The 121308-nt window shown below is 35.5% G+C and overlaps 4 protein-coding genes across 10 annotated transcripts; 1 reads left to right on the top strand and 3 right to left on the bottom strand.

Moving 5' to 3' along the window:
* Positions 1 to 12350: 12350 nt before the first annotated feature.
* Positions 12351 to 22489, bottom strand: LOC123524710 (uncharacterized). Its single transcript, XM_045303122.2, has 5 exons — positions 21727 to 22489; positions 15796 to 16486; positions 14871 to 14930; positions 14589 to 14614; positions 12351 to 14324 (listed from the first exon to the last, which is right to left on the bottom strand). Exons 1-5 carry the CDS (start codon positions 22093 to 22095, stop codon positions 13692 to 13694), a joined length of 1779 nt encoding a protein of 592 aa, XP_045159057.2. The 5' UTR covers positions 22096 to 22489; the 3' UTR covers positions 12351 to 13691.
* Positions 22490 to 45651: 23162 nt separating this feature from the next.
* On the bottom strand, positions 45652 to 54034 carry LOC123524712 (uncharacterized). The gene is made up of 5 exons (XM_045303127.2): positions 52645 to 54034; positions 51642 to 52326; positions 51217 to 51288; positions 50331 to 50389; positions 45652 to 49984 (listed from the first exon to the last, which is right to left on the bottom strand). The coding sequence occupies exons 1-5, from the start codon at positions 53008 to 53010 to the stop codon at positions 49100 to 49102; spliced, it is 2067 nt and encodes a 688-aa protein (XP_045159062.2). The 5' UTR covers positions 53011 to 54034; the 3' UTR covers positions 45652 to 49099.
* A 1827-nt stretch (positions 54035 to 55861) lies between these two features.
* LOC123524714 (uncharacterized) lies at positions 55862 to 70205 on the bottom strand. Its single transcript, XM_045303129.2, has 2 exons — positions 69869 to 70205; positions 55862 to 58518 (listed from the first exon to the last, which is right to left on the bottom strand). The coding sequence occupies exons 1-2, from the start codon at positions 69935 to 69937 to the stop codon at positions 57856 to 57858; spliced, it is 732 nt and encodes a 243-aa protein (XP_045159064.2). The 5' UTR covers positions 69938 to 70205; the 3' UTR covers positions 55862 to 57855.
* Positions 58076 to 118043, top strand: LOC123524713 (uncharacterized). Of its 7 annotated transcripts, XM_053538540.1 has the most exons (15): positions 75140 to 75297; positions 77780 to 77896; positions 79829 to 79996; positions 82292 to 82393; positions 83961 to 84094; positions 85015 to 85147; positions 87042 to 87154; positions 92973 to 93140; positions 94786 to 94860; positions 95930 to 96054; positions 109457 to 109558; positions 110072 to 110149; positions 111719 to 111767; positions 114904 to 115083; positions 116740 to 118043. In XM_053538540.1, the coding sequence occupies exons 3-15, from the start codon at positions 79837 to 79839 to the stop codon at positions 116881 to 116883; spliced, it is 1563 nt and encodes a 520-aa protein (XP_053394515.1). In that variant the 5' UTR covers positions 75140 to 75297; positions 77780 to 77896; positions 79829 to 79836; the 3' UTR covers positions 116884 to 118043. The 7 variants fall into 7 exon arrangements, with proteins under 7 accessions (XP_045159063.2, XP_053394515.1, XP_053394514.1 ...); XM_045303128.2 differs by lacking the exons at positions 75140 to 75297; positions 77780 to 77896 and adding an exon at positions 58076 to 58209; XM_053538539.1 differs by lacking the exon at positions 77780 to 77896.
* Positions 118044 to 121308: the final 3265 nt, after the last annotated feature.

Genomic DNA, 121308 nt, shown 5'->3' with positions numbered 1-121308 from the left:
TTTCACGATTTCATGATTTCACGATTTCTTGATTTCACGATTTCCACTTCATGAATTCATGATTTCACGATTTCTGCTTCCTGAATTCACGATTTCCACTTCTTGAATTCACGATTTCACGATTTCCACTTCATGAATTCACGATTTCACGAATTCACGATTTCACGAAAAAACTTCACGATTTCTTGATTTCACGATTTCCACTTCATGAATTCACGATTTCACGATTTCTGCTTCCTGAATTCACGATTTCCACTTCACGAATTCACAATTTCACGATTTCCACTTCATGAATTCACGATTTCCACTTCACGAATTCTCGATTTCACAATTTCCACTTCATGAATTCACGAATTCACGATTTCCACTTCACGAATTCACAATTTCACGATTTCCACTTCATGAATTCAAGATTTCCACATCACGAATTCACGATTTCCACGTCACGAATTCACGAATTCACGATTTCAACTTCATGAATTCACGATTTCACGATTTCCACTTCACGAATTCACTATTTTCCACTGCACGAATTCACGATTTCAACTTCATGAATTCACGATTTCAACTTCATGAATTCATGAAGTGGAAATCGTGAATTCAGGAAGCAGAAATCGTGAAATCGTGAATTCATGAAGTGGAAATCGTGAAATCAAGAAATCATGAAATCGTGAAATCAAGAAATCGTGAAGTTTTTTCGTGAAATCGTGAATTCGTGAAATCGTGAATTCATGAAGTGGAAATCGTGAAATCGTGAATTCATGAAGTGGAAATCGTGAAATCAGGAAGCAGAAATCGTGAAATAATGAAGTTGAAATGTCACCACGGGTCTTTCGTAATAACAGGCATTTTTTACTTGTTAGGTTTGAAAATTCTCGTACCGGCGTTTGTTGTAATAAATTCTGTAATTATCGTTTGAACGTACGACGCATGCACTACAAGTTTAAGGAGGTAATAGATAAATACTTCAGGATCTTTAAAGCGTCCTTAAGTACTTTACGCGCAACACATTCAAAATTGTTTTGCATAAGGTTAATGCACTCTTTTTCATGGATTTACATCTGCAGAAGCAAAAGAACTGTGAAAAAGCCCGAGCCCGCATAAAAATAACGAATGATCTGGCCGTTCTCTTTTGAAAGAAGTGAAGAAGAGTTTTACTGTGAAATCATTAATATTCGCGGGGGACTAATTTTCGTTGAATTCGTGGTTGAGTCAATCCACGAAATTTAATCCCAACGAGCAAGTAAAATTCCCATTCAATTTTTGTTCAAAAGTTGAAATCCACGAATTCATTTCCTCACGAAATTACCGTTTTGACCAAAACCACGAAATTTCATGCCCACGAAATTAAATGATCTTACAAACATTTTTCATTAATTATCTGAAGTCTGTTTCATAAAACATTTTTCTTTAAATCATAAGTGCCTTGAACGAACTCGACAGGATGCTAGTGGTTCATGTAATGTGTGATATGTCTAATCCTCGTAATTTTGGAGATAATTTTCATATAACCATATGAAAAACACTGACAAATTTGGCCCATTATGGACCTTACTTAAGGAGCATAGTATTACATGCACCGGTGACGTCATTTGAACTGTCCGTTTTTTTTTTTGTAAGCATCCTTGACCTTTACCGGGACCACCACTCCTTTATTCACCGGTAACCATGTTTTGAGTGTTTTAGAAAATCATTGGGTTATAGTTGCATTTTAACCGATAATGCAATTGGTCAATTTATATAAGTAAAGAAATTAGCTGACATCATTGAAAACCGTGTTTGTTGCAGAATTTCATATAAAATCAACGTGCTTTTGGAACTTTAAACATTTTAGTCTGGAACATTTTAGTCAGGAGACATTGATCTTTTGTGCCACAGAAGGAACAATTATTAAATTCTCTCTGCAGTTGATGCGGTATTTCGTAGCTTACATGATGCTGAAAAATTTTAAAATTAGAATTAATCTACATGAAATGAGACCTAACACTGGTTCCATCTTTCTGTGAAAGAGCTAACTATTGCTTGTTCAATACGTGGAATGATAACATTTCTAAGTAAATCATATTGTGATACTCTAAATTATTAAATTAACAACAAAAATGCAAACAAATAATTATTTAATGCACTCATCCAATATTCGCACTGGAATGACGGTATTGGAAATGTATTTCAGCTACTAGTATGTAATAATGCATAAACACCACACATGTCATAAACTGAATATAGTAAATGTATTTTTTTAACAAAAGAAATTCAGCTGACATTCTGCAGACGCTGGCTTCTGTTACTCGCTGTTCAATTTTTGAATATCCGTTTTTCTGACTTTTAAAAAGTTGAGGTTGTGCAAAGGGTTAAGACCACCTTTCAGTTCATACATTTCAAAGTTTCTGAAAAAGAGGAAGTCTGCACCTGAAAAGTTCATCAGCAAACTTTCCAAGATCACTTTGTCTAAAACATTTTCAAGTTTCAAAAAATGAATATCCGTATAACTGTCATCTGTCCGATTTGTATTTAGTATGTAGTTACTATGTGACCTTGACCTTGCAATGTTGTTTTCATTGGTTGGTTTCCCTTGATACAAGTAAATGTAATGATTCTATTTCTTTTGCTTGTGTTGCAACTGACATAGTCATATTCTACCTTTGAGCATTCCTTGGGTGTTCTTTGGTATAAGTGGTCACACTCTTTTCCATTACATTTCTGCTTTGTGACTCTGAAGCTGCCTCTTGCAAATCTACTTGGAATATGTTTGAATCGGTACGTTGAAGAACAACTTGAAATGGAAAGTTAAACATCTCGTTCTTGTAGTCTGTATAGTGAGTCCAGGTCGACCCCAGTGGAATCTGAGCTCGCAATGGACATTGCTTTGGAACAACAGTTCGAAAATATTTGGTGGTGTAAGCAATATCCGTCGTATACTTTCATGTGATTCACTGGTCGAGCAAACCATTCGTCAGAATATTGGTACATGGTTGTTTTACTCGCTAATGGATGCTATATAATTTTGAAATTTGATTTTGATAAATGCAGACTGCACTCTCATGAAAAAACAATGAATATTTCTGAATTTTTATCTGAATAAATGCAGAATATTTTCCGATTTGTCGTGAAATCCGTTCTTTGCTTATTTCTGAATACTTGCTTAAATTGGCACAATTCAGTACAAATTGTAAAATTCAGTACAATTTTGTACTGGCTGAAAGCCCACAGTTACCTTTATTGTTAATGTTAGTCATTGAATTCCACATCACACTGCCTAGTAACTTACCTACATTCTTGGTTTCATTATTTATCTTTTATCTTTGAATTTGACCTGCCTCAACATTTGTTCAAACTAACAGATGAAGACGCAACTACCTCTGCTAACAACTTGCACCTAAGTTTTGCAAATGACTTCATCATAGAGCAGTTTGCCTCTGGAGTGCTCTTCTTGGTGGCTGTACTATTTAAACTGTGCCGCTATCTGCATGTATCACTGAAACAAATCTGTCTTTAAACAAAAATAATGTTTACCTGGCGGCCAGAGCGGAAAATTACATCATGGACAATGTGGTTACTCAGTACTTACTCAGTACACTTAATATAACATGTAATATGCCCTTTTAATCCCCAAAGATGATAGTGTTATGAAATAATGTTTGTCAAAAGCAATCCTATAAATTTGACTTTTTTTCAAATTATATTTTTAATCAGTGATGTAAGCGACCTTATGATTTTTTCTGAATATTTCTGAAAACTTCTGAAACTTTTCTTTACATATGCTGGACATGTCTGACCATTCAATACCACTTTCAGCATATTTCTTTTATTTTATAACCTCCATAAGTAATCAATATACTTACATCAAGTTATTTTTTGTTGGGAATTAAATAACAATGTTTTGAAAACAATCTACGAGGTATTGTCGTCACTTGGGCGTCGGCGTCGGTGTCGTCCTCGGCGTCGGCGTTGGTTAATTTTTTGTTTAGGACCACCTTTTCTCAAATGCTGTAAGAGCTACAGCTTTGAAACTTTGCACACTTATTTACCATCATTAGGGGACTCTGTAGACCAAGAACCATAACTCTGATATGCATTTTGACAGAATTGTGGCCCTTTTTATACTTAGAAAATTTGAGTTTATTGGTTAATTTTTTTTGTTTAGTTCACCTTTTCTCAAAAACTATAAGAGCCACAGCTTTGAAACTTTGCACACTTGTTTAGCCTCATCAGGGAACAGTGTATATTAACTGCACTTTGTCAGATTTATGACTGTTTTTGTACTTAGAAAATCTGAACTATAACTCTTTTTTTTACATATTGTCCAGCACTTGTAGACGAGTGATGGCACCCGTAGGCGGTGCTCTTGTTTATTTGTCTAGTTCAGTACCATAATGAAATAATTCAGTATTTAAATGTAACAATAATGCATACTTGCATGTTCAGTGAGAGAACCAGCAGACATAATCAGTATTTAGGCCCGATTATAGGCCAATATAATCAAGTTTGTATTTGTATTATTTTCATATTATACCAAATTTATATAGCGCTCTTTTCATGATAAACATGTTCAAAGGCTCTTTACATACAAGGGCGATCACACAGGGCACCATGTAACCAGAACCCACCCAGAGCTATCTGACCAGTGGGGCACAGCAAGAGAAACCCCAAGAACAGAGACAGAATTAACCATACGAAATCTTCCGCCCAGAAAAATTTGAGAAAACCGCCTAAGTTGTAAGGTGGATTCCACTTATTGCAATTCAGGTTTATATAACATGGATTCCGCCTACAAGCAGGAATATGCAGCCAAATATGCAAATTTTCTTAGGCGGGAACCAGTTAAAAATCTGCCTAGCCAATATTTAGCACGGAAGAAAATTCGCCTAAAATTTCCGTCTAGATTATTTATTAGTAGGAAAAAGCTGCCTTAAGGAAATTTTAACAGGAAAAAATTCTGCTTAAGAGAAACCAGTAAGTTAACGGAAGAATTCAGAAAATATAAAGTACAATGCTACGTGTATATAAAAATGTCAATGTCTTAACAATTCATAGCTTTAATTGTAACTTTGAATTTAATTTTTATAATTATTTAAGAAAAATACAAGTACTGATCAAAACGTTTACATGTACAACAATCAAAGTCATGAAAAGTGATGACAAAAATGTATCTTCATTTGACTAGAATAATATGAATTTTGTTAATGGAAAAACATCAAATTTTACTTCTGATTTACAAGTCTTCTGTATTTAACATATACAAAAGCACTTATGTAGCTAATATCATGCTATTCACATAAGTCAGCTATACTCCACATGGTCCAGAATTTCAAAATGTGTCCGCCAAAACTGACCAGTGCTATGTTATTTTCAAATCATGAAATTCACTAAGTCTGCCTATTTTTTTCCGCCTAGGCCGTTAGGCAGAATACTGGTAAGCAGGAAAATCTTTGTTAGACGGATTTTTAGGTGGGTTCCTGTTTATTTTAGACGGAATCTGGTTTAGATTTTAGTACGGGATATCCATTAGATACGGGCCTGTCTGGCTAACTTAGCATAGCTCTTTGCGAAAAGACGGTCTGGTTCCTCACGTGCCTAGTGTGTGTGTGTGTGTGTACTAGCACCAGTCTCTCCTAGGATGAACGGTACTGTGGGAGACACATCTCAGACATTTCTAGTGCCTGGGTGTAGTTGACCATGACCGCTATTGAAAATATAATACCTTTGTTTATAATGTGGCTGCCACCATTAAGTGCATTAAGGAAAGATATGACTCTTCTGAAGGTAGGTTTTTATTAATAGTTACACTGTTGAAGTCTATGTATGAGAAAACGACAGTGGAGGTTGTGCTTCAAAAGGCGTCTTGACTGACTGTACCATATAATAATGATCATGGTCATATCACACACCTGTATCGGATTGTCTTCACTTGTTAAAAAATGTAATGAATTGTGAAATAATGCATATGCATATTCTTTTGTTATAAAAATATTTTTGAAATTGCAAGTTCAGAAAAATTCATAACCTGAAACATTTTTAATTTATTTCTGATACACATTTCAGTACGAGTTTAGAAGAAAAAAGGTCATCTTTCAGGAATATTCCGGTAAAAGTTCAGAGAAAACATCTTCTGAAACATCTGTATTCATTTCTGAATCTTTCAGAAACATTCAGTAAAAGTTCAGAAAATAACATATTCTGAAACTATCTGAATTAATTTCTGAATCTTTCAGGTACATTTCAGTACAAATTCAGAAAAGTTCAGAACATTAACTCTCTGTTAAGAAAGATTCAGACTGCTAAAAATTGTTCAGACAGGGTTCAGTTTCATGTCAGAAATGTTCAGACATGTTTCAGAAATATTCAGAAAAATGATTTTATGATGATAGGCGCCGTGTTGTTGTTTTTTTGTAGTGTTTTGCATCAGGAATTTCTCTGACAGTATCTAGACCTATTATCATTTGTCAGTGCGTTAGTTATTTTTCTTCTGTGATTGAATATATAGATTATTAAACTATCTTATACTTTGATAATTTGACAATACATTTCTTGGAATTCTGTATGTTTGGATTTCTTTTAGCTTTTTATCGTGACCAAACACAACGAAGAAGAATGGCTTCTAAATAATGATCACAATGAAATTCATCTTGAGGTTTTGATTCAAAATTCATTGTGTGAAATATTAGTATAATGTTAATATGTAGATCTACAACAAAGACATAAAAGAAATAAGGCATATCAATTGGTGAACATAAAGGCAATATCAATATAATATGTACAGCAATGATTGGTGACGATAAAAGGTATTATTACATACTCAATTATACATTCCGTTAAGTTACAGTGGAACCTGAAACGTCAATGTTTTTTCAATATTGACGTTCCAGTTTCATATCGGGTGCGTGACGTCATTTGTGACGTCAGTTTCATGCATGTCGTCACGTTCAAAAGTTCTTTAACGACCATATTTTCAGTTTTACTCAGGCTAAAGAACAAATTTATATCATTTTTATAATAATTACAAGTGTAGTATATGTATGTAATAAAAAGATTATTAGATTTGCATCGAGAAATATGAACTCGTTCTTTCGCGGAATAATATTGCGCTCCTAAAGTCGCGCATAATTTCCGCTGCAGAACTCGTGCATATTTCTCGATACAAATCTAATAACCTATAAATATCAAGAAATCTGTACAGCAATGATTTGAAAGAAAATAGCATATTAATTGGTGATCATAAAAGGCAATTTCATGATAATCTGTACAGCAATGATTTGAAAAAATAGCATATTAACTGGTGATCATAAAAAGCAAAATCAAGAAATATGTACATCAATATAATCTGTACAGCAATGATTTGAAAGAAATAAGGCACCTTAATAGGTGACCATAAAAGGCAATATACAATATAGTCTGTACAGCAATGATTTGAAAGAATTCAGGAATATTAATGAGTGAATACTAATGGCCACTTGAACAAAATACACTTAAAAGATGAGATCATTAAATTTTCATTTACTAACAATGATATTTCCTAGTTAGGAAGTCACTGTATAGGAACTAAATTGCGGATCTATCTATTTTAGGAGTATTCTGGTAAACACCTAGGTTCTTTACTGTTTCGTTTGAACACTTTCACTTTCTTTTTTTATACTGAATTACGATTTTACTATTTGTGAAAATGTTCACATGAAACTTTATAAAAGAACCCCGATGTCAGCTCTAATACCCTTAATTTAGTTAATTAGGAGGATATACACTTTATGACAGAGATGTTGAAATATTTGCTAAAAGTTATAACTGATAAGCATGTAATTGTTTATTAAACTTACTGATGTTGATTCTCACAGATTTTTCCAATTTGGCAGGACATATCTAAGTGTTTGTATTGTTGTTGTTAGTATTTGTGCGTGTGCTTATGCGTGTGCGTGCAAGGTGTATTTTTAATTAGGCTACGGGTACCTTTTGAATTATGTAGAAGGATAAACATGTAATTTGTTAGCCTATGTTAATAATAATTCAAATCATTTCAAACTAAGCAAAAAAAAAAAAATCATAATGGATGATGTGTAATTATGTTAAATTTAACTGTAAACATAATGCAATCGAAATTCTAGTACCTCTTTTTTGTGACATGCCATTAATTCATGTTAAACATCTGTCAAAATTTAATGTTAAGGTAGAGTGTTGTAAAATAATATATGAAAACGGTATTAAATATCCTTAGACATCTAAAGAGGCAATCAATTCAGAATCATTATAACGTGTTACACCTAATTACCATATGAGCCGTGCCATGAGAAAATCAACATAGTGACTATGCGACCAGCATGGATCCAGACCAGCCTGCGCATCCGCACAGTCTGGTCAGGGTCCATGCTGTTCGCTTTTAAAGCCTTCTGCAATTAGAGAAACCGTAAGCGAACAGCGTGGATCCTGACCAGACTGCGCAGGCTGGTCTGGATCCATGCTGGTCGCAAACCCACTATGTTGGTTTTCTCAAGGCACGGCTCATAAAGATGCATTTATGCAGAAGTTTTGAGATATCAATTTCAATCCCTCTATTATCTAAGTGATTTGCGCGGTATCGCATTACAAGTAGAAAGCAAGTTATGTTAATTTATATCAGTCACACTATATTTATTTTTCATAAAGATATGTGTTTTAAAACAAAATCCCTGACACCTAACATGTAGTTTGTATGGTGGCTGATTTCTGCCATCTCGTTCTGGCGTGTTGGCGCGTTTGCAGAGCGCCAAGACGCCAACACGCCAGGACGACAATTATACGCAACAAGACGACAAAATCCATATTTGTCGTTTTGGCGCGTTCATTTGACGTCTTGGCGAGTTGAGCGTTGGCGTTTGCAGGGCGCAAAGACGCCAACACGCCAGGACGACAATTATACGCGCCAAGACGACAAAATTCATATTTGTCGTTTTGGCGCGTTCATTTGTCGTCTTGGCGTGTTGGCGTCTTGGCGCCCCCGCCCCTGCCAACGCGCCAACACGACAAGACGACAAATGAACGCGCCAAAACGACAAATATGGATTTTGTCGTCACTGCGCGTTCATTTGTCGTCTTGGCGTCTTGGCGTCTTGGCGCCCCCGCCAACACGCCAAGACGACAAATGAACGCTCCAAAACGACAAATACGGATTTTGTCGTCTTGGCGCTTATTATTGTCGTCCTGGCGTGTTGGCGTCTTGGCGCCCTGCAAACGCCGACGCGCCAATCTTATTAACTATCACAACATCAGTCTTTATGGCAGCCGTAAGAAATCTCTCCGTACGTGATGGCAGTGTAGGTACATTGTCTGGCCCCCATTTGGAACAGTGGCGTCCAAACACTCATATTCTTAAATGGCATAATGCTAGGGTTCTACCTCTCATTAACAGACTGAGTCAAACCGAGTATGCTATTATTATACGAATTTTCATATAGGTTTCATATATAAAACTAATTAGTTATGTCTGATATATTTTGTATTGATCGAACACATTATCAAATTTAGAAAATTGAAAAATATTTTAACGTACAGTTGGGATTCTGCTTAATTTGAGTCATTCACTTTAAATGTTGCTGTCTTCTTTACTTTTAGTGATTCAGTCATTAAAAATAATTTATGGTGTGGTATTTTCTGTCGAGGGTTTACTTTGTGTTTGCTTTGTTTGAAATTCTCGTTGCGGATTTACATTTAGATTATTCAAACAATATCTGTTAACTTCCTTGTTATGACAACGTTTTGATGATACACGGCTATAAATCGATCCGTTTTCTATGGTGTATAATTTCTGCCAACGTCGTCTTTTCTTTCTGTCGTCTTTTCGCCCGGGAAAAGGCGGTGTTTGTTTTATCATCACTTTACGTTTTTTCGCCCGAGAAACACAAAAAAGACGACGTTTCACGGCGGAATAACAAAATACTGACAGATACTACGAGCCATTGACGGCGCGTAGCATTTGTCGTCTGTCCGTTGTTTCGTGGACGAAACAACAAAAGGATGACAAATGACAAAAAGGCATCCTTTCGTTGTTTCGCCTTCCGGTACCCAGGCGCATAAGATTAGAATTTATTGTTTATTATAGTAATGGCGGCGTCCGTCTACACTTTTCTTCAAACGATAACTCCTCTGAAACTGTTCGGTGGGAGTAAATGAAATTTGGCTGGGATGTTCTTTGGGTAGTCGTCTTCCAAAGTTGTTCAAAAAGTCCATTTCATGCAGAATTGTGGTTGCCATGATGGCAAAATATAACTTCTTTTACAAAACTACTAAGCTCAGAGATAAATTTTGGCATGTAGAATTGTCTAATGGTCCTTTACCAAGATTATTCAAATAATGTCCATTCGGTCAAAATTGACTCCGGCTCGGGGTTTAGTTATTTTACTTACATACAAAAAAATTTCAAAATATTCTTGTCTAAACACATAATATCTCATGCGTAGCTATTTGGCATGTTACATTTTGTAGTTGTCCTCTACGACGTTTGATCAAATCATGCCCCTGTGATCAAAATTGACATCACCCTGGGGTTCACTTGTTTTACACAGACACAGGGCAAGGAATGTCTTTTATATGAAAGCGATCCTCATGGATTTTTATTAACAAACAAGAAACGTGGATATTCCCCGAAAACCAGGTTTTCAATTGCATCACGCCAACAGGTTCTTTAAAGACAATGGTCATATTCTATTATACATATATCTTTTATTATAACAATGATCATATTTTTCTATTTTTAGTTACCCAATGGCATTAAAATAAAAATTTAAAAAAAAAACGAAAAAAAGTTTTTTGAATCTCAGTGAGATTTGAACCGACACCCTTCAATTCCACAGCATAAAAAGCTATCTTTTATTTCAAATATGACCCCATTTTTCTATTTTTAGCTACACTGACCTTGACCCTGATCCAAGTGACCTCAAATACATTCCCAAAATTTTGTGTTTGATAAAAGCTATCTACACACCAAGTATACTGACAATAAATGTACCCAAACTTAAGATATTGAGTGGAAGCCATTTTTCTATTTTTAGTAACAGTTACCCCAAATATCATTCAAAGCTAATTTTACAGATAAGCTTGCTATACACAAAGTTTGGTGGCATTAAGTATGTCCAAACTAAAATTATAAAGTGGAAACCACCTTTTTGATGATCACAGTGAGAAAAAACATCTATTTTAAGAGAAAAAATCTATTTTTAGTAACTGTGACCTTGACCATGACCAAATGGCATTAAAATGACATTTTTATCACCAAAAAAAAAAGAAAAAAAGAAAAAAATTTGTTTGGATCTAAGTAAGATTTGAACTGACGCCCTTCTGTCCCACTGATTAAAAGGAGGTTTTGGCCAAACGCTCTAGACCACTGCGCGACCGTGGACTTTTCTAAGTGTGCAGATTAAATAAGTTATCCTGACCTTGAACTTGACCCCAATGACCTAATATACAATCCCAACCTTGGTTTTTCTATAAGCTACCTGTAGGCCAAGTTTAATTTCAAAACATCAGTGCAAACTAAAGTTATTGTTCGGAAACCAATTTTTCTATATTTAGCAACAGCGACCTTGACCTTGATCGAAATGAACCCAAATGCAATCCCAACCTTTGTCTCCTTACCATCTATCTACAGGCCAAGTTTGGTGTCTATAGCTTGTTCCAAATCAAAGTTATTTTGCGGAAACCAAGCTTGACGCCCGCCCGACGACGTACCCCAATCTAATCAGTTTGAGTGTAAGAAGAGGGCTGATCATGGAGGCAGACATTTTAGTGTGTCTATATATATGACGTCATTTGCACACTGCTGAATTCTTTATTTAGCAAATAACTTTTTAAATAGATTAATTTCATATGCTTCTTGTGTGTAAGATGTAAAACATGGTATTTTAGCTCAACTGTCACGTAGTGACAAGGTGAACTTTTGTGATCGCCCTTCGTCCATCGTCCGGCTAGATTCCATTATGGGTTCTAGAGTTACTGCCCCTGAAAGGGGCACACTTCTCTGTTTTGGCACTTTCAGTCATATAGAGGTTTCATTTATGCTTTGATTTGACACAAACTTGCAAAGAATTTTTATCTTGATGACCTCTATGCCAAGTTTGAAACTGGGTCATGTGGGGTCAAAAACTAGGTCACCAGGTCAAATCAAAGGAAAAGCGTGTTAACACCGTAGAGGCCACATTTATGACCCCTTTCATATTGAAACTTGGTCAAAATGTTTATCCTGATGATTCCTGGGCCAAGTTCGAAACTGGGTTATTTGGGATCAAAAACTAGGTCACCTGCTCAAATCAAAGGAAAAGCTTGTTAACACTAGAAACTTTGTAAGAATGTTTATCTTGATGATTCCAAGGCAAAGATTAACAAGTGAGCCGTATAAGGTCATCATGACCCTCCTGTTTTTATTACAGCTGTAAAATGTAAAGATATTATTTTACAGAAAAAGTAAATACAGTTCAAATATGTATCTTGAAATTAAAAAAATCAATCATTTTGATCAAATATTTAAATGCACGTAACTTTTTCATTTTTCAAATAGAAAAGGTGGAAACTCCACAGGTCGCTCAACACGACAAAAACGAAACTGTTGCAGGTTTGGTTTGATTGAGCCTGTTGGACATCTGCATTTCATTAAATAAGTATCTGATTCTCTAAAATTAACGTTTATTTCTGTTTTATGTTCCAATGACTGGTAGAATATGTTATTACTTCAAAATCAAACCTGTAAAACATTACATGTTTTCAAATAATTAAAAGTTATAGTCACTTATATAAGAGATACTGATTATTAACTCCTAAAGTTAAAATGCACGAAAAGAATTTGAGTATTAGCATTTATCATTTGTCAATAAACATTCAGCTATATTTGATATTTAGAATTTGACATTTAATACATCTGTGACCAAAATTCATATTTGAAAATATGAACACTTACTTCTTAGTATCTATGTAAAAATGTTAATAACACGTATGTGTGCATGAACAGCACTGTATGAACAGCACTGTATGTTAGGTTTAAAATATTAGTATCTATGTAAAATGTTAATAACACGTATGTGTGCATGAACAGCACTGTATGTTAGGTTTAAAATATTAGTATCTATGTAAAATGTTAATAACACGTATGTGTGCATGAACAGCACTGCATGAACAGCACTGTATGTTAAGTTTAAAATATTTCAGACCTTATAGATTAGCACAGTACTACCACTGAAACTGAAAGATTTTAGTAAAATAAATTGTGAATGAGGTATAACATACACAGTCAGTTAAATATTTAGTCAAGTTAAATTCACTTTACATGCTTTTATGAGGATTTTCTAGGTTTAAAGTTCGTATCTAAAAACATATTGTGTCTGTGGAAGATGCGGCATTAGATATATCTAAGTATATGCCATATGGCATTTGGGATACAGCTTCAACATTAAGTATCTGGCATCTAGCATTAAACTACTTGCACTTAACTTTACATATTTGTCATTTCGTAGTTTGCAAAAAGCATGGCACACCGGCCTTCCACAGGAAACCGATGGCCGAATGACAACATATATACACGTGCAAATACTGACTGTAAGTTGCTAAGTAAACAGTCGATTTTATATTCAGAGTTGTTTAAAGCAATTGCATGTAATATCAATTGCAAGAAAACATATCTGCTTTATACAGGCACATATAGATTTAACAGAATGAATATATGTCTCTTCCATTTCCATCTACATATGTGTACTGACACCGTACGTACTGTCATCTTTAGATCGCCAGCCTTGATAAATCATTTTCTTTAGGATGATTATATCTAAATTGGTAAGACTCAGCTCTTTCCAATCGTTAAATCCTTTAAAGAAAGATCCGTCTAATTTCTTTTCATAGCATATATCTGCTAGGCTTTTCAAACCGCAGTGTTCAAAACAAAATGACACTTCTTTGACAGAATAATTGTAAAAGTCCTCTTCCGTTTGATTGTCTTCAAGAACTTTTTTCACCTGTCCAACTTCTATATATTGTTGTGATTTATCAGAAATATTTTTTGAATATCCTAAAGGCAAGGAATCACCAAATGCTTCTAATGTCTCATAAATTCTTGAAGACTTTGTGAGTTCTAGTGGAGTGTAGTTTTTATCATGAATACTTCGTGATTCGCCTTGGAGAACAGGAAGTGATCTCGAAGATAACTGATCTCGTTTTTCGTCATTCTCTTTGCTGGCTTTGTCTGTATTTGAGACATTATCTGTCTTTGCTAGGTCTTTTGGCTTAGGCAATAGAGGTTTCACATCTACAACAGCTTTAGCCAACCCTTGTTCAACCTCCGACGCCTTCAACTGTGTTTCACTCAACGACTTCTTTATCTGAAAAAAGCGATAAACATTTGAATATAAGTTGCACTAGGCACAATTCAAACACCAAGGCAATAAAAAGCGATGGTAAACTTACATGGAAAAATTTTATTGACTAAATTCAATTTTAGTCCATAAGATTTTATTTTTCTTATTGATGTTCTCAATCTCATCGCTTTCGTTAACAACCTAATATTTGATCTTCCCTGAGCGACCAGATTACAGTAGTGTTGAATATATAAGGGGGTAGCATTAAAAATGTTACAGTCGTCTTACCTTGATTTTCGAAGTTTTGTCTCGTTCTGGAATAAAATGCAGATGAAAGAATCATTTTCTTTTATATTCATTATACAATAACTTGATGTGAATTTCGCTTATTATAAGATTCAAATTAATTTTCTCATTTTGTTTAATAATATTTTTTTCACTTTTTTAAAGCAAAATATTAAATCTATAGTATGATTAATGTTTTATATTCATTAGTATTCCAGATGCCAATTACATGTGCAAATATACAATAATTTAAGTTGAACAAAACAATAAGGGTATACATATTACCCGGTACTGGTGGCCTTGGTTCCTCGATTTCCACATAAACGGTATCTTCATCAGAAGAGTCTGCATGATTAAAGTCATTATTGTATTACTTTTTACTCTTCTTTATTCAAAGATTTTTTTTTTAAAAATCTCTAAAGATGTTTTGCTACTGACTTTTCCTGAGTCATGCTGCGTTATTATTGTTTAATGGTAAAAATGATACTTATATTGTTTACTTAATGTAAAACCTAAGTTTGAAAATAAAAGTTCGAAAGTTTGAAACCTTTAGTTTTTGTCCATTTCATTTTTGTTCCGATTTATATCAGATATCAACTATTCTAATTTTTTTTCTACGAAAGATTGAGTACTGATATCATAGTTTGCTTTACAATATTTTAAAGGCATTTGTCTTGACAGTGGACCAAAGAAATTCTTTAGGAATATTCTACAAATTTGACAGTGATTTTCTTTATTCTGTAAATTTTTGTTACTTCAGTGTGGTCACTGACTAAAAAGTAGTAATATTATTTGCTATGATCAATTTAAATAACATCAGACATCCTTTTACCAATAACCATCCCAATGTTATATATAAGGCATTAAAATGTCCGTATAATTATACAATTTTTTTTCAAAATCGAAGTATTGATACCTTTATATATTATCACCACCATTATTATTATTATTATCACTATTATTATTATTATTATAAATGATATTAAACAGTGAGCTAGTCACTTCTTCCATATCGTAACTAAGAATCCCGTTGTCAGCTTGAGACAACCTGCAGAAATTGATTAACCTACAACAAACAGCTATTGCAAAATTTATGACAAGCTGCTCATAACGATTGGATGACACTCACATTAACTCTTTATATGTAAATCAAAGGGAAACAAATACATAAGATTCAATCTTTAAATTATACGTGCACAAAAACACTTACCGCAATATGATAATTTAACGATTTCGTACAGAACATTGCCTTCCAAATTCTGTTTGAAGAATTCAGGGCTTCTTAACCATGTTACATCAGAAAGACCCAATGACAAGAAATAAAGTGATTTTGAAACAAAATCGGATTTTAAACAATGTCCAAATTTTTTGGATATGTAATTTTCCTTTTCCTCTTCAGTATGTAAGCACCGTTTCTGTACGTATGTGTTTTTCCACATTTTCTTTGGAACCAGCATCGTTTCGTAAGTGTTGAGGTGATTGTTTCTGATCCAGCACGTGAGGTATTCGATATTGACAAATCCTAGAACTTCAATTGGCCCTTCCACAATGGTACACATTGCGCTTCTCAAAGCATTGTCTTTCAAGACAATAGCATGTGGAGTTATTCCATGGAATAAAATGACTTTTCGTAATGAAGGCATGGTAGGCAATTCCTCCAAATTGTATAGAGTGTTCTTCTCCACCACCGTGAAATTGATATGGTCGTTTTCACTAAATGTATATGTTTTATATCCATCACTGCATTCAAGAAACATACAGTCATTATCTCTTTTGGTACATATCCTCTTTAATTCTAGAACAGTTTTTGCTGGAACTGTTACAACTTGCTTCATATCACTTGAAAGGTAGGCCTTTGTATCATTTTCAGCTTTTACAAACGAAGGGCAGTCACCAATTACCTGACAAATGTAAAAAATGAATATTGCTTCAATAAATATATTATACTCTCTTGATACTAATAATAATGGCACCCGTTATGTCATCAGACATTTATGTGAAAATAGACTAATATAACCAGCCATACAAGTCTCTACAATAATAGGTAAATAAATGTGAACTTTTCATATTGCCCACATACTAAAACTCACCAATTTAAGTAACCAAACAAATGCAAACCGTGCTTTGCAATTATCGACATTGGATGTGACTGAAAAAGATGCGAAAATAAACTTTTTACTCTCATTTGAGTAAATTTTATTCATTTTCTGTATTATATTTCAGTATACAACTTTAACTTGTATATGTACTATCAGCATGTCTATACTGATATTAAGATAAGTAAAGGATACAAAGTGTTCATTAGATTTTCAATTTTTTCTGTACCTATTGTCTCTTATAGTTCACAAAGTTCTAATTATTATTTCTGTTTTTTTTACCATTCAATGATTTTATATAATAAAGTGTCGTTTATGCTAGGAGTTTTTTTTTTTTAGATTACAGGCTCATTCAAGCCGAGTTTTTTTTTTTAATTCTGTTGGATTGCGTCGTATGTTTCCTTATGTACTATAGTCTGTCCCATCTAATTTTGGACCTCCGATAATTTATTTATACTGTATATAAAACTGTCAAAAATGACATCGTTAATACCGGACGGTTAATATCTCTAAGCACCTTTTTCATTTTTTTGAAAAAATGTAAAATGAAGTTAAAATTCAAGGTTTAATGTTTTTCCCCATAGACTTGCTTTGTAAAATGACGCGACGTTCATTTCAAGATGGCGGCGTCCGTACAAACGTCATTTGGGGGTTTGCTCACAGTTAGCGACGTCAGATATATTTATTGTTGAATAACAGACATGGAAAATTAAAACAAACTTTGTCCAAAACTTGTAGTATTTTCTTGTACGGAAGACCCTGAATTAACATTTTACTTCAAATTAAAGTTATTTCTGTTTCAGGTTTTCATTTTTTTTTTCTGAAAATGTGTTTGTACTTACTCGTTAGCATTGACGTAAAATAAATACATGTCTCAAGTCAAGTGCGTATCATTGTTTCAGCCGTAGATATCATAATAGAGGTGGGGACAGCGGAGATGCGCGCAACCCATTTAACTCATTTTTATTATTGGTTACCGTTGTTTATAATCGTATCAAAGGTTCGGATGATAACAGTCTGTTAAAAGATTGTTTTTAAATAGCATGAAAACATGTTTGTGTACTGACTGGTGCTCACTATTTTTAGTGACCGTTCGATCAAGGTAAAACATTATTCCTCAATGCAATTAATGATTTAAAATATACATATTTCAATTTGAGACAACCGCCTATATAAAGGACTACGTTAAACAAATTAATAATTCCTTTATTCTTTATAATAACATTATACCAGTTTTTCAATTCCATCCTCGCGTCTTTATTTCTCATGCTCGGCCGTTCAGTGAAATCCAAAGTGGCATGTTAAAACATTTGTGTGCTATTGATAGGCATGGTAGACCTATAGACAAAATAATATATATGAGCCGCGCCATGAGAAATCCAACATAGTGCATTTGCGACCAGCATCCGCGCAATCTGGTCAACTGCCTACTGCAATTAGAGAAACCGTTAGCGAACAGCATGGATCGTGACCATATTGCGTGGATGCTGGTAGCAAATGCACCATGTTGGTTTTCTCGTGGCGCGGCTCATATGAGCTTTTGAAGGGGTATTTTGTTCTTCAGCTAGATAAAAGAAGCATGTTCAAACGCGTCTGTTACTTTCATTTTCGATGATATAAAACACGTGTTTTTGTGTTGTTTTTTTTCACCAAGAAGTACGTATACGAAACATTTACTTCTATTACAAACGGGACAGTACATAGCTATATTGATAATTCAACTAAAACACGTTGAACGCAAAACAACAACAAAAAAAAAATAATAAAAAAAAAACACCAAAAAAAAAAAAAAAATAAAATAAAAAAAACAAAAAAAAAAACAAAACAGCTATTCCTTAAAAAATGATTTGTAGCAATTCAAACTTTATATAGAATCTAGCTATTCAGTCGAAAAAATCGTACTTGCAGGAACTTTACCGTACTGTGTATAACTAGCTTATTAAATACATCTACTCGTCAAATTCATTACAAAAATATACTCAGGCAAAAATGACGGTATCAATTGCCACAACTTGTAACTAATGCAACATATAGTCTACACAGAATATCACTGCGGTCATGTACATAAGCCGTGATATAGTCACATGCCAAATAAATTTTCATTGTAGGCCTATCATACGGAACAGGCCCGGATAAAGAAACTTTTGACGTGGGGCGTAGGGGGGGGGGGGGGGCACCAGTCTAGAATGAAGATGTCACCGCCAAGGTGCATAGCGAGGTATTGGAGGGGATGCCTTTGTCCATGTTAGGGGTTTGAGGGGTATAAAATGGTGTCCTCTGGTGCATTTATTAGTGGGTGTACTCCCCTCATTTTAGTGGGGTCAGGGGGCTCTTCCCTGGAAATCTTAGAAATACAGGCATAAAAAGGTTGCTTCCTACATGCAGTTTTTGGTCTAATATAGATCTAATAACGGAGGGGTTACTCCTTACTCCTCTCTTGATGTGTGTGTGTATGTGTGTGTGTGTGGGGGGGGGGGGGGGGTCAGGGGCTCTCCCCCTTGAAAATTTTGAAATACCTCCGGTGCGTTTCTGGGTACAAATTTTGAGAAAAATTATTCCTTTACCAAAATAGATTTAGTAGGGTGAATCTTTGATGAGTAATATGAGTAGGCCTATAGGTCACTTCTCAGCCAACTGGAGGTTAGGGCGGGGGAGGGGGGCGGGGGGCATGGGCCCCCTCCAGCCGGCCCTGGATCATGGCCTGCGGAATCTCATGAAACTTCAGAACTTATGTTGACAGCGAAACATTTGTTGGTTTTCGTGTTGTTGTTTTTACGCTTGGTTTTACGTCACACTGACACAATTTACAGGGGCGTACATGGGCATACGCCGATACGCCTGTACGTACAATTAAATTCGACACCGGGAAAATGAAAAAAACTTAGAGTGTGAAAAAAATGCAATAAAATGTAAAGCCTAAAGGGGGTTATGCGGCTATTTCAAGTTCTTCGTTTAACAATATCATCTGCATGAGATTTAACAAATTCGTTTTTGAAATAGATTTATTTGTTCCTGCAATTATCTTGTAAATGGTAAGGGTAGATTCTTTGCAAGCGTAAGGCACAGCAAATACTGCCAGAGCCGCACATCGCCAAATAGGCCCGCCTTAAATAGAAACACAGACGCACACATGCATGCACGCACACAAACATACTGCGATGACAAAAGGAACACTGTTGGCACTGCCCAGGAACGGGCAATGGTAACACCGTCGATATTTTTCTTCAATCGAAATCATATATTGTTTACAAAAAATAAAATAAAAAAAAAAATATTTTATTGATAAAAGCTGGTCCTATTGGCAACATTTCATTGAGTTTTTCCCCAGGTGCTCCTCCTTGCATTATTTTATCACCCGGGTAGAACCAACGACATTCCGTAAGCCAGCTGGATGGTTTCTTCATATGAAGAATTCAACGCCCCGAGTGAGGTTCGAGGCTCGAACCCACATCGTTGAGGTGCAACTGATTCAAAGTTAGCGACCTTAACCACTCGGCCATAGAGGTCCCAGGTAAAACATTTGTATTCAAGCATGCAAATGGAAAACAAAAGTACTTGAGTCATCTGTGGTTTCAAGTAAAAAAAGCTTGCGCTTAATATAACATTTAACGTCAATATCAATTTGCAATTCAATATATCAATCTACATCCAGATCAGGATACCGAAATACCAAAGCAATTTACACAGTTGAAACTGATGTTGTTTACGTTTTCTAGAAAATGTTTACTTTCATGTGAGAAAGATTAATCAATGATAAATTGATAAAACCTAACACATTCGCAATGTATGGATGGACGCATTAAATTTTATCAAAAACCTGTCAAAATCGGATGTAGAAGTCATGCATGAAACTAAAGTTTAAACATTACGATGATTTCCCATTTCATTTCTTCATATCAGCCCAAAGTTGAGGTCCAAAATTAGGTGGGACAGACTATAGTATTTGATTTCAATGTTGTTTGTATATCATAACGGTACATGCAGATTTCTGTGATTTCGAAAAATCTATTCTAACCTTTCATTATTTTTGTTTACGAAAATAGACAAAAACAGGCCGTGAAAATTGATTGAATTACATTATTTAATGTCTAACATTAATTGCAATCAAGTACAACAACAATGATTCATAGTAATTTTGCATTGACTCTAAGTGCTATTGGCGAGCATCAGTGACATTAAGCCTAACTGAATATTTATGTAGTCTTTGCCTTTTCCATAATCAAGTATCAACAAGCAACAATTGATCGAAAGATAATTCTCTCTCTCCTCTCCTACCCCATCCCTCCCAACACAAATGTAATTATTTATGTTCCATCCGATTAAACGATTTTTATTCCTTTCTTCAAGTCTGGTTTCCAAATTTTAACAGCTCTTTTGCAGCTGTCAGCAATTTATTACTGATTCCAACGAGTGAACTTGGATAGACTTCTCTTTCAAAACCGCCGGGACAATATTTTACAATATACTCACATACTGCTGATTATTTTTGCCTTATCTAGATGTATCTGGTAATGCTAATTTTGCGTTATATTCATCAATGAACAGGGGCCTCCGAAGTTTTTGATTAGTGTCGCAGACTTTACTTGAATATAACTACCGTTGGCTTGTATTGTCTAGAATTATGTTTATACGAAAACTTTACATTTCGTTCGACGTATTATGACCTTTTTAATATGAAATTGAAACATTTTATCTTGTATATTGAATTGATGTTTGTTCTTGAATTTATCTTAGAGGGACAGTATGTGCAACTTTTATCCTTTTATGTTTTATCGCCGACACTTTAAATGTTTTCAAAAGGCATGGAGTAGGGCAGCTAAATAATAAAACTTTGTAACAGGTCAGTATCAATAAAATGTCTCTACAGAAAACTGACATGTATTCATTTACATCTATACGAGTATTTTTGTATTTATTAAAATATATCTCAGGCAAGAATAAATAAAATTCAAAATATATTAACCGAAATCTGTATTTTCATTAAGTCTATAGTTTACATTTTACACACAGACTTATCGAGGATAAAAATTATGTTATTTACCAACCTGCTTAATTGTTAGATATCTCCCACGACTTCCTGGTCGGCGGACAAGTTTTATCTTTCCGGGGAACTTCAGTGGCATTAGGTATTCTTCATCTACAAATGTATCGTGCTCTAAGACATACTCCGCCCCTTTGTTCGTCTGCATCTTTTCATTATCATAAAATTTCAACACTTTCACATGCGCAAACGTTTCTTTGGAAGCTTGTTGAAATAAAATGTCTTTGTCTTGCGGAAAATCAGTTTGTACAGTTTGACTTCCGGTTCGACATGTCCTCACAACAACCGGTAGTTTCTCTTTGTTGAGAACTTCCTCGATTGTTAGTTTTCCGTCGTCGTATTTTAGATCAATATATTTTTGAGTAACTGACATATTTTATTCCGATAAATTATTGAATAGTGAGAAAAAAAGGAGTGAATTAAATATTTATGTCAGATTTCCATTAGCACACACATCATAGTTTACACTGTGTTATCATATCAAGCAAGAAATGCAATCCCTTATCTACAATGAACCAAACTTTGTCAATATAACAACTGATACAATTTAATGCTTCTTTTGCAAGGTGCACGTAGGTATCAATTACTACACATGACATTCTTTGCCAAAACATACGTGCGCAGATATCGGTTTTAATATCAGATAAATTGTTTTACACCTATCCTGATCTAAAATGCTATTTAAATTACACTTCTTCGCCGCGAAATCAATATATAAATAATCCTATTAGAAAGGAAGCAGCATTGAAGGAATTAAGAGGGCCAAATAGACGATAGATATAGATATAATTATTTTATAAATGACGTGTTTAAAATGAACCGACTTATTTACTGCACGACATTGTAAGTGCACATCACGAAATGTGAAGCACACATCACGAACCACCGTTTAAAGAGTATAAGAAGAAGGCAGTTATGGGGTGCCATAGAACGTACTTTGAGATAGAGAACTGTCTTGAATGAGTCAGACACTGAGGTGTCACATATCTTAAAAAATTATGCACACCAAAACGGAACCTAAAAGAAATAGAATGTAATATAGCTGACGAGGATTTTCGTATATATGCAACCTAAATATGCACGTTGGGAGACTAAAATCGGACTGATGATGGTTAAAAGGGTCATTTCCCCCAAAAATGGTCAATGTTTCCTCGATCATACAAATTGTATGTCCAATAATCGTACAGGATTCTCACACCCTATTACCTGATGTCCACCACGCCGAGGGATGCGGCTGCCACAGAGGTCAGAAATCAATAACGATGAGTAGTGGTGTTAGTCTTTTGAGCTGTATTTTTTCATTTCGACTTTCTATGAAAATATTCTGGTGCAAGCATACGTGTAAATGCCTTAACATATTATATAATTAATCCTGGTCGCCAACTTTGCGAAATAAAGAATAATTCAGTTGTTTAAATTGGACGTTTATTAAAATTGATGCGAAAATCATATTCAACGGCCCAATTTGAAGTGTTTACAAAATAATTTGATCGGATTTACCTCACACGTCAAACGATCAATCATCTGGGGATAATCCTGGCAAGTTTCAAGTCTGTCCGTACGTCTACACCGACGTTCTGACCCTCCAAACGGACCCGGGTATAGTCACACATGATAAACTTTACCGCAGAGGGCATTTTTAAATGATGCCCATCCCACCGAGGAGTCAAAATATAGGATACCGTTTACGGCAGAGGGAAATTTGGTGTAAAAACGTCTATTTTGGCTGTTTGTTTCGCTTTTAAGACTTGGGAGGTCATGGAATCATTTGCAGTATGCATTGTTTATACTTATGTTTAATAATGGGCGATTTTCAATGGCGAACACCGCTGTAACACAGTGTTAATCAGTCTAGATTGTATTTCTATCTCCGACATTGCATACTATCTGCTACATGTATAGATTGGTTCTGCTGCTGTAAATGTTCATTTTGTAAATTAATTTTTGTTTCAATTTCTTTTATGATGAATTATACAGAAATAATGATATCTTTAGTCCTGGTACTTGCGTTCTTGCAGGATTCAGTGTTGAAGTTACGGTTATTATTACATACTCGCTTCTATTCCCCGTTAAGTTACACTGGTACCGGAAACTTCAATATTTTTCCATACACTGACGCCTGAATTTCATATCGGGTGCGTGACGTAATTCAGTTTGTGTTGTAGCACTATTTTTTTCTATTTAGTTCAGTATTGTCAATCCTATTCAGGCTATTGAACAAATTTATGATATTTACATTATATTTATACGTGTAGATGCGTATGTAATAAAAAGTTTATTATCTTTGCACCGGGAAATATGCACTCGTTCTTCAGCGGAATAATATTGCGCTCCGTAAGTCGCGCAATATTTCCACTGAAGAACTCGTGCATATTTCCCGATACAAAGCTAATAACCTATAAATATTAGATATTAAATCGTTTTGCATATATTATATACAGCTTTCATTTAAATACACATCAGATCATATAGTTTAACACAGTTTATCGAGTAGTATATTTAAGCATATATATTTGAAATATACGAGTATTGTTTTTTTAAAAAATGCCAAGACACTGATTTGCAGCTTACGCTAGAGTGATTGACCATTTAGTTACATGGAACTGGAATAAGATGAAAACATTTGGAATGCTGCATATAGGACAGAAAACATATACCGACGTGATTCCAAATGAAGGTGAAATATTCATTTCTAGTGACCAGCGTGTGGGCATTTATCGAAGGTACAGGGCAAAATATCAAAATTGAATACATCTTTAAAGTTGTCAAGAGAGATCGATCAGAATGAAATCTTCATTTCAGATAGTAACTCGGTAATAACAGGTGGTTTAGTTATTTCCATTGCATTTTGATAGATCTCTCTTGACATGACAATTAACTAAATGGTCAATCACTCCAGTGTTAACTTCAAAATCATTTTTACAGTAATAACACATGTATGCCTTCATCTTTGGTTCTGAAACTGAATACAAAATAAATTGTTTAGAACATTTCTGTAAACGATTAATGAATATCAGCTTTATTCAGAACCGATCACTTGACTTATGTCACTGACAACAAATATATTTAAATTTTCTAGCCTAACTGATCTTTTATGTAGAACTATATGTTATACTATCAGCAGCCTCTTATGTATGAAAGCTTGATAATGCAAAACAATTTGATGTTTGATATTAACCTATATTCAACACTGAATCCAGCAAGAACGCAAGTACCAGGACTTAGGATTTCATTGCTGGAAGCAAATATCTGTATAGTATGATAAAAAAAGAAACAAAAATGACTTTACAAAACGAAGACTTTCAGTGGCAAAACAACTCTATACATGTACGGTATCGGATTATATGCAATGTGGGAGATATATGTAAATACAATCTAGACTGATTGCAAAACGATTTATCATTTAATATAAACTGTAAATTCAACACTGAATCCAGCAAGAACGCAAGTACCGATACCAGCAGGACTTACGATATCATTATTTCTGTATACTATATGATAAAAGAAATTGAAACAAAATTGAGTTTACAAAACGAAGACTTATAGTAGCAAAAAACAACGTCAGAGATAGAAGTTCAATCTAGACTGATTAACACCGTGTTACAGCGGTGTTCGCCATTGAAAACCGCCCATTATTAAACACAAGTATAAACTATGCATACTGCAAATAATTCCATGAGCTCCCAGGTCTCAAAAGAAAAACAAACAGCCAAAATAGACGTTTTTACAAAAAATTTCCCTCTGTCGTAAACGATATCCTATATTTTGACTCCTCGGTGGGATGGGCATCATTTAAAAATGCCCTCTGCGGTAAAGTTTATCATACGTGACTATACCTGGGTCCCTTTAAAGGGTCAGAACGTCGGTGTAGACGTACGGACAGACTTGAAACTTGCCAAGATTATCCCCAGATGATTGATCGTTTGACGTGTGAAGTAAATCCGATCAAATTATTTTGTAAACACTTTGAATTGGGCCGTTGAATATGATTTTCGCATCAATTTTAACAAAAGTCCAATTTAAACAGCTGAATACTTCTTTATTTCGCAAAGTTGGCGACCAGGATTAATTATATAATATGTTAAGGCATTTACACATATGCCTGCACCAGAATATTTTCATGGAAAGTCGGAATGAAAAAATACAGCTCAAAAAACTAACACCACTACTCAACGTTATTGATTTCCTACCTCTGTGGCAGCCGCATCCCTCGGCGTGGTGGACATCAGGTAATAGGGTGTGATTCTCAAGGACATGCATGTACAAGTTGTGAATCGAATAGGATCAACAAATATTTCTATCAAATATTATTCAAATAATAAAAATATAATAATAATACGTTCAATTGATATCTCCGGAAAAGAAACCATGGCCCATTCTATTTTGTTATTAGTGATGGCTTGCAGAACTACAGAATTTTCAAGTTTGCAATTAAAAAAAAAGAATATTTTGTGTTTAAATTCATTTCCTTTGTATGTTGTCTGAATACACACTGGTCACTATTTAAGTGACAAAAAAGAAATAATATAAGAATGCCGATAAATTATAAAAATAACGAGGCGTTCGCATGTACAATTTTGTTTTATTTATTCCTGTTTACTCTTTTTTACTCCTTGTGGTTCTCGGGAGGGGGTGGGGTGGGAGTGGGGGTGGGGGTGACGTTGAGGTGGCTTGCACATAAATTGCAAAGTATTAAAGTATTAACTCGATTTGATAATGTAAATTCGAAATGTAAAAACGCATCTTGTCAAATATTAACCCGGGCATCTAAATTTTGAGTTGACCCCTAGTTTATCGCGCTACGGACGCCGCAATGTTGGAAAGTCAACGTAACGTCATTTAGCATTAAGGTTTGGGGAAAAAAGAAAAAGGTAATATTTTTTTTTAAATATATTTTACTGAAAAAATGAAGAAAAATATGTTTTGACATATTGATGTACGGTATATCAAAATGCTTTTTGGACCACCAAAACATTCACTTACAACCCAGAAATGAAGTAAACGTAATAGGTGGGACAGACTTTAATTTCATATAAAATCAATATGGTTGTGCATACGTGTAGATTTGCACAGCCATTGATATTAAATAGAACTGACAACCGTGAGCTGTTTCTAGTTTTACCGTAAGTAGCTGACGACCAGAACCATCAACAAAAATAACTTGCCAGATCACCATATTTTCTTGAAGGGTTTTTGCTCTGATCAAATTCTCATAATAATCTTTTATTTGATCGTTTTGTCCTCGTGTGTTTGCTTTGTAAGTGTGAATGTGTTGCTAGTGTGCACATCTTCGTTTTGGGGAGGCTGTGTTTTTGGAACGTGGCATTTCCCGTTGGATATTTATTCTTGCTTTGGTTTTTTTTTCTGGAAATATGATTTTTTTTTACCTTTTGTACTGTAGTTCTGTCTTTTCTTCATGATGTTGTTTCTTTTCTTGGAAGACTTTTTAATTTCTATTAACTTGGTTTCCCTCTTTTGCTTGATTAAAGCAACGAAGAGTCTTGGATTTATATTATTTGAATAATCCCACAAGAACATTTGCTTAGTCATCGCGAGGGAAGTATACATGATAAACGTAACTTGACAACGTTTGACATTTTAGGACCAGATTAAAGAAAACTTTAGTAGTAATACATTACTCTTAAAACTTAAATCAAAGCTACGTACTTGCCACCCTTAATACACGGCCTGTAAACACTGGCTCGTCCTCTTTAAGGAGATGAGTTGAAAAAAGAGCCAATGATACTTCCGAGGAGGCGCTAATGACCGGAACTTTATGCAGAATGTAAACAAAGAAGAAGGGTGAGTAGATTGTTTCCTTTCTCAGATAAATGTAAGGCCCTATTTAAAAAAATAGCCAATGTAGTTCCACTCAGAAATGATTATACTTTTTATATATGCGGGCCATTTTGCAAGGTAAATGCATTCCTTGACGTGAGAACTTTTGAAAGTTGGAAAATGGGGCAAGTTCGAACCAAAAGTGGAGATTTAGCCATATATTTCGTCCCAATTTACACATATAAGAGTAAACATACATTGTACCAATTTTTCCCATAATGGTGTGTTAAATCTGTATTATTTATGTGTTTTAACGGCGGGTTTTACCCCTCTATGCTCAATTTTGGCTAAGAGGAGGAGCCAAAGCCTTGGAGGAGGCGCAAAAGTCCAGAGTCGGAGCCACTGACCAGTTCATTTCCTGGGTGATGAACACTCGTATAAAGCGTTTTCGTTCTCGCAATGTAATATCTATTCCGTTTTAATGTTTATAATTTGATGCTTGAAATTGTATTATACTACCAAAATGCACATAATCTACCTAAAATAACAAGAGCTGTCCATAAGACAGCCCACTCGACTTTTCTCAGTACTTGACTCTGAATTAGAGCTTTGCCAGTAAAACTTTATAAAACTTAAAACTCTAAGTTAAAAAGGGGCATAACTCTGTCAAAATTCAATCAGAGTTATAGAGATTGTTTCTCCTGCTGTAGACTTTGATAGTAAATAACTGTTTTAAGTTTCAAGTCAATAGCTTTGATGGTAACAGAGATATTTGACTTTATAAAAAAAAATTACCAACGGCGACGCTGACTCCGACTCCGACGCCGACACCGGTGCGAGTGCAATAGCTCTACTTTTTCTTCGAAAAATCGAGCTAAAATATATGTGTATGTATCAACGCAACGGCTACAAAGTTTAATGTTAAATGGTCAGTTTTATTTTAAATGTTTGAAAGGAATCGCAAAGAAAGGATGCTCAGTTCTGTATGATATTATTACTTTTGTTCTTTCCAGATGGGTCTGTTTAAAGGCAAACGTAGGATAGGGTTATCATTGACAACCAAAAAGAATGATGTAACATACAAATTTAAAAGAAAAGAAAATAAAACACAGCAAAATACATCAAATTTAGACGAACAGTTTAGAAATGTAACCACGAGCACCCCAAATAAAAGGAAGCGCAAGAGAGCGGCTGTCACCAGCAATAAAGTGAGCACATTCAGATCTCATTTGCACAAAAAAATGTATTATCACCAATCGTTCGCTTATACAATACACACCAAAAATTAGGATGTTTGATTAAACTTTGAACAGCTATTTCTGGGTGAATACATGGCGCTAAATACAACGTCCACGTGACGTAAACACAATATCGTTTTGACGATTTAAGCATTGCTAGTCATGTCAGAATGTACACTTTATTTATAAAACTCCCTCGATATTTTTGCTAATTTGTTGGGTTTTTTTTTTATCTTTTCAATATATTTATGTCTTTTCTAATTCATATAGAAACAAATTTTTTAAGAGTTATTTGAAAGCATAAATAAAATCGAGAAAGGCAGTGATACTATATAATGTAAATATAAGAAATAAAATGATTTGTTTCGATATTCCGCAGAATAGGATCGTCAAATCAATGAATCGCGCTAGCTGGAAATTAAGTATCAACATACATGTTTCCTTACAAACGTTATTTAAGGAAAATTAGACTGAAACTGTATTAATAATTCTGTAACTGTAAGCTCAGTAACGGTCAATACCCATTCTTACTACGCAGCATTAAAAACAAATTTGACATCAAATATTGCCTCAACAGATGGCACCCTCCCAGTACTAAATAATAACTAATTAATATGACTTTGACTGCAGAACGACGACTGACAAACGGACAAGGATAAGACAAAAGCTATATGATACATGCGGTTCGACAGAGGAATAAATATCTAACGTTTTCAGTTTTCTTTGTTATCGTTAGAACATCTGGGAGAGGTATTTTGAGTGTTAGCATTTTCATATACGTATATGTAATCGAATTAAGCAATTCACAAGTAAACAATTATATTTATTTAGCATTTGTAAGTACCTAGTGAAGCGCATATTGCAATTGCATTTCAAGACTACCACAAAGTTAACACTAACTATTAAAAAATCCAAAATGCGTTGGACATGAAAACCGTTGTGCATGAGGAAATGTCCCTTTCACAGAAAATATCATAATTATACAACTTATAACGCCATGATAGCCCATCATTAGACAAGTGCAAAAGAAAAGAGAACTGCAAATATCTCGTAATACATTCTAAGGAAATGAATAGGATGTTGTTAAAACATCATCCATCAAATGTTTGTCACAATCCAAGGAAATCATGATAAAGCTCTGGTATGTGAGAATTGATGACACATTAAAAAAATCTCAATTTCAAAGTGCTTTGGCTTCCACTCCGGTTCTTAGCGCCTCCTCTGCGGCGGTGGCTCCTCCACATGGTGATAAATGCACATGTACGGGATAAACACGCTAGTAAACCACGTAAGTCATGCAGTAGTAAGATATGCTTTTCAGCAAGGTTGATGCAGGGACTATAAAATCTTAAATTTGTGTAAATTAGGGTGAAATATATGGGAAAATGTCTACTTTTGGTTTGGACTTACTGTATTTTCCAACTTTCAAAAGTTCTCACGTCAAGGAATGCATTTACCTTGCAAAATGGCCTGCATATATGAAAAGTATAATCATTTCTGAGTGGAACTACATTGGCTATTTTTTTAAATAGGGCCTTACATTTATCTGAGAAAGGAAACAATCAACTCACCCTTCTTCTTTGTTTACATTCTGCATGAAGTTCCGCTCATTAGCGCCTCCTCGGAAGTATCATTGGCTCTTTTTTCAACTCATCTCCTCAAAGAGGACGAGCCAGTGTTTACAGGCCGTGTAATAGGGGTATGTTAAAACACTCTAAATTACCTTTTCAAACAACGTTGTAAATGTTATGATCAGTTTAATTTAACCAGATACTTAAACGTGAAAAGAGAAATGTTTTGCTGTGTTACTTATTGTACACTAGAAATGTTTGCTTACTGTTCATATACATTACGCATGGGCTAACATAAGTGTATTAAGACCGACTTTGTGCAAACCGGCTTCTTCAAAGGTCAAAATTTTAATGTAAAAATGAGGTCATTACGACATGATGGTCAGACAAGCCAAATGACAGGTACTGGTATAACTAAATATTCCCTCAACAAACATGTTTAGAACTATACCATGTAATAGAACAAATGTACAACAAAACATACAATCCAATTTTACGTTTGGAGGTATTATTCATTGCAATATTTACTTTTCAAAAGAAGTGTTATCAAGTAGTAATAAAGCGCAAAAGATTTACATGTAACTTATTTATAACATAAAATTTCATAAGCTTTTCATAGATATCACAATGATACACAAGACGAAATAAAAAATAGTGCCCAAGATTTATCATTCATAAAATTGTAACTTCCTTGTATTAATCCAATGCTTTATAAACACAAAGTCACCTTGAACATTTATCTTAGGCCACACCAAATTGATGTCTTTTTCTTCGGATTTTTTTCCAAAATATTTGGGGCGAGCGAGCGAAAAAAAAAACTTATATTGTTTTTTCAAATCATCATTTATTGAAGCGAGCGAAGAGCGATGAAATAAAAAAATTAAATAATCGCTTGTGTCATGTTTGTCACCAAATCAAGTGTATTTCTATTCATAAGCCGGGAAAACAAATGTGTGCGAAGTAACATTCAGACAGCATTGTCTTTGGAGTATTGAATGTTTAATGTGTGATGCATACAATAAAAAGTAAGAAATATATCAGCGCTTTTATTATTCTGAAATGTCTTATTTATCCCATATCACTTAACATTTTTCTCTGCTCATGGCATCAGACGTTTTAACCCTTGAAGTGCTGGACAAGATGTATCTACTACAAAAGCAGATCACACAGCACTCTACTGAACCTGTTAATCTGAGGTTGTTCTATTCGGTGCCAAGTCTGCAGGCTGGGTTTTACTGTCAGAAATCAAATGAAAATCCAACACTTTGAGGGATTGACTATACAAAGTAAACAAAAACAAATGTGACACTTTTGAGTGACATATAAGCAGATGTCTAGAATTCCTGATGTATTGTCATGCACCATCTTTAATAGCGAGCTCGAAGAGCCTGCTCGAGAATCGAGCTTTACGGTAACGCAAGTATACTTTCACACTTGGTGATGGATTTGAAAAGTTTCGTCGGAAGTTTTAAAAAAGCGCACCCTAGTGGACTGGTGCTCACAGGAAGTACTTCTTTCCGGAGTGAATACAGAACTGCATTCAATTACTAAAAATTATTCATCACTCAGCAATAATGAAAGAATGATTTCCAGTTGTTTGAAAAAAATATTATTTGCATTTAAAGGATCAAGCATCGGCCAGAAAATGGAAAAAATGTCATTAATAAGGCCTAACTAAACTAAAGGAACCAGCGTGGGAGCCATCTGGTCTAGTCGCGTAATGGCTGCCAGGTATTTGAACACTAATTTTTCACTTGGCATGGCAACAGACGTCTAAATTGAGGCTAGTTTCTGTTTAAATTTCATTGTGGATGTATTGTTGACATTTTGGTAGGACAAATGGGAGAGCAGGTTGTATTTGGTGAAGTCAAGCTCAATTTTAGTATGAGTAGTACTTCCAGGTCACAGCAGTGTGATTTTGATGTCAGTTTACAGTAAGTAAATGTGACCAGAGAAATCTCTCTTAGAAGATAATGACCCCTACTTTTCTCTTCATTTTATATCAGTTTTATCATAACTCTTTAAAATGAGGTAAGGATTTGTTCTCTGAAATGGGTCTAGCTATGTTTGGTAGCTCTTTGAAAAAGGTCAGTTTTATATAGAATATATAGGGAAAACTATTTAGGCTATTGTGACCATAAGCAGAAAGAAACGGGAACGCGGTAATGACGTCACCGTGACACCGGCTTCCCATAAATTTTGCAACGTATGATATTCACTATTATAGGCATGGTGACACTAAATGTAGACTTTTTCAAGTGAATAGGTTCTCCTGAATTCTTGTGACTAGTGAATAGTTTCTTTGTGACAAATAAATGATGCATAATATTTTTTAGATAAATCCGATTTCTTTGAGCTCGCTTTGAGGCTTTGCCTTAGTTCATATTATCACTCAAACCAAATAAAGAATTGTAGAACAATCAACAAAAACAAAAACCTGCGTTTTAGAAACACACATAACCCTGGCGGGTTTTACACAACTGCGTTTGCGGAAAGATTCATCTTATTGTATAGCGCAGCAGCCCTAACATCTCTGTAAAACTGCAACCCGGGGAAATCTCAACAGCTGTTGCTGAAAATACCTGCCGTTCGTCATCTCGGCATGAGATAAAAAAAAGACATAAGGGGCTGTCATTTTGTTATGCCCGATTTTTAAAGCGATCGAATATTACAAAATTTAATCGAATAAACTCATACTACCGGGGTAGGTATCCCTTCTGTGCGGTAGGGAGACTACGTAGTCGGATCGGTGACTGTATTAGAGAACATGTTCTTCCGTTGCTCCGATAAATTACAAGCAAGGTGCGTTTAAACTTCGGAATTTGCACGTTTTTTTCGTTCCTACTGATTTCGACCCAGCGCAAGAAATACGCCAGGTGCGGGCGGTCAAAAAATAATTAATTTTTTTTTTTCATTTCTCGTCAAATTGGTGCGGGAAATCCGACGAACAGGTAATCAGTTTGGTGTGGCCTTAAATTCAATAGATTGCACTGTTGTCTTCATCGTATATATTAAGCTTTGCAAGCCGTTTGCTTTTACATAGCTGTATTAACCTTTAGCCTGATGGCGGCAAGTGATTCTGTCTTTGCGAACAGAGCTGACCAAGACCAGCTGCAAATCCGTGGAGGCTAATCTTGGTCTGCACTATTACTATTCAGTCAGTAAATTTTCAGTGAACACCCCTTTGAAAAGGAAGTGGTACTGCCAAAATTGTATAACGGACCTGTCCATTTTAGAAATTTAGCAGAGTACAGGTTAACAAGACAGAAAAATGCAGGTTATTATGCTGATTAGAAACTACGTCTGCTTTAAGGTAACATGTCATTTGAATAGTCGTTATAAACACTTTTCACTTGATATTAGTTTACTTATTACATTTCAAGAACATATATTACATTTTATTTATTAACAGATCATCCTTAGAACAATAGCAATGTTCACACCTATATCCAATATCAAATGAAAAATTTGTGTATATTGATCTACTAAATCGACACAACACACTGAATAATTGGCAGTAAGGTGTGTCTGTTCGGTTTAGCGTCTTTTTCAACAATGTTTCAGTCATATACACGACGGTGTCTACTTGTAGCAGTGAGCACAATGCCCAACTTAATAGTGCTGCCTAACTGGAAAATCATGCCTTAGATACGTGACAAGATATCCTATCGAATCACTGGGCTGACCAGTCCTAGAACTATCCTCTTCATATTGAGCGCCAAGCGAAGTAGCTATAAGTTTAATTTTTCACGTCTTTGGCATGACGCAGCCAGGGAGCAAACCCACGATTCCAAGGGATCGAGCATTTTACTTCGAGATAACCGAAATTCGACTTAAAATGATACTTTGTGTATATGTTTTTGATCGGAACAGGACTTGAAAATGTCATTCAAATAACCGGAATTTCGGGACAAGCGAGTTTGAGACATCAAGTTTCATTTATTTATTTATTTATTTTGTTGGGTTTAACATCGCACCGACACAATTATAGGTCATATGGCGACTTTCCAGCTTTGATGGTGGAGGAAGAACCCAGGTGCCCCTCCGTGCATTATTTCATCACGAGCTGGCACCCGGGTAGAACCACCGACCTTCCGTAAGTCAGCTGTATGGCTTCCTCACATGAAGAATTCAACACACCGAGTGAGGCTCGAACCCACATCAATGAGGGGCAAGTGATTTGAAGTCAGCGACCTTAACCACCCGGACACGGAAGCCCCTTATCAAGTTTCAACTGTATATTAAGTACATTAATCCTCAGGAGAATATATCCCTAAAACCTGCATAGCATTTATTCATACTTGTTTCAGTTTTGTAATTGCTTCAACTAGTGGTTACATTACTTAAAGCGACCAACCCACACATCGTGATGTCAGATTTTAAAAAATCCAACTTTTGCTATATTCACCTATATGCTGCATATTTGATGTTCTTACAATGAATTTTTCATCAGATACTGTTGAACCGGTTGAATTTTGTCTTTATTTTTTTCTTCACTACAATTCAATGAAGACAAAACGAGTTAGTAAATCTGGTTCTAACATGTTCACTAAAATTATATGTCACAATTGACACGTAATTTTGTCTAAATACACTCCACCTTTAATATGATCTAATGTTTTTAAGCTTTCCTGTGATATTTTTAAACCTGTACGCGTTAGTTTTATAAGTTTTACAACAATCTTACACTTCACTTTAATAAAAGCATTGCCCGGCCATAATTTTAGGATTGACTGATTTATAGATACTACTAATTTTATACGAAAATAAGAAACAAAACAATAAATTAGAAACTAGACAAAAACAAACTTACATAAAGTATGTAATGCAAACTGAAAAAAGTTGGGGATCGAACTCCCGACGCAAAGGTATGATACAAATACCGTAACCGCTCGGCCAGCGAGGAATCATTGACTCAATCGTAAACAGTATTGACTTACAGTCCATAAAGTAAACAAACGTGTTTGTAAACATGGACGGATCCACACGGAAGGGGAAGAAGTATTTTATAGAAATATTTCGATGGCAAAATACAATACATATCGTAGCCCTGACTAACCTATAAACCGGGCCAGTCTATTTTATAAGTACAACAACACGGTTGAACCATCTAAACGAGTTGTAATTTTATGTTATTATTTTGTTTTACTTCTTAACGCCATAATACTGTGCGCTACCTATAGTTCGGTTTTGCGGTGAGCGATGTTTGTGCACATTTAATAATGGAACGATCCGTTATTTAGGTAGTGTTATTCGGTACGATAGTCGTTCTTACCTAAATAAGGTAAAGTAGATCATGCTGACTTCCCTAACCGGTAGACGAGTATATAAACTGACCCATCAAATTACATGCGCACTTTTGGTTTGCTGCCCCATGATGATAGCGTCTAAAAATACTGTCGCGTCTCGTTCTATATATATCAATGTTTACAAAATAACGTTGTAACGGTTTATAAAAGTTCATGAGAAAAACTGCAAAAAATCGAATGTTCCCGTAATTCCGGAAACTATAAACTGGTCAACAGTGGCGGCATTTTGCCTTTCGGTGATAAAGTTTTTTAAAAATTACAATTCACTACGTGTGGGTTAATCGCTTTAAATACCTTTGGTCTCCATCCATCATAGATAATTTTCTTGATTTTCAACATTTCTAACCCTGTGAGTTTGAAGGGTCCCTCTTTATAATCACCAAAGTCAACATTTCTAAAGAAACTACCGTCCAGTCTGTTTTCATGACATGTTTCTGCAAAGTCTTCAAGACCACAATGTTTGAAACAATGAGCCGTTTCTGTCACCGTATACCGAAAAAAGTCATCTTGTGTAAGACTGTCTCGAAAAAGATGTTTAGCTTGTTTCGCCGTCAGTGATAGGTATGTCGGACCCTCGCTTTCGGATGGTTTTGGATTAAAATTTCCAGGTGAAGTTGTTGGTGTGGAGAGAGTTTCTATGGGAACATCGCTTGTTGACACTGTCACTGGTGTTTCGGAAGGTGGTACTGGTAATGGTCTATGATGAACATCAGCGCGAAATATGTCTGTTAAACGCCCACTGTCATTCGCTGTAACATTTTCATTTTCTGTTGATAAAAGTCGTCGTGGTTTTTCTGGCATTTCGGGTGGTTCGTCTTTATGATGAGCATCTTTCGAATATTTATGCTTAAACAGCCAGTCAATCTTTACTGACTTTGGGGAAAGTGATTCTTCCACGGAGCTTAAAAACAAAAGGCAAATTCTTGAAAATGTATTCACAAACGATCACAATATACGCCAATAACGAGTTCAAGTACATGCATTGGGCTTCGAAGATACTATTTTTTGAACTGACTTTTTATTTCATATAGGATTGTCAAATCCTTAACACTGGCATACTGTTTGATAATAACTGCGACGGCCGAATCATTAACACTAAATAGGACTTGTCTTTCAGCACACTTTCTTCAAAACATAGTGTCAAAAGTTATGATAAATTGTAAATTGCCTAAACGTCAAATACGCTAATAAATCAGTTTATCATTGATACTTTCGAGATCAATTTAAGAATGACTTTGATTTCATATTTTCAAAACCATAAACGATTCTGGATTTTCAAAACTGACGACGGAAACTACTAAAAAATAGCCTATGTATTTCACAAACCCAAACATGGTCGAAATACAATGCACAAATTCGAAAGCTTTTGTGAATGGCTAATAATCACTTTATCCTATACATAGCCATTAAATAGAAATAAGACTTCTTAGCAATTTCTTTCACTCTTAAAGGTATTACAAACTCGGATTTTCAATGTGGACGAAAATACTAAAAAGCTAATTAGTATCACAAACAAACGGTCTGCAAATACAACTGCACAAACGAAACAATTTGTTGAAATGGAAATTAACCATACCTCATCATATCCTTGATATCAGTTTGTGTGACGGGGTGTCTCTCTGAAAATGTACAAGAACAGGAAACTGTTGATAAATAACTAAATATGTTTATTATATATTATGTACACAAAACCGACACTTTCTTTATGACCATAGCTTACGTTAAGAGAACAAAGTAAAAATTACCTATTTCGGTACGTACATCATATTAGTTTTAGGCTAGTTAATATACTATAACATTTAATTTATATGCGTTAATTTTGGATAAAAAACGCGTGAGGTTCTACTTAGACAGTCAGTCAACAAATCATTACCTGGTATTGGCGGCGGGGGTTCAAAGATTTCTTCATAGACACGCGTAGGTTCATCATCAGAGGAATCTGTAAAAAGATACATCGTTACATCTGACTTTTGTAAGTATACACCTGTGTGAAAAATATCTTTTTTTCTGCACTAGCACTTAAAGTCGTTAGTATATGAAAACGTTACTTGCCTTGAAAATCATTAGTTATTGCCTCAAACATGTGTTTTCCATCTAAAGTACGCTTGTAGAAATCAGGACTTCTGAGCCAGGTGACATGACATTTGTCCGGTGATATACAGTATAAACACTTTTCAATGAAGCCTGTTTCACCGCAGTGCCTATATTTCCTTTCGATATAGTTTGCCTTTTCTTCTTCCCCATGTAGACTTCTCTCCTGTACCAGTAACACATTCCAAAGTCCACTAGGTATAAGCACGGTCTTGTAGGTCTTAGACTTCTTGTCCCTCACCCACCCAACAATGACATCAACATCTTCAAATCCGATAAGTTCTATAGGCCCATCCACACTAGTAATCATTGCACTGTGAAGTTCATTGTCCATTAGAATAATGTCTTCCGGTGCAACGTCTTGAAAATGAATCACTTTCGGTAGCATCTTGCAACGAACAAGTTCAAATAAATGGTAAAACTTTGTATCATCTACTTCAGTACAGTTGATTCGATCCCTCTCGCTAAAAGAGTAAGATACGTGTCCATCACTGCACTCCAGGTATGTCGTATTATCGTTTGGTAGTTTGAACTTACGTACCAGTTCTAACGTTGTCTTTGCAGGAACAGTCACGTTTTTTTCAATGTCGTTTGACGAAAATGCCACCGTGTCTTCACCAACAGATATGTAACGAGGTAGTTCACTCAAAATCTAAAATATTAAACATTCAGTTGGAAAGCATTCGTTTCGTTTTCTACGATTATATTATTTTTGATATTGCAGTAATTTGTCCGGCCGATATAATTGAAGGGGTGTTTATTTTCTTTGTCATAAAGCTATACAATATAAGTGTATTTTCATAATTTTAAAGCTATTCATGCGGCATTCATAACCTCAGTTGTTACTTGCTGCAGCCCATGCATTAGGGCATATAAGTGCAACTGTTTTTATTTTTCGTTCATTTTTATACAGTCAGGGTCTTATAAATTATTTTCCGCTACATCGCCAGAAATTTAAAAAAAATGTATTGTTGTTGTTAGTCCAGAATTTTAAGCATTTTGTGAGTCCTTACTCATTAATAGATTTATAAGAAATTCCTTTTTGGAAGCATAGAGCGCAACCTAGCAAAATAATAGCAGACTAGGCTTGACTTAGTCTGTTCGTAAATTTGCATTACCCCTCATGCCCCTAGTACATGCTTAAGCGGAAGTTTAATAATAATAAAAGTGAATGTACTACGTGATCCCAGTGACCAAAAGTATAATACCACTGAGTCCAAGTACGAGCTGCCTTGATTAGCATGTGTCTTTATACATGTATTATAAACCATTTATTTCCTTAAGAGTTTTCTCGTTTTACACAGTCAGCTTTAATGATAGAATTGTTATCTTTTTTCTGCTGTCAGATTAATATATGTAAATACTTATAGATACTTTATCTTCATTCATATTTGCTCAAGACTGCATGAAAATTTATATCCGTTCGGTTACTTTGTTTTATCATAGCCTAAAATTAAATGAAAGGGGATGTGAGAGATGTCATACTTTTCATAATCCCTTATGAACAGCCTGAGTCAAATCAAGTATCCACTAACTTCAATTGTTGCATTACATGTTTTCAAAAGACTTTATAGCTTTATCTTAAAATAAACAATAGATATAACTTCCTTTATATAACAACTAAATTATGTTACCTGTGATATCATCGCATATCTTCTCCGGCTTCCAGGCCGGTGCACAAAATTCACTTTACCGCTGTATTTCACTGGTATCAAAAACTTTTCATCTACATATGTATCATGTTCGAGAACGTATTCTGGTCCCTTCTCCTTTTGTACAACATCATTGTCGTAATACTTCAAAATCCTTATATGTCCATACTTCACTTTAAGCTTTGTCTGAAACAACACTTCCGTGTTTCCTGATATTCCGTCACGATAAATGTCAAAATCATCGTCATGTTTCTTCTCTTCGTATATTCTTACCACGAAAGGCAATTTATTTGTCTTCAGAATATCTGATATTGTTTGCGTTTTGTCTTCAAATTTCAGATCATTTGCCATCGTGTTTAAACCAAACAAATGAGCATAATTTGTAGAAATACCTCGATTCCTTGTCAGTCTCTTAAGCTGAATCCCTTACAGGTGGCTCGTATTTCCTCCTTTAAAGGTGGTTAATCACATTTAATCAACATTTTAGGATATTTTTCACTTCTTGCATATTTTGTTAGAGAATTATTTACTAAACGAAGAACAAGACTATATCGTAGTATCAGATCCAAGTTAGAAATGATTTTTTTGTGTGTTTTTTTTTAAATATTTATATCTCCTTTTAATAAGAAAATATGCAAGAAGCAGAGTATTTCGTTTGATTTCAATATAACTTGTATTGTTACATTCCCATTTGATGGATAACATTATATTTTATCATCTAAACCAAAAGACAAGTCTTAAAACGGTGAGTGGCTTTGGACTTCGTTTATGGTTGCAAAACCAAGATAGGCAAAGGAAGATAATAATAATTTTACAATCTTGCGCTTATAATGAACTTTGACTAAAGTGTAATAGTTGACAAATATAATGTTATAGTTCTTATATGTTTATATGATTCCCTATTCTAAGTATGTTATCAAATTTATACTTACGCCATAACTCTTTCCTGGTTAAACTCAGTTGCAAAAATACATCCAGTGAAAATGTAACATGTATTAAGCACTCAGTCAATATAAATACAAATCTAAACGACCATATTTTAAAGTTTTGAACAAATCCTTTACTTGATCATAATCTGATTAACCACCTTTAAAACAAATGTTTTAATCAATACCACTATATAATGCTGCCTAAAATATTACAATCCTAGCTGCGTTTTTAATATATCATTGCAAAACGTTGTAGTGCAAATAATCGTATGCGTGATTTCCTGTTTTCAATTAATTGAATATTCTCGTAGCAGAAGGTAGTGTCCGTAATTTCAAACTAAGGTAAAACTACTTATGTAATCAAACACCGAAAACTGTTTGAACGACAGATGTAAGTACCTAATTTTTTAAGCCGACGATAAATAAATAGATTTTGATCTTCACAGCACCTTCTAATATCCATGTAAAAACGCGTCCTAGTTTTGTTATCTTATGAACTAACCTTTATTTTCCAGTAGTTTTCTGTATGTATATATAAGTTGAATACAGCAGTTTTAAGACATTAATTTCGGGCTAGCTTTAGCGAAGCGAGAAATTAATATTTTAAAACTGCTGTATGACAAAATACATATAATGTAGGCGAGGAGTGAAAAGGCAGTCGTAATAAGTTTGTTATTCGACGTTCGTCTTTTGATATTTTTTATGTAACAAAATGGTATTTGGCCGAAATATACATAGAATATAGGTAAATTTTTATTCTTAAACTTATATATTCTAGTTGTTTTGGTATACATTTGCATGCAGTTATGCTGTGTTCAGTTCAGTAATTGTTGTGCGCATGTCTAACGGAAGACGCAAATACAAAAAACATGAAAACTCGACAAATAAGATATTTGTCGTGTTTTCGTGTCGGCGGGGCGAAAACACGAAAACTTGACAAGTAATGTATTTGTCGTGTTTTCGTGTCGGCGGGGCGAAAACACGACAATTCGAAAACACGACAAATACCTGATTTGTCGTGTTCTCGTGTTTTCGTGTCGGCGGGGCGAAAACATGAAAACACGAAAACTCGACAAATAAGGTATTTGTCGTGTTTTCATATTTTCGTGTCGGCGGGGTGAAAACACAAAAACACGACAGCACGACAAATAAAGGGCGTAAATACGACATATTCATACCCGCAAAAACGAAAACTCGACAAATAAATATTTCGTGTCGGCGCCCTTTAAACGTCGTGTTTTCGTGTAAAACCTTTTGTCGTGTTTTTGTGTTGTCGTGTTTTCGCCCCGCCAACTCGCCAACACGAAATGGCAGAAATCAGCTACCATAGATTATACTTGTGACGGCAGATAAAACGTTTCCTTATAGGGTGCTATATATAGACTTTTAACGATATGACAGGACATTTTAGGATAACAGGAAATTGTAGCTTTGTTTCTTACGAAGAGTTTGAAACTAAGTTACCGACAGATTACATTAATTATTATGTTGGTCAACATGGTAGGAAAGTTTTATTGCAGAGGCAACTCAGGATTGAATCCTATACTTGATTAAACATTTTTTAGAACAGTTAAGAATTACTAATTCATGTTCTAATGTTTATAATACGACCAAACTTCAGTTTTAAAGAAAGATTATTTTTAGCCATAAGCTGGATTTCAATTCCATGAAACCATATTTGCTTTTAGGCGATGTAACTATAAGTATTTCAGCCACATATCCGATCCAGTGAGCTTAATGAATAATCGTTTGAGCTTTATATATTGACCATTTAATCTTTCGTTTATTAGTTTAACAATACTTGCGTGCAATGTCCCAAAGAGTTATCCAGTGATATCTTAAAACAACATGAAAAGCAAAGATAAATATCCAACAAGGAAAGCCATGTTCCAAAAAACGCAGCCTCCCCAAACGTTAACCCCGCACGCGGACGTGCACACGACAAACACACACTCACACAAAGCAAACACACTGGGACAACACGAGCAAATAAAGGAACACAGTTGGCCACCGCCTTGAAACGGTCAGCGACAAAACCATTACTGGGGAGCTTAAACTGGTTTATGGTTCCAAAGTCACAGGACAGAGTAAATAAAAGTTATCCCCGCCAAGTGAAACCGTAACATACGCAATGGCAACAGAAGGAAATATGTAACACAAAAATGGTCTTGACTATTTATATAAAAAGCAATCCTTAAGAACCTAAAACGCATGTACTCAATGTTTTTGCAGAAGACAGAGCAACAAGGGAAACACCCTTAATGGCTCAATGAAACAGGCCAGAAGACAGAAATCAAAATAGTTCCGTCCCGGTGGGATTTAAGGACTATCTATCGTAGTGTCCTTAAGTCACATGATGATTGACATCTGTAGGTAAATTATAAGGTACAGGTATATAATTACAGGCATCGAACCGTTCATTACAAAATATGAACAGGCAAATAGAAATACTTGTGTTCATCCAAAAATCAAGCCATGATGAAAGATTTGTTGTGAAATATGAGCCTCTTCCATATACCAGAGACAAGGTCCGAGGTCCCGAGCACTGGGGTCACTTCGCATGCTGTTGTGAGACAAACATTTCAGACATTTTAACGAAGTGTGTAAAGTAATGTATCTATAACAAAATAGGACTGATCGTAGGTATGTATTCCATACAGAATTATGGTTACCATGGAACCGAAAGGGAAAACATTACAACTTTTATCCTCATATTTTGAAATAATTTCACAGAAATGCTTCTTGGGTGACCCTCTAGCATAGTCCATCATTACAGCTTCGCCAACTCCTACGAAAGATTGAGGATATATTTCTATTTTTTAGTTTCTGATCACCATGTCATCTCTTCCTGGCCACATTACCCCACCACCACATAAACTCCAACTTTTTTTTAAATTTTAGATTCGTGTATTTCTTAATAACATCTCTAAATATCACATAATTACCCATATCCTATACCACAACACTTCCCCCACCCCAAAAGGAATAGCAATAACTATTTCTTGATATTATCACTTAGTATCCAGCGTCATCATTCCCTACCCCCCCCCCCCCCCCCCCCCCCCCCCCCCACACACACACCTCCTTCACATTACCCTCCTGCATTTTTGTGGGAACTTTAAAACTCGTCATGTCAGAAAACACCGGCTCTATTTTAAAATAATTTAACAGATATTTTTCTGTCGTGACTCCTTGAACGATGTAGGGTTATAATGTTGTCGTCGTTTTTCTCATGAATAATGAAATTATGAAGGAACGTAGTACAACAATCTATAATGCAAAAATATCAAGTTATAACAACAATTTACATTATATCTGTTGTTTGTCACATAAAGTTATTTTTTGAAACACCACAGCCAATTATCCTTATAATGCGTTTTGAAATAACATATGTTGTCTCCCCTTAACTCTTCACAAATAACAAAAGAGAGAAAAAAAAAGACTTGTCAGTTTGAAAAAAATGGATAATCATGGCGTTTTTAATAGAGAGATATACAGTTTTTGCAAAGACATATATTTTGCATGTGTGATAGCTCTTCTGTTCTTGTTTGTTTGTTTTTTTAGATGTGTCATTTTAGTAAATAGTATGTGAAAGAGGTCAACGTGTTCCTTTTAAATATATATATGCACTTAGCCTTTTTTGCTCTCATTCCTCGGTTTAAAAAACTTGTTAATAAAAAGAATAGAATAACACAAATAACGTTGTTTAAAGATTTTCTTTTCTCATTCCAAATAATATATAGCCCCTTAGAAGGGCAGTAGATTATTTGACAATATTCCTGAGCGGAGCCTGGACAATAAGCAGTTCTTTACTAACTGAAATATCAGACAAGCAGTTACTTGCGGAGAACAGGTTGGTACTGGTGCAGAATCCAGGAACACCGGTAAGGTTAACTGCCCGTCGTTAATTAACTGTGGGAAAACGGCGTTAAACCCAAAACAAACAAACAAACAAATCTGAATTATTTTGTTGAAATTTCTTCACTTCCGGTTACGTTATACTTTCTTTTACGTTGCCGGGTTTAAAAATATTATTACTCTAAAACATCAACATTTTTGTGAAATAATGGGGAAAACAGTGACTTCATTTTAAACCCCCTCCTCCCCCAACATGGTTCATGTTCTTGTAAACTGACAACTTAATCCTGAAAGCTATACCATATGCAATCGATTTTTGGATAAAAATTAGACATTTTCATTTAACTTTTAGCCTGCTTTCGGCAAATGATTCTGCCTTTGCAACCAATGCAGATCAAGAACATCCCGCATGCTGTTAGTAATTTTTCATCGAACACCCCTTCAAATAATAAATCGTAGTGCCCAAATTGAATGATGAACCAGTCCATTTTTGAAATTTAGAAGGCTAAAGGTAAAAGTTTCAGATATTTCAAAGTTCTGATAATAAATACAATTTACCGTTAATGTTCCAGTTTTGGAGGTCTGAATAAATAATTTTGTGTATCATTTTGACTTTTTTGGATTGTACTATAGCTTCAGTGAAGCGCTAATGATGCAGAAGGTGCTCGTTCTGGTATAATTATATACTCAAGGAAAAAATTTCGAAACTCGTCATTTTGTTGTTGTGAATCTGAAATTCAAACAAAAGGAATTTTGGGTAGTCGGAACCGAGATTCTGCATCAACTGCTCCAACCCTGCTGTTGGAAAAATACTTATGCACAGCAAGGGCAAGGTTTTTCACCAACACCATATATAAAAATAACTGACAAGATCGCTATATAAGAACTATATACGTATATTAACATGGAATACATTTTTCAAAGTGATAAGCTTTTCAAGGTCATCCGAGCCATCTTGGACAAAATTAAAACAACAAGCAATAACTAAGAGAAGAACTCTTTAAGACTTGTCTTTCGTTCTAATCCTTTCCATCAACCGTACTTGTATAGTTAGTATGTTAATATTATTATGTACATATGTATATTGTTGGGAATAAATATGTTTAAACCAAGAAAGAGACGGTGGGTAACATACATACAATCATTTGAACATGCATTTAACGCTTTATAGAATGATTGCACTGGCACGACTTCTTTACTAACCGGTATGTCATTTGTTATGTGCCGAGGTCAATGCGTGATCAGCAGCTCAGCAACATACGGTCAAGTAGGAGTCGTCACTGTCATATGATCTGAATTAGTCTGGATGGATAAATGTTAGTCACTCTCTCCGGGTGGGGGAGGGGGGTGGGGGGAACACGGTAAATGTTTTGTACATTCACAAGAATGCACCGAAGTCTTCCGGTTGAGTTAGAATGACTGTGACAATTTGCAATCAGTTAGATGTACATGCAAATCGTTGAATGGTGTTCTTTGAATGGCGACTGAGAATAAAAACACAAATTATAGTTTATTAGTTTATTTATGTTGTACACCGATTTGAAACAAATTGTCCCTAAAGTCGTAATCAGGGATTTTATGCTTATTTGTGTTCAAGTGAGTTCCAGACATAATGAATGAAATTGATCAAAGTCCTGGAAGAAAATGTACAGACAAGACGGTTGCTCTTCAAAGGTACGAATTTTTTGTACTTATGAATGAAGCAAAGTTGTGCGTCCTTACTGTCTGATAAAATAGTAATTAATATATTGCTATATTAAGAAAAGGTTATCGTATATCACCTATGTTTTCTGTATGACATTTTACAAACATCGTTCATTCAAAGTATGGACGGTACAGTCACTTGTAGATGAATATAATTTGAAAGGTCTATCAGGAGATAGGTCAAGATTACCCTGTCATTCACGGCAATGTCACAATAAAGTGCGCACATTGGTGACTGAGCATGTTATATGGTACAGTATAAAGTAAGGTTTCTTTTGTTGTGATTTATTACAGCTTTCTATAATTCCTTAACCAACACAACAAACGGGGAGTGAATCTGTCAACATTCAGGCGTTTTATGATGTGTTTATACCACTAAAAATGGCCAAAAAATTGTGTTATGCAGGGACTTTTTATAAATGCTTAAAATTCAAAGACGCCGAAATTGTAAATCTTGGTCAAAACAACGCTAATTTTGGTCTTTGGTTATTCAGTTACTGTCACAGGAATACCAGAATATGGAAAAACCTGGGAAGTAACAGAATAAAAAAAAAATACAGCGTTTATGGTATATTCTGTGATGCGTATAAAAACAGTGTGGTATCAATCGGTTGACATGTAATCTTTATGAAAATTTGCAGTGTGTTATAATGTAGCACACAAACCGACGTTGAAGAATTTCAATGGTTTTGAAGGTCTATATACACATATAACTAAGACATTTGGTGTTAAAACCAGCAGTTGGGCTGTCCACAAAACTCGTGTAGGACACGGCCCTCATGAAGATTTCCTGCTTCCAGTAAAGTTTGAGTATTTATATTTTACCAGCGTAAATATGTCTTTGAATGATAAGTATAGGGTATATAACTTTTAACTTTCTGGTTTTGTATAGATTTAATGAAGCGATTCAAAGTAAATTTTGTAGGACACGGCCCCTCAAAATCAGATGTTTAAATAAGTTACCGATTTCATCCTACAATGTCATAAATTTCATTTTGGTAAAATGTAGCATGAAATAGACATTTAAACGGTTGTTACCTAATCAATATTATGAAAAAAATATTGTTTTATTCAAAATATTGAAAATTGAATATTGTAGACAGAACTGTAATTATAAAAGCATAAATATCATACATACATTACTAAAAATATAAACAATAAATTCCAGTTACTAATTATAAAAGCAAAATAATAATAAATACATAAGAAAAACAATTTGTTGTTCGAAAACACCATGCATAAAACCATTAAACAGTTATTAACAAGAAAGTACAAACAAATGTTCTTAAGTCATGGTGTTAGATAGCCATTTCATTAACATCTTCTTGCTCAAAAGTGAGCAACTAACAATAAACATATTTAATTTTTATGAAACAAGTCATGGTAAATCTGTGTGTGATGGACTTAGGGCGACTGTGAAATATGCCTGTTACAAAGCTGTCATTGGTAGCAGGGCAATGATTACATGTGCAGAAGGCCTAATGAAACTCTGTAACAGCAGATTAAGTGTAGACTTTACACAGAAAACAACAAGCACGCAAAGTAGCTTATCACGCAGACAGTTTATGTTCATTGACCAGAAAAACGTTGACAAAAATTATCCAAACATCAAAACAGTTGTTGGTACACTGAAGATTCACTGTGTTAGGTCAGTTGGTGCTATAAATAAGTTGTACACCAAATCGCTAAGTTGTTACTGCCATGAATGTTCAAATCAACCGTGCAACTTTATGAAATATATGTCAGAATGGCAACTGGCAAATATTAAAGTTACTTAAATAGGTAGCCGTGGACTTGCACCATGTTGTAATATAAGGTAGAAAAGTAAATTTTCAGAACTATAAATGTACACATGAACATATTGTTCATATGCATTTCATTCGAACATGATGTTTAAACAATGTAGGTTATTGTAACATAATTTTAGCTTGGTCCGTAAGTACAGGTACATGAAATGTGCTCAGTTTTTATTTTAAACACATATTTTGTTTAATACCTGTCTTTATTTGATCTCATTTATGCATATACAAAATCCAGTAACGATTTTACCATGATTTGTTATGAAATAAACGGATAAAATACTCCAGTGCCTTTTGATAACATTAGTGTGTAGGACACGGCCCCTTGTGGTAGTAGGTGTAAACAAGTCAAAATTTCGATACTTTGTGGATACATTTGTGCTATTCCAACTACGTGCCCTGATGCATAAGACATTGTAGAGTATAAAGATTATAAATTTTCATTTCCTACCGCTTCATAAAATGGCACATTTTTAGGATATGTGCGCACTTTATTGTGATTATGCCGTCAGCAAATAATACAAAACGTACCTACCAAAAGTGTCAATATATGTTGTAACTGAACTGCCACGGAAATTACAAAAAATGAGATATCAAATAAACAGGAAAAACGGTACATGACAAAAATGCCGTACTGTAACGTGGAATGATATGAGAATTAAAGAAAGTGCATTTCTCAGGTGTGACAGCATAAATGTTTAATTAGCAATACGGCGAGAATACTTCGATTGCATTTTGTTGAACCAGAAAACGCCTGCAAAGGTCGTAGAGATAGAGACAAAATATACCAACCTTCCTCAAAGTGTTGAGATAAGATACGTTGTTTGGGCTCCAGAAATGACTAATACAATATCGACGAAAAGGGAGACGTACTTGAGAAGTAGGAGCGAGATTTCCAGAATCTGTGTAATCGATAGGACAAGGGCGAATTTAACAAAGAACAAAGAACATTATGCTTTTTTGAAATTCGAATGTACGATCCAATACCATTTGATTATATTTATAAATAAATATTTCAATAAACATGCATTATATCATGGTATCACAATGTCGTGACGTCCAGATATTTTTGTTGAAAAAAGTCAAATAGTTCTATCAAATTGTCAGATTTCTTTCACATTTTATTACAGTTGAGACTATATCTTTATTTTTGTGTAAGTATTTATATACATCTATATCTTTATTGAAGTATATTTTGCAAAGAACTTCCTATGAGATATAATTCATATTCTGTCGCATACAAGTCATTGAAAATTAAATATGATATTTTCACTGCTTTGAAACAAGATGTGCTGATGACGCAATAGAATAACTAACAAGTGAGTACATATTTACGACACAATATTCGCATTTTACATGAATAAAATTATAGAACCGCACCTGTCTTTAATTGATTGTGTTCAGTATAAAAGTTCTCGTTACAAGTTCCATTAATGTCCTACAGAACCTTAATTGTTGCCGTTACTCGGTCTCCAACCTTCATATATTATTTTTCTGACTTTTAGAACATGAAAGTTGGAAAGATGGAAAGGATCTCCTTTCAATTCTTGCAGATCAAAGCTTTTGAAAAAAGAGCCATCAAGTCTGTTCTTGAAACATTCATCTGCAAACTCTTCCATGCCACAATGTCTAAAGCATTGTGAAGTTTCAAAAACTGAACATCGATAAAAATTTTCCTCAGGCAAATTCTCTCCTTGAACAGAATGCTCTTTGACAGAAGCGGTCGCATCCCTTTCTATTATGTTCCTGCTTGGCGACTTTGGCTCTGAGTCTTGCACAGCCGCTGGGAACATGCTTGAATCGGTCTCTGACTGATCATGAAGGGCATCGGGCGGTGGAGAGACAAACGCCTCGAAGACTGGATAGTTATAATCATGTGATGAGTCCGAATCCAACTCATCGAAATCTGAGTTCGCACCGGACGGGGTCTGTGAACTACACTTAGATATTGATAAATTTGGCGATGTTGGCGATTTCTGTCGTATGTTTTCATCCGAGCTCACTAATCTAGTAGACCTTTCATCGGGATGCAAGTAAAGGCTTGTTTCCTCGGTAACAGATTCAACAGAATGAAATTTGTTTTTATCTAATGCAGGCTGGGAGCCGTGCAGTTGTTTTGTGTTGTGTTTAGCACCAATACCGTCTCTGGCATCACTTTCCGAAGAACACCTAGATATCTTATTAGGAGTCAATGCGTTTGTTACCTTCTTCTGTGATTGAATATTTGAATTACTATCTTTTCTTTTCTTTCTTTTGGTTTTCTTCTGCTTACTTTTTGGTGTGAACCAATTTGATAACTCTTTGTGGGCTTTCTCATAAACTGACATTTTCTCCTGTAAAAATAATTTAAAGAATAAAATATTAATTTTTAACTTGCATTTAAATATTTTTACAATAACTCTTCTTTTTTTTGCATTCGGTAATTTTTTTATTTCTTTTAACTTTCATTCAGAATATTACAACGAAGAAGAATGACTTTTAAAAACTGACCAAAATTTACAACTATCTACATCAGCTTTTGTAATTTAGATTTCTGTATGGAAGTGATTTTAAAGAAATGATACGTATCAATCAAGGAATGCCGCTTTGATAAAATATAACAAAATTGCGATAATTCCATTGTCATATACATGTGTAAATAAATCGGTGTAAGCGCACAAACATTGTCAACAACGATACCTTAACTTCAGGAAGTAAGTGTGTAGGAACCTGTGGATCTAACACCATTGTTGGTCTTTCTGAAATACAAAACAACTGTAACAATAAGAATATGAACTAATTTGCAACAACATTTTAAAGCAAACTGATGCTAGCCGTCAAGTAAGCATCAAAATATGAATGATTAGAAATTCCGATTAGATTAGTTAATTGGAGAAGAAAGATGTCCTGATTATGTGTTTACAGTGAAAAGACAAAATGTTGAAATAGTGGTGAACTCTTAACTCTTAGCCTGCTGCAGGCGAATTTAACAGCCTTTGCAAACAGCTTGGAACCAGATCAGACGCCGATTAAATCGGCGTCTGATCAGGTTCCAAGCTGTTTGCTACTCTGTCAATATTTCTTCCAATTTTGGAGCAAATTGAATGAACTTTACAATTTTAGCAGACGACATTTCCAGCAGACGACAATTTATCTAGCATGCTAAGGGTTAAAGTTCCGTAAGGCTTTTAATTTTAGGTTTAAAACAAATAAATCGAAGACATGTTATGCATACTTACATGGTAAGAACATCTCTACATTCATTATTACACAGGAACTAATACCGCTTGGGTCATAAAGGGAAGAAATCATAAACAGTGGATTCAGTGATATTTTTTACTATATGAATAGATATTCAAATCTTTGGCAAATATTGCAGACAACAGTATATTGAAAATAGGATTTAACAAGAACTATGCATATTTTAGGTTCATAACAAAAATGTGGGGGCCACGTTATCCACAAAGACATTACGAGCCTGCAGTTTAATAAATTTCTGTTTCTAGTAGATTTTTAAATTCGCCGTAACATGTTAGACTATTGTATGTCTAGTATAAAACACGTCACTATTTGTACAAACATTTACCTGGTATTGGTGGAGGGCAGTCAAAGATTTCGGTATATTTCCCATTGGCCTCGTTTTCATCCTCAGACGAATCTGTTGAGATACAATTAAAATTGTTCTTGATAAGTATTAAATGTACCGAAGAACTCCATGAAAAATTAGATAAAAAATTAAACCTAAACAATTCTAGCCGTATTCAACTTTGGGTACCACACGCCTTTCTTTCGTGAAGCAAAATTCCGTAACTTTTCTTCATTTTATAAATCAGTATCTCTAATGGAATCTGAAAATATCAAAATCTAGCACATATAGGAAGTCCTAAATAGTCTCTTAAAAAATAAATTGTGAATGTAAAATCTGATTTTAATCTCTTAAGTACACCACTAGGAACAAATTGTCTATTTTGCGAAATATATCTGCCTACTATTATTGAATAAAGAGTTAACCTTGAAAATCAATATGCACCACATCATACATTGAACTACCCGAATAATTGCGCTCGTAGAAATCAGGACTTCTTAACCAGGTTATCTCAGACTGGTCCATGGATATTATATATAGAGACCTCTCTACAAAATCTGTATGTATGCAGTGACGAAATTTTCTTTCAATGTAGTTGTGCTTCCCCTTTTGGTCTGGAAATGCTCGCGTTTGAAGCTGAATCATTGGCCATAGGTTACTTGGAATTATTAAGGTTTCATATGTCTTCTGTCTGTTATCTCTCAGCCAACCAACAATAATGTCAACGTCAACAAATCGCAATAATTCCATTGGTCCACAGGCCATTGTCAACAGGCCACTATTCAGTTCCTCATTCGCCAGAATTATATCTGTAGGATCAACATCTTTAAACTGAAATACCTGTGGCAATAATTTCAGACGCACCAGCTCAAACAGATGATATGATTTCTCATCTTCGACTCCGGTGAAGTTTACCCTATCTTTCTCACTGAAAGCATATGAATCGTGGCCATCACTGCATTGTAAATACGTTTCTCCATCAGCGTTGTATTTTCTAACAACTTCCAGAATTGTCTTTGCTGGAACGATAATGTTTTTACCTATGCCATTTGATGGCATGGCAACTGTGTCTTCTCCAACAAGCAAGAATCGGGGTAATTCTTTGAGAACCTGTTTTGTGAAAAAGAAATATCAGTATCTAAAGTACTAAAACATGCTAACCTAAGACATGGTGAAAACATGGTGCAAAACTTTTCATAGTCATTAAATGAAGACTTTTTTTTATTTTAAATGTTTAAAAGATTAACTATTTGTGTACGATTTAATATATTCTTAATATAAAATTGTGAAGATGCCTTCAACAAACCACTAGTTGACCGATTTTGATTTTTTTCTCTTTTGCAAAAACAAAAAATGTCAGCCAGTCTGTGTAACAAACTTCATAGTAATTATACAATTATCAATATAATAAATTCATGCAATAATTACCTGCAATATAGAAGCATATCTCATCCGGCTGCCTGGTCTATGAATGAACTTCAATGTTCCATTATATTTAACTGGAATAAGAAAATTATCATCAACAAAATTATCATGTTCCATGATGAAATCAATGCCTTTTTCTTCTTCAGATTTCTGCTTGTCTTTAAAGTCCAGAATTCTAACCTGTGCATATCTTGTTTTCAAACGCCTTTGAAACAGGACTTCTTTGTTTTCTATCGAATAGTTTCCTGCAAGTTCATTCGTCTTAGATATTCTTGCAACTATGGGAAATTCTTCGGTTGTTAGCACTTCACTTAAACTGTTTGTGCCACTTTCCTTGTGAGTGTTTTTATTTCCCGAGTAATTTTCCATCGTTTGGCATTAATTCAAGCTGCAAATTGGCTTTTGTTTCACTTATAATATTAATATTTAAATACATAAGTTCCGTTGAGAAACCAACATTTTATTTCGTTTGAAACTATGAAGTCTGCCTAGTAAACAACGCTAAACACTGAGATTTAAAGGGATCTATTTGTAACTCAAAGTTCTTGCATGAACCAATTTGGAGACGTTTTCTACAACCATCTGTTATTTTGCAGTAGTAGTGTCTTAACTCCGACATTAATACGCAATACATTACATATCACCAAGCTCACTCTTGATGACAAATTTTACTTTAAAGATGTTCAAGTGGCAATTGCTGAAATGAAGTTTCATTGGCTACTCTTAATATTTTGTAAAGTACTTTAACAATCATTATATCATTCAAACGAAAAAGCATTCTGTTAATTTATGCTACCATGGAATGTATTTTGTCTCTTTCCAAAGGCTTGTTAATCGTGCCTTAGAAAAAATGGATTTAAAAATAACAACCTTTTCTCATACACATGTGTTTTGATTTTCTATTTCGTTACAAGCTTGTCATTAAACTACTTTAAAAAAGTACCACCCTAAGGACACCGCCTTAAATTAAAAAGAACTTATTTGCTAAGAGAGTGTAGTGAATAAAGACTATATCAGCCTATAATGTTATCAATTCCTCTGATTTAATGTCACAAAATACCAAGATTTGACTTAAAGTTACTGACATAAAATAGATGCACTGTAGCCGGCTATATAAGAATTACACGTCCGGTAGCTGACTGTATTAGGTAAGAAAGAATTGAAGGGCGAACTTTAGCGAGCCTCCTTATTTTTTTTTTATCACGAGACTGTTAACCTTATATTGCGAGCTACTGAAAATGTGATTCTGTTATTAGTAATTTAAGGCGCCTTTTTCAGTTAATTTAAATCTAATTAATACAAAGCGCGGGAAAATGACGTCCGTAAACAGAAATGACGTCATGACGTTTAAAAGGCGAACAGGTGTCCGAGCACGGTAGGGCGAGGGTACCACCGTTTCCCGAGGAATTCTGTAGATGTTATAACACAAAATAACACAGTAACTTTAAGTTAAAGCTTGGTATTTTGTGACATTAAATCAGAGGAGTTGATAACATAATAGGCTGATATAGGCTTAATTCACTATACTCTCTTAGCAAATTTAAGTTCTTTACAATTTTAGGTGGCGTACGGTACATGGATTTGATTTCTTGATTATTTTGTTTACCGCATGACTCACTTGTTTTCATTGGGTAAGTATAGTTTGGTTTTGAGGTCAGCGATGTTTTTGTACTTTTAATAATGGAACAGTCCGTTATTTAGGTAATGTTATTCAGTACGATAGTGGTTCTTACCTAAGTAAGGCAAAGTAAATCATGAGGATGTCCCTAATCGACAGATGCGTCTATATATTGGACTCTCATACGTCAAAATCAGACTATATTGAGCGTATCAACCTGAAAAGCGCACGAGCTCAGGTAAGTAACCAAATACTAACCTTATTTGAATACAAACCTGCGCTCGTGCTTTGCATGCGACTTACACATAACTTGTGAATACAAAATCAAAACTGTTTCTTTCAAACAATTACGTAGAAAAGTACGCTGTAACATACATTTTTATGATTTCCCCGTTTAATACTACACTTTTGAAACGGGTATGAATACAGAAGCACGCTGACGAATAAATTTAGAGTTGGAACTTTTTTGCAGTTCAAGCATATGCAACATTTGTTTTAACAGTTCGTTTTGTCATGTAAATTCACCTGCATATTTTTAGTAGTTCAATAAAGTGAAACAAATTGCACGATTTAAGTCTTTTTACTGTGTTATAACTTCCACTAATAGTCTGTAATGAAAAGATGTGCGCCGGTCACGGAAATGAATATATTTGTAAATTACCTTTTTATATGAAATAGACATTACTTATGAAAAACAAAAAGTCGTTTATCGTCACTTTCAATCTGAAGACATTTTAACATGGATTCTACTACTCGTATGCTTTTCTCTGTTAAAACACTCTTACGCTAGAATGATGTCAAGTTAACGTGCGGTGACGTCAATGTTTTTGTTGCGACCAAGAAAGAGCGCTACTGTATTTTATCTACTGTTTTAGATTAAGGGAAAATTAGAATCGAAATAGTTTATAGCAAAACCGTGTTTTAACACTATTTATACACTCGGGCGGTAATACGTCGTTCAAATAATTCCACACGGGCTGCGCCCTATTGAAATTATTGAGCCCGACGTATAACCGCCCATCGTGCATAAATAGTGTTAAAACACTCTTTTGCTATAAACTATTTCTTAATTGAAAATTCAAATAGCACAATATTTAATGCATGGATTATATTAACACCATTCTCTATCATATGTTCTGTCAGGGATGTTTGTAGTATTTTGTAATTACCGCATGACTCCTTCGTTTTGATAGGGTTAGTATTGAGCGTACCAACCTGAAAAGCCCACGAGCGCAGGTTGGTATTCAAAATACTACTAACCTGCGCTCGTCCTTGCACGCAATTCATGTATACTACGGAATCATGTTAGGGACATCGCGTTCTCGCCCCTCGTTGTTCACATATGCACTAGAAAAAAAAACAACGTTACATTCTTGCATCTTTTTTTTTCAAAAATGAATGGATATACTACTAAATTTCTATTCGAAAATCGAGAAAAAAAACGCGTGATCCAACGTTTTGTTTCGCGCAGTTTTTTTCCACAAACGTCGGTAGTGGAAAAAAAACCACGACATTTTATGGTAGAATCTCACGTTTTTTTCAGTCGACTCAATGATCCCGGACTTACGATACTCTCTGGAAATAAGTCCGGATTCATTGAGTCGATTGAAAAAAAACTGCGAGATTCTACCATAAAATATAGTGTTTTTTCCACCACCGCCGTTTGTGAAAAAAATATCATTTTTACGCATTTTTATGATAGAATAGCGTTAACGCATGTTTATTTCGTGTTATGACATCCACAGAATCCCTCGGGAAACGTTGGTCAACCTTTTCGTTTACACTTTATACACTTGTTTATCATCAAAAAGTGTGTAAAGTATGTCAAGAACCATAACCTTCTCTACGTATTAACCCTTATCCTGCTACATTTCTAAAATGGACTGGTCCATTATTCAATTTGGGCAGTACCACTTATTATTCAGGCTGATCTTGGTCTGCACTGTTCGGAAAGGCAAAATCATTTGCCACCAGCAGGCTAAAGGTTAATAACCATTTTGTACGTAAAGAAAGGGTGAAATAACTCGCGATTTGAACAAAAAACAACTTGTTTTCGTGGATTTTTCATGTCTCCTGTATTCTATCTATATATTTGTTAAAACTGCTTTAATGATGGTTGCGGTAGCTTTTTTATGCACGTTGTTCTTTGCAATCACTATTGTTAAAGATGATCTATATAAAATAATATTTATCAAACATACCAGTGTGTTTGATACCAAATAAATTTTGCAGATAATACTAAGTCAGTTCTAAATTTTACTTTACTGATAAATTCTCAAATTAGGTTCCACGGTATCTTGAGCATGACACTATTGCAAATCTGAACTCCATGTCTATTTGAAATAATATTTTCACCTACCACGAGGAAAAAAGTAACATTTTAGTCTGTGTAGCAATTTCTTTAAATGAAATATTTATGCAATTTGATTCATTGAAGAAAAAATATAATTGAGCCGCACCATGAGAAAACCAGCAAAGTGCATTTGCGACCAGAATGGATCCAGACCAGCCTGCGCATCCGCGCAGTCTGGTCAGGATCCATTCTCTAATTCACTATTGTTAAAGAAGATCTATACAAAATAATGTTAATCAAACATACCAGCGTGTTTGGTACCAAATAGATTTTGCAGGTAATACTGAATCAGTTTTAAACAGCATGGACCCTGACCAGACTGCGCGGATGCGCAGGCTGGTCTGGATCCATGCTGGTCGCAAAATGCACCACGTTGGTTTTCTCATGGTGTGGCTCATATTATAAATGGCAAAGCAGACATTTCATGACTGCTTTAAGCAATGTTGCACATATTTGGGTAGGTGTTATAGTAAATCACATAAAATTCATTTATTTGATAATTAGTACTGTACCTAAGATTACACGCTTATTTTCTTCGGGGTCAAGAAGAGAAAATGCGATTTTATAGAAAAGAATATTCCGTGGGAAAGACTATGATTAGTAAAATGATTAAAGATTAGACACTAAGCGCTTTCATCGTGATTATACATGGACGGTAGTTGCCAGCTTTTACTTTCGGTCACGTTCTGTGTTAAGTGCATCCTTAATGATACAATAGATGCAAAGATCATCTGCGCCTACTTCAAAAGCAAAAACATACTGATTTGTATAACCACTGTGATCATGTCACTATTACTAATCTATTTCAGTTTTGTGTTCTAGAAAATTTAACGTTGAAGTGATTTGATCTAAAAATGAACCGTGTGCGTTTTGCATACGAACGTTTTCCGCTCATGCAGTAGCGTTTTCCGATCATGCATGCATTAGTGTAACTTTTAAGTACAAATGTACTCGAATTTTGAAAGATTTATGTCGCATTTCGCTTTAAATAGAAATACACCCGTAACTCAAAAGTCAGATCCTATTTAACAATAAATTGCCATGGAATGATTTTCAAAATTGCCAAAAAAGGAATAAAGAATATATTGTACATTGTGTATATTAATTCAAACCTTCAAACCAGATAAATAATCAGTTGTTACACTTTTTCAATACAATCACATTTTAAACCAATACATTTTATATTATTAACCAGACTTGTATGTACTTTTGACAAAATAAGCAGAGTGACTCTACTGTCGTTTTAATGAGAAGTTAACTTAATAGTGTGCTTGTTACGTTTCGTAAGTTTTGTTGTTTCTATGGTTCCATGGTGGATATCTGAGGTTGAAATTGATTTCGACAGCCCCGGTGTATAAGCAGGACTGATTGTCCCAGCATGATGAACACCAGATATCTGATGATCGTCTACAACTTTTGGAATATTGTCTAAACTGACACTTCGTAAACTATGCAACCTCTCTGCACGAGAGACTGTGGGTGCAGGACTGTCAACCTTATCCTCGTGCAGACTCATCTTTGATATATGTGGAGTTATAGTTTGTTCAACAGGTTTATCCAAGTCTGACGGTTTTCCGTGTATTGATATCCACTTGCTGTAAGTATTCTGCAATCCTTTTGTCTTTGTTCTGTTAGAATCAAACGTGTATTTCAGCAATTTGGAAAAACGTTCCTCTACTTCTTGCATTTGTCTTTTCGATTCTGTGCTGTACCAACGCTGACAACTTTTATAAAATTTCACTTTTCTCTCATAATCTTTGGCGATATCTTTATGTTTACGGTACAGCTGTTTCTTCCTCGGGTAGTCTCGAAATGATTCAAATATAGCATCATTTGTGTAATCATATTCGGCGAACTTCCCTGACAACCAGTTTTGACTTTGTCTCACCAAAGGATCCTTAATTATCTGGAAGATAAAATGGAATACGATTTGCCACGTCAACATGGACAGGTGGTTGAATTCTATAAATTTTGAATGCCGAAGACTGTTAAAGATCTGTAATTTTGTATGCGATAAAGTAAATACCTTTATGCACGCTTAGCGTCTTTTTATGAAAGTTCCTAAAACTGTACAACTCTAAAAGCCACTCTGTATAACTGCCGGTTTGACATATGGGAATTCTGAACGATGCAAAATAATAGCTAGCTGATTCACTTTGCATAAGAAATGAAATATGTAGCACCCCTCCCCTCCCCCCCCCCCTCATCAAAGCCTCTAGCACCGGCTAAAGTAAGACTTTATTATAGTACTTAAATATTTACTTCATGATCCCAATGAATCAGAAATTATATTACAAAAAACCCCCCCCCCCACAAAAACCACTTCAAGAACAATTTACGACCGCGACATGGAGTCTTAAATCCATCATCCCCACTCAATGAGTATGTTTACGTCCTTGTCTTTGTTGTTAAACATTAAAAAAGTGCAAGATATAAGTGTTTGTCAATTTTTAGTTAAACTCCTACTCATAATTTATGTCCTTGACAGATTAATGATTTCTCAAAAAGTACTTTTGCTGATATTTATGAAACTATGAAATAGAAACTTCCGCTATAATCAGTTATACTGATCAGCTGTTTTAAAATGACCTGTAACGCACTTTATTCATAAGATATATTAACTTACAGTACATGCGTCAAAATAGCTTTTTTTATCTCAAATCAAGTGCATTTTCATTGCTTCATAAATCCCTTTTATAAGGCTGAACTGTTTAAATCAAGCAGAGGAACATTGACAGGTTTGGTGTGTGTTGTAAATATATATTCCGGCGTCTGAAATAAACACTTTGCCCAGCTAAGGCATACTTCTTAAGATATGACACACTAAATTTTGAAATTTATGTTAGTAATTATTATATTTATATTGGTACTGTGAGCTGTAAAGCTGTTTAAAACATGCATATCGAGGGCTGACCGGGAAACTATTGTATCTGACATTTTGACCAAAAATGGTTTTATTGCATTTTCTTAAGCCTTTTATTGTCATACATCTACTGCAAAAATATTATAAAAACTTTCCAATAATTTCTTGTTCTTTTTTTAATAATGTGAAAATATTGTATCGGCAACCATCAACTTCTTAAAAGTTCTTTGACCGGGAAACTATTGTATCTGCCTCCTAAGCACATACAATAGTTTCCCGGTAACTTTTCCTGTTACAGTCTCAATTTAAAAAACATTATTTGTGACATTATGGTCTGTAATTTAAACACCAAACAAGGAGAAAACTTGTTACTGTTGTTCAGGTTTTATGTGAATATTAAAGAACTAAAATAAATAATAGATTACATTAACATTTTCACATAATGTGATACAGATACAATAGTTTCACGGTAACTGCAAACACACTGGTTATGAAATAAAATGTTGTATGTGCAAACTTGTATAGGGGTGTCAGGTCTTGATTTACTTAGAACAAGTGAATCCTTCATGCAAACAGTGAAGTCTCTAATCATACATCACATTCTGTTGCGTCTGAGGTTGGTCTTCAGCGTTTGCTAAAGTCCTCATTCGCAGATTGCTAGGCAGAATTGTTTAAACAAAACCTGTCCAGAAATGTTTGTGAGGTGACCTCTACAAGATGTTTCTACCAAGATATTTCAAGCTGTTCTTAAAATCACTTCTTTTAACATTACACTTACGTGGAAAGATTTGAAAATATTATCTAGTCTAAAACCAAGAACCCAAGAGCTTTAATATACATGATTTGGTAAATTGGTATCACGAGGTGGGCGTTTCACGACTCTGTGGATCCTTGTGTTATTTTTATTGTTGGGAAAATTGTTACTATTTTTTGGGGAAGAACTGGGCTTGTAAGCTTAAAAGCCAATTTCCAAAAAAAAAAATAATGCTGAATACTATTACATAATTGAGCCATGTCATGCAAAAAAAGTGTATTCATGACTGAGTAAATTTCTGTCAAGACTTACTGTGATCCAGGCTTTTCTGTGCTTTTAGGTTGTTGAAATATGATCGAAAATTGCTTCTTGAAAAAAGTTTTATAGGTCTTTTGTTACTTAGCAAACACTGTGGGCCCTGATCAGACTGATCTGGGCCCATTGTCTGTAAAGTCCTGGAAGTTTACCAAAGGCAGTTGTTAGTGTGACATGGCTCTATTAAAAACCATGTTAATTCATTACAGTCATGGCTTACACTTTAATGGCTATGGATTTAAATTTTTTGTACATACTTTTATGAAAATATAGAAGACGGAGTTAGCCATGTGTCATTCTGTTATGTTACATAATGGCTTATCTTGTTGCTTTTTCTTGTCCTTTACTTTTGAAAATGGCAGCATGACCAAATTAGGTCAATGATGCATTACCTTAGTTTCCTTTGTGACTCCTCTCGGATTATGCTGTTCTGTCACATGGGGGGGGGGGGGGGGGGGGGGGGGGGGGGGGTTGTATGCTTCTGAGAGGGTAAGGACATGCCAAAATCCCTTAAGTTATTATTCATTTATCGCACATGCCTGGGGTCATGTGCTTGCTTTCTGGCTTTTCTTTTTGCTGTCTGTCTTTTTTGAAATTTTAGCCTCAAATATTGATAAAGGTGATTAAGTTATTGTAAAAAATGAAGTTCTTTTTTAAAAATATCTTGTTGATTTTGTCCTTTTTTTTTTTGTACTATAACGATTTAAATTTTTGAGTGTATATGAATACCTTTGTCCAAAAAAAGAAAAAGAGACAGTGTCATGTAGAAATATCTGTTTTCAGCAATTTTTTAAAATGATTCTTGATAATATTCTGTCTTTACCAAAGTTTCGCTATACTACTGTAGCTGGAACACAGGTGATACAGAGAACAAAATCACATATCCTTTCGACTACCGCTATCGTAAACCGACGCACTACCTGAGACGCCAAATGCAGACTATATTTTTGGGGTTCTCCATTGCCGCTACTGTTTTGCGGGCGGGCTAAGCAGACGACTAATACGTACAGAAAAATGGGGGTGCCCCATTTCTATAGCGTTTAATGCATTTATTTGGGTAAAAAATTGTATTTTTCGCAATTGAAAATAGAAGGAATTAACAAAAAATATACTACATTTTTATTGCTGGGGTTTAATTTTTATGTAAAAGGGTTTTGCTACACTATGGTAGTTATGTCCATTGTGTGGTTATTGGATAATACACTGGGGAAACAACTTATAATTCTTGTTTCCTGCAATAGTTCTACTAGGGTATTTATATGCGGGTAAAACAAACAGTTAATGTTATTTATTAAAAGTCACTATTTAAACGGCCACTGCATCACTGTGGCAGTACATGCTATTTTGTGTAAATAGTATTAATACGCTGCGGCACTCTTTTTGGTTTCGCATGCCCTGCATTAAACTACTGTGGGTTAATCGGGGGAAATAAATAATGTCTACAGGTAAGTTTTGGATTACTAGTATAATCCTTTCCCCAGAGTAACTTTCTCAGCACTGTGGAAGTGCACTAATTTCATTTAATATGTATAACTACACTATGGCACTGCCTTAAATTCAATTTTTCCAAAAAAGTCTACTATAGTTCTTAGACAGGACGAGTAAACTACACTGCGGTACTCATTGAATTTCGTTCTTCCTCCCAAAACGTCTACTGTGGTTAATTATTTGCAGAGAGGTTTTGTTGCTGTACTAATTCCTCCCTATGTCAGCCCCCCCAACTACCCCCTCCCAACCCCCCCCGTCAAACAAGACATTGCATCCCCACCTATACCTAGATCCTCACTCTCGTAATTACTATAAGTACTCTTTTTTCCAGGCACCATAGTGCTTTAAAATTTCCCCTTCCAGTCACTTGTCCCAACCCCCAACCCTAAACCAGTTTAGACGGGGTGTAACCAAACTTGCACACAATGCTTTACATGATAGACCTGTTTCTTTAAACTGCTTTTATCGGGTAATCCTTCTTGTTTTTAACACTACCAACTGTATTCATGCATTTTATTCCCCTGTCCATTCTACTTTTAAAATTCTTGTACAGGCGCTCAGCTGCACGTAATACTCGTAAAGAGGAGTGATGCAGTATAAAAAGATAAATAGATAAAACATTTAGTTAACAGTATGTATTAAAGAGAGGCTTTGAATATTCTTTTTAGCAGATGAAGTTTCTGCATATCTTGGAAGTTTAAAATTTTTTTATTAGAGGAAAAAAGGAAGTAGAACTAACGAGGAAGGTTGTTGAACATCTGGTTGAACCGTTTTAGTGCTTCTAGACTTTATCCCTTTTGGCACAGGCTTTCCCTTGCCAGCTCAACCCATCTTTGTGGGTCTTTTAATTAGGGCGAAATTCTTGCCTTTATGATTTGAAACCACAGAAATTAGTCCGACAGAAGGATTTTTCGGCAAGAATATATGTAATACATGTAATACATTATAAGCCCTGGTTTCGGTTAGTACAATGAACAAAGGACAGCATTTTGACACGTCAAATCAAAGATGGAAACATGGTAGCTAGAGTATGGAAAGGTTACCGTTCAGGAATTGGGAAAACCCCAAACGGGACGCAGGTAGCGATACCATTGACCGAGAGTTTGCAGACTCTCATGAAATTTTTAATGTCAGGGCGAACAAATGCTTGTCAGTCTTGCAGTATGAAGAAACAAAAAGACCGCCGGTTGTCTCCGAACCCCAACGTCTCATTTTGTTGTAAGAAAGGGGTAAAGACAATTTACACGGGTTTATAACATACTCTTCTTTTTAAAAAAGTTAAATTGATTCTAATGAATAGGTTTTAAGATTCCTTTGGTATTATTGAGTCATTGCTATGTTACGTGAACGTACTTTCTTTTACTCCATGTATATAAATTGGGTCGAGTCGAAAGTCGCTCAAATCCAAAATGTACTCAAATTATCGCTCTTGGTCAAAATTGCTCGAAATATTTAAACATGTCAGAAGAGGAAAAGTATGTTATTGCTTTTATATAATATTCGACTGCTCTTAACAGGTTAATCTTCTTTGCCAGGATAAATGTTTCGAGAAATCCGCCTTAAGCATGTTAAGTGCAAAAGCCAGTTCCAGAGAAGTTGTGATATAATTTGTATTTTGAAAATAAAAATGTCTTGCTTACATAAAAATATTTGTCATCTATTTCAGGGTTAATCCCCGTGATCTTTTAAATAATACTTTCAGGGAATGTTTTTCTTTCGTATCATCCGTCCAGACTGGGATTGGCTAACAAAAAGACAAGTCCATACAGACCTCCAATCCGAAACCGTCCTTAAAACTTATGGCAACAAGAGCCCAAAATTTTGAAACTCCAGAAAATCGAAATTTTTGTATATATAAACCCTGCAAATCACTAAATGTTATAATTTGATACGTTTTTCATTGCCCCATTATTACTACATTTAATAAGAAATCCCTTCTTTAATTTAGCTACATAACGGTTTTCAAAAAACACCCAGGAAGGTACATATTAAAATTAGAAACACCCCGTAAATGCCCAAAAAAATTATCTTGGAAATCGACGAAGAAGAAATGACTGCTGAATAGCGGACATTAAGCACAGACTGGAGAAAAGAAACAGACAGTGTCTTAGATTTGTGGGCCACATTACATGGTGTACACATTTTTACTATGTGTCGTTTTGTACATGTCGTTATGGTTTTAGTACGAACGAGAAAGTTTGATTGATTCATCTTTTGATAATTAATTTCACATGCAATATACTTTTCTATATGAGCTGTCTCAAGGGAAAATGTTTTTAGAGTTAAAGTTTTGAAATTCAAGAAAAACATGTTTTAAAAAAGTTTGGCTTCTTGTGAATTTTGATACTTATAATTTGGTATGAAATAATAATCCTACAACCGGGCATATTAAATATAGACACATAACTAATTATTAAACAGTTCTACCGATGACACGTTTATCACAAGAATTTTTGGGCATTTTATTTTTCTATGCGTCATTAACATGCTAATTACTCTAACCCCCACCCCTTGCCTTTAGGCGGCTATTAAAAAAATACATGTATATTAGATTAACGGTTATTGTCGTAAATTTTTGACAAATTGTTTCATTTTCTTACTCAGTTTAAACGGACTACAGTACAATTCAACATAAAAAAAGGAATTTTCATGACTTTTAGTGAACTTTTGTGTAACATTAATATGCTCTATGTTACCTTTTTGCGATGATTTGTAAATAATAAATGATCCTCATCTGTTATAGCTTTCACAACTTGCTTTCGTTTAAATATATATTATTTTTTATTTTCTGTCAAATGTTTTGTTTGCTTTTAATGTTTTACTTTTAGTCTCCTACCCGTTTCTCTTTATTGGACTATAAGTAGGGGCTGTCTATCATTTAAATTTAGTCCAAAATACGTTGTTTTAGGATGTGTAACATTTTATTTTACGATTCTTCTTACTCATACCCGTTCATAGGAGATTGCCTGTTTCATTCATTCAGTTGTTAATTTTATTGTTTTGTTTATTATTCTCTGTTATAAAAAATTTTTTTTGTTGCATTTTACTTTTAGTCACCTACCAGTTATGTCAGCGGTCGGACCATGTAAACGCGGTAAACTATACGTTATCAAGGTTCATTTGAATTTATTCATATTCATAATTTTTTTGTGGGGTATACGATGCAAGTGCCAAAACAAAAATCAAAAAATTCGAATAACACTTCGTGTAAAACTTATAATGTAGCTAAATGTGTCTTTTTTTTTAGTCTGTTATGCCTTACTGACTTTCAAACAGATTTTAAATAACTGAATTTATTAATAGCATTATATCTAATTAGAGCGTATCCCCAGTTGCGAGCTGTATCCCGTTGATTACTTTTTTTTAAAGTCACAATTAAGGTATCAATTGTTTAATCATATAATGAAGAATTATAAGATCTCATTTCACCGAAAAGGGACATTCATGTACGGTTTTGGAACAGATCATTTTAGAGTCTGTTTTTGTTTGAATTTACGGCCATTTTCAACATTAATCACTTTTTATCAGGCAGCCCGTTCAACTAACCATCGTTCCTGGGAAAGACCAGTACTAGACGCCAAAGTCCCTATCTCAAATAAAAAAATCCTAGTCGGTAGCACAGCTCGAACCAGCGACCCTCCGTCAGTGAGAGGATTCAGAGATTACAAGTGCACGAATGTTTCTCCTACATTACGGACCCGGACTATAAATTAATATAATGAGTATACAAAGGCACATGTGAAATACTGAATGCTGTACCATTTATAAAGCATTCCCGAGTATCCATGCATTTAATGCATTTAAAGCATGGAGCTCAAAGTCCAAAATTACCTTGGTACTTTGGGATAATTTAAATGGGATTCTTACCTAAAGTTTGAGATTTTAAAATTTTAAAGTACAATACTTCCATAGTGTATAAATTTACATACGTCTAGTATGCAAATGGAAGAAGTGATGTGTGCATATGTATTACCGTTTCGGCGTAAAAACGACGAAGCGTTCTGTAGAGAATTACCACAGTGTATATATGTATGTTCCAGGGGCAATAACAATTTAAAATATTACTGCCGTAGTGTTTTAAATGTACATTATTTCTGATTACCACAGTGAAACTTTGTATTTCATGGAAAAAAGTTTTAGAACTACCGTAGTGCCACAGTGAAAATAACTGGTGAAAAGTCTACAAAAAGCTCAGTGGGAGACCCATGGTTTCAGACTTCTAGAAGCCGGAGCCGCCCTAATGCAGACGTAGTAAAATAGCTTTAAAAACCGTAGCGTAGAAATGAGTAATTAATTAAGTTTTAAAACTGAGTTTGGTAATTACCGCGACGAGTAACCATCAAAAACTAATGGGTATTTTTGGAGAGTAAAGATCCCTTAATTGTCTGAAAAGGATTTTCTATCAACAAATTGCGATAAAAATGTTTTAGAACATTATTGCGCATGAGACGTTTGGTTTTGTTTTCAAATTTTATGGAGACCTGTAATTTGTTGCGTAATATTATTTAGTATGTCATATGAATGATTTAACTTATTAGTTTAACTGATTTTATACCGTTTTGTTTAAAAACATAAAAGAAGTTTACACTTCAGATCAAATTCTGCAATAAATAAAAAGCATTCAAATTCCCCCCAAATACAAACAAAATTTAAAAATTTGCGGTAGTCTACGCTGTACGAGTTTGGGAATGTGGACCTTGTTTTGATGGTACGTTTTAGGCGTCTGCGGTAGTCAGTCGGTGTATGATAGCGGTAATAGCGACCCCCGTTTTTATGGTACGTATTAGTCTGCTATGGTAGCCGAAAGGATATTAAATTGTTCACATTAAGGTAAATTAGGCCTTAAATATTTTTTTGTTTTCGGTAGCATGCACAAAATAAATTAGGGTAGGTAGGTTGGAAAATGTTTTTTGTTTGTTTAAAAATATTGAGACTTTTCGGAAATTATTTTTACTTCAAGAAAAGAATACAAATAAGGAGGTTATGTCTTTAGAGCACCAATAAGTTCCTTTCTAACATCAATGACAATGTTTAAAGCATAAAAAAATGTAAGTTCTGCATTTTTTATTAAAATTTGAAAAAAAAAAATTCGCTAAGGCCATAAAAACATTAAAATTTTAGGGTTTAGGCCAACCATTTTGGGTTGGTCGGAATACTGTAAACAAACAATGGAAACAAAAAAATTTTTTATGCCTTACACAGTCACTTCAAAAGCAAACAGAACTCTGTAACCATGCCACTGCACATTAATATTGGCTATAAGTTAAAACCCAAAAGTGCTGTACCATTACTGAAAAATAATGACAGTGGAATTCCGGACTGTCCTGAAAAAATTAAAATTTTTGTTGATATTTGGGAGGGGTGAAACCGGTCCAAATTAAACCAAAATAGTTTTGGTCAGGATCCATTCTGTTTACTTTCAAAACCCGTTGCAATTAGAGAAACTTTTCAACAGGTTAGCAAAACAGTAAAGATCCTGACCACTGCACAGATGAGCAGGCTGGTCTGGTCCACACTGGTCATAAAAATTGCTCTATGTTGGTTTTCTCATGCTGCAGCTCATTTCCCCCTTGTATAGCTTCATTTTAGCGTAAATTAATTTCTTGATTTCTTGTATGAAATTTATATCCGGATGTAATGAAATGTGTACAGTCAAGTATTAATGCATACGCTTGCAAAAAAAAAAATAAAAAAATAAAAAATAAAAAATAATAATAATAATAATTTAAGGTAATGGTAAACATATTTTTATTTTATTTGACCATTATTACTGGCTTAAGGTATTGTTCAGTTTAATTCATTTACCAACTTATCAATGTAAATACAAAAATATAAATACAGATAAGCGATAATTCAATGAGATAATAATAAAAAATGAAAAAATAATTCAAGTGCAGATACAATAGTTTCCCGGTCATCAGAAAGAAAATACTGTATCTAACACTATTTTCATTGTATATTTGTAATTTATGTTATTTATAAGTAAAACAATAATTCTATGCTTAAAGCAATATGAATTTTATAAATAATATTTAATGAATAATGCAGATACAATAGTTTCACGGTAATTTTTTAAATTCAATAACGTCATTTTGAACGTGAAACTATTGTATCTGACACTTTTTGCTAAATCTTAAAAATAAATTATTTGAGTACATTTTAAAAGCCAACATATTATTTCTTATTTCAATTGATAATGATTTACTAAGAATGGTAATACTAAGCTGTGTTTTTTAAGAAAATATTCAGTTTTTTCTTTCTCCTGTAAAATTTACAAAAATGCAGATACAATAGTTTCCCGGTCAGCCCTCGATATTTCAAATCGTTGCAAAATTGAGAAAAAAATCTGAAATTCATATCGAAGACCTGTATTTGTTGCATCCATGTCTCTGTCCAACTAAGTACAGGGATTATTGACTTAACACAAGCATTTTTTATTTGCAGCTCACAGTTTAAACAAGATGACGCAAACATTTTTATTAACCCTTACCCTGCTAAATTTCTAAAATGGACTGGTCCATCATTCAATTTGGGCAATACCATTTATTATTCCAAGGGGTGTTCTCTGAAAATTTACAGACTGAATAGCGAACAGTGCAGACCATGATCAGACTGCACGGTATATAGATATATAGTTATATACGTAGTAGATGATCAAACATATAGGTATATAGGTAGAAGATGATCAAACATATAGATATATACGTAGTAGATGATCAAACATATAGATATATAGGTAGTAGATGATCAAACATATAGATATATAGGTAGAAGATGATCAAACATATAGATATGTAGGTAGTAGATGATCAAACATATAGATATGTAGGTAGAAGATGATCAAACATATAGATATATAGGTAGAAGACGATCAAACATATAGATATGTAGGTAGAAGATGATCAAACATATAGATATATAGGTAGAAGACGATCAAACATATAGATATATATAGGTAGAAGATGATCAAACATATAGATATATATAGGTAGAAGACAAACAAACATATAGATATATAAGTAGTAGATGATCAAATATATAGACATACAGGTAGTAGATGATCAAACATATAGATATATAGGTAGAAGATGATCAAACATATAGATATATAGGTAGTAGATGATCAAACATATAGATATATAGGTAGAAGACGATCAAACATATAGATATATAGGTAGTAGATGATCAAACATATAGATATATAGGTAGTAGATGATCAAACATATAGATATATAGGTAGAAGACGATCAAACATATAGATATATAGGTAGTAGACGATCAAACATATAGATATATAGGTAGTAGATGATCAAACATATAGATATATAGGTAGTAGATAATCAAACATATAGATATATGGGCAGCAAATGATCAAGCATACAGATATTTAAGTAGAATAGTAGATGATCAATCATATAAATATATAGATACATGTATATAGGAAGCAGATAATCACAATATAGATATATAGGTAGCAGATGATCGATCAATCATCGAAATATATGATACATGTCCTGGCTTCTGTCTAATTTGTAAAGTACACGTATATGGAAGTACATACCACCATAACGTCTAATTGTGATACTTTAATTTCAAATTAAATACATGTAAATGTATTACTTTTGTCTTCACGAACCAAAAAACATTGAAGACAGTATTTCTGGTGTTTTTTTTCCTCTGTTATATACTAGATGTGTGTTTTTATAAATATGTACTACCTAGAACACTCTATAACATCACAAATCAAAGTTCTTTCAAGTTTTCGAAAAAGTTTACATACATTGGAGGCGTGTCCTTTTATATACGTAATCACAATTTTATGAATGAATTTCATACCTTTGTTCGCCCTATATATTGATCCTTGCTAAGATGCTGGGTCCATGTATGTTCCTTTGATAAAAACATTGTACCATTTAAACAGAAGTTATTTTTAAATAAAGGATTGAATTTTTATTAATGCTTTGCAAATGTTATCGATACCTAAATTAAGACGCAATGACCCTTTGCTGAATTGAAAACTAATAGGTAGGTATTGTTTTAAGTGATTTCACTGATTGTTATCTTGAGCTAGTGAACTTAAACAAAGGAAAGTATGTGTCAAATGAAATGTTCAGTTTAGTGTGTATTAAAGAAATAAAGGAAAAGTCCCCAATTCTATCTTCGTTATTCATTCAATGCGGTGAGAGAATTTTCCAAAAAAAAAAAAAAAAAAAAAAAAAAAAAAAGATTCCCTGTACTCTGATTCATAGGTTATTATTTTTTAACATATAGGATTATGGTGTTAAACAAATTCTACTTTATAATGTAATTTCGCTGAAGCCCTGATACTCTGTTATTATTTGGCTTCCAAGAGCATAGATTTACTAAAACACTCGCATAATCTTTTCAACAAAAAACGATCAACTAACTTTTGAGATAATGTTATCATGACAACAAAAAATAACATTCTAATATAAAAATAGAAACAGTGCTGGTCGTAACTTTACCTACTTTCGACAAAGTAAATTTGACCAACGTCTCCGTCAAAACTTTATAGCACTAGTGCAATACTAGATTTATGTAATGGCTTTTATTCACTCACATGACGTCATGCAAACATGTGGAAAACTACTTCAGAGTTTGTTAATAATGTTGAATTAAAAGCATTCTCATCCAAAAGATTCGACGTTGTCAGCTTTCAACCAATCTATTCAGTGGAACTGACCCAAACGTCGCTCCTTCGAGTGTTGCAAGCATGCAAGAAGAAATGGACTGGCAGTCCCTAGAAAACCGGAGATTATACTTAAGTAAATTCAAAAGGTTAACCATAATTTGGTACAAAGAACAACATTATTAACTCTTAGATTTACAGTTGGTGAAAGAACCTTTTTTCAAGAAGTTTTTTGGTAAAATTCAAGCAGTGTTTTTCAAAATTCAAGTCCTTTTTCAGGTGATTTGGGGTTTTAGTCATTTTCAATGAGTTTGAAGGACTAACATTTAATTCAACGAATTTTCAAGGCCTGTGCGAACCCTGCTTTAGCTGGAAAGAAGTTAAAATAGCTAAATCTGACTCCTATGTTATTTACAGCGTATTTGTTCTAAATGCGCGAGAAATTTAGAAAATGGACTGTTAGTAATATGAAAGATATTGACAAAGATAGTAATTTATTTTATGCTAACTATAATGAAATACTGTATTCTATCAGTTAAATATTTTTATATCTCATCACTCACACTGAAAATATGAAATCTATATTTTCACACTGTGAGAATTATAGCTCCGCCCCCTCATACATTGTGTATGAATTTTAAATTATTTGCTTAAAACAGGATGAAAATTGTAGTCGCACTTTGTTCTTTATAGTATATTTCTCGATTCAAATTATTTTACTTAATGAGAATTTCATAACGTTATGCAGCAAAACATAAAATAAAATGGAACTTTATGTTGTGTGCGGCTTTCTAACGTCACAACACGTCTGACGTCATATCTATTTATGCGCGTCTGTTTCCCGCGCTGAGATTAAAATTTGTTGCAAAATGCACATCTAAACGTAATTGAGCATAAGATAAAAAGAAAATGTGTTTGTTTTTCGTGAATATGGAATCATCCCACCTCGAAGTGAGAAAATGTTCACATTTTCACTCGCGCTACGAGCTCGTGAAAATATTTGAAATATTCTCACTTCTCAGTGAGATATATTCCATATTCACTCAAAACAAACAAATATCCTCTATATGAAAGATATTGACAAAGATAATGGATTCAATGTTTTCTGATATTCTATATTGATGAACAATCCTGTATAAGAAGTAATATTTAGGATGTTGCAAGAAAGGAAATATATATAAACCAAAAAATACAATTGGACATCGGCCTGACATCGGGCTGACTTCGGCCAATTTTACCGATACGCCGACATATAATATCGTTCCGATGTGGTCGTTTTTACTGGTGGAAAAAGGACAAACTGTGAATCGAAGAGCAATAACAGTGGTAAGCAATCTGAATAAATTCTTTTATATGAATTCTGAGAATTTTTGGATATCAGCTTTAGAGTATAGAAGGGAAAAGGCAGTATTTAAAATTTTAAAATGATGATTGATAAGGTTGACAGCATAAAAATTGTACGCTTTCAAAAGCACTTATTTAAAAGTTGTTTAAAAAGGTTCTGGAACGGACTTCAAAAGGGGATTAATTTTGGTTTAGAGTCGCAGGCATGTTGAATGATCTCCTTATGTACAATGTTGCCATGACGCCCTCACTAAACGCATTTAAGGATAGATTTAACAAGCATTGTGTGGATCCATATAACTTCATTGACAAATATTATGGAACTGTATCAAATGATCAGAAAATAAGATTAGAATAAAAATTAGCATGAACATGACGTTAAATGTGCGATAGTGAAAATACATTCTAAAAGTGGAAAAAGGAATAAACGAAACAAGTGAACAAATTATTCAGGAATCTAGAATCTACAGAAAAACAAATTGAATATATGTTTTTGAAACATTAATAAATGGAAATAAATGGAAACGATAAAAAGACATCAGAAAATATATGTTGATGTGTTGTAATAACATATTACTAGTTTTGGAACTGGATCTGAACCTGAATGGATATGACGTATAGGGCTTGTTACAGCATATACACGTCGGAGAGAGAGTGTTTATCAATGCTACACCGAGTCTGTTTTACTGAATATAAAGGCTAACTTAAAATGGTCAACCAGAAGTTGCGTCTTGTCTTTGCTGTTGTTGACTATATTGTCCATTTTCTTTCGTGGTGCGATGCCAATATTATCCTGTCTTTTGGACTTGACATGTCGCCAGAAGGGTTTTGTGTTGTGTTATTCAAGTCCTTGTTGGTTGATATTGTTGATATGATTTATCTCCACCTGTTTCAAAGTGTTTGAACTCACGCTTGCAGACTTTCTGGAAAGCCCGATAGTCATTCCACTTTAGTTGGTCTGTAGGCCTGGAATAAACACATCAATTTAGTCACGTCCAAAGCTACCCGAACACTTAACTTCATTAAGCGAAATATCCCATGCAAAAACCCAAAAGTTCAGGGTGTAGCTTATAAAGCCCTAATCAGGCCACAGCTGGAATATGCTAGCTGCGTCTGGAGCCCTTATACCCAACATAACATCCACCAGATCAAAATGATTCAGCGGAGGGCAGCGCGATGGGTTAATCATGACTACTCCCCTTACAGCAGTGTCACAAACATGCTAAGTCAGCTGAGATGGCGTACCCTTGAAAATAGGAGATCTGATTCACGCCTCTTTATGTTCTACAAAATAGTGAATGGTTTGGTTGCTGTACCACTTCCTTCCTATGTCCGCCCCCCCCCCCCCCCCCCCCCCCCCCCCACCATCACGTCTAACAAGACATATGCATCCCCACTCCTATACCCAGATCCTCACTCCCTGTAATTACTATAAGTACTTTTTTTTTCCAGCCACCATAGTGCTTTGGAATTCACTTCCAGTACAACTTGTGCAAGCCCCCACCCAGAACCAGTTTAAGCAGGGTGTGACCAAACTTGCACACAATGCTCAACATGACAGACTTGTTTTAAAACTGCTTTTATCTGTAAATCCTCCTTGTTTTAACACTATCAACTGTATTCATGCTTGCAATACACATCGTGTATTACTTTTATTCTCCTGTCCATTCTACTTTTAAATTTCTTGTACAGGCGCGCAGCTGCACGTAATACTCGTAAAGAGGAGTGATGCAGTATAAATATATTTTATATATGTATAAAATGTTTTATTTACTTGTTTCTTATTCTGTTCTGCATATATGTTTTAACCATGACTCATGGATCAACGAAGGGGTTTATGTTAAGCGTATCGTAAAAAGGAGCCAATGAGATCCATTCCTTTATGTCACATGGTTATATGAACCAATCGCTAGCTGAGTAGTCAGTCTTTATTTAGTTGCGGAATCTGTTAGAGGTGATTCATTTTCGTTTAGAAAAAGTGTTTTTAAATTGGGTTAAAGGCAGTTTTATGCAGATAATTTAATAGTGATGAAGCTTTCATGTATTGACTTAACTTTTAAATACAAGGTTATGTGGTGTATATAGTTAACGTCATGTAATGTTTCCCCATAGATTTCTTTCGTTTCATCCTGGGCGCTGTTTGGCGGTTTCTGGTCGCCCGGATATAGAAAACTATCACTGATGTTTAATCTCTTTTACTTTTATGGTATTTTAATAATAAATACCCTTTATTCAATTCAATATCTGTTGTTGAGTTTTCTATACAGAGTGATACTTTAGTAACCTTTGGGGAAACAATAGGACATAAATATATTTTATATATGTATAAAATGTTTTATGTACTTGTTTCTTATTCTGTTCTGCATATATGTTTTAACCATGACTCATGGATCAACGAAGGGGTTTATGTTAAGCGTATCGTAAAAAGGAGCCAATGAGATCCATTCCTTTATGTCACATGGTTATATGAACCAATCGCTAGCTGAGTAGTCAGTCTTTATTTAGTTGCGGAATCTGTTAGAGGTGATGATTCATTTTCGTTTAGACCTCCACCTCCCCAACCTCCTCTTTTTATAATTTTCTTGAACTTTTGGATTCGTTAAGACAATCAGTCCATAGTTTTTTAAAGATTCTCATTGGCTCTTCATTTTATATATAAAAAACAAAACAAAAAACGTTGTAATGTTCCATTTTCTAATTTGTTTATTTGCTTGAACATTGAAGCCTTTTACATTTGTTAAATCTGGTTTTATGACAATTTTCATTGTACTGTGTATACGGGTCGGCGGTTTCTGGTCGCCCGGATATAGAAAACTATCACTGATGTTTAATCTCTTTTACTTTTATGGTATTTTAATAATAAATACCCTTTATTCAATTCAATATCTGTTGTTGAGTTTTCTATACAGAGTGATACTTCAGTAACCTTTGGGGAAACAATAGGACATAAATAGATAGACAGATAGTTAGGCCTATAGCATTGATCTTATTTGCAAGTTACTTTTTTACTATTTTGACATGAAGAATGTCTCCGTTTTCAAAAAATGAACCAGTGTTGATCGTTTTTTTTTAATTTATTTTATTATCTTTAGGTTCATATACAGTAATACTCTTCAAAATCAAACGCAAATTTAACATCTCAATGATACGAGGGCGCAAATTTCAATTTTATACTTTATTTTTGTATGGTAGTACGAAGAGCAGTGAAAGCTTTTTTACAGGTGTATAAATATCATTTTACGGAGTTCGACCGAACCGTTGTGGAATTCTTGTAAGAAAACAACTTCAGTGTAGTAGTCCTCGTACTTGCAGTATCCGGGACAACCAAGTTCTTTTGTCCAGTTTTGTTCACTTGCAAATCCAATTCTCTTACTTTCTATCAGCATAAAAGCATACCATTTAAATTTCAAGTTTCTGTTTGAACTCTTTGAAACCATTTCTATATCACTATAATAACAAAGACAGATATCAAACAGGGAATGCCACCTACCAAATAAAGCATATGTCTGGTGGCGGAGGCGAAGAAGGAGTGAAGGAGGACGTCTTTGCCACAAAACGGAGGAAAGAGTCTCATGGAGTGGCCATGGGTGTTGATGGAGGTAGGGTGGAAAAACCTCGCTGGTGGTGTTATGTCAACAAGGCCGTGAACTATTCTGTAAGTCATGACCAGCTTGTTGTTGGAGAGACGTATATGTAGGGGTAGCCAGCTGATATCAGACACCATTTGGCTAGTACTGCTGGTGGTGCGGTAATCGCCCTTCACAAAGCGTGCTGCACGGCGCTGGACGTCCTCAAGTTGGTCAATGTTGGTCTGTGTGTGAGGGTCCCAAGCAGAGCTGGCATACTCTAGAATAGGCCTGACGAGGGTCTGGTAACACTGTGCCTTGACTTCCTGTGGGCAGCTTGTCGGGTTCCTTCTGAGAAAGGCAAGGCTGTTGTTTGCCTTCTTGGCTGTTTTGGCGACGTGGGTGTTCATGGAGAGTTGCTCGTCAAGGTACATGCCCAGGTATTTGCCTTAATTCTTTCACTACTTGGAGCTCACTGCCATGGATGTAGTAGGCTGCCTTGATAGGGGTTGACTTCCTGGTTATGCATATAACTTTGCACTTGGATGCATTGAACGACATCTGCCAGTCGCGCTCCCATTGCTGAAGTCTTATTTATTCTTCTTGTAAGGCTTGTGCATCCTGTGTGGTGCTGATCTTCCTGTACAAGAGGCTGTCATCAGCAAAAAGGCGCATTGTTGACTTGGCTTGGAGTGGGAGGTCATTAATATAGAGCAGGAAGAGTAGGGGTCCAATGACTGATCCTTGGGGCACGCCTGAAGTGACTGGTGCTGTATCAGATGATCTTCCCTCTACTAAGACTTGCTGAGTATGGTTGGCCAGGAAACTGCGTATCCACTGCAGAAGGTTGCCCCTGATGCCGTAGTACTCTAGCTTGATGGCAAGTTGCTCATGGGGAACCTTATCGAATATATGAGCCGTGCCATGAGAAAATCAACATAGTGGGTTTGCGACCAGCATGGATCCAGACCAGCCTGCGCATCCGCGCAGTCTGGTCAGGCTCCATGCTGTTCGCTTTTAAAGCCTATTGGAATTGAAGAAACTGTTAGCGAACAGCATGGATCCTGACCAGACTGCGCAGATGCGCAGGCTGGTCTGGATCCATGCAGGTCGCACACCCACTATGTTGGTTTTCCCATGGCATGGCTCATATATGCCTTGCTGAAATCGAGCAAGACTGCATCGATTTGTTCCATCTCTTCCAGGCCTGCGGCTAGGTCGTGTATCGTGAGGATAAGCTGCAGCTGGCTCTCAGTAGACCTCCTCTTTCTGAAGTCATGTTGTTGGTCCGACAGTATCTTATGTTTATCAAGGTGGGCCATAATCTGGCTGTGAAGGATGTGCTCTATAATCTTGCTGCATACTGAGGTTAGCAATATCGGCCGATAGTTGGCAGGGTCACTGTGGTCTCCCTTTTTGAAGATAGGTGTGACATTCGCATGCCTCCAGTCTGTCGGTACTTGGCCTTGGTCGACTGATGCAGAGAAGATGAGTGCTAGTGATGGTGCCAGATCTTCTGCGTAGTCTTTCAGGAACCTTGTCGGAATGTTGTTGGGACCAGTCGCCTTGTGTGGGTCTAGGTCAACAAGAAGCTTCCGCACACCCTCGACGCTGATGCTAAAACTGTGCATATCGGGGTGGGGACTGTTTCCTAGCGATGGAATGTGGGAGGTGTCTTCCCTGGTAAACACTCCACTGAACTGCTGGTTTAGAATGGTAGCTTTGGATTTTGGCTAGCTGTGGGTGAGACCGTTTGCTTTCAGGGGTGATATGCCGCTCTTGTCGCACCTCTTCCCCTTGACCAGGGAGTACAGTTTCTTTGGATTGCGGTCTGTTGTAACCATGCCCCTGATGTATCTATTGTATGCATGTTTGCACTCGTAATGGGTGTCCTTGGTGATCTGCTTATAGTGGATGAGGTCGGCTTCATTGCCGGTAGCTCTTGCCCGCCGGAATGCCCTCTTCTTTCTTCTGGAGAGGCGTTTGGCTTTCCTGGATATCCAAGGCTGGTTGTAGCGAGAGGTTGTCATTTTGGAAGGAACGTGGGCTATGATGGTGTGGTCCACAAAGTTCCTGAAAGTTGTCCACAGGGTGTTGATATCTGTGCGTGGGTTATATCTTGTGGTGAAGTCAAGGCTAAATTCTCTGACAGCTGCCTGTATGCTGGTCGTTTCAACATTTTTCCAGAGGAATATCTTTCTTGGAGGTGGTTTGTAACGAGCTGCTGAAGTCTATGCGTGGATGAAAACTGCATCATGGTCGCTGACGCCTGGCAGTGGTTCGCAACGGCTAAGTAGTTTCTGAGTAAATGCATATTTTTATATTGTTGACATGCCATTACTGGATAAATCAGTTATCAGAAGTCAGTTTATACTTTAAGTTGAGAAGTTAATAAACATAATTATATATACTGTTGTATTGTTTTAAACCTAAGGCATAAATGTTGTTTCAGGTTAAAGGTAGGTATGTCATTGTAAGTAAATGCAATTCTGATCTGTCTGGGTCTTGATGATGATCTTTTAGAATTGTCATTGCAGTTCAAGATGAAGTAATCATCATAGATGTGTTTATATTTGAATTGAGTGTGTCATTTACACTTTTTGAACAGTTATAACAGATAAGTGTTTTATTTAATTTATTTATTTGTTGGTTAACGTGCACCGACACAATTTTATCATATGCACTTCAGCTTAAGGTAGGAAGACCCTTCAATTTAAAGGTAGGTCTGTCATTGTAATTAAAAGGCATTTGATTAGCCTTTTTCTTGATGTTGGATGTTTAAGCAAATGTTATCATTGCAGTTCAGATGAAATAGAGTTTATAGATTTCTTTATTTCTGTCAGTGTCCCATGGTTGCCAGGATGTGTCCCGTGGTGCCCCGGCTTCGGGGTACAATGGGACATTTTAGTGCTAGTCTTCTATGATGCTTCTATGATGCAGATCTCAGAAACGATAGCACAAAACATGACCATTGACTACCCCTCATGTACATGAAGGATTGTACTTTAAAATACATGTAGTATGACAATTACAGAAAGTTAATTCAAGATACTTTAGAAAATTGAAAAAATATAATTTTTGTCCCAAGGTGCCCCAGTCTCCCCTACTGATCATAACTGGGAGGTCGGGGACAATCTGTGAAAATAACTTATGTTACATGATGAAACGTAAAATGTAAGACTTCTACATACAATGTTAAAAATAAAAACGACATGATGGATTAGTGCATGAATGTATTTAGACTGACCTGAAAACTGTTCGTTTCTGTTATTTATGTTTGTACGGAAAAGTTACTTAAGAAAGCTTATTACATACCATTCTTACATGTTTATCATCTTTTAACTCAAATATATGCTTACAAATTGTAATGTATAAAACATTGCTAATACTGTGTTGGACTGTAGAGTATGATTTTGATTTATTTTGTATTTAAATGGACCTTAGTCTTTTGGTCAACTCTTCTTTGTAAAGATAAAAACTAGTTTTCAAGTGCAAAAGATGATCAGTGTTTATGAAAGTTTAGTATTTAATAAGTTTGAATAGTTATTAGTGGTGGACTTTGTTAAAAGTAACTGTTTTAATAGGATGTTTGCAGCCTATAATATTTTAGATTTCAGTTAAACAGAGAAAAACTGAAATATTAAGGTTGGTAGAAAAGATGCAAACAAATAACACACTGAGGGTGGTTATTAGGACATATTTGGTATCATAGATAAGCAATTAAATATGGAAAGTTAAACAAAAAAGAAATCAAAACACTAAATCAAATACCATTGTACATGTAAAGGATGTAAGTAAAGTTTGCTACAGCTGGAAAAGTAAATCACCATGGTAAAAATGTGTATTTAGTAAGATTTTTTCATTTAGATTTTTAAGTCATTCAATACTGATATGTTGAGGTATTTAAGCGGAGTACTAGTTATTGTATTAAATTTTCAACTTTTGAAAATAAACAGGCATTTCTGCTTTAAATGATTCTATGTCAGATCTTTTTAAATCATTATTTGTACAATGCAAACTCAACTACTGTAATGTAAAAAGAAACAAACAGGGAATTTTATTTTCTCTTCTTTGTGGGAACCCGGTAAACTTTTTAAAAAATAATGTGAAAAAGAACATGCATTAAACTATTATATATATAATGTATTTCATTCATATTTAATGATATACTGACTCATGGGGTATTGAGGTTGATAAGATTGCACGGGTTATCTCCCTTGTGTTTTACATTTTCAGTAGTATTTATGGTTTCCACAGTACAGTTAAGCTTTCTTCATTTGGCTTTTTTGACAACCTCCGTGCTAGTCTTAGTTCAAGGAGATATACATGAACATGAAACAGAAGCAGGTACCCACTGTGGAAATTTTACAGGTGCTAAACATGATGACAGCACTGCGGAAACTGGTATGCAATTTTTATTTGAATTCAACATTTCAGTTTAAATTGCACAGGCGGTGTTTTTATGCCCTGTGTGTCGAAGACTGAGGCGGTATATGGTGTTTATATTCGTCTCTCCATCAGTCAGTCCATCTGTAACACTTTCTTATGTTGTCAACTCCTACAGTTTCCATCCAGTTGAAATGAAATCATCAACATGAAGTGGATATAACATATTGTCTGAGTTATGTTCCTGCAGTGGACTTTATTTAGTATTCTGTCAGATATTTTAAGGGGACATGGGTCATACAATGTTGACATCTTTTTCAGTATTTACACTTACTTTGTGAATGTGGTCTCAGCCTTACAATGTGTTGTAAAGGTCATCCCAATGATGAATCTGGCCTGTGTCACCAAATGAGTCAGTTAAAACACTGAGAGATGTTCTTGCTTTTTTCTCCATTTTTAGTTGAAATCTATTAATTATAAATGATTATTCTATTTTTGTTTTCAGATATTCATTTAATATTCATAATTATGTCTCCCCCAGGAGACATATTGTTTTTGCCCTGTCCGTCCGTCCGTCTGTCCGACCGTCCGTCCATCCGTATGTCACACTTCATTTCCAAGCAATAACTGGAGAACCATTTGACCTAGAACCTTCAAGCTTCATAGGGTTGTAGGGCTGCTGTAGTAGACGACCCCTATTGTATTTGGGGTCACTCCATCAAAGGTCAAGGTCACAGGGGCCTGAACATTGAAAACCATTTCCGATCAATAACTAGAGAACTACTTGACCCAGAATGTTGAAACTTCATAGGATGATTGGCCATGAAGAGTAGATGACCCCTATTGATTTTGGGGTCACTCTGTCAAAGGTCAAGGTCACAGGGGCCTGAACATTGAAAACCATTTCCGATGAATAACTAGAGAACCACTTGACCCAGAATGTTGAAACTTCATAGGATGATTGGTCATGAAGAGTAGATGACCCCTATTGATTTTGGGGTCACTCCATCAAAGGTCAAGGTCACAGGGGCCTGCACATGGAAAACCATTTCCGATCAATAACTAGAGAACCACTTGACCCAGAATGTTGAAACTTCATAGGATGATTGTACATGCAAAGTAGATGACCCATATCGATTTTGGGGTCACTCCATTAAAGGTCAAGGTCACAGGGGCCTGAACATTGAAAACCATTTCCGGTCAGTAACTTGAGAACCACTTGACCCAGAATGTTGAAACTTAATAGGATGATTGCTCATGCAGAGTAGATGACCCCTAACGATTTTTGGGTCACTCTGTGAAAGGTCAAGGTCACAGGGGCCTGAACATTGAAAACAATTTCCGGTCAGTAACTTGAGAACCACTTGACCCAGAATGATGAAACTTCATAGGATGATTGGTCATGCAGAGTAGATGACCCCTAACGATTTTAGGGTGACTCTGTTAAAGGTCAAGGCCAAAGGGGCCTGAACATGGAAAACCATTTCCAATCAATAACTTGAGAACCTCTCGACCCAGAATGTTGAAACTTCATAGGATGATTGTTCATGCAGAGTAAATGACCCCTATTGATTTTGGGGTCACTCCGTTAAAGGTCAAGGTCACAGAGGCCTGAACATTGATAACCAGTTCCGATCAATAACTTAAGAACCATTTGACCCAGAATGTTGAAACTTCATAGGATGATTGCACATGCAGAGTAGATGACCCCTATTGATTTTGGGGTCAGTCTATTAAAGGTCAAGGTCACAGTGGCCTGTTCATGTGAAATCATTTTTTGGAAATAACTTGAGAACCACTTGACCTACAATGTTGAAACTTAGTAGGATGATTGGACATGCAGAGTAGATGACCCCTATTTATTTTGAGTTCACTTGATCAAAGGTCAAGGTCACAGGAGCCTGAACAGTGACTTGAGAACCACTAGGCCAAGAGTGTTGAAATTTAGCGGGATGACAGGACATGCCAAGTAAATGATCCCTATTGCAGCCAACCATCAGTGTCTCTTTGACTTTCGCTCCTGACTCCTATTGACTTCTTGCCTATAGGACTTTGCATTGGGGGAGACATGCGCTTTTTTACAAAAGCATTTTCTAGTTTAATACTGCATAATTTGCAAGTGATAAATTCATCACAGTTATATTACATGTACTTCTAACTAATAGTTCTAAGTGAAAGAATATGAAAGGTTTAAACACAAATCTGTGAACTTTACTTATTAGTGGCAAACCATTGTGTCACTTAAGGGAACTTAAAGATTGCTTCAGTAGGACCTTTTTCTTTAGAAAAAATAACAGTTCACATATTTTTCAGAGCATTTCCATTGTACAGAATGTCTGTACCCACAGAACTGTCTTGCTGACAACCAATGTAGAACTGGTACCACTGGTAGCACATGTGAAAAATGTTCAGCCGGTAATGTTAGAAAAATTGTAACCCTAATTATTGGTATACACCAGATTCTGTTCACAGTATTTTGTAAATGTTTGACTTTGAAATAAAGATAGGATCTATTAATCCTTATCATGCTGGACACGACTGATGCTAGCTGTCTTTGCGGCCAGTGCACATCATGATTGGCCTGCACATCCATTTGATTACTAATTGAAATGAACAGTCTCAATCACCTGTCAAACCTACTAATAATTGTATATCTAAGTGACTGGAATACACAGTGTGACTGTTAAGGTAGTTCTGCACATTTGGTTTGAAATTTTTTCTACAATGTAGAATATGATTAAACTCTGATTTTTCAAAACTTCAGAATATAACTAGAAAATTCAGCAAATAAAAAAGATAGGGTCGTGTGCTTGATTTTTTGCTAGACTGATTTGAAAAAATTAGACCACGCAATTTTTTATAATGGAAGTCTATGGGAAAATCATAACTTTCATAACATTTTAGCAAATAGAAATTTTTCTACAATGTAGAATTTAATGAAACTTCCCACAGTTGTAAATAAGCATATGGCCTATAATGTGGTGAAATAAAATGTATAGGTCCGTGTGCTTAATTTTGAGATATTTGACCATGATTAAAGTGAACCGCACTTTTCACGCTAATTTTAACATTGACATTATTTTGAAGTTTTAACGTGTCAGATGTTTTAATATCATATTTTAACTTTAGAAAGACAGTAACAGTGCCATTGTAATAAATCTACTCATAGGTTGCTATTAATTCATAAAATGATTTTCATTTCTGTACGCCGAATCCAGGCTTTATTCCACGTTTTCCGGATAAATGACGTTATGCCATCACTTCCGGTTTATCAAACGTGCAGAACTACCTTAACCAAAAGAATTAGGACATTGATTCCAATTTCTGTATTTTCATTGAAACTATGGCACGGATTTCATTAATTACAAAATGTGTAAGTTGCAAAGTAGAAGTGGGGTCTGGGAGCCCTTCCATTTAGAACTGTATTTGTTGCAGAAATTATAAGTAGCCTAGATCACTACAGCAGGAGGAAATCCCCATACCACAGCACACACTGAAATAAATGTTGTTGACATTTTTCTCTTCTGTTGTGCTGATATATTTTGTTTAAAAAGTATTGTTCATTTTATTCCACCTTGCGAGGCAGAGTTAATCTCTGACTTATGCAAATAATGGTAATCTCAAAATGTGAGCAAAATACTCACTGGTAGAGCAATGTAATTGTTTAATTCCGTAACCAATGACTAAAATTCAGTGCTACATTGGTTACAATGTAAGGTAGATGGCCACTGAATAAGAAATTAGGTTGCCGAATATACTACGTATCCTGCACAATAATGCAGTGGACCGTTGCAAAACCCCGCCTTGCCAGGTCAATTAAAACCCACAATAAAAAGGACAGATGTCATTCAGATGATTAAAAAATACAAACAAACTTTTTGAATCACACATCCTCATTCCTGTGAAACATGTTTGTACAGCTTTTTTACTTTCTTTCTGCATAGTGATGACACATAAATGTTAATAGTATACTTCCATTCAGATTACCATCATGTTGGCAGTTTGTGTGTAAAGTGTTATCCAGTTCCATGGCCAGCTGTAAGTTTTGGAATATACCTATTGATACTGGTTGGAACAACACTGTGTCATGGATTTACAGATTCTGTTTGTACAAAGGTATCAGTGGTATATCTAAATGCATGCATGTTATAAGACATTTTTCTCTACTATAATGCTGTTACTAGTTGAGACTTCTGTGGCCAAGTGGTTAAGGCTGATGACTTCAAATTACTTGCCTCTCATGGCTCTAGGATCAAAACCTCTCTTAGGGTGTAGAATTTTTGCTTAAGAGGAAGCCATTCAGGTGGCTTATGGAAGGTCCGTGGTTCTACAAAGGTGTTTGCCCAGTAATGCCTGGAGGAGCACCTCGGCTCTTCCTCCACAGTCAAAAGCTGAAAGTCACCATGTAATCTATAATGTGTCATTGTGACAGTACACCAAACAAACAGTCAGTGACAGGTTCAGGCCCCACTTGGGTCAGATCTGGACCTCATATGACATGAATACATTGTTTTTCTAGGAAGCTGACTACCATCAATTTATTCAGATTTGTGCAAAAAACTTTCTTAACAGCTGAGCTAAAGATTTAGTATAATGTGTAAACTAGAATAAGCCTTTCTTTGCGCAGTAACTTTATTATCCTCCACCAAAGGTAGATATGTTATCGGCTGTCAGGAAATGGCATCCTGCATGTTCTGGTCAGATTTCATTAGCAAGACAAGATTTGTGACCCTTTGTACATTACATGTATATATATGGTGTTTTATTCCATTTTCTATCTGTCCAGAGTAATACCTCAAACATGGTTGGAAATACTTTAATAAAACGTGGTAGGAATGTTGAGGAAAACAAGATTTATAGCCCTTTGCAGTTATATAAAGTGTTTTTATCCATTTTTTTCTCTCCGTCAGAACTGGTTTGTAGGATTTCAATAAAACATGGTATAACTGTTAACTGCAATAAGGAAATGCTGCCCAGCAAGTTTAATTTGGATTGCTCATCACCTGTTTTGTAATAATATATTGTATATTTTCCAGGTGAAATTGCTGTGTCATTTCCTACAAAATATGTTACTGACGTTACATATCAAGATTGCCTGGCCAGAGAACCTGCCTCGCATCTTCAGCATCATCAACTTTGGATTATTCAACTCTAATATTCTAAATCCAGGTTTGATATTAGATTTTACCAAGTTCTACTTTATATCTGCTAGAACAGCTGGAGAAATCTTACCTCAGTCTTTAACTTGGACCTGTTCCACAAGAGCTTAGGTTCAAACCCTGAGTGAGGCAAACCCTCTCTAGGATGAATTGATAGAAGACCTGGACATCTGTTAAAATCATGTGTCCTCTACCTCTAACTCATGTGAAGAGGTTGTCAGTTTTACACCCCTGATACAAGTATAACAGGGGCTTTATTATAGTCACGTGTCGGTCCATCAGTCCGTCTGCGATTCATTTCTGGAGGCTTATCTTTTAAACCCTTTAATGAATTTTTAAATACTTATACATAAATATTTGTCATCATTACACAAGATGCACTTAACCCATTTCACCAGGTCCAAGGTCAAGGTCACATTTGGGTTTCAAATAACTAAATTTTGTGTCTTCTCTATATCATCAAAATAGCTAGAAGGATTTTGAAAAAAAACAAAACAAACATACCTCATAAAAATGATGTGCATGACACTGGTCACTAGGTCCAAGGTCAAGGCCACACTTGGAGGTCAAAGTTGGTGTATATACCTCGGTCCTCTGTATCAAAGGGGTGTCTGAGGTATTACCTACCTTCTGTCATAGCTTCATATTGTGATATCAAACAATTCTTCCAAAATAGAAAAATAGTAGCAAAATCAAACTTTCAAAGTGTATTTAACGCAGACTTCACATAGTAAATCAGGGTAAATTTATCCACGGTGCAACAATCGTCATCATACAAGAAAAGAGAAATGTTGATGGTATCAGTGATTGGAAGAATAACCAAATTGTTTCTTTTTAGTGTAGGATTTTTTTCTGCAAGATGAATGATTAGCCCGATATTTTTAGAAAAAAATTCAAACAACACCATGTCATGGAAAGAAAGGGTTGTTTTACATGAAAATTTAACAGCATATAAAACATGTATATTACTCTACACAACAATTGTGAATTCCAGAAAAGGACTGCATAAAGGGGCCACAGTTTCGGACAGTTCAGCACCAGGTTTATAAACACCATTTTCAAAGAACTATTACATAACTTTGTTTTGATACATTTGCAATTATGTCCCAGATTCTTAAATAACTTGACACATGTTTCCCTCAGTGACACAGTGTTTCGCATGCAAGAACCAGATTGGTAGCTTAAAGGTCAAGGTCATACTTTGAGGTCAAAGGTCAAAACTTGGTACTATGCTTGTCAGGGCTGTTACTCAGCCATGGATTGAGAGATTCTTAAATACTTTGGCACAAATGTTTGCCTTGATAAGATGATGTGTCATGTGCAACAACCAAATTGGTAGCTTGAAGGTCAAGGTCATACTTAGAGGTCAGAGGTCAAAACTTGGTGCAGTTTTCCTTGTCAGGGCTGTAACTCATCCATGGATTGAGGGTTTCTTAAATAACTTGGCACAGTTGTTTGCCTCAATGAGACAGTCTATCAGGCATAAGTAGTTGAAAGGTCAAGATCACACTAAGGGGTCAAAGGTCAAAAGTTGATGCAGACAGATGGCTGGACATGTTGCCCGTGGGCATCTAATTTCTTTATGAAGGGCATTCATTTTTAAAAGGAGACAACTTTTTGAAAATATTATAAGTATCCAGTCATACAGGACAGTATGGTAGAACATAAAATGGACAGTAAATTGTTGGTAAAATGTTTGTTTGTTTACCAAAAATTTCTGTGTTTTGATGATTGTAGCCAAATGTTGAAAAGAAGATCTGCAAAGAGAATTCTAGTTTCACCATACAGTAATTGAAAAATATGATGAATTTATAAATTCCAGTTCTTTAGAAAGAATATTATACTGCATTGGTTAATACAATTAGTTATCATGATGTTTTGCCTCATTTAATGTCTTCTTTCAGAGTGCCTGTTTGTTACATGTCCTTCAATGAGCATATACTATATAGAGTGGTTGACATCACTGTGCATCCCAATATTTATCATTATACTGGGAAAGTTCCTGTACACAAGCATGGTAAGGTTTTCTCTCTGCAGTTCTGAGCAGTAAATACTGGGAAACTTCCTACATGCCGGGATTCTGCAATGCTTTGTCAGTATTGAACACTGGGAACTTTCCTGTGTACAAGCATAGTAAGGTGTTCACTCAGCAATGCTTTGTCTGCAGTAAAGACTAGGAAATTTTCAACATAAAAGCATGATGAGACTTTCTTTTTAGCAACACTTTGTCAGCAGTAAGACTGGGTAAGTTTCTGTATACAAGCTTGGTAAGATTAATTCTATCTGCATCACTTTGTCAGCAGTAAGACTGGGTAAGTTCCTGTATACAAGCTTGGTAAGATCAATTCTATCTGCATCACTTTGTCAGCAGTAAGACTGTGTAAGTTCCTGTATACAAGCTTGGTAAGATGAATTCTGTCTGCAACACTTTGTCAGCAGTAAGACTGTGTAAGTTCCTGTATACAAGCTTGGTAAGATTAATTCTGTCTGCATCACTTTGTCAGCAGTAAGACTGTGTAAGTTCCTGCATACAAGCTTGGTAAGATTAATTCTATCTGCATCACTTTGTCAGCAGTAAGACTGTGTAAGTTCCTGCATACAAGCTTGGTAAGATTAATTCTGTCTGCATCACTTTGTCAGCAGTAAGACTGTGTAAGTTCCTGCATACAAGCTTGGTAAGATTAATTCTGTCTGCATCACTTTGTCAGCAGTAAGACTGGGTAAGTTCCTGTATACAAGCTTGGTAAGATTAATTCTGTCTGCATCGCTTTGTCAGCAGTAAGACTGGGTAAGTTCCCGTATACAAGCTTGGTAAGATTAATTCTATCTGCATCGCTTTGTCAGCAGTAAGACTGGGTAAGTTCCCGTATACAAGCTTGGTAAGATTAATTCTATCTGCATCGCTTTGTCGCAGTAAGACTGGGCAAGTTCCGTATACAAGCTTTTAAGATTATTCTATCTGCATCGCTTTGTCAGCAGTAAGACTGGGTAAGTTCCCGTATACAAGCTTGGTAAGATTAATTCTATCTGCATCGCTTTGTCAGCAGTAAGACTGGGCAAGTTCCCGTATACAAGCTTGGTAAGATTAATTCTATCTGCATCACTTTGTCAGCAGTAAGACTGGGCAAGTTCCCGTATACAAGCTTGGTAAGATTAATTCTATCTGCATCACTTTGTCAGCAGTAAGACTGGGCAAGTTCCCGTATACAAGCTTGGTAAGATTAATTCTATCTGCATCCATTTGTCAGCAGTAAGACTGGGCAAGTTCCCGTATACAAGCTTGGTAAGATTAATTCTATCTGCATCCATTTGTCAGCAGTAAGACTGGGCAAGTTCCCGTATACAAGCTTGGTAAGATTAATTCTATCTGCATCCATTTGTCAGCAGTAAGACTGGGCAAGTTCCCGTATACAAGCTTGGTAAGATTAATTCTATCTGCATCCATTTGTCAGCAGTAAGACTGGGCAAGTTCCTGTATACAAGCTTGGTAAGATTAATTCTATCTGCATCCATTTGTCAGCAGTAAGACTGGGCAAGTTCCTGTATACAAGCTTGGTAAGATTAATTCTATCTGCATCCATTTGTCAGCAGTAAGACTGGGCAAGTTCCTGTATACAAGCTTGGTAAGATTAATTCTATCTGCATCCATTTGTCAGCAGTAAGACTGGGTAAGTTCCTGTACACAAGCTTGGTAAGATTAATTCTATCTGCATCCATTTGTCAGCAGTAAGACTGGGTAAGTTCCTGTATACAAGCTTGGTAAGATTAATTCTATCTGCATCCATTTGTCAGCAGTAAGACTGGGTAAGTTCCTGTATACAAGCTTGGTAAGATTAATTCTATCTGCATCCATTTGTCAGCAGTAAGACTGGTAAGTTCCTGTATACAAGCTTGGTAAGATTAATTCTATCTGCATCCATTTGTCAGCAGTAAGACTGGGTAAGTTCCTGTATACAAGCTTGGTAAGATTAATTCTATCTGCATCCATTTGTCAGCAGTAAGACTGGGTAAGTTCCTGTATACAAGCTTGGTAAGATTAATTCTATCTGCATCACTTTGTCAGCAGTAAGACTGGGTAAGTTCCTGTATACAAGCTTGGTAAGATTAATTCTATCTGCATCACTTTGTCAGCAGTAAGACTCAGTAAGTTCCTGTATTCAAGCTGGGTAAGATTAATTCTATCTGCATCACTTTGTCAGCAGTAAGACTGGGTAAGTTCATATACATACAGCCATGGTAAGATTTTCTATCTGCGAAGTTTTGTCTGGGAAAGTTCCAACATACAACCATGGTAACATATAGGATACATAAATTACTTTATATATGAATTAGAAATTTTACCAGATATTTAAAGCAAATACAAATTCATGTTATTTTATTACTTATGATATATGCTTGCTATTTGTAAGATTGTAAATGTAAAAAGGTTCTCTGAACTTTAAATGTAAATTTTATGATTATTTCTACAAGTTGATATTTTATAACTGATGTGTGCTACTTCATATATCAGGTAAAAAGTAAGAAATTATCGAAATCATTAAGATAGATCCTATTTAGCTCACCTGAATACAAAGTGTTCGAGCTGAGCTATTGTGAGCACCCTGTGACTGTCATCTGTCATCGTATGTCATGAGTTGTTGACAATTTGACTGTTAACACTGTACTGGCACGCGAGTAGTCCCCGGACAGAAATCGCATATATTTTGTCCTCAAAAGCTTAAAAAATATTAAGAATAAAAACGATTAACATGTATACATACCTTAGCTCCGGTATTACCAGTTTAGGGTTTTTCATGTGAAATGACATCGCGTTCGCGGGGAATTAGCGAGGCCCGAAAAGGGGTCTGTAGAATGTCAAATTTTAACATGCTCGAAAGTAATGCCCAGACACCATTTTTTATGCCCCTGAAGGGAGGCATATAGTTTTTGAACCGTCTGTCGGTCTGTCAGTCTGTCAGTCTGTCCGCAATTTTCGTGTCCGGTCCATATCTTTGTCATCAATGGATTGATTTTCAAATAACTTGGCATGAATGTGTACCACAGTAAGACGACATGTCGCGCGCAAGACCCAGGTCCATAGCTCAAAGGTCAAGGTCACACTTAGACATTAAAGGATAGTGCATTGATGGGCATGTCCAGTCCATATCTTTGTCATCGATGGATGGATTTTCAAATAACTTGGCATGAATGTGTACCACAGTAAGACGACGTGTCGCGCGCAAGACCCAGGTCCGTAGCTCAAAGGTCAAGGTCACACTTAGACATTAAAGGATAGTGCATTGATGGGCGTGTCCGGTCCATATCTTTGTCATCGATGGATAGATTTTCAAATAACTTGGCATGAATGTGTACCACAGTAAGATGACGTGTCGCGCGCAAGACCCAGGTCCGTAGCTCAAAGGTCAAGGTCACACTTAGACTTTAAAGGATAGTGCATTGATGGGCATGTCCGGTCCATATCTTTGTCAACCATGGATGGATTTTCAAATAACTTGGCATGAATGTGTACCACAGTAAGACGACGTGTCGCGCGCAAGACCCAGGTCTGTAGCTCAAAGGTCAAGGTCACACTTAGATGTTAAAGGTCATTTTTCATGATAGTGCAATGATGGGCGTGTCCGGTCCATATCTTTGTCATTCATGCATGGATTTTAAAATAACTACGCATGAATGTGTGACACAGTAAGACGACGTGTCGCGTGCAAGACCCAGCTCCGTAGGTCAAAGGTCCTAAACTCTAACATCGGCCATAACTACTCATTCAAAGTGCCATCGGGGGCATATGTCATCCTATGGAGACAGCTCTTGTTCATGAATATATTTATCGGGAACTGCCCATATGAGCTGGAGTTCTGAAAAAAAAATGATATTTTATATAACTGTAAAAAGATCACAAGTTTGTGTCAAATTTATTTGTCCCAGCCACAGGGCAAATTGCGACAACAGAAAATAGAATAATTATGCTTAAGTCACAGATATTAATTTTACAAATTGAACAAATTATGAAATATTTTGGCAAATTAGTATTGTTGTCACAAAGAAAATAAGTTTTCTTGTTGAGAGTGTATGAATCGTCTGCTAGTCGTGAAGTAAAGACATGTAGCCTTAATTTTAAGACCCTCTAGACGGGCCTCCCTTGCGCATGCGCAATAAAAACGGAAGCCCCGCAAGTGAAAATGTAAACAAGTAACCATGCGGTAGGATTTCCACGATTATTATACTCATATGATTACCTGTGAAAAAATGAACTTAATAAACTTCTCCAAATCAAGCGTCTGTATGATTAGGCACAAAAATATGTAGACGAATCTCGAAAATAGAGCATTGCGGAAGCGTGTCCGGTGACTATTGCTGTCCGGGAACTACTGCCAGTAGAGGGCACAGTTTTTGCCCAATCTTAATGAAACTTGGTCAATCTGTTACCCTTAATAAAAAATCACATGAGTATGTTACTAGGTCATCTGGAGTCAAAAAAGACACTAGGTCAGTTGATAGGAAAACCTTGTTAAGACTTTAGAGGCTACATCTTCTACCTAATATTCATAATAATTTGTCTTATTGTTTGTCTCTATATGTAATGTAGATCAGCTTTGAAATTGGGTTAACTTAGATCTTAAACTAGGTCACTAGGTCAAATCATAGAAAAACCTTGTTAACACTCTATAGGCCACTTTTACTATTTGATTATCATAAATGTTAAAAAATTTGTCTCTATGAAATCTAGGTCAGTTTTAAAACTGGTTTACCAGAGGTCAAAAACTAGGTTGATCTTCATACAAAATTGTTGAAATGCTTGTCTGTGTAAAATCTAGGTCAAGTACAAAACTGGGTTACATGAGGTCAAAACTAGGTCACTAAGTCAACTCATAGAAAAACTGTAATATAGCACTTCAGAGGCCACGTGTTGTACTTGATCATCATAAATCTGGGTTGTCTGAGGTCTTCTACTAGGTCACTAGGTCATGTCATAGAAAGCCTTGTTTACACACTAGTGGCCACATTTTCTAATTGATGGTCAAAAATCTTTGCAAGAGTGTTTATCTCTATGAAGTATATGTTAAGTTGAAATTTGAGGTGCCTAAGGTCAAAAACTAGGTCACTAGGTTAAATTATAGGAATACCTTGTTAACACTAGAGGCCATATTTTGTACTTGATTTTCATTATACATTGTACTTGGTTAGACCGTTTGCCAGTTTAAAAGCTATGGATAATTTGTAACTTGGCCACTTGTGTGAAAAATTAGGTCACTTGGTCAAGTCACTGAAAAAAAACTTGGTTAATGATCTGCCTGATTTGCATAAAACATAGTCATAATGTTTGTGTCAATGGAATCTACTTTAAATAATACATGTATCACAGAAAATTATGTTTCTTTGGTGACACTCCAGTAAGTTTGTTCAAATTATTCCAGTTGGTGGAAATCAAGGCAACCAGAGGTGGTAGTCAATTTTTCATAATGTATACTGTATTTCCTATATGCATATAGTGGATACTTTAAAAAGTATTCTTGTCAGAAAACACTGGCCGTATTTCAAAGTAATTTCACATATATTGTCCATGCATGACCCTCTTCCAAAATTGTTCACTCAGGTGAGCTGTCTAGGGCCATCAAGGCCCTCTTGTTATATCCCCAGATTCGAAGAAGACAAGATATATTGTTTTGCTCATTGTCAGTTGACCCATGGTCTTAGCGGCTTTAGCTAATTTGGGCCTCAGAATTTTTAACTTTGAAAAATATGTTTGTCAACTCTGTATTAACTTATTTTTTGCCAAAACAACCTGGTTGATATCCTTTTTGCTGTGAGAGTATAAAGTGTGTAAATTTTCGTTTCAGAAACAGAATTCAAACCAAAATGATTCTAAGCGGTTGGAAAATAATGCAGGAGGATGGGAGAGACAAACCACTATACGAAGACTGGTTGTCATGGTGATACTGACTTTGTATATGCCTGCAACTCTGTCCTGTGTCAGGACATTCCTGTGCTCTGATACCATACCAAAAGTAAATTCTGTGATATCATTAAAATTCATTGTCATAAAATTTCATGTTTTTTTTTTCACCAAAAGGGCTTTTTGTGGGGCTTAAATTCATGAATGTCTTGGTTCAAAGATAACATACATTTTCCTTGTTCACTGGGATTTATGAACTGACAAATTTTTGAAAGTTATTTCCCAGTGTTCTTGACCAATAATACATTTTTATTCTCATAGGCAAGAAGTGTCATATTTATAATTGCTAGGTTAGTGTTGGATAAAAGTTAAACCTGAGGGCTCTGACGTGGTGCCTGATGGTCAGCTCCATTTTAATGGATACCTAGGTAGAAAGGGACCACCCTTCGCCTACTCTGTAAATCAAATATTGTTTGGAAACTACAAGTAATTTAATAATATACATGTAGGAATACATTTTTTTAAGTAAAGGTCATTATAAAATGTCTGCTTCAGTTCAGTCTGTCACTTGACCTTCTGTTTTGTTTATCTTTTCTGTAACAATACTTTTCCTTAACCTCTTTGTTCACATTTGTTGTGGATTGAATCTATCATAATATCTACAAAAATTAGTCCCCAGAGAATAAAATGATTTCATTGTTGTAGGCTAAGGAATTTTGTTGTGACCTTATATATGTAGCGATTCTCGTATCGGGAGGCCTTGGTAGCTCAGTTGGTAGCTCACGTTGGCACAGTAAGCCAAAGGTCCGAGGTTCGAGTCCCGGTCGAGACTGCACATTTTTCCTGAGACAGTTACATTTGGAGGTTCCACCGAGACATTCACCCTTGGAGCCCATGCGGAGCGAAGCAGTTCGGCTGGGGTGTGCATCTGAATTCGGTTAACAGATCTGCGGCAGACATTGGCCAGGAGTGCCAATGTCTCACAATAAGAGGGAAGGTGTGTAGCGGTTCTCATATCGGGTGGCCTCGGTAGCTCAATTGGTACAGCGTTGGCACAGTAAGCCAAAGGTCCGAGGTTCGAGTCCCAGTCGAGGCTGCACATTTTTCCTGAGACTGTTACACATATCTTTGCAGTTACTTTTTGAATAGGTCTATTAACATACTATTTACACATAATCATACAGTTATCAAGGCATTGTGGAAAACATGAAGATGTATCAAATATTTCCAAGGCATTGATTAGTATTGATAAATCTACTATTAAACTACCTTATTTGACCTAATTAACACTCCAGCCCCAAATAATTTTTGGTGGGGTTTGAGGGGAGGGGTTTGAATCACTTTTGAGTAAAATGCAAATATTTTGCAGTATTATAATGTATTTAAGAAGAAATGTATAGAAAAATGGTGTTTTAACACCAAAAAAAGGTTATACGTCCACGGAATAATTTCCCTAGGGCATAGTCCGAGTGAATTATTCTAGCGACGTATATAATCGATTTTGAGTGTATATTTGACTAAAACACAATTTCAGTGTGCAGTTCTAATAAGCTTTTTATCTAAAACAGAAGATTAAATATAATCACGCTCTTTCTTGGTCACAACAAAAACAATGACGTCATTGCTCGTTACGTGACGTCATTTTAGCTTAAGTGTGTTTCAACAGAAACAAGCATATTAGAATTGAGATTAAAGCATGTGTAAATGTCCTTTGGAAGAGGATTTTGTTAAATGCTTATTGTGCTGTATGATTTCAGCTGCTTGTTTTGGACCATACAACCAATGTTTTTCTTCTAGATAATGATGAATCATGTGATGTATTCATCTTTCAGGTAAGAATAATAACTAACATATTCTTTGACCATTATTTTGATCTGATGATGTGAAGAGAGTTGTGTGCAGTTAAACACATTGACATGGTTCAATAATGTCTGTCATGTGCTTCATTTGACACCTTCAGACTGCCATCATTTCAAGACATTTAATTTGCTTTCACCCACCAGAGGGTAAGTGATATAGTTAAGACAATGGCCATCAATCTTTCTGTCCCTCCAGAGCCATGTCAAGGACATGATTTGGAGTATTGGTAGAAATGTTAACAGCTATAGTGAATCTGGTCCTGAAAGTTTCTGTCAGATTGCCTGAGGAAGGCAAGATTTATGACCCTTTGATCCATTTGGAGCCATACCTTAGACATGATTTTAAATATTTCAATGAAACATTGTAGAAATATTAAAACTTCTTTTGGGAAATTCGGCCTTGTAAGTTTTAGTCAGAGAGTTTTGATTCTTAGTACTTGTATAGGGTAAGAGATTTTTTTATGGACTTCTCTGTATAGATTGCCTGCTTTGCGGACCACTTGTTGGTATATAGATAACTTTATGGAGACAAAGGTTTAGTTGCATTTTGGGTTGCAAGGTCAAGGTCACTTCTACTAAAAATAGAGTGTTTCTAAATGTTCACTCTTAACCTGTTCAGCAGGGGATACTAATTTATTGAATGTTTAGTAAATTAAACTCTTCAGAATAAAAACTTCATGAAGTACAACAAAGATAATTTTCCCAGTTGTGTTCACTCTTAAAGAGATCATGCTATATAATGCAAGAATTCTGTTCATAGAAATATATCAGCACATTATATTTATTAAACCATTTCTTTCATAAATATTCTTAATTTCATTTTCTCCCCCTCAAAATTGTAAACATGTATTTCTCTTCTCAGTCAAACATTTAGATTAACTGAGTGTGCAGTGAATCTTGCTGAATATCTAATTTAAAGAAAAGCATTTGCTTTCAATTTTCAAAAAAAAAATGAGTTAAGAAAATAATTCAAAATATGTTTATATTGAAAACAGGACAATAATTATATAATTATATAATATGTCTTTATATGATATTACAGACAATACATTTCTTTGCAAGTGTGTACCTGGTGTTTATGGGACTTTTGTTACCTCCAATGCTGATTTTCTTTACCTTGAGGCAGAAAAAATGGGACCTTCTATATTCCAAGTGGAGGCTATATAGGTATATATAACTTTGTAATAGTGTTTTTACTGTTGTTCAATGTAGATCTATGTCTTTTCATTCTTGTTGACAGATTTACTGTTTAAAAGTCCAATCTTGGAACAGTTGCAGACTGATTTCAATTAAAAAAGAAGTTAAAATTTATATCAGTAAATCTGATTGATGTCTATAAAATTATTTTCTGTTAAAAATCTTTACTGATACTTATAACTTCATGGAGTCATCCTAACCTGGCAATGGTAAGAACTAAAAACATAGTAGCTGAACAAAACAAGAACTGTATGTAATGCAAGTATGTCTGCATGATGGCCCATCTCATTTTCAGTCCCGAGATCACGGCCTTGACATTTGACAAATGGAGCCCCAACTTAATAGGGGCAATCTGCTAACCATTGGCAATAATCTTAACTATTTTACAGGCTGTATACCAAAGTATTCTTTAGTAATTGAGCAGATCTTGTTTTCAGACTCAGGGTCACAGTCACCTTGAACTTTGACCTACTGACCTTGAAAACACAGGAGTCATCTACTGACCATTGGCACTCATCCTATGAAGTTTAAAGGTAGTTGGCCTAAAGTTATTGAGCAGAAACAATTTTCAGTCTAGAGTTCTCTGTGTACTTGACCTTAAACTCCAAAACGATAGAGGACATCTACTAACTACAGGCATTGACTGGCTTTGGTCAATAGATGACCCTTAAAATGGGAAACACTATCTAGCAGAAGAAAGAAGCATTAACTTGTACTATTCTACAGAATGAAAAATGACATTTCCCCAAGCTACTTATGTAACCTTATCCCTCCTTCTACACAAAGTTGATATGAATTATGAAATAACATGAATATACCCTTATCATGTTGTACACAATTATACAAAGATTCATTTATTCCATCCGTGATTCGTGAATGGAATGCTTTGTCCGAAGAAATTAAAGCAAGTCCTTCCTTAGCAATATTTAAGAAATGCTTAAATAGCAATGCATCCAAACCCCCGCCGCATTACCTGTCATTAAGTAGGATTGGTCAAATACTACATACTCGTCTCCATCTAGGCTGTAGTTCCCTAAATTATGACCTTTTTCGTAAATCAGTATCAAATAGTCCTTATTGTACATGCGGTGAAGTAGAAACAACAAATCACTACCTTTTATCATGTCTGATTTATATACCAGAAAGACAATTGCTCCTAAATGAATTACCTTGTGCACCCACCATTAATAACTTACTGTTTGGTAATGAACACCTAACTACGACTTGGAATATATCTGTCTTTGCTAAAGTGCAGCAATACATTGTTGCCTCGAAGCGATTCTCCATGTGACCGGCGCGCTGACGCGCACAGGTGAGCATTGGCACAAACTGGCCACATGCAGTACATTCTTAGTACTAAGCAGCATTTCTCAACTTATTTCAAAATTTTCATACTTATCTAGCTGAAAATTAAACTATAAAAAGAGTTTAAACTAACAAATAACTAGACACAAACCATACTTTGTAACACCCTATCCTTATAACATGTTTTACTGTCAAGGAAATCAATTAATATAAGTTGTTGATGAAAGCTTGTTTTCAGATCCTTTACATTATTTTGATTGTAAATTTTATTGTATGTATGTGATTTATGTACATGATATATTTAATAAATACTGTTTAAACTAGATGACCCTTATATTTGATGGGTTAGTAGGCCAAAGGTTATTGTTAAAATGACATTTCTCCCTTATCTTATTTGTTGAATTTTTTTTAAAACAAATGTGTTTAGATTTGTAAAATATGCGATCTTGTTGCAGCATAAATTTATGACCTTCACAAAATAATTGAAAAGTGAAAACTGTTATTTGGAGGCTAACATTGGTTTACTGTTTCTTTTTACAGTCTTTAAAGGACAAATACAGTCAAGCCTGTCATATGTGACCTTCGATGGGACAGATGAAATAAAGTCGCATATGGCAGGGAGTCGCTTAATACAGTAACAAACGGTCCTCCGATACCCCACCCACTTACAAATACAGGCCTGAAAGATCGCCTATGCCAGGCCCTTGCGGTACCCACACATGTTGATGTGTAAACTTATCACAAATTGATTACACCTTGGTCTATTGTCTTTGTACACAATAGGGGATTATAAGATCGTTTGACACTAAACAATGACATAATTAGCTGGTCATTAGACAAACTGTGAATTGCCAGGTTGAAATCAAACTTTTATAACTATTTTGTGATGGACTTTTTAATAATTTCTGAATTTAAAACCAACCCAGTGTGGTTGAATTCGGTATGAAAATCGGCAAACCGGTATGGATAAAGGCGCTTAAAAAGACGAATAAAAGCAAATTTGACCGAAAAATGACGGTCGCTTGTCACGTTAGACAGGTAGTCGCTAAATACGGACTCATTTTACATCGGGCGGACTTGACTAGCGTCACATAAGACAGGGAGTTGTTAAATTCAGGGAGTCGCTAAGGCAGTCTCGACTGTACTGTTATGATGGGGAGGCTAACATTGATTTACAGTTTGTATTTTAGACTTGCAAGCACAGATACTGTTATTGGGAGTCTAACATTGGTTTATTGTTGTATTCACAGTCCATTGTATGAGGCTTACAAGTATAGATAGTGTTATTGGGAGGCTAACATTGGTTTATAATGTTGTATTTACAGTCCATTGTATGAGGCTTACAAGGATAGATAGTGTTATTGGGAGTCTAACATCGGTTTATTGTTGTATTTACAGCCCATTGTACGAGGCTTACAAGGATAGAGTCTGTTATTGGGAGTCTTAACATCGGTTTATTGTCGTATTTACAGCCCATTGTACGAGGCTTACAAGGATAGATGCTGTTATTGGGAGTCTAGCATCGGTTTATTGTCGTATTTACAGCCCATTGTACGAGGCTTACAAGGATAGATGCTGTTATTGGGAGTCTAACATCGGTTTATTGTCGTATTTACAGCCCATTGTACGAGGCTTACAAGGATAGATGCTGTTATTGGGAGGCTAACATCGGTTTATTGTCGTATTTACAGTCCATTGTACGAGGCTTACAAGGATAGGTGCTGTTATTGGGAGTCTAACATCGGTTTATTGTCGTATTTACAGTCCATTGTACGAGGCTTACAAGGATAGATGCTGTTATTGGGAGGCTAACATCGGTTTATTGTCGTATTTACAGCCCATTGTACGAGGCTTACAAGGATAGATGCTGTTATTGGGAGTCTAACATCGGTTTATTGTCGTATTTACAGCCCATTGTACGAGGCTTACAAGGATAGATGCTGTTATTGGGAGTCTAACATCGGTTTATTGTCGTATTTACAGCCCATTGTACGAGGCTTACAAGGATAGATGCTGTTATTGGGAGTCTAACATCGGTTTATTGTCGTATTTACAGTCCATTGTACGAGGCTTACAAGGATAGATGCTGTTCTGGGACTTGGATCAACTCAGTGACTAAACGAGAGATGCGCCTTTACTCTTTTATTTCTCTAGATATAGCGATTCTCTGCAAATAAAAACATACAAACAACATTCATACAACGCTCACCAATTATACATATACTCATATAAACAACAGATGTACTTTTGAACATACTTCACATCAACAAAGCTTGCACTATCCAATCATTCAGAAAATAAAATTTAAAGTCTATATATTCATTTTATGTTATTTAACAAATTCAATATCATAACTTCGAGTTCAATAATTACGCTTTGAATAAATTAACAGTATTTAGTTACCGAATTTGGTCTCTTACTCATCAAGTCTCATCAGAATAATTAATGTCCACAGTTAACGTTCAGTTCAGTTAACGTTTCAAAGTCTGGGCGGAAGTATAAACAAGTATGACGTTGACGTCAATGAACGCCGCAAATTATCACGTGGCTGAAGACGCCAAACAGACGTCAAATAAATAGCGTCAGATACAATAAATATTAGAAACTACATTTATGTTTCTAACAGTCCCCACTATGAAATTACATACATTTCATAACAAATAAACTTTTCAAAAAATTACACTTCCATGCTTTATCAATAATCAATAATTCTTAAGTTGATGACATATTTCACGTAATTAGTTAATCTATGCAAGGTGCGCGAAATCTAACCAAAAACAATTATCTACGCTTCATAAAGACAATTCCTAAGTAGCGCATTTATAACAATTTGTACAACAAAACTTGGCTCTTACTTGTTTGTTATAATTATTATTTAGCTTCGAAAAAAGTTAGGATCAAATTTACATTGAAGCCTCAAGAAGACACAGTTTAGTAACTGGCCTAATCAATTGACCTGATTTAGTTCTGATCACACAGCTTCTAACTAGGCCATCTCTACCAAGATTCACGTCAACCACTCGGGCTAGTGGCCACTGTCCTCTGGGAACGTTGTCAACGGCAACAAGAACTACATCATCTTTCTTCAGGTTTACAGTTTTACGTTGCCATTTCTGACGTTTCTGAAGTAGTGGTAAGTATTCTCTCAACCATCGTTTCCAAAATACATCTGCGAGATACTGCACTTGTCTCCACCACCGTTTTGCATATATATCTTGCTTCTTAAAGATACCAACAGGTAAGCACTGGTTTGATTTCATTAGCAGTAGCATACTCGGCGTTAATGCTGGTGGGTCTCTGGGATCACTGCTAACGGGTGTCAAAGGTCTGTCATTTAGTATTTTCTCTGTTTCAGCCATTAATGTAAGCAGCTGCTCGTCGTTAACTAGTTGTTCTCGGACGAGAGATTTCAATATAACTCTAGTAGAACGAATTAAACGTTCCCATGCTCCTCCCATATGGCTTGCGTTCGGAGGGTTGAAATGCCATTCAATGTCGTTCTGAGCAAAAAATCCACTGAGTTTGGACTGGTTCCATAGCTGCAATGATTTTCGTAGTTCAGTTTCACCTCCAACAAGATTGGTTCCATTATCACTGAAGACTTTCCGTGGACGTCCACGTCGACTTTGAAAGCGTTGAAAGGCAGATATGAAGGAATCAGTAGATAGACTGTGAGCAATTTCAAAATGTACCGCACGCGACGTTAGGCACGTGAAAATACAACCATAACGCTTTTCTCGTGCACGAGCTGTCTTCACAATAAATGGTCCGAAATAATCGATTCCAATATGGGAAAATGGTGGCATATCCGGTGTCGTCTGCTCGTCAAGCAAGGGCGCCATCTGTTGGGTCATTAACGGTGTATGTTGTCGTCTGCATGGGATGCAACCTCTCAAAATACTCTTCACTGCGCTAGGTCCGTGTAGAATCCAATATTTCTCACGTGACATAGAAAGTACATGCTCTTTTCCAACGTGACCATTATGTTCGTGGATATGTTTTATTATTAGTTTTGTTACATGGTGTTTGCTAGGTAGTACGACTGGATATTTACTTGGATATTCGCATTGTAAGCGTCCTTGTACTCTGATCAGATCATGGTGTATAATCGGGTTCAAAGATGCTAAACAACTGTCTTTTCTTACAGAATTCCCATTTTGTAGACATATTCTCTCATCGGTAAACGACGTACGTTGAACCAACGCTAATATGGTATGTTCCGCCATGTTGAGTTCATTGGTGCTTAAGTCACCTTCACTCAGTCCCAAGGTGTGGTTTAAGTGTTTACGTCTGCAGTATACCTTATATCTTAGTAACCAAGCAACGGCCCTTCTCAGCTTCGTCCAACTGGAGTATCTATCTATTATACTTTGAATGGATTCAACTGCACTAGTTGTGTTGACGACAACCTCTTTTTTCAGCTCAGTGTCGTCGTCTAATTCAGGTTTAGTTAGGTGGCTTGGCCAATGGCTTTCATCTTTTTGAAGGAATTCAGGTCCATGCATCCAAAATTTCATTGTCTTAAAATCACTGGCATGCATTCCTCTAGAAGCGACGTCTGCTGGATTGGAAGCCGTATCTACGTGTCTCCATTGGTCTCGTGACGTCACATCATGAATTTCACTTACCCTATTTCCAACAAAGGTTTTGAATCTCCGGGTTTCGTTTTTAATATATCCAAGGACAATCATAGAATCTGTCCAGAATGTCACACTGTCAATGTTTATTTCTAGTTCGTCTGCTACTAGCGTATAAAGCCGGGAAGCGACAACTGCTCCTGAAAGTTCAAGTCTTGGAATAGATGTCTGTTTTATTGGCGCTAGTCGTGATTTTCCAGCAACCAGAGAGCATGAAATCAGGTTCTTTTCATCTTTTAATCTCAAGTACACGCATGCGCCGTAACCAAGTTGAGAACCGTCGCAGAATACATGTAGCTGGGCATTCTTTAAGGTTCCAAAGTCCTGTGGTTTAAAACATCTTCTCACAGAGACAGATTCTAAATATGGAAGAGTATCTAACCATTGTTTCCACTCGTACGTATCTTTTTCAGGGATAGGATCGTCCCATGAAAGCTTCTGTCTATATAGGTTTTGTACTATAGCCTTTGCACGTAGAGTTACTGGTGCTACCAGTCCAAGGGGATCAAATATGGAACTGACGATGGAAAGGATGCCGCGTCTTGTTATTGGTTTTTCACTTAATTGCACTTTAAATTTGAGTTCATCTTTTTCTACATTCCACTGAACACCGAGGGCACGATCTACTGGCGAACTGTCACTCTTGCTAAGATTCATTATAGATCGCGCTCGTTCTGACTCTGGGATAGATTCAACGACATCTCTCTTATTGCTAAGCCATTTCGTCAGACGAAATCCTCCTCTCCTTAACAATGACTGCAAGTCTGCGGCTAACTCGATTGCTTTCTCATCAGAAGAAACTGATTTTAAGCAGTCGTCAACGTAAAAGTTCCTTTTAACGGTGTTGACTACCTCTGGTTTATACATATGCGCGTTATCCGACGCTGTTCGTATTAATGCATATGCTGTGCAACTTGGGATGAGGTCGCACCAAATAGGTGTACCAGCATCTTATAGCATCTAGGTTGTTGAGTCATGTCCCCTTCAGGCCACCATAGAAACCGTAGGGCATCACAATCTAAATCTTCGACACGGACCTGATGAAACATAGCCTCGATGTCGGCTGCTATAGCAACGGGCTCTTGACGAAATCTGATTAAAACGCCAACCAAGCTGTTCATAAAGTCGGGTCCTTGTAGAAGTTGACTATTTAGGGAAATTCCTTTGTATTTGGCGGCACAGTCAAATACAACTCTCACTTTTCCGGGCTTATTAGGATTCGTCACAGGATGATGGGGTAAGTACCACACGCGGTTACTATCAGATTCAATGTGTGTTACTTCCTGTGCATGTCCTTTCTGGATATAGTCAGTTACTGATGCTGTGTGCATTTTATGCAGCTCTTGATCTCGTGCTAACTTCCTCTTCAAATGTTCGAGTCGCGCATGCGCAAGAGTCAAGTTGTTAGGCATTACTGCTTTCTCGTCACGCCATGGTAATTTCAGTTTGTAATGTCCATTTTCATATCTCAACGAAGAGTTCATAGTGTTTAAAGCTTTCTTGTCTTCTAGAGACATTGATATTCTTTCTACTTTCACTTTGTCATCAAAGTCCGTAGTCCACATTTTCTCAAGTTGTTGTTGTAACAATACATCAGCTGACTGCTGAAAATTTACATTAGCTGATTTCTGTGTTGTAGTGTCTGTAACAGGTCCACGCACTGCCCAGCCTAGTTGAGTTTTAATGGCGTAGGGTTGATCATGGCGGCCTGAACGCACTTCTAAGGGTATATGTGCCTGTGGTGCATCTGTTCCAATAAGAAGCATCACAGAGCTAGAGTCGATTTCAGGGGTTTCTATCTTAGATAAATATGGTAGATCTCGGATGTCAGCGTTTTTCGCAGCAGATCTAGTTGATACTGGAAGAGATTTCACTGACCAAACTTTTCTCAACGTAACGTCGTTACCACCTGACGCCGGTTGCACGTGCAGCTCAACTTCCTGTCCTTCGACGATAATACCGGAAGAGCTTGCTGTAGACATCTTGAACGTCACAGGTTTAGAGGGTAGGTTCAGCGTTTTCAACAAGCGTTCATCACATAATGTTTGGTCAGCTCCCTCGTCAAGCAGAGCATAAGTCTTGCAGTACGTCCCACTTTTACCTCTAACAAGTACAGGTATTATACCTAAACAGTTCTTCACATAAGATCCGCTTTTAGTTGCGCAATTTACGACGGATTGTTGATCTGTGTGATCAGATTTACTATCTACCCAACTATGTAAAAGAAAGTGGTGTCTAGATTTACATTCTGTTACATTGCACCCAGTAGGTTTTCTACAAACGTTAGAAAAATGTTTGCCCTTTAAACAATTGAAACAAAGTCTGTTCTTTTTTACAAACTGTTCCCTGTCATTTAAATTCATGGCTGTAAATTTCGTACATGAAGCTAAATCTTTACAACTACCTGAACAACAATAGCACTTACGTGACGGCTTATACATAGGATTGTTTACTGCACTATTCGTAGCAAAACTGACAGCATTATTTCTACGAGGTGCAGGACTTGGCTTTGACTTAAAGGTTCGATCTTCAACAATCTTACCATGACTCTTCTCATTTGCAAGGTCAAGGCCATATAGGGAAGTGGCGATTCGAGCCTTTTCTTCTACAAATTTCACTAGATCTGAAAAGCCCGGTTCCCTACCAGACTCAGTAATTGAGTGTGCAATATCTACCCATTTACCGCGGACGTGCATAGGCAAACGTCTAACAATGCGACGTAAGTTGTCTGTGTTATCTATATCTGACTTAAATCCTAACTGAGACAAAGTAATTTCACATTTTCTCATCTCAAGTGCTAAATCTGAAAGACCATTAGTGTCAGATGCCTTTAAGGAATGACCATTAACAATTTTATCTACATAAGTTCTAGCAATGTTATGTGGCCTACCGTACCGTGAGTACAAAATGTCTCTTGCTCGTTTATAACCTTCACTTGGACTCAGTAGTACACAGTCTTCTATTGCACTCTTTGCCTCTCCGTCACAGTATTGTATCAAGTAACTAAGTCGTAACCTGTCGTCACGAACTTTACAGTCAATGTTTGTTTCAAAGTTATTCACAAATTTGCAGTATTCCAATGTTGAACCGCTGAATCTCAGGAGCTCCGGCTTTGGTAAGTTGAATCCTTCTTGTAACGTATTTGCCAGCAACTGAAAAGCTGATTCTATGCTAGTGTCTGTATTTCTCAAAACATTAGTGTCTGTATTTCTCAAAACGCTCGTGACTACATTCTCAGATGGATGTGCATTCTGATTCATTGATCCATTCTTACGTTGCTCCGTTACCAAATGAGTGTTGTTAGGTGTATTTATAATTACACAGTCGTCGTGTGCACTTCTTATGTTCTTATCAGACTGTTCATGACCGGAAGTGAAATCATTTACTGTCGTCTGCTTCACATATGACGAATCTTGCACATGCTCACCAGTTTCTTCCTCCAATGCCTCGTGCCAGACCGATTCTTCAATACGCGCTTGCTCTAATTCACACTGATATTCAAGTTCTTGCTGTTTAATTTCTATTTCTTTGCGCGCCAGTTCAAGCTCGTGTTTTTTTCTAAGAGAATTTAACTTTTGCTCAGCAATCAAACGTTTAGCTTTGGAACTCGCAAGTTTCGTTTTACACGTTGATGACGCATTGCTACAAATTTCGTCATTTTCATTATACTGGTTCGATGACTTCCATTGTTCATATCTCTCCTGAAACTCTGTGAAATTATTATGATAACACTCATAGGATTGTTCTAGATTTTCACAATCGGCGGGTTCGTCACATAAGTCTAGGCACTCTAAATGTATGTTCTTGAAAGCGTTGAATTTATCGCACAGTTTCACATACAAGTTTTCAACAAGATCATCATTATCATGAGAAATCATGTATTGCTCCAACTCCTTATACAGTTTCGTCAGTTGCGCACATTGTGCTGACCTTGACCGCTTAAGTCCTTGAAAGGTTTTATTTTCAGAGTCTGTCATCTTGTATCCAATGGTATCGTCACTGTTTCTTCAGTGGATCTACATCAACCGCTGGATTCGAGCATTCGATTATTCGACTATTCGAGAATTCTTCTGGGACTTGGATCAACTCAGTGACTAAACGAGAGATGCGCCTTTACTCTTTTATTTCTCTAGATATAGCGATTCTCTGCAAATAAAAACATACAAACAACATTCATACAACGCTCACCAATTATACATATACTCATATAAACAACAGATGTACTTTTGAACATACTTCACATCAACAAAGCTTGCACTATCCAATCATTCAGAAAATAAAATTTAAAGTCTATATATTCATTTTATGTTATTTAACAAATTCAATATCATAACTTCGAGTTCAATAATTACGCTTTGAATAAATTAACAGTATTTAGTTACCGAATTTGGTCTCTTCCTCATCAAGTCTCATCAGAATAATTAATGTCCACAGTTAACGTTCAGTTCAGTTAACGTTTCAAAGTCTGGGCGGAAGTATAAACAAGTATGACGTTGACGTCAATGAACGCCGCAAATTATCACGTGGCTGAAGACGCCAAACAGACGTCAAATAAATAGCGTCAGATACAATAAATATTAGAAACTACATTTATGTTTCTAACAGATGCTGTTATTGGGAGGCTAACATCGGTTTATTGTCGTATTTACAGTCCATTGTACGAGGCTTACAAGGATAGATGCTGTTATTGGGAGTCTAACATCGGTTTATTGTCGTATTTACAGTCCATTGTACGAGGCTTACAAGGATAGATGCTGTTATTGGGTGGCTAACATCGGTTTATTGTCGTATTTACAGTCCATTGTACGAGGCTTACAAGGATAGATGCTGTTATTGGGAGGCTAACATCGGTTTATTGTCGTATTGACAGTCCATTGTACGAGGCTTACAAGGATAGATGCTGTTATTGGGAGGCTAACATCGGTTTATTGTCGTATTGACAGTCCATTGTACGATGCTTACAAGGATAGATGCTGTTATTTGGAGGCTAACATCGGTTTATTGTCGTATTGACAGTCCATTGTACGAGGCTTACAAGGATAGATGCTGTTATTGGGAGGCTAACATCGGTTTATTGTCGTATTTACAGTCCATTGTACGAGGCTTACAAGGATAGATGCTGTTATTGGGAGGCTAACATCGGTTTATTGTCGTATTTACAGTCCATTGTACGAGGCTTACAAGGATAGATGCTGTTATTGGGAGGCTAACATCGGTTTATTGTCGTATTTACAGTCCATTGTACGAGGCTTACAAGGATAGATGCTGTTATTGGGAGGCTTAAACATCGGTTTATTGTCGTATTTACAGTCCATTGTACGAGGCTTACAAGGATAGATGCTGTTATTGGGAGGCTTAAACATCGGTTTATTGTCGTATTTACAGTCCATTGTACGAGGCTTACAAGGATAGATGCTGTTATTGGGAGGCTAACATCGGTTTATTGTCGTATTTACAGTCCATTGTACGAGGCTTACAAGGATAGATGCTGTTATTGGGAGGCTAACATCGGTTTATTGTCGTATTTACAGTCCATTGTACGAGGCTTACAAGGATAGATGCTGTTATTGGGAGGCTAACATCGGTTTATTGTCGTATTTACAGTCCATTGTACGAGGCTTACAAGGATAGATGCTGTTATTGGGAGGCTAGCATCGGTTTATTGTCGTATTTACAGCCCATTGTACGAGGCTTACAAGGATAGATGCTGTTATTGGGAGGCTAGCATCGGTTTATTGTCGTATTTACAGCCCATTGTACGAGGCTTACAAGGATAGATGCTGTTATTGGGAGTCTAGCATCGGTTTATTGTCGTATTCACAGCCCATTGTACGAGGCTTACAAGGATAGATGCTGTTATTGGGAGTCTAGCATCGGTTTATTGTCGTATTCACAGCCCATTGTACGAGGCTTACAAGGATAGATGCTGTTATTGGGAGTCTAGCATCGGTTTATTGTCGTATTCACAGCCCATTGTACGAGGCTTACAAGGATAGATGCTGTTATTGGGAGTCTAGCATCGGTTTTATTGTCGTATTCACAGCCCATTGTACGAGGCTTACAAGGATAGATGCTGTTATTGGGAGTCTAGCATCGGTTTATTGTCGTATTCACAGCCCATTGTACGAGGCTTACAAGGATAGATGCTGTTATTGGGAGTCTAGCATCGGTTTATTGTCGTATTCACAGCCCATTGTACGAGGCTTACAAGGATAGATGCTGTTATTGGGAGTCTAGCATCGGTTTATTGTCGTATTCACAGTCCATTGTACGAGGCTTACAAGGGTAGATGCTGTTATTGGGAGTCTAGCATCGGTTTATTGTCGTATTCACAGTCCATTGTACGAGGCTTACAAGGGTAGATGCTGTTATTGGGAGTCTAGCATCGGTTTATTGTCGTATTCACAGTCCATTGTATGAGGCTTACAAGGGTAGATGCTGTTATTGGGAGTCTAGCATCGGTTTATTGTCGTATTCACAGTCCATTGTATGAGGCTTACAAGGATAGATGCTGTTATTGGGAGTCTAGCATCGGTTTATTGTCGTATTCACAGTCCATTGTACGAGGCTTACAAGGATAGATGCTGTTATGGGAGTCTAGCATCGGTTTTATTGTCGTATTCACAGTCCATTGTACGAGGCTTACAAGGATAGATACTGTTATTGGGAGTCTAGCATCGGTTTATTGTCGTATTCACAGTCCATTGTACGAGGCTTACAAGGATAGATACTGTTATTGGGAGTCTAACATCGGTTTATTGTCGTATTCACAGTCCATTGTACGAGGCTTACAAGGATAGATACTGTTATTGGGAGTCTAACATCGGTTTATTGTCGTATTCACAGTCCATTGTACGAGGCTTACAAGGATAGATACTGTTATTGGGAGTCTAACTTCGGTTAATTGTTGTATTTACAGTCCATTGTACGAGGCTTACAAGGACAGATACTGTTATTGGGAGTCTAACATCGGTTTATTGTCGTATTCACAGTCCATTGTACGAGGCTTACAAGGACAGATACTGTTATTGGGAGTCTAACATCGGTTTATTGTCGTATTCACAGTCCATTGTATGAGGCTTACAAGGATAGATACTGTTATTGGAAGTCTAGCATCGGTTAATTGTCGTATTCACAGTCCATTGTATGAGGCTTACAAGGATAGATAATGTTATTGGGAGTCTAACATCGGTTTATTGTCGTATTTACAGTCCATTGTATGAGGCTTACAAGGATAGATAGTGTTATTGGGAGTCTAACATCAGTTAATTGTTGTATTCACAGTCCATTGTATGAGGCTTACAAGGATAGATACTGTTATTGGGAGTCTAACATCAGTTTATTGTTGTATTTACAGTCCATTGTATGAGGCTTACAAGGATAGATACTGTTATTGGGAGTCTAACATCAGTTTATTGTTGTATTCACAGTCCATTGTATGAGGCTTACAAGGACAGATACTGTTACTGGGAGGCTATACCCCTGCTAAGGAAGCTTGTTTCAATCATTGTTACAGAAGCGTATCCATTCAGGTGATTTCTTGCAAGTATTTTAAGCACCCTCTTTAACAGTGCATGTTTTTCAAATAAAGTTTACAAATTTTGTCATCTCAGACATTTAATTTATGTCCAAAAAATTGTATGTGTCACCTTACTTATGCATCATCAGGAAAGAAGCTTTCTTAAGATTTTACCTGATTCCTGATATGCAGAAATACCATAAGAAAATATTGTTAAGGGGACATAATTCTTATAGTTGTAGCCTTTCAATACTTTAGTATATATCATATACCGGTAGTTAGATCATATTTTGAGCACCCATGTCAAGTATGACACATTTCTGTTGTTTTATGTACATCTAAAAGTAAATTTGTTTTTATGTGTAGGAACTTAATTTAAATATAACATGCATAGTTTTCTCACTAACTCAATGAAACTTTCATATTTCACATCATAATTATATAGTAAACGGTACTATCATTAAATCTCCAGTATACTGTGGTAACAGACATGAATAGCCCTATTGTCTTATGTCTTTAATTCCAGTGGTTTTATACAGACAGTTATACAGCTTGGAATGTCTGCATGCTACTTGTTGGCTATTATAGTGCTAAGACCTTACAGGTAAGACAACGAAATGCTGGTGATTTTTTAAAAAAATTAACATATCTCCAGGCCATATTGGAGTCACGCATGTCCGTTTGACCGTCGGTCCATTCATCCATCAGTAATTTGTATTAATTAAGCTCATCAAGATGACAAGCAGAATGGACAACCCAGGTCACTAGCTCTAAGGTCAAGGTCATTAGGTCTAAGGTCAAGGTCACACTTGAAGATCAAGAGGTCAGATAGCTTTACTTCATGTCTGCTGTATGTGCACAACCTGATAATTATTGGTGTAGATATTTACTCTGTTAAAACAGTCTAGTATAAGAACCCACTGAGTAAACTTGTGTTTCTGTAGGGAATACATAATACCAGGTCACTAGGTCGAAGGTCAAGGTCACAAGTAGAAGTTAAATATCAAATTTGTTTCTGCTGCATATCTTCCTAACCACTGGAAGGATATTTATTCAACTGACAATTTTTGTTAACGTCATCAAAATATTATGCAGACTGTGCAACCCAGGTCACTAGGTTCAAGGTCAGAGTGAGTTGAAGGACAATGGTTACAATCAATACATTTTACTTTCCCCTGTATCATAGCAGGGTCTTGGGATATTAATCACCTTTAGTGATAGCTTTAGTTTGTTATTTGAACATTTACACATATTCTCTTCAACATCTTTTAAGTTAAAAAAACAGATGTCATTCAAATTACTACTTTAAATGAAACCCTGTTTTACCTTTATTTCAAGCTGTCTTTGAATAGGAATATGTTACAGAAATTAGAAATGCAGAACCTGGACAACTTCAAATTGTTATAACATTGTACCACTATCATCATGGTATTTTGTCAAAATAAGTAACTTATACTGTGTCATGAATTTCATACTTTCTCATACTGTGGAATCAATTAATTATTTGGGCATGAAATTTCATGGTTTTGGTAAAGCCACTATTTTATGGGGATATAAACTCGCGGATTTCAACTTTCGCACATGATATTAACACTTAGCCTGCTGGCGGCATGTGATTTGCCTTGAATGCGACCAGTGCAGACCAAGATCTGCCTGCACATCCATGCAAGCTGATCACGCTATTCAGCAAGTAAATTTTCAGTTAACAACCCTTTGAATAATAAGTAGTGCTGCCCAAATTGAATGATGGACCAGTCCATTTTAGAAATTTAGCAGGGTAAGGGTTAATGGGAATTTTACTTTTTCTTTTAATTTCCAGGATTGATTCAGTTCTGAAATCTACAAAAATTAGTCCTTTTAAATATTAATGATTTTACAGTATATTAACTATCTAGACTATTTTGTAACCCATATGTTATGGTGTATTATTCTATGTCTGGTAATGAACATATTGTGTTTTTGGGTAATGAAATAGATTGGATTCTGAGTTTTGTACAAAATTATATTATAACTACTTGTGCATTCTCCCAAGTATGAAAACATTCCCAGAAATGCTGGAAATGTTTCTTTAAAACTGCATTAAATTTTGCTGTCAAAATTTTCAATTTGATTTGCTACCAAGCTATATATACAGTACACAACAGAACAAAATGAACATCTATATTTTGTACAGGTCATGCTACTGGGTTCATCCTAATTTGAATGTTCACATATTTTTTGAGGTATAAACCAGTTTTGTTTAGTTAAGTTATATGTTCAGTTTTACTCTTTTTTTTTTTTTTTTGAACAGAACATACCTTATAAACTAAAAACTTGTACATAACAGTTATTTGAGTATACAAAGCAAGAATAATTTTTAATTCAACATGACATGGTGATATAAGCATGTACTGTTATAAATCAAACCAGCAGATGACAGAATGAAAGGTGTGGCATTATAAACACTGCTCTCTGAATGCTATTTAAAAGCACTAACCTCCATATTTTGGCTAAAAATGATCTTGTTTTGAAATTGGTTTGGTTTTATTATGCACATTTAAACATGAGTTTTTGTTTCTAAACTGTCTTAAAAATGAACATATCTGAGTTGGGAATCCAACCCAGGCCACCACGGCAATAAAACATTTTCTGCATTCTTGACAAATACGCCATGGAGGAATATGTACTTGACCTTCGTTGAATATAAAACATTATAATTAAGGCTGCTTAGTTTAGCTGCGGTACCCCATTACAAACACTTCTCAGTTTTGAATGGAAAAATTAGAAAAAAGAACAAATTCTTATTTGTTTCCATAACATATATTATCAGTCATTATAACTAAGTTTTGAAGCCTTAAGAAACATAGCAATGATTTTCTTATATCTAAAAACTTCCTCTTTTTTCGTTGTCCTATGTTCTGGAGGTCAGTGCTTTGAAAATACCTTTGAAAAGTTGTAATATGGCATTTTTAGCTCGACTTTTAGAGAAAAAGTAGAACTATTGCACTCACCCCGGCATCAGGGTCGCCGTTGGTTAAAGTTTTTGATAAAGTCAAAGCTATTGACTTGAAACTTAAAATAGTTATTTACTATCAAAGTCTACACCAAGAGAAACAATCCCAAAAACTCTTATTTGAAGTTTGACAGAGTTATGCCTCTTTTTAACTTCGAATTCTTTGGTTAAAGTTTTTGATAAAGTCAAATATCTCTGTTACTATCAAAGCTTTTGACTTGAAACTTAAAATAGTTTTTTACTATCAAAGTCTTTACCAGGAGAAACAATCCCCATAACACTGGTTTGAATTTTGACAGAGTTATGCCCCTTTTTAACTTAGAATTATTTTGTTAAAGTTTTTACTGGCAAAGCTCTAATTCAGAGTCAAGAACTGAGAAAAGTCGTGTGTGCTGTCTTATGGACAGCTCTTGTTTTTGTTTGGCAACTCCGCATGATTTAATAGCTATTTTCTAAAAAGTGCGAAAAATTATGTTTATATATATGTCTCGTCCATCTGTCAACATTTTTCAGTTGCGGACTCCAGTTTTAACATATTATAGCTGCAGCTTTCAAACTTTACATGAAGTCATAAAGTATAATAGCTAGTATTTGCTACAGTCTTCAAACTTTACATGAAGTCATAAAGTATAATAGATAGTATTGCTACAGTCTTCAAACTTTACATGAAGTCATAAAGTATAATTGCTAGTATTTGCTACAGTCTTCAAACTTTACATGAAGTCATAAAGTATAATAGCTAGTATTTGCTACAGTCTTCAAACTTTACATGAAGTCATAAAGTATAATAGATAGTATTTGCTACAGTCTTCAAACTTTACATGAAGTCATAAAGTATAATAGCTAGTATTTGCTACAGTCTTCAAACTTTACATGAAGTCATAAAGTATAATAGCTAGTATTTGCTACAGTCTTCAAACTTTACATGAAGTCATAAAGTATAATAGCTAGTATTTGCTACAGTCTTCAAACTTTACATGAAGTCATAAAGTATAATAGCTAGTACATGTATTTGCTACAGTCTTCAAACTTTACACGCCACTAAGTATGACTTGAGGCATACAGCTGTTGCTTTTGGGCTCAGTACCACACAGGCCTCTTTTTGAGGAGGGGGCTATATAGGAATCAATTTTTCCTGTCCCATCTTTTTCTGTCCTATCCCATCTATGGAACTGATACAGATATTATTTTGAAATTTACAGTATGCTTGTAGGATCATAAGACATGTTCACATACCAGGGCTCATAACTCTTTCCCAAAATGAACATTTCCTTAAAATGTTTCTGAAACATATTCATACATTTGATTGAACTTTTACACAAAATTTGAGATCAATGTAAATTTGCATAATCAAGTTCCATTATTCCCCTTCTTGACTTTTGAAGATATTGCTCTGGAACTACAAAACAGGTTGTAAGAATCTTTAGTCTTTTAGTTCATTTAGCAGGTCCTATAACTTTAAATTTTGTTTTGACGTAATTATTCTCCATTTCCACATTGAAAATGTTCTTTGAAAAAATTGGCATTACCATCAATATTTCTGAAACTTATTCATGCATTTGTTTGAAATTTCACACAATTAAACCTTTAAGATCATAATATAAGTTTACGTATTAAGTTCCATAACTCTTACCTTTAATTTCACAAAATTATTCCTCTTCATTGTCTCAGAAAATATATCAGAATCGTGATTTCTTTAAAAGTCTCTGAAACCAATGAAGTCTGTACAATCTGATCTGGATCCACACTGTTTGCTTATCAGTGGCATAAAAAACAAGTGCAGGGAATGATGAATGAACATTATATGGATGTTGGGATAAACAAACAGTACTGTATGGATGTGCATTTATCATTTACCGGTATTGCCGGTCACAAAACTGTAGTGTTGTTTTTCACGCAACAGTGCTCATATGTTAACTTTTTCTGCTAACGGTTCATTTTGATTACTTTTGTCAGCAGAGAATTTCATTTGTGAAAATGAGATACTGTAAAATTATGAACAACTGTATTTATTGTTATAGGTAACACTAATTAACCCTTTATAAAAATGTCCTTACGGTAATTCACAGAAGTAAACTGCATTCCTTCATGTAAATTGTCATCTGCTGCTTAAAATATAGTACAGCTACTGTAATGTTTTGCTTCAGCGTGTAAAACTGGACAGACACAAAATCAATGAACATTTTCATTATCATGCTTAACTTATATTTTGTAAGAAAGTTTATAATTACAAAAGAAATTAAAGTTACAGGTGGAGCATTGATTTTTTTCAAGAGTATTTCTGAAAAAAAATGTATTTTTATAGGTTATCAAAGTTATGCCAAGTGTAACTTTAACTAACAGAATCTTAACTGTGTCATTTCCAGGTTGTTTCCAACATAGTGGTTTGCTGTGTTCAAGGTGTGGGTTTGACTGTAGTTCTAGGGTACTATCAGGAGTCCTCAGACCTAGTGGCAGCAGGGGCTGTCTGTATTGTTGTTGTGATTTGGATAGTACTCATGCTGGCTTTGATCTGCGAGACTAAACCACACCTTGATCTTGCACAGGTAATTTACTTTAATTATACATAGATTGAATTACGCTAGGAGTATGGAGATATATTGATTGTCTGTCTGTCTGTCCAGCCGTCTGTCACCAGCTTTATTTAGGACTACTCATATTGCCAGCCCACTTAGCTCAATTAAGGGAGAGTGCAGGTTTGTGGATCATGGGGTCCCAGAGGTCCATCTCTGTGTGAGGCATAATTATGTTCTCTGTGAAGATATGATGAAAGACTTCGTGTCTGAAATCATTTGTCCTCCACCTCAGATTTATGTTGAAAAATTGGCAGTTACTTGTGGAGAACAAGTTAGTACTGGAACAGAATCCAGGAACTCTCGTTAGGTTAACTGCCCACAGTTAATTATAACTGAAATACAGTTGTAAAACAGCACTAAACCATAAACGTCCAAGCCTAGAAACATTGGTTGGATTTCAACTGAAGTGTATCTGAAGGTTCAGTACTTAAACACTAGTTTTGCATGTGTAGGTTATTTTTTTATTGAATGTCAGTTTTTGGTGGAGCTATGGCCCCACTGGCCATTTTTCACAAAGTTTGTCAGGACTACTTCTGTCCTACTGATAGATTTGAAATCTTGCTAGTCTTGGGGTCAGAGTGACAAAGTTAGCGACCTTGAAATTGTAAATGGGTTTTAAATTAGTAACCAAAAAACACTTCGGCCTACAGAAGTAAAACCTCATAGGGTGATTGCCATTTATCAATAGATGACCCCTATTTTTTCAGTCAGCTGGTCAGAAGTCAAGGTCATATTTACTTTGAGACTTAAAAAGATTTCTGAATAGTAACTGTAGATAGCTTGGTTCTGTGGGTGCCAGACTTAATGTTCATTAGATGACCCTATTGACTTAGGGGTCAATTTGTCAAAGTTCAAAACCACTGTGACCTTTTAACCCTTATCATGCCGGACACAACTGATTCTGCCTTTGCGACCAGTGTAGATCATGATCAGCCTGCACATCCATGCAGTCTGATTAAGATCTGCAGTGTTCGCCATTCAGTCAGTATCTTTTGGTAAGCACCCCTTTTAATAGTTAATGGTACTGTCCAAATTGAAAGATGGACAAGTTCATTATAGAAATTTAGCAGTGTAAGGGTTAACTGAAAATGGTCACTAATCCTTATCTGAAGCATTCATAGGGGTAAAGACTTAAATCTTCGTAGGATGATTGCCTATGGTCCGTATATTAGTCCATTGATTTTAGGTCACGGTAACCTCAAGGCAAAAAACAGTTTCTGTCCATTAACTGAAAATTACCTACCCACTTTCCTGTGACAAGCCATCAGTGGGACATATGTGATTTACTAACAGCTCTTGTTCATAGTCAAACCAAATGTTTGAATTTTTGGCAGTTTCATTCAGTTACTATTTTCTTCACATGTACTGCGAAAGCTTCACATGAAAATATTTTCAACTGATCTGACAGCTTACTGGAAGTGTAATGTTCAAATGCAAAGTAGGTTATGTTCAGATGCAATGTTACTTCTCTCTTTGATAACCAAACATCATGTGGTCAATTTATATCTTGTACCTTATGTAGGGAAAGTAATTAATATGTTGTGTTGAAATGTACAGATAAACCATTCAATAGAATAAGCACCTATACCTTTACTGTTACATGCTTGTCTTATTATGTGCTTGAAGGTTGATGTCCCAGAGTCCAGCACCCAGCCTGCAGTACAAACACAAAGGAAGAGGCAGTTCAAGTTTTGGAAGAAAGCTCGAGTTGAACAAGATCCAAAACTTGTTGAAAGAGTCAACAAAAATATTACTCAAATTGACTTTTGATCAAGCTAGAAAAAGTAAAATGGCTTCTACAAGCAGTTTTGAATTGTTTACTAGAATTTCTCTAGAATAAATGTTTTAAACGTAGATTTTTTTGTTATAGTAGTTAATGTTTGTTTCACTAAAACTGGTTATTGTTGGTTTTCTGTTTAATACAATTAACATGCTAGATCATACCAGTGATATTATGCATTATTAGCTCATCTGATTTTTTGAAGAAAAAAAAAGACCAGTTATTTTGGACTTAGAAAATATCAGATTTATGTTTAGGTCAGCTTTTCTCCTAAACTATCAAAGCTGTTGCTTTGAAACTTGCAACACTTGTTCACCATCATAAGCTGACCCTGTACGTCAAAACACGTGACTCATCCTGATTTTTACAAGAATTATTGCCCCTTTTGGACTTAGAAAATCAGATTTCTTGGTTAAGGTTTATGTTTAGGTAAACTATCAAAGCTATTGCTTTAAAACTTGCAACACTTGTTCACCATCATAAGCTGACCATGTACAGCAAGAAACATAACTCTGTCCTGCTTTTTGCAAGAATTATGGCCCCTTTTGGACTTAGAAAATATCAGATTTATTGGTTAAGTTTTATGTTTAGGTAAACTTTTCTCCTTAACTATCAAAGCTATTGCTTTGAAACTTGCAACAGTTGTTCACCATCATAAGCTGACTCTGTACATCAAGAAATGTAACTTCATCCTGCTTTTTGCAAGAATTATGGCCCTTTTTGGACTTAGAAAATCATGGGTAGGTAAATTTTCTATTATACAAAAAAATCAGATGTGTGTCAGCACCCGCAAGGCGGTGCTTTTGTTTTTAACCTTTACCCTGCTAAATTTCTAAAATGGTCTGGTCCATCACTCAGTTTGGGCAGCACAACTTATTATTCAAAGGGATGTTCACTTAAAATTTATTGACTAAATAGCGAACAGTGCAGACCATGATCTACCTGCATAGATGTGCAGGCTGATATTGATCGCAAAGGCAGAAACACTTGCCACCAGCAGGTTAAAGGTGAGAATGATTGGACATTCTTAATTTTAGATGTCCTAGGTTTTGAATTTATACTAGAGATAGATTTTGATAAAGTATCTGTAATTGTAAATTGCAGTGATATTTGGCAAAACATTTATGAAAAAAATGCAGTTTTAACTATGTTTGTTATTTTGTTCTTATGCATGTTTCAGAATCTCTTAATGTGAACATTCTAATAACTAAACAGGATTTTCATGAAAAAAAATGTTTTGTAAATAAATGAAAATGATATATTTTCACAATTTAAAAACAAAAGTTCATATTGTCATTCTTATTACATCTTTAGAGTGATGCACATCATGGGAACAATATGTACATTAAGCTGTAATGTAATTATCCTAACTGAGTGCAATGAAGTCATTCTTTTTTGAAAGTAATCTAAAATGATGCTATTTCAGAAAATTGCTTTGTAGAAATCACTTTGTCCTGTTCATTCATATAATATGGAGATAAAGTTTGAAACTGAATGAAATGGGGTCATAATCTAGGTCAAACTAGGTCACAAGGGAAAATGATAGGAAAACTTTATTAATTTTACTTGGCATCTTTAAAGGCTTATTAACACTACATACACCATACTTCCTATCGGATCTGTATGAAACATGGTCAAAATGCTCCATTTTGAAGTAGGGTCATCTGTGATTAAAAAAAAACTAGGTCACTAGGTCAAATCATAGAAAAACACTGTTCACAGTGTAGAGGCCACAGTTTCCACTTGATCAAGGTGATACCAGTTCACAATGCTTTTATCTGAAATTTAGGTCAAGTTTGAATCTTTGTTATCAAGGCTTAAAAACTAGGTCACTAGGTTAAATCAAAGAAAAGACATGTAAATGATCTATAGACCACATTTTCTACCTGATCTTTATGAAACCTAGCCTTACTTTTTGTCTGATCGAGTTCCAAACTGAATAATCTGTGTCACTAGGGCAAATTATAAAATCCTGATTTTCATGAAACTGCCATACTGATTCTCTTTAAGTTTTAGGAATCTAGGTAAGTACATAACTTCTTAAATGAGGTCAAAAACAAGTTCACGAAGTCAAATCATAAATAAAATGTTATATACTAGAGAACACTTTTTTGTACCCTTCCGAACAATTTAACAAAGTTGTAAGGGGGATATACTGGTTTCAGGTTGTCTGTATGTAGACAGAATCTTGTGTGCACCAACTCTCCTCATCCCCTTGACACAATTTAATGAAACTTCACACAAGTGATCAGTAACAGTAGGAGTTGTGCATGGTGCATGTTAGATTCTTTCAGAAAAAAATATTTGCAGAGTTATGGGACTTTGTTTTTTGTTTTTATACTATATACATAGAGTCTGCATATGCTATCTTGCGCGCACCAACTCTCCTCATCCCCTTGACACAATTTAATGAAACTTCACACAAGTGATCAGTAACGATAGGAGTTGTGCATGGTGCATGTTAGGTTCTTTCAGAAAAAAATATTTGCAGAGTTATGGGACTTTGTTTTTTGTTTCTATACTATATACATAGAGTCTGCATATGCAATCTTGTGCGCACCAACTCTCCTCATCCCCTTGACACAATTTAATGAAACTTCACACAAGTGATCAGTAACAGTAGGAGTTGTGCATGGTGCATGTTAGGTTCTTTCAGAAAAAAATATTTGCAGAGTTATGGGACTTTGTTTTTTTGTTACTATACTATATACATAGAGTCTGCATATGCAATCTTGTGTGCACCAACTCTCCTCATCCCCTTGACACAATTTAATGAAAAAAATATTTGCAGAGTTATGGGACTTTGTTTTGTGTTACTATACTCTATACATAGAGTCTGCATATGCAATCTTGAGCGTGCCTAATCTCCTAAATCCATGCACACAATTTAATGAAACTTCACACAAGTGATCAGTACCAACCCTAGTTGTGCATTGTGCATGTTACGTTCTTTAAGAAAAAAGTACTGCACAGTTATGGGACTTTGTTTTTTGTTAATATACTATATACATACAGTCTGTATATGCAATCTTGTGCGTGCCTTATCTCTTGAACCAATGCACATTAAACTTAACTTTATAGGTTACAGCATTGTATTTTAAATAATTAATACTACTCATTTAAAGTCCCATGAACTGTGCAAGTCACATTTTGTAATCATTTTATTATACTGTGAAGTACAAGTGTTCACTCCTATCTTCTTTTGAGTTTTTAGCTTGACTATTCAAAGAATAGATATTGTAGAGCTATTGAACTCACTTGTGCTTCAGCGTCGGCGTCCCAATTTTGTTAAGTTTTTGTATGTAAGCTGGTATCTCAGTAATCACTTGTGGGAATGGATTTAAACTAATCACACTTATTTACTCTGATAAACTGACTTGCATTGCACAGGTTCTATAACTCTATTTTACTTTTTTTACAAAATTATGCCCCTTTTTCGTCTTGGAAATTTTTGGGTAAGGTTTTATATGTAAGCTGGTATCACAGTTCCCACTAATGGAAATTGATTGAAACAGTCAGCAAGTGATGATACCAATTGTATGTTCCAGTTAGTAACAGGAAGCGTTTTATAGTCAGAAACAACACTGTACAGTCAGCAAGTCTACTAACTAATATTGTAGCTCCAGTTAGTAACTGCTAGCATTTTATAGTCAGAAACAGCACTGTACGGTCAACAAGTCTACTTACCAATTGCATGTTCCAGTTAGTAACTGCTAGCATTTCTTAGTCAGAAACAGCACTGTACAGCCAGGAAGTCTACTTACCAATTGTATGTTCCAGTTAGTAACTGCTAGCATTTCTTAGTCAGAATCAGTATTGTACTGTCAGCAAGTCTACTTAACAACAATATGTTCTAGTTGGTAACTGCTAGCGTTTCCTAGTCAGAAACAGCATTGTACAAACAGCATTGTACAGTCAGCAATTGTACAGTCAGCAAATCTACTTAGCAATAATATGTTCCAGTTAATAACTGTAAGCGTTTCCTAGTCGGTTGGTTTTGGTGGTTTCTGTCTGGCTGTGGCACGTCCTTGTTTGAAACAGCAATTCTATTGACAACAATACTACTTAGCAACACTATATATTTCATTGATTTCCTGGACCTGATCAGAAACACTGTTTCAGCCAGCAACTATGGCTACAGTTTGAAACAATTTCTGGTCAGATACAGCATTTTGCAGTATAGTGAGACTATTTAGCAATGATATGTTTCAGAGAGTAAAAGCATTTTCTAGCAAGAAACAGCATTCTGCAAGTCTACTTAGCGATGGTATGTTCAAAAGGGTAACATTTTCTGGGAAAAAACAACTAATTGTGAACAATTCCATAAAAGTTTTGTTCTGCATGTTCCACAGAGGATTCTATACCCAAAGAAATCTTGTTCAAGCTCTTTTTTGTTGCAAACTTGTACTTTAAGG

This window comes from Mercenaria mercenaria, chromosome 3 (assembly GCF_021730395.1).
Source record: "Mercenaria mercenaria strain notata chromosome 3, MADL_Memer_1, whole genome shotgun sequence".
In the NCBI taxonomy this organism is placed as follows: Eukaryota; Metazoa; Mollusca; class Bivalvia; order Venerida; family Veneridae; genus Mercenaria; species Mercenaria mercenaria.
The sequence above is the reverse complement of the archived record's forward strand: the minus strand, read 5'-3'. Positions and strand labels throughout refer to the sequence as shown.

Coding starts and splice junctions, on each gene's coding strand:
- LOC123524713 (XM_053538538.1), top strand. CDS start 75,169: ATGATACGAGGGCGCAAATTTCAATTTTATACTTTATTTTTGTATGGT. Junction 85,148..87,041: donor CTCTAATATTCTAAATCCAG/GTTTGATATTAG, acceptor GTCTTCTTTCAG/AGTGCCTGTTTGTTACATGT. Junction 94,861..95,929: donor GTGATGTATTCATCTTTCAG/GTAAGAATAATA, acceptor ATGATATTACAG/ACAATACATTTCTTTGCAAG.
- LOC123524710 (XM_045303122.2), bottom strand. CDS start 22,095: ATGTCAGTTACTCAAAAATATATTGATCTAAAATACGACGACGGAAAA. Junction 14,615..14,870: donor ACCAAGGCCACCAGTACCGG/GTAATATGTATA, acceptor ATTTTATTCCAG/AACGAGACAAAACTTCGAAA. Junction 14,325..14,588: donor ACAAAACTTCGAAAATCAAG/GTAAGACGACTG, acceptor CGCTTTTTTCAG/ATAAAGAAGTCGTTGAGTGA.
- LOC123524712 (XM_045303127.2), bottom strand. CDS start 53,010: ATGGAAAATTACTCGGGAAATAAAAACACTCACAAGGAAAGTGGCACA. Junction 51,289..51,641: donor GGTGCATATTGATTTTCAAG/GTTAACTCTTTA, acceptor GTATCTCAACAG/ATTCGTCTGAGGATGAAAAC. Junction 50,390..51,216: donor CTGCCCTCCACCAATACCAG/GTAAATGTTTGT, acceptor TTTGTATTTCAG/AAAGACCAACAATGGTGTTA.
- LOC123524714 (XM_045303129.2), bottom strand. CDS start 69,937: ATGTTTTTATCAAAGGAACATACATGGACCCAGCATCTTAGCAAGGAT. Junction 58,519..69,868: donor AATATATAGGGCGAACAAAG/GTATGAAATTCA, acceptor TTTATCTTCCAG/ATAATTAAGGATCCTTTGGT.